General features: G+C 36.2%; 3 protein-coding genes and 1 non-coding gene across 4 annotated transcripts in view; 3 read left to right on the top strand and 1 right to left on the bottom strand.

Moving 5' to 3' along the window:
- The first annotated feature begins 3,107 nt into the window (after window positions 1–3,107).
- LOC148954157 (uncharacterized) lies at window positions 3,108–63,549 on the top strand. The gene is made up of 6 exons (XM_089086178.1): window positions 3,108–3,136; window positions 18,608–18,728; window positions 23,158–25,695; window positions 33,978–34,191; window positions 55,209–55,381; window positions 63,244–63,549. The coding sequence occupies exons 1-6, from the start codon at window positions 3,108–3,110 to the stop codon at window positions 63,424–63,426; spliced, it is 3,258 nt and encodes a 1,085-aa protein (XP_088942304.1). The 3' UTR covers window positions 63,427–63,549.
- Window positions 46,325–46,407, top strand: TRNAL-UAA (transfer RNA leucine (anticodon UAA)). Its single transcript has one exon. It is a non-coding gene; the product is annotated as a tRNA-Leu (tRNA).
- Window positions 63,550–77,771: 14,222 nt separating the features above from the next.
- On the top strand, window positions 77,772–93,822 carry LOC148954156 (uncharacterized). The gene is made up of 3 exons (XM_089085972.1): window positions 77,772–77,802; window positions 86,793–91,761; window positions 93,701–93,822. Exon 2 carries the CDS (start codon window positions 86,814–86,816, stop codon window positions 91,740–91,742), a length of 4,929 nt encoding a protein of 1,642 aa, XP_088942098.1. The 5' UTR covers window positions 77,772–77,802; window positions 86,793–86,813; the 3' UTR covers window positions 91,743–91,761; window positions 93,701–93,822.
- Window positions 93,823–98,831: 5,009 nt separating this feature from the next.
- Window positions 98,832–109,916, bottom strand: part of RpL10 (ribosomal protein L10) — a 75,842-nt gene continuing 64,757 nt past the window's right edge. The window contains exons 4-5 of the mRNA XM_089085971.1: window positions 109,010–109,172; window positions 98,832–99,056 (exon numbers count right to left, since the gene is read on the bottom strand). Of these exons, the coding sequence (XP_088942097.1) occupies window positions 98,889–99,056; window positions 109,010–109,172 (331 nt within the window). The 3' untranslated portion in view covers window positions 98,832–98,888. The remainder of the gene's footprint in view (window positions 99,057–109,009; window positions 109,173–109,916) is intronic.

Below are 109,916 nucleotides of genomic sequence, written 5' to 3'. Positions count from 1 at the left end.
TCTACAAATTGTGTCTGCATAGTTACTGATAATAGTTGAGGTATCGAATCTCACTACCTCTGCTCTAAGACTCTCGTAGATGCTTGTCTAAATCAATCTTATTCTAAAAGATTAAGTTATCGTACTAATGTCCTTGCGCTCTTTTTCCTTAATTGCTTCAAAATATTCAAGGGTACGTCCCTTTAATATGGTTGCAACGCATTGTTCTTTGATCTTATTTTCAAACCATTCTGTTAGTTCATCGAAAATTTTGAATTTTTCGACAAATTCATCTACATCTGAATACCCAGCATATTCTTGTATAATTTTTGAAAATTCCTGTATTGTTGATAGGGACGTCATTTTTTCTTCTGGTAAAGATGTTTTATATCAATCTACTATTTTTATCTAGCCTTCTCGACCCAGTTTTTCTAGCGACCACCAGTTGTTATGAATTGTTATTTGAGGTATTTGGGGGTTGTAGTCGTAGATGCCTTTATTCTCCCTTTATAGGGGAGATAAACTCTGGCCCTAAGGTAATTAAACTTTGGTAGCGTGCCTTAGGCTATGACCGAACTAATGAGGCGTACCGACTGAGTATGTTCGAGAGGCTAAAAATAGATCGTAGAGAGTTCGTCTAAAATACAATACTTTTATTCATTTACCATATAATAAAATCAGATATATTCTGGCTACTGGGACTGGCTGTCCCAAGTAGCCCACAAGTCTCAATAAAACAACAATAAAATATAAATAAGTTGCTTAGACACTTACGACTATACGACAAAGTCAAAAGTATTTCCAATGATAAAACAAACGGGCAGAGGTTCACCCGGCAAGTCAAAAAGTCTGCCTTTAGTCTAAAAAATCATGGTATATTTATGAAAAACCTAAACACGTTCTTTCGGTAAATTGACACAGTTAGCCAGGAAATTGGTTATTGATCAAGTTCCCTCCAAGCCCACACATTCCACGATTTGTATCCTTATCTTAAAAAGTGGTATTTTGAAAACTTTATATTTGCGTCATATATATTTTTACTAATTTAATAATTAACTAATATTAGGAAGCTTTACCACATAATGTGTATCCAAGAGGTGAATTCAAGAAGGAGTTTGTTACTTACTTACAATGTTTTCATAATTTCTTGAATGTAATTTTATGTATTGTGTATCCAGGAGGCGAATTCAAGAAAGTTTGTTACTTACTTACAATTTTTCATAATTTCTTGAATGAAATTTCCATATTGTGTATCTAAGAGGTGAATTCACGAACAAGCTTGTTACTTACAATTTCTTCATAATTTCTGGAAAGAAATTTCTGCATTGTGTATTCAGGAGGTGAATTCAATAAAGTTTGTTACCTACTTACAATTTTTTCATAATTTCTTGAATGAAATTTCCGTATTGTGTATCGAAGTTTCTGCATTTTGATTCTTACTTACAATTTTTTATAATTTCATGAATGAAATTTCTGTATTGTGTATTCAAGAGATGAATTCAAGAAAGAGTTTGGTACTTACTTACAATTTTTCCATAGTTTCGTGAATGAAATGTCTGTATTGTGTATTCAAGAGGTGAATTCAAGAAAGAGATTGTTAGCTACTTTACAATTTTTTCATAATTTCATGAATGAAATGTCTGTATTGTGTATCCTAGAAGGGAATTCAAGAAAGAATTTGTTACTTACTAAAAATTTTTGCATAGTCTTTTGAATGAAATTTCTGAATCTTGAGTCTTACGTACATTATTTCCATATCTTTTAGAATGAAATTCCTCTCTTGCGAAATTAAAAGAAAAACCCAAGAAATATTCTGTCAGTTTCTTGAATTTTTTTCATAATTTATGGAATTAAACGTAAATTTCTGGAATGAAATGTCTGTATTGTGCATTCAAGGGGTGAATTCAAGAAAGAGTTTTTTAGTTACTTACTATTTTTTCATAATTTCATGTATGAAATGTGTATTGTGTATCCAAGAGGTGAATTCAAGAAAGATTTTATTACTTACAATTTTTTCATAATTTCTTGAATGAAATTTCTGCATTTGGGTTCTTAATTACAATTTTTTCATAATTTCATGAACGAAATTTCTGTATTGTGTATCCAAGAGGTCAATTCAAGACAGAGTTTGATACCTACTCACAATTTTTCAGAATTTATTGAATGAAGTTCCTGTATTTTGCATTTATGGTACATATGTAAGAAAGACTGTGTAACGTAATTACAATTTTTTCAGAATTTCTTGAGTGAAATTTCTGCCTATTGGTACTTCATTAAAACTTCACTATAATCTCTTGATTAAAATTTCTATATTTTGTAACCAGGACACGAATTCAAGAATGAGTTTGATACTTACTTACAATTTTTTCATAATTTCTTGAATGAAATTTCTGTATTGTGTATCCAAGAGGTGAATTCAAGAAAGTTTTTTACTTACTTATAATTTTTTCAAAATGACTTATCCAACAACGGGTGATGATAAAGAATCTATTCATTCTAATACATAGATTATGTCAATGTTATTCGACGTATCCGACAAATGATATCGATAAAGAATGTTAATAAAGAATTTGTTCAATTTAATAGTTAAATTATGTCAGTGTTATCAAATGTATTTGTCAAAAGCCATTGATAAAGAATCTATTCACTCTGATACTTAGATAATATCAATTTTATCAAGTATATCTGACAAATTATGTTGATAAAGAATTTATTCACTCTGATACTTAGATTATGTGAATGTTATCTGATGTATCTGACAAAGAAGTTGATGTAGAATTTATTCACTGTGATACTTAGATTTGGTCAGTGTTATCAAACGTATCTGTCAAAAGACTTTGATAAAGAATTTATTCACTCTGATGCCTAGATTTTCTCAGTTTTATGAATCATATCGGACAAAAGACAAAGATATAAAATTTATTCACTCTGACACTATCAAACGTATATGTCAAATGATATATCTGTCCAAATGATACTTAGATTTGGTCAGTGTTATCAAACGTATCTGTCAAAAAGACATTGATAAAAAACTTGTTCTCAACGATATATATATTTTCACAATATTATCATACATATCATACAAAAAATAACAATATGGAATTTATCCAAGCTGATGGTTAGATTTTATGAATGTCTTCCGACGTATTAGACAAAGGTAAGTTTATATCGTATCTAATCACTATAATACAAAAATTTTTAAAATGCTGTGTGACGCATCCAACAAAAGGATGTTGATAAAGAACTAGTTTAATTTGGTACTTAGATTTAGTCAATCTTATCCAATGTATCTGACAAAGATGTTGATCGAAAAAATTAGTTCACTCTGATACTTAGATTTTGTCAATGTTATCCCATGTGTCTGACACTAGATGTATGCAAATTCCTTTTCTTAAATCTCCGATGTTTTAATAGACATTCTAAACGTTTGATATGCTAGCCTTCTCTAAAAATAATGAACACATAACAATGTAATGCATAGTATATTTTTAATAAAATAGAGTCATGTAGAATATTAATACAAAAAATATATTATGATACATTATTAATATCAATGAGCAACTTTCGACATTTTGAATCTGTTTCTTAAAATAGTTCACTATGTTCTCTCTTGATATTGTAGCTATTGTCATCTCTTAGCTCGTAATCAGTAGAATAATTATTATTCTATTTTGAGTCATACACAACATTTTCTGGTGTGTCACCGACAGGTTCCGATTCCCTGATTGGCCTAGAAAGAGGATGTGGTCTTGTTCGTACAGGGATTGTAGGCCTCTGATTGGCTGTAATCTTGTTAGTTTCGGAGTAATACCTGGCCTTTTACTAACATGGCTCAGATTTATGAATTTTCCTTGATTTTAACATTACAATCAACTCACCACAGCACCAAGTCACCTGGGGCCGACACAGCTACGCACGCTCCTCCATCCCAATTATAAACAATAAGTATAACAATAGGGAAATTTATTTATGACAGTGGAACCCAACTTTAAATAGATACTTCGACCCTGTATCCAAGAGTTGTCCTTAGCAAAACAAACGAAGAAAACACCAATATAAAAGAAACTCACAATAAAATTCAATAATTAAATCTGAATTTTTTTTTCTTATTTTGAAAACAGCCCTAGCATCATTACTTCAAGGAAGTTCAACCAGGGCCGGTACACCAAGCGAAGTAAAAAAAAGACAGTTCATTCAAATGAAATAAAAAAAAAATGCTCACAGTCAAGCTCTTAAAACTAATCTTGCCTTTTTGCAGGCCAGCCTAGAAGGTCTATCCGTAACAGGTTGAGCGGAATTATTTACTGGTTTTTAATACAATTAGCTAAATCATTTCTAATTAATTTTGTATATTAGGTATTAAGCGAATATTCCCCCAAATCCCTATTTAAAGAAATATTATTAATTATTTTGATCTTAATTTCAATTGCCTCTTGAACAACCTGTTTTATGCCTAAATCATTGCTAATAAGGCAAGTTTTTAAAATGTATTTTATGGCGAGGGTTATCATAGATATGACTGCTTAAAACAGAATCAAAAGAAATATTTTTACTATTAGAATTTAAAGCTTTAGTAATGTCATCTTTGTATTGTTGTTGGCGTTTTCCAAATTTTGATGGGTTCTACCAACATAAAAGTGGCCACAGTCACACGGTAAATAATATAAAAATAAATAGTAATATTTATTTAAATAGGGATTTTGGGGAATATTCGTTTAATTGTTTATATACTAATTTAATTCGAAATGATTTAACTAATTATATTAAAAAAACCAGTAAATAATCCCACTCAACCTGTTACGGGTAGACCTTCTAGGCTGGCTGTCAAAAAGGCAAGATTAGACAAAGATTAATTAAGATTTAGACAAAATTAGCAAGATTAATAAACCTTGTCTACTGCATCTCTCAGTCTTAAAAGTATCATGTTACTAAGTTGTTTTCTACCTACAGAGACCAGACTAATGCCGCGATAATCACCACACTCATTCTTATCACCTTTCTTATATAGTGGCTTAATTAAGGTTTTCCCAAAATCGTTAGGTACTTTCCCTTTTTCAAAAATCATATTCATAATCTTCAGTAACTTATTTCTAACATCAGAGCCCCCATATTTAAGAAACTCAGTTACCACACTATCAGCACCTGGAGCCTTATTAATTTTTAATCCTTTTAGTACTTTCACTAATTCTTCCTCGCAAAACAAATCTTCCTTCACATCCAAGGTATCATAAACTTTTTCTTTTCCTCTATATCATTTCCTGCAACTCTATCTCGATGTAGCACATTCTCAAAATGTTCCGCCCATCTCTCTAACTCTCCTTATCGCTAATTGTGGCCCCGTTCCTATCTTTAACTGGGACAAGTCCGGATTGACTACTCCCTCTCAATTTATTAACATGCCAGTACAATATATAATTTTACTATCATGCCGACTAGCTGCATCTTTCAGATCCTCGGCAATTTTATCCATGGCCTCCACTTCACACCTCCTTAGTTCATATTTTAATATTTTTTCACTTTCTTTGCATTCCTTTTGTTTTTAAATGATTTATCACTCAGATAATTCTTGTACAAGCCCCTTCTCTCTATTAAACATAAAGCTTTTTCACTAATATTCCTAGCTGCAATCCTAACTTTTTTCCCTAAGACACCTTCAGTAACTTCAAAAATCGTTTTTCTAAAAATATTCCAAACTGTTTAACTGTTATTTTGATTAGTCTTTAATAATAAAAGTGTGTTGTAAAAGCAAGTTTATGGGAATTTTAAAAAATAGTCTGAAACCCCTCGAAAATGGTGCCAGGTCGAATCGAAACGTACACCATTGGAATCGCCATTCCTGAAAACTTACAGTCCACCCTACCTTAGTCAATTAAGAAATTTGCACAGGTAGAACTGGCGTGTCCTCTTTTGTCTTGCTACTTTTTAGTCATTGCTAGCGGGCAGTGGCAATTCTATGGGGTGGGGGGGGCACAAAAATGTTAAGGGGGTGCAAAATTTCAAATAAATAGTCTAAAGGTTATAATCATTTTGTAATTTTCGAAATTTTATTTTTATTGAAATAAATTAGGCGGCATGGTTGGCAGTACGTATAAGCAAATTGAATCTGAAATTTTCCGTTTTCCCATATCCTCATAAACAATAGTAGGATGCCTCGTCTGGATTTGCTTGAAGCTATAGGAATCTCCATGTTATTTGCTTGAAGCTATATGAATCTCCATGTTATTTGCCGAGACAATGGATTTGCTTGCCTTATGTTCCTTGGTGTCTTTCCAGAGCATATACTTATGGATTTGGGTGGATTATGTTCCCTCCCATGCTATTATAAGGGCCTATGTTCCCTCCCATGCTATTTTAAGGGCTTATGTTCCCTCCCATGCTATTATAAGGGTTTATGTTGGATGCCCTAGGAAAACATTTCTATGGAAGCTATACACCTTTTCAAAGAGAGTGAAAAAAAGGGTTAAAGTGATTAGCAATTACGAACGGGGATTCCCCGCTGTTTTTTTTAAAATCAAGATCTCCATGTTATTTGCTTGAAGCTATATGAATCTCCATGTTATTTGCCGAGACAATGGATTTGCTTGCCTTATGTTCCTTGGTGTCTTTCCAGAGCATATACTTATGGATTTGGGTGGATTATGTTCCCTCCCATGCTATTATAAGGGCCTATGTTCCCTCCCATGCTATTTTAAGGGCTTATGTTCCCTCCCATGCTATTATAAGGGTTTATGTTGGATGCCCTAGGAAAACATTTCTATGGAAGCTATACACCTTTTCAAAGAGAGTGAAAAAAAGGGTTAAAGTGATTAGCAATTACGAACGGGGATTCCCCGCTGTTTTTTTTTAAATCAAGAACTAGAGATTGTCAAATTGTGTATTAAGGAATGCTTTTGCAGGGAAAGCTGTCAATCACCCGTGTGTTATCCACAGTTCCATTTTTAAAGTCTTTGTTATCAAGAGCGGTTTCTGATTTGTTTTGGAGAATTGCCTTTAGCCAACAATAGTTTAGAAACAATAAAAATTTAACAAGAAATGGCTGAAAAGTGTTTGGGGGGAGATGGGATGATTGTGTACTGTATAATACTCAAGTGATGTTTGGACAGTGTTGTCAATTTAAAATAGTTAAGAAATAAAAAATTTTTACAAGAAATGCCTGAAAAGTGTTTTTTGGGGGGATGGGTTGATTGTGTACTGTATAATACACAAGTGATGTTTGGACAGTGTTGTCAATTTAAAATATACTTCGATGTGTTGTCAATTTAAAATAGTTAAGAAATAAAAAATTTAACAATAAATGGCTGAAAAGTGTTTTGGGGGAGATGGGTAGATTGTGTACTGTATAATACACAAGCGATGTTTGGACAGTGTTATCAATTTAAAATACACTTAGATGTGTTGTCAATTTAAAATAGTTAAGAAATAAAAAAATTTAACGAGAAATGGCTGAAAAGTGTTTTGGGGGGGAGATGCGTTGATTGTGAACTGTATAATACACAAGTGATGTTTGGACAGTGTTGTCAATTTAACATGTACTTCGATCTTTTGTCAATTTAAAGTAGTTTTAGAACAAAAAGATTTAACGAGAAATGCCTGAAAAGTATTTTAGGGGGAGATTGGTCGATTGTGTACTGTATAATACACAAGTGAAGTTTGGACAGTGTTATCAATTTAAAATTCACTTAAAGGTGCTGTCAATTTAAAAATAGTTAAGAAATAAAAATTTGTACAAGAAATGGCTTAAATGGTGCTTGGGGGGATATGGGTTGATTATATACTGTAGAATACACAACCGATGTTTGAACAGTTTGGTCAATTTAGAATATATTTTGAACCGTTTTCAATGTAAATAGTTAAGAAATATAAAAATTTAACGAGAGATAGCTGAAAAGTGTGTTGGGGGGAGATGAGTTGATTGTGTAGTGTATAATACATAAGTGACGTTTGGACAGTGTTGTCAATTTAAAATATACTTCGTTGTTTTGTCAATTTAAAATAGATTACAAATAAAAAAATTTAACAAGAAATGGCTGAAGTCTTTTAGGGGGAGATGGGTTGATTGTGTACTGTATAATACACAAGTGATGTTTGGACAGTGTTATCAATTTAAAATATACTTCGATGTGTTGTCAATTTAAAATAGTTAAGAAATAAAAAAAATTTAACGAGAAATGGCTGAAAAGTGTTTTGGGGGGAGATGGGTTAATTGTGTACTGTATAATACACAAGTGATGTTTGGACAGTGTTGTCAATTTAAAATATACTTCGATGTGTTTTCAATTTAAAATAGTTAAGAAATAAAAAAATTTAACAAGAAATAGCTGAAAAGTGTTTTGGGGGGAGATGGGTTGATTGTGTACTGTATAATACAAAAGTGATGTTTGGACAGTGTTTTCAATTTAAAATATAATTCGATGTGTTGGGAATTTAAAATAGTTAAGAAATAAAAAAAATTTACGAGAAATGGCTGAAAAGTGTTTTGGGGGGAGATAGGTTGATTGTGTACTTCATAATACACAAGTGATGTTTGGACAGTGTTGTCAATTTAAAATATACTTCGATGTGTTGTCAATTTAAAATAGTTAATAAATAAAAAATTTTAACAAGAAATGGCTGAAAAGTATTTTGAGGGAGATGGGTTGATTGTTTACTGTATAATACACAAGTGATGTTTGGACAGTGTTGTCAATTTAAATAGTTTAACGTTATACTATACGAAGAAGTTGATACTAAAGGGGTGTAGATGACAAGAAAAGAATTGTAATAACGGATAGCTTTATTTCTTCAATGTGTTCCATATAATACATAAGCGGTGGAGTGATGGGACTGGGGTGTTTTTTAGTACTTATATTTTGACAGTAGAGGGGGGAGTTTCTATCGAAAAACCCATGTGGATTAGTTGAAATAAAATTTTTAACGAGGAATGTCTGAAAATTGTTTTTGGGGGGATGGAGCGATGACAGATTGGATGTCTTAAACTAGTGATAGTGCTGTACTGTGATTCGAATTGCTTCTGAAAAACCCAAATTAATGACTTGAAATAAAATTTTTAACAAGAAATGTCTGAAAAGTATTTTTTGGGGGATGGGGCGATGACAGAGTGGATGTCTTAGACTAGTTATAGTGCTGTACTCTGGTATGAATTGCTTTCGAAAACCCGAATGAATTAGTTGAAAATAAAGTTTTAACAAGAAATGTCTGAAAAGTATTTTTTGGGGAATGGGGCGATGACGGAGTGGATGTCTTAGACTAGTTAGAGTGCTATACTCTGGCATGAATTGCTTTCGAAAACCCTAATGAATTATTTGAAAATAAAGTTTTAACAAGAAATTTCTGAAATGTATTTTTTGGGGGATGGGGCGATGCCAGAGTAGATGTCTTAGACTAGTTATAGTGCTGTACTCTGGATTTAATTGCTTTCGAAAACCCGGATTAATTAGTTGAAAATAAAGTTTTAAAAAGAAATGTCTGAAAAAGTATTTTTTTTTTGGGGGGGGGGATGGAACGATGACAGATTGGATGTCTCAGACTAGTGATAGTGCTGTAATGTGGTACGAATTGCTTGTGAAAAACGCAAATGAATGACTTGAAATAAAATTATTAACAAGAAATGTCTGAAAAGTATTTTTGGGGGGATGGGGCGATGACAGAGTGGATGTCTTAGACTAGTTATAGTGCTGTACTCTGGCATGAATTGCTTTCGAAAACCCGGATGAATTAGTTGAAAATAAAGTTTTAACAAGAAATTTCTGAAAAGTATTTTTTGGGGGATGGGACGATGACAGAGTGGATGTCTTAGACTAGTTATAGTACTGTACTATGGCATTAATTGCTTTCGGAAACCAGGATGAATTAGTTGAAAATAAAGTTTTAACAAGAAATGTCTGAAAAGTATTTTTTGGGGGGATGGGGCGATGATAGAGTGGATGTATAAGACTAGTTATAGTTCTTTACTCTGCCAAGAATTGCTTTAGGAAACTTTTATTAGATCTTTGAAAATAAAGTTTTAGCAAGAAATGTCTTAAAAGTATTTTTTGGGGGGTGGGGCGATGACAGAGTGGATGTCTTAGACTAGCTATAGTGCTGTACTCTGGCATAAATTGCTCTCGAAAACCCGGATGAATTAGTTGAAGATAAAGTTTTAACAAGAAATGTCTGGGTTTTTTTTTTTTTTTAACACGATTGGCTGAAATAAAAGCGGAACTCTTAAAATAACAACTCAAGGTCAGTAAATAATTCCTTTTTTTTTGTTAAACACGATTGGCTGAAATAAAAGCGGAACTCTTAAAATCACAAATAAAGGTCAGTAAATAATTCCTTTGTTTTTTTTTTGTTAAACACGATTGGCTGAAATAAAAGCGGAACTTTTAAAATCACAACAACTAAAGGTCAGTAAATAATTCCTATTGTTTTTTGTTTTTTTTTGTTAAACACGAGCTATTGTAGAAAATAATTTCAAAGTACCAAGTCACATGATAGTTACGCTATTATAGAAAATAGTTTCAAAGTACCAAGTCGCATGATAGTTACGCTATTATAGAAAATAATTTCAAAGTACCAAGTCACATCATAGTTACGTTACTTTAGAAAACAATTTCAAAATACAAAGTCACATGATAGTTACGCTATTATAGAAAATAATTTCAATGTATCAAGTCACATTATAGTTACGGTATCTTAGAAAATAATTTCAAAGTACCAATTCACATGATATTTACGCTATTATAGAAAATAATGTGAAAGTGCCAAGTCACATGATAGTTACGCTATTTTAGAAAATAATTTCAAAGTACCAAGTCACATGATAGTTACGTTATTATTGAATATCATGTCGAATTACGCACTCACATGATAGTTTCGATTTTATGTAATATAATTTCATAGTCCCATTTCACTTTTATGTTACACTATTTTACAAAATAAATTGAAAGCACCATGTCGCGTGATAGTTACGCTTTTGTAGAAAATAATTTCGAAGTACCATGTCACAAGTTAGTTACATTATTGTATAATATAATTTCAAAGTACCAAGTCACATGATAGTTACGCTATTGTAGAAAATAATTTCAAAGTACCAAGTCACATGATAGTTACGCTTTTGTAGAAAATAATTTCAAAGTACCAAGTCACACGATAGTTACGCTATTGTAGAAAATAATTTCAAAGTACCGTGTCACATGATAGTTACGCTATTATAGAAAATACTTTCAAAGTACCAAGTCAAATGATAGTTACGCTATTGTATAAAATAATTTCAAAGTACCAAATCACATGATAGTTACGCTTTTGTAGAAAATAATTTCAAAGTACCAAGTCATATGATAGTTACGCTATTGTAGAAAATAATTTCAAAGTACCATGTCACAAGATAGTTACGCTATTGTATAAAATAATTTCAAAGTACCAAGTCACATGATAGTTACGCTATTATAGAAAATAATTTCAAAGTACCAAGTCACATGATAGTTACGGTTTTGTAAAAAATAATTTCAAAGTACCAATTCACATGATAGTTACGCTATTGTAGAAAATAATTTAAAAATACCAAGTCACATGATAGTTACGCTATTGTAGAAAATAATTTCAAAGTACCAAGTCACATGATAGTTACGCTATTGTAGAAAATAAGTTCACAGTACCATATCACATGTTAGTTACGCTATTGTAGAAAATAATTTAAAAGTACCAAGTCACATAATAGTTCCGCTTTTGTAGAAAATAATTTAAAAGTACCAAGTCACATGATAGTTACGCTATTATAGAAAATAATTTCAAAGTACCAAGTCGCATGATAGTTACTATATTATATAAAATAATAACACATGTACAAGTCACATTAGAGAATATCTTTTTTAGAAAATAATTTAAAATTACATAGTTACAGGAAAGTATCTATTTTTTATAAGATTATATAATATTACCATGACACATGATAGTTATACTATTGTAGAAAATAATTTAAAAGTACCAAGTCACATGATAGTTAAGCTATTATAGAAAATAATATCAAAGTACCAAGTCACATGATAGTTATGCTATTGTAGAAAATAATTTCAAAGTACCAAGTCACATGATAGTTACGTTATTATAGAAAATAATTTCAAAGTACCAAGTCACATTATATTTACTCTGTTGTAGGAAATAATTTCAAACTAAAAAGTCATATTAAAGTTCCTATAACGCATATAATTGAAACTTATTGAAATGTAAACTTTAATATACGATTCTAGATAAAATAATACCCAATTGAAAGTTCTCATGATAGCTAAGCTGTGGTGGAAAGTGTTATAAAATTTACAAGTACCAAGATATTTTCGTGAGGACAGAAAATCAATTCAAAATACCAAGTCACATGATAGTTACGCTATTGTAGAAAATAATTTCAAAGTACCAAGTAACATGATAGTTACGTTATTGTAGAAAATAATTCCAAAGTACCAAGTCACATGATAGTTACGCTATTGTAGAAAATAATTTCAAAGTACCAAGAAATTTCATTCAGTTAATTATGAAAAAAAAAATTTAGACGGGGTTACGTGCGCGCACGTAACCCCGTAATTAAATTTCTTGGTACTTTGATATTATTGTATACAACAGTTTAGCGATCCTTTGACTTGGTGCTTTGTAATGATTTTCTACATGAGAGTAACAATAATTTGACTTGGTACTTTGAAATTATTTTATACAATAGCGTACCTATCGTGTAACTTGGTACTTTGAAATTATTTTCTACAATAGCTTAGCTATCATGTGACTTGGTACTTTGAAATTATTTTCTACAATAGCGTAACTATCATGTGACACGGTACTTTGAAATTATTTTCTACAATAGCGTAACTATCATGTGACTTGGAACTTTGAAATTATTTTCTACAATAGCGTAACTATCATGTGACTGGGTACTTTGAAATTCTTTTCTACAATAGCGTAACTATCATGTGACTTGGTACTTTGAAATTATTTTATACAATAGCGTAACTATCATGTGACATGGTACTTTGAAATTATTTTATACAATAGCGTAACTATCATGTGACTTGGTACTTTGAAATTATTTTCTACAATAGCGTAACTATAATGTGACTTTGTACTATGAATTTGTTTTATACATTCCAGTATCTATAAAATTAATTGGCACTTTGAAATTATTTTCTACAATAGCGTAACTATCATGTGACTAGGTTCTTTGAAATTATTTTCTATAAAAACGTAACTATCTTTTGCATTGGTACTATGAAATTATTGTATACAATAGCGTAATTATCATGTGACTTGGTACTATGAAATTATTTTCTACAATAACGTAACTATCATGTTACTTGGAACTTTGAAATTATTTTCTACAATAGCGTAACTATCATGTGACTGGGTACTTTGATATTATTTTCTATAATAGCGTAACTATCATGTGACTTGGTACTTTGAAATTATTTTCAACAATAGCGTAACTATCATGTGACTTGGTACTTTGATATTATTTTCTATAATAGCGTAACTATCATGTGTTTTGGTACTTTGAAATTATTTTCTACAACATCGTAACTATACTGTGACTTGGTAATTTGATATTACTTTCTATAATATCTTAACTATCATTTGACTTGGTACTTTGAAATTATTGTCTAAAATAGTTTAACTATCATGTGATTCGGTAATTTGATATTATTTTCTAGTCGAGCGTATGTATCATTTTTTTTTTTTCTATTAAATTATTTTCTATACAAGCTTAAATATACTGTTACTTTGTTCTTTGATATTATTTTCTATAAAAGCGTAACTATCATGTGACTTGGTATTTTGAAATTATTTTCTACAATAGCATAACTATCATGTCATTTGGTACTTTGAAATTATTTTCTACAATAGCGTAACTATCATGTGACTTAGTACTTGAAATTATTTTCTACAATAGCGTAACTATCATGTGACTTGGTATTTTGAAATTATTTTCTACAGTAGCGTAACTATCATGTGACTTGGTACTTTGAAATTATTTTCTAAAATACTGTAACTATCATGTGACTTGGTACTACAATAGCGTAACTATCATGTGACATGGTACTTTGATATAATTTTCTATAATAGCGTAACTATCATGTGACTTGGTACTTTGAAATTATTGTCTACAAAAGCGTAACTATCATGTGACTTGCTACTTTGAAATTATTTTCTACAATAACGTAACTAACATGTGACTTGGTACTTTGGAATTATTTTCTATAATAGCGTAACTATCATGTGACTTGGTACTTTGAACTTATTTTTTACAATAGCGTAACTATCATGTGACTTGGTACTTTGAAATTATTTTCTACAATAGCGTAACTATCTTGTGATTTGGTACTTTGAAATTTTTTTCTATAAAAGCGTAACTATCATGTGACTTGGTACTTTGAAATGATTTTCTATAATATCGTAACTATCATGTGACTTGGTACTTTAAAATTATTTTCTTAAATAGCGTAAATATCATGTGAATTGTTACTTTGATATTTTTTTATACATTAGCTTAACTATCATTGGACTCTGTATTTAGAAATTATTTTCTACAAGAGCGTAACTATCTTGTGACTTGGTGCTTTGAAACTATTTTATTTATTTTTGTAACTATCATTTGACTTGGTACTTTTAATTTATTTTCTATAATAGCTCGTGTTTAACAAAAAAAAACGAAAAACAAAAGGAATTATTTACGGACCTTTAGTTGTTGTGATTTTAAAAGTTCCGCTTTTATTTCAGCCAATCGTGTTTAACAAAAAAAAACAAAGGAATTATCTACTGACCTTGAGTTGTGATTTTAAGAGTTCCGCTTTTATTTCAGCCAATCGTGTTTAACAAAAAAAAGACAAAGGAATTATTTACTGACCTTGAGTTGTGATTTTAAGAGTTCTGCTTTTATTTCAGCCAATCATGTTAAAAAAAAAAAAAAAAAAAAAAAAAAACAGACATTTCTTGTTAAAACTTTATTTTCAACTAATTCATCCAGGTTTTCGAGAGCAATTCATGCCAGAGTACAGCACTACAACTAGTCTGACATCCACTCTGTCATCGCCCCACCCCCCAAAAAATACTTTTCAGACATTTCTTGTTAAAACTTTATTTTCAACTAATTCATCCGGGTTTTCGAAAGCAATTCATGCCAGAGTACCGCACTATAACTAGTGTAAGACATTCACTCTGTCATCTTCCCATCCCCCCAATAATACTTTTCAGATATTTCTTGTTAAAAATTTTATTTCAAGTCATTCATTTGGGTTTTTCACAAGCAATTCGTACCACAGTACAGCATATCACTAGTCTGAGACATCCAATCTGTCATCGCTCCATCCCCCCCCCAAAAATACTTTTCAGACATTTCTTGTTAAAACTTTATTTTCAACTAATTCATCCGGGTTTTCGAAAGCAATTCATGCCAGAGTACAGCACTATAACTAGTCTAAGACATCCACTCTTTCATCGCCCCATCCCCCAAAAAATACTTTTCAGACATTTATTGTTAAAACTTTATTTTCAACTAATTCATCCGGGTTTTCGAAAGCAATTCATGCCAGAGTACAGCATTATAACTAGTCTTAGACATCCACTCTGTCATCGCCCCATCCTCCAAAAAATACTTTTCAGACTTTTCTTTTTAAAACTTTATTTTCAACTAATTCATCCGGGTTTTCGAAAGCAATTCAAGCCAGAGTACAGCACTATAACTAGTCTAAGACATCCACTCTGTCATCGCCCCATCCCCCAAAAAAATACTTTTAAGACATTTATTGTTAAAAATTTATTTTCAAATAATTCATACGGGTTTTCGAAAGCAATTCATGACAGAGTACAGCACTATAACAAGTCTAAGACATCCACTCTGTCATCGCCCCATTCCCCAAAAAATACTTTTCAGACATTTCTTGTTAAAACTTTATTTTCAACTAATTCATTCGGGTTTTCGAAAGCAATTCATACCAGAGTACAGCACTATAACTAGTCTAAGACATCCACTCTGTCATCGCCCCATCCCCCAAAAAATACTTTTCAGACATTTCTTGTTAAAAATTTTATTTCATGTCATTAATTTGGGTTTTTCACAAGCAATTCGAACCACAGTACAGCACTATCACTAGTCTGAGACATCCAATCTGTCATCGCTCCATCCCCCCAAAAACAATTTTCATACATTTCTCGTTAAAAATTTTATTTCAACTCATCCACATGGGTTTTTCGCTAGCAAGTCTCCCCTCCACTATCACACTATAAGTACTATAAGACACCCCGCTCCCATCACTCCACCACTTATGTATTATATGGAACACATTGAAGAAGTAAAGCTATCCGTTATTACAATTCTTTTCTTGTCATCTACACCCCTTTAGTATCAACTTCCTCGTATAGTATAACGTTAAACTATTTTAAATTGACAGCACTGTCCAAACATCACTTGTGTATTATACAGTACACAATCAACCCATCTCCCCCCAAAACACTTTTTAGCCATTTCTCGTTAAATTTTTTTTTATTTCTTAACTATTTTAAATTGGCAACACATCGAAGTATTTTTTAAATTGACAACACTGTTCAAACATTACTTGTGTATTATACAGTACACAATCAACCCATCTCCCCCCAAAACACTTTTCAGCCATTTCTTTTTAAATTTTTTTATTTCTTAACTATTTTAAATTGACAACACATCGAAGTATATTTTAAATTGACAACACTGTCCAAACATCACTTGTGTATTATACAGTACACAATCAACCCATCTCCCCCCAAACACTTTTCAGCCATTTCTCGTAAATTTTTTTTATTTATTAACTATTTAAAATTTCCAACACATCGAAGTATATTTTAAATTGACAACACTGTCCAAACATCACTTGTGTATTATACAGTACACAATCAACCCATCTCCCCCCAAAAAACTTTTCAGGCATGTCTTGTTAAATGTTTTTCTTTGTTAACTATTTTAAATTGACAACACATCGAAGTATATTTTAAATTGACAACACTGTCCAAACATCACTTGTGTATTATACAGTACACAATCAACCCATCTCCCCCCAAAACACTTTTCAGCCATTTCTTGTTAAATTTTTTTATTTCTTAACTATTTTAAATTGACAACACTGTCCAAACATCACTTGTGTATTATACAGAACACAATCATCCCATCTCCCCCAAAACACTTTTCAGCCATTTCTTGTTAAATTTTTTATTTCTAAACTTGTTGGCTAAAGGCAATTCTCCAAAACATCAGAAACCGCTCTTGATAGCACAGACTTCAAAAATGGAACTGTGGATAACACACGGGTGATTGACAGCTTTCCCTACAAAAGCATTCCTTAATACGCAATTTGACAATCTCTAGTTTTCGATTTAAAAAAAAACAGCGGGGAATCCCCGTTCGTAATTGCTAATCACTTTAACCCTTTTTTTCACTCTCTTTGAAAAGGTGTATAGCTTCCATAGAAATGTTTTCCTAGGGCATCCAACATAAACCCTTATAATAGCATGGGAGGGAACATAAGCCCTTAACATAGCATGGGAGGGAATATAGGCCCTTAGAATAGCATGGGAGGGAACATAATCCACCCAAATCCATAAGTACATGCTCTGGAAAGACACCAAGGAACATAAGGCAACCAAATCCATTGTCTCGGCAAATAACATGGAGATTCCTATAGCTTCAAGCAAATAACATGGAGATTCCTATAGCTTAAAGCAAATCCAGACGAGGCATCCTACTAACAATCTCTGAAAATAAAAGTAAGTAGACATATATTAATTAGTTCTAATATTTTTTTTTTGATATTTTGTGTTCATATTTTGTTAATAAATGAAAAATTTGTTAAAATTTAATCTGACAATTTTTGGGAAACAGGAGGGGGGTGCTAATCAAGATTTTGCATCGGACGCAATATAGGCAAGAACCGCCACTGCTAGAGTAGAACTGAAAGATCGTAGAAAGCCAGTACCCTGAGCTCTGTGACCATACTCTATGATGACATTATCCATTAGATTACATATTTAATATATGCTATGCTTTACCCCCTCCTCTCTAATGTGCAAATGTATAGCCCAAACTTGTTTATAAACTATTATATTTTTATCGTATTTTGTTTCATTTCATTAGTATTAACCTAGATTCACTTCTTGTGTGTGTTCCAACTAACCGATAAGTACCAAAAAAACATACAGCAACAAAAAAACAACAACCAAACCAGGCCACCAAATTAAAAAGAAGCTGCAACAATTTAACATCAAAAACGCAAAATAGTTTCAAACGAAAATTAATATAAACCTGGCTAAAGAACACATTAACAAATAACACCGAATGTATAGTAATCGTTTAAAATAGCTCAAAGAGTCGTTTGGTAAGATTAGTAAGAAAAACGAAAAAAAAGAGGAAAAAAAAGAAAAAAGAGAGAAATACATACAAGGCACCAAAATGGTTAAATACTAAATCGGACCGCTCGAATACCTGACTAGACCGATAGGATCGAACGCTTGCTCATTAATCTGCGACAATTTTAGTTAAATATTTGCTTAATAGTAAAACTCTTCTATAGAATCATTATTATTTGAAGACAAAAGAAGTAACAAATAGAAAATACATAAGTTTCATTTTTGTTTACGCTTATAGGCAAAAGAAGCAAAAGAGAGAAACTACAGAAGTTCTTGAAGAAAAAGCAACTAGTTTTGTGGCCCCTGGCGAAAAAGGAGCACAAACTAATAGAAGAGTTTGGTGTATAGAGCCGGCTCAGGTATTGTAGCATATGATTCTTGTAATATCGTAACTTCTGGCTCTGCATAAGCCTTTCAACGTGAAAGCTTGTTCAGCATTCGCATGTTCACACGATCTTACACCTCTGACCCAGGGTTTCGTGGGTCGTTAAAAATCAAGTCAATCCACAAGAGAAAATCTATATTGTATTAAGCATATTAGGGCATTTTATCTTCCTGTTAAAATCTAAAATCATTAAACATCTTTTTTTCTTTGTTCCAAACACATTATTGCCTGTCTTTTAATACAGCCCTGTAACTTCAATTTGTAATTACTTAAAACATGTTCAGTGCATAAACTTCATTTTTCTTCCGGCTCTCAGCCTTTTGCACCTCTAAACCTACTTTCATAACTCGCAAAAAATGGCTAGACTATAACAGCTTCTAGAATTAAAAAAACATGTGCAAAGGGGTAGATCCTGGGTGTCAAAATTGGGGAAGAACTTTAAAAAGGTGGTGGTTGTTCCCTAGTCTTCAGGTAAGACAGATCTAATGTTTAAACACTAGCCTGCAGACAAGGTGGTTAACGAGTCGTACCTTGCATAGTCTGCCCCTCCCCCCATTTGAAAGTATGGGCCATGCATACGTTGCAAATAAGCGATACTGGTTTCGGACGGTTGTTGTATTCCAATTGCCCTGAGGTAGAGATGCAGAAGTCAAATAGCTTGACGAAGTAGTGCTTCCATGAAACAAAAAAAAACTTCTAAAAGGTTTCAAGTGCAAACGCTGGAAGTTTCTGGTAATGCTGGCTAGCTGCGTCCCATCAAATGTTTTCAATTTATGAAAGGCTTATTTACACTTGTAAATAAAAAAACGTTTAACTTTTCCTCCTTTTTTGGTCCTTTTTTTGAAAATTTCAAATATCTGAATTAAAAGTTAATTTTCAATAAAAAAAAACAGTGTAAATTGCTTAAAAATATGGAATAACTTATTCTCAACCATCGTATTTTTTCCTTTGGTGCCTGATACAGGTGACCTTGTTTGCCTTTGCTTCATGCAACACCAATTCGTCAATATTCCGGAAAAAAAGGGAAAAAGACGTGGAGGACTCTGATAGGTCTTTTGGTAATACTTGTTTTACCCCAAATCTTCAATTTGACAAAGAATTTGAAGATGTGGACCAAATGAGCATTGCTTCCGACGAAGACATTTACGAGCAAAAAGAGTGAATTGGTCACATGAAGCCTCAAAGTTAAAACTGACGTTTCTGTTTTCCGAAACATCCTTCAACGTTTTCGATTTTTCCAGAAAGGAAGATTTCTGAAGAAGACAGATATACTGAAGATCGATGTCTTTTGCACATAGCCAAAAGAATAGAGGGAAGTGAAGTTCTCCGAATACCATAAGAAGAAAAAAAAAGTAGTGAATCGATCTCTGAAGTTGACCTTAATCATGAAACCTACATATTGAATGTCGGGTCTCATTTACACAGTTAGACGGAAGATGAAGAGAAGTAGGTTCAGTACGAAAGAACTGACGATACAGAAGTCCAAAAGGAAGCCAAAGAAGAGACAATTTGGAAGACGTAAAGCTTAGCTGGGAGCTCAGCATTCTTATCGATCATAGTAAGATCAAAGCTTCCCAGATAAAAAGCATTTAAGGAAAGATACTTGCTATTCTTGCCCCTAGTGCAGTCTTTGAAGATAAAGCCTGGCGATTGGTTCAATCTTTATTGTCCATTACAGTGAGACTGAAGCATTCCATGATCATAGCCGGAAGAACAAAATGCGTGGAATAAACAAAAGGCAGATAGTCAGTTTCGAGACCAGAACCTACAACAAATCCATCAACCCAGTAGTTATCGAAACAGCTTCGTAGCTTTTTAATGGTGTTCTTCCAAAAGAATATGAGCTTTGCCATTGTGATTATTCAGCTGAGCATAAATTAAAGGATGTTACGATGGATATGAGTGGAGAAGAATTGAAAATGCTGCAGGCAGAGATGGCCTTTGATCCTGAAAATACATCTGAAAGTCTTAAGTCTAAAAAAAAGAAGTTAACTTTTAGAGGAAATTGCAGATGTCCCTCAGAAGCAGTAATACGAGAGCGAAATAGGAGCAACTGATGAACAAAAACGAAGGAATAAAATTTGAGAATGTAATAGAAGAAGCAAACGATCAAATGAAATAGTTTGAAAGCTTTGCAAAAGAAACAGCTAGACCCAAAACAACTTCAAGAAGAAATAGAAGAACGTGTGAATGCACCTTCTAAGGTGTCACCGAGACATGGTGAAAATGAATCTGAAAATGTTTAAGAACCTGAATTGTAAAATCCCGAACATAATAAAAGTTGGGTTTCGGCAGAGCATATGCTAAAGACTGTTATGAAAGATATTAAGAAAAAAATTGCAGGGACAAATACTACAAGCTGTTATCTTTTTTGATCCTAAAAATTGGATAAAACTGAAACATTGTAGAGGGGGCGGGTATCCTCGAGATTCCCCTATTGCTGGCACCTCCAGCCAGAATCAAGCAAAATTTATGTATCGTTTTTTTTTTTTTACAGGAACGGTGAGGACAAGCTTCTTCGTAGGGTTTTGATCGAAACCACAAGGGTGAAAGGGCAAGGTTCCTGATTCCTTCTCTCCAAGGCTCAAAATGTCAAACATATCTGTAAGGAAAATGCCTTTTTTTCTTCAGCCTTTCTTCAGCTCTGGAAATTTCTTGACCCCTTCTCTCCCTAAAAAAGGAAAAAAAACCAACTGAAATAGATTTTCCGGTTAATCATTTTCCTTCTTGTTCCTATATACCAGCTTTCCCTTGTTGTGAGTGTCTTATCGATGATACTGTACCTGATGGACTTACCTGAAGTTAAATAATATCAATCCCCCAGGATCAGTACTTTTTCATAATCTCCTAAATTTTCCATTTAATTCACCTTTTTTTTAATTTAGCCTACTCTTATCCCCCCCCCCCCTCCAAAAAAATACCCCCTTCCAACAAAATCAATTCATGTGTAAGTGCGCCTGTAACTAATTTTTAATATGCCTGTAGTAGTAGTTCTTACACAACTATATTATTTCATAATGCTGTAAAGAAATATAGCTTTTTTTTTATTGTTGTAGCCAGAAAAGACTGTCAGATCTTGACCAAAATTGATAAGATTTAAGAGCAAGTGTCCTAGTAGTGCCTTTTTTGGGGGGAGAGGGTCCATACATGGCACCAAGTCTTTAAAACTAACATGCTACTAAAACGATTATTGAAGTGGTAAATTGTTGTTGGAAGGGATAATATTTGGATTGTTTCTTACGCTTCATGAAATCAAAAGTCTAACTGATCTTCGCATTATGTATTTTTGGGGACCCGGCCTGATTCGATATTTGTAGAGTGAGAGGACCCTGAATTCATGTCATAAGGCGATCTAAGAGAAGAGCTGGTTCAGAATCAACGAAACTTAATGAGAGACAACTGATGATATTCTTGCTTTGACTTTCAAGGGTACCGACCAACTTGATCTCTTTGTAGAGGGTTACATAAGTTCTATTCAATAAAGATATCTTACAAAGAGAGGATATTGAATCTCAACCAACTTACTTAGATGTAACAGTTAATTTAATGGTTATTTGTTATCAGAAACTGGAACTTTTTAGACCTTTCGCGAATGTGGGGGGAGGAGGCTGTAAATTCCTGTCATCGGTACGTCTACCAGAAGGGGACATCAAATCAAAACCAAAATTGGTGGGAAGTAAGAGATAGGATCATAATTTTGACTTTCTAAGGTGTGGTCCTAACCTGAGCTCTGGTGGTCGATAAAGGTTTTAAAGCCTTTCTGGTGCCAGCCTAATTACCAAGTAAACTGGCGCAATTTAGTCTAACCTAACGTCTACATTTATGGTTTCGATTGTTCGTGCTTGACCGCTGACCGCAGTGAAGGACCGCTGTGCATTAATGGGGGTATGGATTAGCAGCTAGGATTTAATTGTGCAGTTGAAGGGTTTGGGGATGGCCTTATATCTTGCAGAATATTTAAAGCAAGAAGGAAGTGCAATATGGGCATTCAGGTCATATTTCATTTTCGCTGTGTTGGTATGATTGCAAATAAACTAATTCAAAGATGGTTCATAGCCCGAGGAAGTCATCCAAGATTGTCACGTAAAGAAAAAATAGCCACGGAAAATACAATTTGTGGTTACAATTATCCAAAAAAAAGCAGTATTCAGTTTATTCACTTTATCGCTAATACTTATTTCCAGAGTTATCTAATTCCGTGGTGAACGAAAATCATGAGAGGGAGGGGTGGAACTTCTCTCCGTAGTATACATTCTTTTGCATTGCTCCACAACTTTGAATCTCCGGTCAAAGTTGCTTCAGCTCTTCACAGAGTCTTGGCATCGGAGGGTATATTTAGTAGCTGGTCATACAGCTATTTAATTATTAAATTTACATTCTCAAGCATCGTAAATCTTTTTCAGGTAGCCGAGCCCGACGAAATTATTCACATAACAGATTTACCCTTAGTTCGCTCTTCATCAAACGCTTCTTCTGATTTTGTCGATATTCCTGAGCAAAGGGAAGGAGATTTGGAAGACATTGATAAGTCGCAAGATACGATTTTTTTCGCAACAAACCATCAGCTAGACGAACAGTCTGAAAACATGGATCAAAAACAGGTTTTATCTCTTCCAACAGAGGAGGATTATGAACGAGAAGAAGAAAGAATTGATCACATGAAACATGAAAGTCAAGAACGACTAAAGGCGGCAGGAGAAGAAAGAAGATCGGATCGCAATCTTTTGGAAAAAGCGAAAGGCAATGAGGCAGCAGAGTTTCTCGGAATACCAGAAGAATATCGAATAGATAAAAAGCTAAGCCGAGAAGATATGCTTAATCAAGATCCGCGGATATTAAACGTTGGATCTCATTTACAGCATCAGCGAGATGATGAAAATGAGCAGATTGAATATGAACGAACTCATGATCTTACTGGAACCCCCAGAGAAGAAAAAATAAAGGGAAATGATAAAGAATCAAATATTCAAGAAAGTAAACCGGAAGTTTCAAATAAACTAATGAAGCCTGTTTTGTCGACTGAATCTGATAAAAAAGAAACCAGTGCACCCCCAATTTCCAAAACTGAAGGAAAAAAGCAGAAGACAAATCAAACCAAAAAGGAATTGCCTGCAACTTATGCAAGTGTGACATCAGAAGAAAAAGGTAATAGAGAGAATCATGTACGTCCTTCTGGGGGAAAGGTTTCTTACAAGCCAATGAGTGTTAAAGAGCCTCAAGAAACTGAAAAAATTAACCCAGATGTAAATGCTGCTGATCATAATGAGATTGGAATTCCGCAAGATCATAGTCTAAAGAATGAAATGGAAGAAATAAAAGAAGATGCACAGAGTCAGATGCTCAGTTTTGAGTCTTCGATAAATGCCAAATCCAAGGAACCACCAGTTGTTAGAACAGCTACACAGCCTTTTGGTCATTTATCGCCCAAAGATCCCGAGCATCATGAAATCGGAGGCCCAGCTGAGCATAAATTAAAGGATGTGATGAAAGATATAAACGAAGAAGCACAAGAAGAGATGCTACAGGCAGAGGCTGCTTTTCATCCTAAAAACATATCCGAAACTGTTAAGTCTGAAAGAAACGAGCTACCCTCGGTTGAGACTGCAAATATTCCTCCCAAGCAACAAGAACACAGCGAAATTGGAACAACTGAAGAACATGAATTAAAGAATGAGTTTGAGAATGTAAAAGAAGAAGCACAAAATCAGACGAAAGAATTTGAAAGTAAGGTAGAACAAACCTCAGTTCCATCCAAAACAGCTCCAATTAAGAAAAAAGAAATAGCGGAACTCGTGAAGGCCCCTTCTAAGGTCTCGCCGAAAGATATTGAAGCCAATGAATCTGGAAGTGCTGACGAACACAAACTAAAAAATATTATGAGGGAAGTAAAGGATGAATCCCAGGGCCAGATGAAGCAATTCGAAAAAGTAGTCGACTCAAATACTTCGCGCAAGTCCCAAGAAACGGGAACTGCAGATGTCCCACCTAACCAACAAAAACATGGTGAAACTGGAACAATTAATGAACAAGAGTTGAAGAAAACGCTTAAAAGTTCTAAAAACGAAGCAAGAAAATGTGATGAGGAGACTTTTCCGCAAAAAGGAAAAGATGTAATTAATAAAGGAAGCACTGTAGACATAGGATTTGAAGAATTGAACAAAAAAGCTGAAGGAAATACATCCGAGGCTGAAAAACAAATCGGTCAAGGAGATTCCAAGTCTTCAGGACAAGAGAATTTTGAAGAAAAGCAGGAAAAAGAAACCAGAGATGCAAGAAAATTAAGAAACAGCCACGTAAAAGGTCATCCCTTGAAAAAAGTGGAACAGATTGCAGTTGATGTCCCCACTATAAAGGAAAAACCAGATGCCGGCTCGTTAATTCGTAAAGATCTGAACAAAGGAATTAAAGGAGATATTGGATTTGAAGGATTGAGGAGGAAAACTGAAGAAGAGCAGCAAAGAGAATTGGGTAAGAAAACCTCAAGTCGAGGTGTAATAGGCCATCAGTCTGAAAAACCTGAAAAAAGTAACGAAGATGCAAAGGAAGCAGAAAAAAATAAAAAGCTTCTTAGTTTTGAAGATATGAAAGCAGAAGCATCTCGCTTTCAGCTAGACCAATCTAAAGGAGAGCTAGTCCATATTGCAGAAAGTGAAGAAAATATCAAAGAAATTTGTGAGGATATTGAGCGTGTATGTGAAGAGATGGAACTTATGTCAAGTGAACATCCGATGGAAGAAGACGTAGATGAAGCTACAGAGAGAGAGGTGACAATACAACTAATCGATAAAAATCCCAGTATTAACCCTGCTGAGATCATGGATGTTTTCAAAAAATTGAGTTCCTTTGCAGAGAATACCGCATCTGAAGCGGGATCTGAAGGCATTCATCATTCTCCTTTAGAGAGTGTCCCTGTACTAAGGAAAAGACGAAACGATACCACTGTAAGTACTAAGCTTTATTTTACGTTTATTTTATTTTAAATCTAACAAATGAATATTAATTTCGATTGTTAAAAAGGAAGAAAAAGAACTACTTAATGTTTTTAATGTTTGATTTAGTTGTTTAACTTAATGATTTAATGTTTTTTCCTATAAACTTCTCATTTCTTTTAAGATATTCTTGTCGTCCACAATTATTGTGATCCATACTTGTTGCATAACTCTCCTATAATAATTCTTATGGCTGCTATATCTCAAATTCTTCTATAGTTCATAGTTCTTCTATAGTTTTTTTTTTATACAAAAAAGAAGATCATTTTTTCAAGATTTTGTTTTTGGGCTATAATCTTTTAAAATCATTCACTAGTGTCTCACTTGCTAAAGAGCGGGTCGGGTGATAGCCATAAAGATAACCAAAGCATGCATTCTCTTATGAGGACGAGAAACCTATTGACTATGATGCTAACAATATAAACAAAATGAAGAATGAAATATAAAAAAAAATGTAAACAAAAGTTTAAAACTAAGCAAAAAACGAAAGCTTAGAACCAAACATAAACGTAAACTTTAAAGGAAAAGTTAAAAGGATGCAGAATTCTTAAAACGAAACTAATCAGGAAACATTATATCAAAGCTAATAACGAAAACTAAAAAAAAATTATACTAAATAAAACACACGAAGGAGTGAGAAGATTATGAACATTTTAACCACTTCCTTGCTAGCTTAGTAGGAATCATTGCTATGAAAATAAAAAAGGTATTTCAGGCTTAGGTCTCACCTTGTCTAGAATAACTGCCTAGTTTTAATAAGAGTAAATGACTAGGCTACCTTCTTTAGGCTTTAAAGTATTCAACTTACTTTTTGGGTCGATAGCAACAGCTATGGGGACGAATGTATTTCAGCGCTAGAAATAGAGGAGAAAATACCTTGGTGGGATTTAAAGTACAAACAATAAATTAATATAGTCATTATTTGTATATATGAGCGTAAATTCACAAAAATGTAGAGGGGTTGGTAAATGATTCTTTTTTTTAAACGAAAATACAAAAAGAAGTTGTTTTTTTTTAATCAAGGGTGGGGGGTAATTTTGGCTTTTAAAATTTTTTAATGAAAACACCAAAAGGGACATTTTTGAAAATATAGGGGGCATCCCCGCCAAAACATTTGACACCTCTGTTTCTAAATTCAACTTTCTAAGTATTATATTCAAACATTTTGTTTCCAATCTCCTTACTTTTAATTATCAATGTATACACCTTTCAATATATGAGGACTTACTGAAATATATTTTCCGTTGAATTATTTTTCATATTCAATTACTGACATTTTTTCTTCAAAAGGTGTGTGGTTTCTCTATGCTTCTTGTAAAATTTACAAATTTAGAGATCATCTTTGTTATCATTTTTTTCTCTCACTCTTATTCTTTTGTCCTTTTTTTGTCCTACGATTTCTCGTCTTGTGGTGAGGACTTCAACAATCAATCGCAAAGGTAATGTCGCTCCTTACTTTCAGGTAAAAAAACTTGTTTTTTTATTTAATTTCTGAAGGTTTGTGAATTATTGCAGGTTTTGATTATGGCTCACCGTATATGAATAATTAAAACAAAATTTGCATATTAATTTTACTTTTTTTTTGGTTAAATGGCTGTCTCGAAAGTTGTTTAATTTTATTTGCGAACATTTTTATTAGTAATAAATATACGTAACTTACGAATTAACTGACGCAACAAATTTCTATATTTGTATGTTTTATTACGTATATTAGGGGGTTCGCCCCTAGTCAATACCTCGCTCTGTACGCTAAAGTTCAAATTTTGTTCCAATTCTGTAAGAATGACCCTTAATCACAAAGGCCATTAATTAGAATAAATAGCTCTTATGAAAGTACTAAAAAAAACTTTAGCGTAAAGAGCGAGGTTTTGACTAGGGAGCGAACCGAATCATACGTAATAATTTCTGTTCGTTTTAAGTTTTGATGTTGCTCTTTACTTTCAGTAGAGAAACTTGTTTTTTTTTAATTTAAATTCTGGTCGTTTTTTTAAATAATGCTGGAAAATCTGGCGCCCCCTTCATAGCACTGTCCGTTCCCCCATGAAAACTTCCTCTGTGGAAAGATCCTCCCACGTAAGGACCACAGGACCACTGGGTCGAGACGATCGCCCCTGAAAAAAAAAGAAGTATCCGTGATCTTTCTTCTGGCAAAAAATAGAAAATTCCCCATTTTTGAAGATAGGAGCTTGAAGCCTCTCCTTTAGAGTTCTCAATGATACACTGAATCTGATGGTGTGATTTTCATTAAGGTTCTATGACTTGGAGGCGGTGTTTGCCCCTTTTTTTCGAAAATAAGGTAATTATTTTCAGGCGCTTAACTTTTGAGGGGTAAGACTAAACTTGATGAAACTTATATATTTGAAATCAACATAAAAATTTTATTCTTTTGATGTATGTATTGGTATCAAAATTTCGTTTTTTGGAGTTTCTGTTAGTATTGAGCCGGGTCGCTCCTTACTTACAGTTCGTTACCACGAACTGTTTGATTAAACGTTTCACAACGGTAGATAATAATTATTCGGCTTTCCTCTGCCAAAACCTTGTATCTATTTTTACAGTTTTCGGCAAATTCGCAAAATAGGGTTTTTCCATTTTTGGAACGGGGAAAATTGATGAAAAACTGAATAGAATTTCTTAGAACTAATAGAATGTATATATTCTATGCCAAAGAAGCAGGAATGAGAGTATTTTCAAATTGACCAGTATTATATTTAGAAAGAACGTCTATTGGGGAATGAAATTGTGCTATTCGTTTGTTATTATAGTGTTTCTTTTCAGAAGAGCCCAGACTTTAGTACGTAACCCAGTCTGTTCTAACTGAGTAGATAAACTAGAACTTAAGGAATACATTTTCTTCCCATATTTGTCACCCATTTTCTGCCAAACCCTGATACTAGCTTTTGTCAGTTCGGCTCTGGGAAACATGTAGAAGCTATCTCTGTTATGCTATCCCTATATTTCAGAAAGTATAACCGATGGAAACATTCTGACTGCAGCATTGAGTTCCATGTGTCGATGCTATGGAGGGATGGGTACATCCTTAACTAAAAATACAATCTTTGTGTAGATACTAGGTTTTGGCAGAGGAAAATTGTATCGCCTCAGGACGGTAATAAGCAAGTTTTATATTTTCATAGGCAGCGCAATGGCACTGCCTAAGTAAAGAACGATGTTGGCACAATGTATTATTTTTTTTTACATACCAGGGCACTTCGTATCAAAGGAGTTTTCTACGAAGGAGTTGTCGTACAAACTTCAAAAAGGGCTCATTCGATTGGAAATCAGAGTGGCTAGTGCCCTTTTTAATAGTCGAAAGTGATTGGAGGGCAACTAGCCCCCTCCCCGCCCCCCATCATTCCCCCAAACATCCAATCAACATTTTGAGATAGCCATTTTGTTCAGCGCAGTTGATTTATAGTTAGAAAATATATTTTTGAGGAGGACACTCTCCCAAAGCCCTCAGGGCAAGTGTTGTAAGCTATGCTCTGGGGGCATATAAAGTTTTTATAGAAGTCATCGTCGTAGAAACTTCAAAAAAGGCTCATTCGATTGGAAATTCAAAGGGCTAGTGCCCTTTTTAATAGTCGAAAGTGATTGTAGGGCAACTAACCCCCCTCTCACACCCACCTTTTCCCCAAACACATCCAATCCAAATGTTGATATAGCCATTTTATTCAACGTAGTTTTAAGTTCTGGAAATTAGGTCTCAGAGTTTGACACCCCCCCCCCATCCCTCAGGGCAATGGTTGTAAGTTATGCCATGGGGGCATCTAAGGTTGTCATAGAAAGCGTTGTCGTAGAAACTTCAAAAAGGGTTCATTCGATTGGAAATTGAAATGGCTAGTGCCCTTTTTAATAGTTGGAAGTAATTGGAAGGCAACTACCACCCCTTCCACGCCCACCATTTCCCCAAACACATCCAATAAAAATTTTGAGATAGCCAATTTTTCCCACGACGTTCAAAGTTCAGGAAATTATACCTTTGAGCAGGACACTCCTCCCAAAGTCTTCAGGTCAAGGATTTTAAGTTATGCCCTGGGAGCATATAAGGTTTTTATTTAAATCTTTGTCGTAGATACTTGAAAAAGGGCTCGTTCGATTTGTAATTCAAAGGGCTAGTGCCCTTTTTAATAGTCGAAAGTGATTTGAGGGCAACTAACCCCCCTCTCACGCCCAACTTTTCCCCAAACACATCCAATCAAAATTTTTAGATAGCCATTTTATTCAACGTAGTTGAAAGTTTTGGAAATTAGGTCTTTAAGGATGACAACCCCTCTCCCCACTACCCTCAGGGCAAGGGTTGTAAGTTATGCCCTGTAGGCATATAAAGTTTTTATTGAAATCGTTGTCTTAGAAACTTCAAAATGGCTTATTCTATTGGAAATTAAAGGGGCTAGTGCCTTTTTTAATAGTTGAAAGTGATTGGATAGCGACTATTGCCCCTCTCACGCCCACCATTTTTCCAAACACATCCAATCAAAATTTTGAGATATCCATTTTGTTCAACGTAGTTGAAAGTTCTGTAAATTAGGTCTTTTGGGATGATAACCCCTCAGAGCCCTCAGTGCAAGGGTTGTAAGTTCTGCCCTGGGGGCATATAAGGTTTATATAGAAAGTTTATGTAAAAATTTCAAAAAGGGCTCATTTGATTGGAAATTGAAATTGCCCTTTTTAATAGTCGAAAGTGATTGGAGAGTAATTAACCCCCTCTTACGCCCACCATTTCCCTAAAAACAGTCAACCAAATTTTAGAGATAGCCATTTTGTTCAACGTAGTTGAAAGTTCTGGAAATTATGTATTTAAGGATGACAAACACCCCAGAGCCCCAAGGGCAAAGGTTCTAAGTTCTGCCCTGGGGGCATATAAGGTTTTTATAGATATTCATAAAACTTCAAAAGGGGCTCATTCAATTGAAAATTGAGAGGGCTAGTGCCCTTTTAAGTATTCGGAAGTTATTTGAGGGTAACTAACCCCCCTCTCACGCCCACCATTTCCTCAAACACATCCAATCAAAATTTTTAGATTGCCATTTTTTTCAACTTAAAATTTTCAGATAGCCATTTTGTTCAACGTAGTAGAAAGTTGCGGACATTAGGTCTTTGTGAATGACGCCCCCCCCCAGCACTTAGGGCACGGGGTGTAAGTTATGCCCTGGGGGTATATAAGATTTGTATATTATATGCCCCGAAAGTTTTGTCGTAGAAACTTCAAAAGGGCTCATTTGATTGGAAATTGAAAGGACTAGTGCCATTTTTAATAGTTGAAAGTGAGTAGAGAGCGACTACCGCCCCTCTCACGCCCACCATTTTCCCAAAAACATCCAATCAAATTTTGAGATAGCCATTTTGTTTAACGTAGTTGAAAGTTCAGGAAATTAGGTCTTAGAGGATGACTACCACCCTAACAGTCCTTAGGATAAGGGTTGTAATTTATGCCCTGGGGGCATATAAGGTGTTTTTAGAAAGCGCTGTCGTTTCAAAAAGGGCTCATTCGATTGGAAATCGAAAGGCCTAGTGCCCTTTTTAATAGTCGAAAGTGATTGGAAGGCTTGACATTTTTATAGTAAAGATCGATGTGGGTATAATGTATTATTTTTTGTTGTTGTTGTTTAGACCAGGGCACTTCGTATCGAAGGAGTTGTCGTGAGAAACTTCGAAAAGGGCTCATTCGATTGAAAATAGAAAGGGCTGGTGCCCTTTTTAATATTTGAAAGTGATTTGAAGACAACTAACCCCCCTTTCCCGCCCAACTTTTCCCCAAACACATCCAATCAAAAAATTTAGATAGCTATTTTGTTCAACGTTGTTGAAAGTTTTTTAAATTAGGTCTTTAAGGGTGAAAACCCCTCCCCCCACTACCCTCAGGGCAAGGGTTGTAAGTTATGCCCTGTAGGCATATAAAGTTTTTATTGAAATCGTTGTCTTAGAAACTTCAAAAAGGTTTAATCAATTGGAAATTGAAAGGGCTAGTGCCTTTTTTAATAGTTGAAAGTGATTGGATAGCGACTAATGCCCCTCTCACGCCCACCATTTTTCCAAACATCCAATCAAAATTTTGAGATATCCATTTTGTTCAACGTAGTTGAAAGTTCTGGAAATTAGGTCGTTTAGGATGATAACCCCTCAGAGCCCTCAGTGCAAGGGTTGTAAGTTCTGCCCTAGGGGCATATAAGGTTTATATAGAAAGTTTATGTAAAAATTTCAAAAAGGGCTCATTTGATTGGAAATTGAAATTGCCCTTTTTAATAGTCGAAAGTGAGTGGAGAGTAATTAACCCCCTCTTACGCCCACCATTTCCCTAAAAACAGTCAACCAAATTTTAGAGATAGCCATTTTGTTCAACGTAGTTGAAAGTTCTGGAAATTATGTATTTAAGGATGACAAACCCCCCAGAGCCCCAAGGGCAAGGGTTCTAAGTTCTGCCCTGGGGGCATATAAGGTTTTTATAGATATTCATAAAACTTAAAAAGGGGCCCATTTAATTGGAAATTGAGTGGGCTAGTGCCCTTTTTAATAGTCGAAAGTGATTGGAGGGTAACTAACCCCCCTCTCACGCCCACCATTTCTCCAAACACATCCAATCAAAATTTTCAGATTGCCATTTTGTTCAACGTAAAATTTTCAGATAGCCATTTTGTTCAACGTAGTAGAAAGTTGCGGAAATTAGGTCTTTGAGAATGACGCCCCCCCCCTAGCACTCAGGGCACGGGTTGTAAGTTATGCCCTGGGGGTATATAAGATTTGTATCGAAAGTTTTGTCGTAGAAACTTCAAAAGGGATCATTTGATTGGAAATTAAAAGGTCTAGGGCCAATTTTAATAGTTGAAAGCGATTGGAGAGCGACTACCGCCCCTCTCACGCCCACCATTTTCCCAAACACATCGAATGAAAATTTTGAGATAGCCATTTTGTTTAACGTTGTTGAAAGTTCAGGAAATTAGGTCTTAGAGGATGACTACCACCCTAACAGTCCTTAGGGTAAGGGTTGTAATTTATGCCCTGGGGGCATATAAGGTGTTTGTAGAAAGCGTTGTCGTTTCAAAAAGGGCTGATTCGATTGGAAATCGAAAGGCCTAGTGCCCTTTTTAATAGTCGGAAGTGGTTGAAAGGCTTAACATTTTTATAGTAAAGATCGATGTGGCTATAATGAATTATTTTTGTTGTTGTTGTTTAGACCAGGGCACTTCGTATCGAAGGAGTTGTCGCGGGAATTTCGAAAAGGGCTCATTCGATTGAAAATAGAAAGGACTGATATCCTTTTTAATAGTCGAAAGTCATTGGAGGGCAACTAGTCCCTTTCCCACGCCCGTTATGTTTAAAAACTAAATGTTGCCTTAAGATTAAATCAAAATGCCCTGTGTTAATGGTAATTCCCAATAAGGGATCTCAGCAATATCCCAAGAACGACTGAGGGTATTATGTTCAAACTTTCGGGGCTACTTCCGCTCTTAAAATTTAACCAAATCAAAATAGCGAAAGTGTATCCAAGCTACCGATTATTATTACAATACATAACCGAGTCAAACTCAAAACGAGCAGAAACTAACATAAGTCGGGCTGAAAACCCCTATGCCTTCCCAAGGCCAGAACAAAATTTACACTTTACTGAAAAAAATACAAATGAATGTGCATTGTCAGTTTCAGTTGCACTTTAATTAAAAAAATATAAATATTTTTACTTTTATAACTTTAATAAATCAAATAATATCAACATTTTGATTACTAAATATCAGTATATGTATATTAAACTGACAATACGCATTCATTTGTATTTTTTTCAGTAAAGGGCAAATTTTGTTCTGGCCTTGGGAAGGCATAGGGGTTTTGAGCCCAACTTATGTTAATTTCTGCTCGTTTTGAGTTTGACTCGGTTATTTATTGTAATTTCTGTTCGTTTTGGGTTTCATTTATTTATCGATGCTGATTTGTGGTAGTTTCACGCTTGGTAGATTATTTGATTTTTTTTTCCCCATTTTTTGTTTAATAGAGTTCTTTACTTTTCTTTGAAAAACTTATTTTGTGAAAAAAGTTTTTTTTTTAATTAATCTTAAAAGAAGTCGAAATTCAACCATATCCATTACAGCTGTCTTTGCCATCGTACGACCCCCCCCCCCCCCAAAAAAAAAAATCTGCTTTAATGATTTTTCTAATAAGCAGTATTTTCGTAAATTCACCTTTTTTGAACCAGCTGTCCTCTCTTGTACACACTTGTTCTATGGTTGTTTATTTTATAGGAAAGTTATGGATTCACATATGAAGATGTTTATGAAACCAGCGATGAAGAAAGCCGCAGAAGCACCGATGGAAGTCCAATTGAAGAAGGAGAAATGAAAAGGAAGCAGTTGCGCACTATAGATGAAAAATGTGATATTCAAAATATTGAGAATCTGTCAGAAGCTGATAGACATGCCATAACCTCATCTGGAAGATCTCCAGCAAGGTCAAAATGTGAGTTTATAAGATGTTATCTATAAAGTATAGGCTATCATAAGCCCAGATGGGCTGAATTCAGTTTCCGTAGTAAAAAAAAAGAAAACGACAAGAAAAAGCAGCAAAAAAACAACAACACAAAAACAGGGCAATCAATTGGGAAGAAGGTAAGAAAAATTTGGCGCCAGAACCATAGAATGGTTCAGGCCAAAATTCATATGAAACCGGCTAATGAATGCGCAAAATGACACTATACATTTAAGACTTTTTGCCATCCAGTACATCGTGAGAAAGCAAGGCCACCTAGAAAACAAATCTAGAGAACAAATCATCTAGAGGACACCTAGAGAACAAAGCAAAAGGACACTAAAATGGTAGTTTGCACAAATAAAGCAGCTACGCCATTAGAATTAAGAATTATCATAAATTTGTCACATAGTTATGTAACAGGTTTTCCCACCTCTTTTTTGTCGTATTCCATATTTATTTTCAATTTTTGTGGCTTTGGCTCAAAGCTTTAAACTTTCCCTTTTAGGAGGATTTTACGTCTAGTTTTTCTTATGTAAAATAAAAATACACAATAGATTGATCTCAATGGCGTCAAATGGGAGGGGGGTTAGATTATTTCGCCCCTCCCACGTATTTTGAAAAATACCTTCTTGGGGGTATTTTCATCGATAATGTATTTTGTGTTATTTTAGTTGAGCAATAAAAAAAAACGACAAATTTGTCCCCCATCATGGTTTAAAAAATACAGCTTGCCCCATCCCCCCTTGAATTTAGCGAATTGACGTATCCGACTAGACTCCAACTAGAAAAATCCAACTAGATAGTGGATTATATATTATATTATCCATATTATATGGATGACGTATGATATAGATGTCATATATGAATATTAAAGAAACAAATAAATAAGATATTTAGAAGTCTAACTATATAGTAGTAATACATTTTATAAGATGACCAAGTTAGTTATAACTTAACTATTCAGGTGGTTTGGGCTGGAGGATTTAAACTTTCTCTTTGGGAGGTATTTTAAATTTAAGTTTATCTTAAAACAGAAACAAGATATTCTCCAATGGCAAAGGCAGTTGTTACTTGTATGCGTCGGAGTAGGACTTTTGTCAGGACACGTGACTGATAGCTCGTGAGGCTGATCGGACGGTAGTTTCCATACTCTTTCTTTGACCCCTTTTTGTGAATGGGTACAATGGCAGCCTTGCACCACTAACGGGGTACGTGGCCAGTTTCTCACATCGCAGGCACAATGGTATAGTACAGATCAGTTACATCATCCGATCCGACGTTAATGAGTTCAGCCCTGACTCCGTCTGGACCAGGGGCTTTTCCTTGTTTTAGCGACTTGATTGATGACTCGGATTCTGACTTGAGTGAGGGTGGTGGTCTGAGTTCTTGGCCGGTTATGGGGAAGCAGGTTAGTATTTCGGGATCCGCAGCTACTGGGGGATTCAGTTTATCGTTAAAGTATTCTTTCCATCTTTCAAGTTTTATCTTTGAATCGCTAATTTCATTTCCGACTTTGTCCACTATCACTGATGTTTGCGACTCTTTTTTCGGCTTAACTCGTGTACCATTCTGAAAATCTGAAAACTGCTCCGCTGTTCCTCTTCTTGAATAGTACTTCGCAGTCTGCATTTCTTCCGCAGATGGTTATATAGTGCCTTTCTGATCTCTCGCTCTGCTCTTCTCTTGAGGAGCTTGTAAATATCCCTGCTGTGGTGGTCGGATTTATTGTAAAAAAAAAGTTGCTTATCCTCGTATAGCGCAATGATCTCAGCAGGGACCTATCATGAGTTCCGGTAAGAACATAGGTGCTACCATCTACAATTGAGTCTAACTTCGTACGAACACCATATATGGGCATAGACTCCCTAGGGGAAATGAATTTCCGAGAAATTGATTGCGTAACCTAACCTAACCTCATGAGTTCCGGAACAAACACCATATATGGGCATAGACTCCCTAGGGGAAATGGATTTCCGAGAAATTGATTGCGTAATCGAAGGAAATGACCCTATTGATACTGAACGAACACCATATATGGGCAGAAACTCGCTAGGGGAAATGGATTTCCAAGAAATTGATTGCGTAACGTAACCTAACCTCATGAGTTCGTGACCCCACTCCATATATGGGCATACACTCCCTAGGGGAAATGGATTTCCGAGAACTTGATTTGTTGGTGTTCGTCCAGGAGAATTGTCTCCGGGCAAAGTTTGCACATGCGCTTTCAAGGTCAATCGATTTGTTGGTGTTCGTCCAGGGGAATTGTCTCCGGGGCGAAGTTTGCATGATTTGTTGGTGTTCGTCCAGGAGAATTGTCTCCGGGGCGAAGTTTGCACATGCTCATTAACCTGTCAAGGTCAATTTATTTGTTGGTGTTCGTCCAGGAGAATTGTCTCCGGGCGAAGTTTGCACATGCGCATTAACGGTGGGGAAGAGAACATCTATGAGATGAAGAGATTAACGCGGGAAAGGGTTTGCCAAAACAAAAGGAACACGCAGAAATTACGTTTAGGGATTATTTGGACGAAACAAATTAATCGACATTTTAGAAGATGATTTGAGCGAAACCGTTTGATGTATTTTGTGTCTCCTTCTAAACCAATCAGGGGGCCGGAAATATTAGCGGGAGAGGATTGCAGAGAATATAAGGAAAGGATTTTTACTATGGGCATAGTGACGTCACAGAAAAAATATTAATAGACAATACAATTCGTGACGGGAGTCTATATATGGGCATAGTGACGTCAAAGAAAAAATATCAATAGACAATACAATTCGTGACGGGAGTCCATATATGGGCATAGTGACGTCAGAGAAAAAATATCAATAGACAATACAATTCGTGACGGGGCTCCATATATGGACATAAGCTCCCAAGGGGAAATGGATTTCCGAGAAATTGATTACGTAATCGACTAGGACAAATGGATTTCTGAGAAATTGATTACATAATCGGTAGAACCCTATCAGGAGGTCGTGACGGGAGTCCATATATGGGCATAGAATGACGTAATCGACTAGAACAAATGGATTTCTGAGAAATTGATTATATAATCGGTAGAACCCTATCAGCAGGTCGTGATGGGGGTTCTTATATGGGTATAGAATGACGTAATCGACTAGGACAAATGGCATAGCATGACGTAATCGACTAGGACAAATGGATTTCTGAGAAATTGATTACATAATTGGTAGAACCCTATCAGGAGCTCGTGACGGGAGTCCATATATGGGTAATGAATGACGTAATCGACTAGGACAAATGGATTTCTGAGAAATTGATTACATAATCGGTAGAACCCTATCAGGAGCTCGTGACGGGAGTCCATATATGGGCATAGAATGACGTAATCGACTAGGACAAATGGATTTCTGAGAAATTGATTACATAATCGGTACAGTGTTTGATTCTATTTGTTTGCATATCTGGGCTGCTATTTGCAAGTCCAAGAATTTGCTTTTGTTGGTTTGAATGTCTACACTGTCTGTCGCTCTTTCTTTTTTTGTCTGATTTTATTTATTTGCATTTCTGGGTTGATGTTTGCAAGTCCGAGTATTTGTCTTTGATGGTTTGAATTTCTAAAGTGTATATCTTTAAATCCTTTTGCAGAAGTTATTTAGTGAAATCACAAGACATAATGCAAGAAAAAAAGTAAATAAAAAATTGTCAGGTGTGGGGTTCGAACCCACGACCCCGTATGGGGACCAGATCTTAAGTCTAGCGCCTTAACCACTCGGCCAACCTGACCTGTAAACAATTGTGTCTGGGTTGGTGTTTGCATGTCCAAGTATTTGTCTTTGTTGGCTTGAATGCCCAAAGTGTCTGTCTTTCTCTGTTTTTGTGTCTGATTCTATTTGTTTGCATGTCTGGTCTGGTGTTTGCAAGTCCGAGAATTTTTCTTTGTTGGTGAGAATGTCAAAAGTTTCTGTCTTTCTATGTTTACGTGTTTGATTCTATTCGCTTACATGTCTGGGTTGGTGTTTGCAAACCCAAGAATTTGTCTTTGTTGGTTTGAATGTCTAAAATTTCTATCCTTCTCTGTTTGTGTGTCTAATTCTATTTGTTTACATGTCTAGGTTGGTGTTTGCAAGTCCAAGAATTTGTCTTTGTTGGTTTGAATGCCTAAAGTGTCTGTCTTTCCCTGTTTGTGTGTCTGATTCTATTTGTTTGCATATTTGGGTTGGTGTTTGCAAGTCCAAGTATTTGTCTTTGTTGGCTTGAATGTATAAAGTATCTGTCTAAGTGTCTTTGTTACTCTGTTTGTGTGTCTGATTCCATTTGTATACAGGTCTGGGTTGGTTTTTGCAGGTCCAAGAATTTGTCTTTGTTGGTTTGAATGTCTAGAGTGTTTGTCTTTCTCTGTTTACGTGTTTGATTCTATTTGGTTACATGTCTGGGTTGGTGTTTGCAAACCCAAGAATTTGTCTTTGACGGTTTGAATGTCTAAAGTTTCTGTCCTTCTCTGTTTGTGTGTCTAATTCTATTTGTTTACATGTCTAGGTTGGTGTTTGCAAGTCCAAATATTTGTCTTTGTTGGTTTGAATGTCTAAAGTGTCTGTCTTTCTCTGTTTGTGTGTTTGATTCTATTTTTTTGCATACCTAGGTTGGTGTATGAAAGTCCAAGAATTTGTTTCTGTTGGTTTGAATTTCTAAAGTGTTTGTCTTTCTCTGTTTAGGTGTTTGATTCTATTTGGTTACATGTCTGGGTTGGTGTTTGCAAATCCAAGAATTTGTCTTTGATGGTTTGAATGTCTAAAGTTTCTGTCCTTCTCTGTTTGTGTGTCTAATTCTATTTGTTTACATGTCTAGGTTGGTGTTTGCAAGTTCAAATATTTGTCTTTGTTGGTTTGAATGTCTAAAGTGTCTGTCTTTCTCTGTTTGTGTGTCTGATTCTATTTGTTTGCATGTCTGGGTTGGTGTTTGCACGTCCAACTATTTGTCTTTGTTGGTTTGAATGACTAAAGTGTCTGTCTTTCCCTGTTTGTGTGTTTGATTCTATTTGTTTGCATGTGTGGGTTGGTGTTTGCAAGTCCAAATATTTGTCTTTGTTGGTTTGAATGTCTAAAGTGTCTGTCTTTCTCTGTTTGTGTGTCTGATTCTATTTGTTTGCATGTCTGGGTTGGTGTTTCCACGTCCAACTATTTGTCTTTGTTGGTTTGAATGTCTAAAGTGTCTGTCTTTCACTGTTTGTGTGTTTGATTCTATTTGTTTGCATGTGTGGGTTGGTGTTTGCAAGTCCAAGAATTTGTCTTTGTTGGTTTGAATGTCTAAACTGTCTGTCTTTCTCTGTTTGTGTGTCTGATTCTATTTGTTGACATGTCTGGGTTGGTGTTTGCAAGTCCAAGAATTCGTCTTTGTTGGTTTGAATGTCTAAAGTGTCTATCTTTCTCTGTTTGGGTGTCTGATTATATTTGTTTACATGTCTGGGTTGGTGTTTGAAAGTCCATGAATTTGTCTTTGTTGGTTTGAATGTCTAAAGTGTTTGTCTTTCTCTGTTTACGTGTTTGATTCTATTTGGTTACATGTCTGGGTTGGTGTTTGAAAATCCAATAATTAGTCTTTGACGGTTTGAATGTCTAAAGTTTCTGTCCTTCTCTGTTTGTGTGTCTAATTCTATTTGTTTACATGTCTAGGTTTGTGTTTGCAAGTTCAAATATTTGTCTTTGTTGGTTTGAATGTCTACAGTGTCTGTCTTTCTCGGTTTGTGTGTCTGATTCTATTTTTTTGCATGTCTGGGTTGGTGTTTGCAAGTCCAAGAATTTGTTTTTGTTGGTTTGAATGTCTAAAGTGTTTGTCTTTCTCTGTTTACGTGTTTGATTCTATTTGTTTACATGTCTGGGTTGGTGTTTGCAAAACCAAGAATTAGTATTTGCCGGTTTGAATGTCTAAAGTTTCTGTCATTCTCTGTTTGTGTGTCTTATTCTATTTGTTTACATGTCTAGGTTGGTGTTTGCAAGTTCAAATATTTGTCTTTGTTGGTTTGAATGTCTAAAGTGTCTGTCTTTCTCTGATTGTGTGTCTGATTCTATTTGTTTGCATGTCTGGGTTGGTTTTTCCACGTCCAACTATTTGTCTTTGTTGGTTTGAATGCCTAATGTGTCTGTCTTTCACTGTTTGTGTGTCTGATTCTATTTGTTTGCATGTTTGGGTTGGTGTTTGCAAGTCCAAGTATTTGTCTTTGTTGGTTTGAATGAATAAAGTGTCTGTCTTTCTCTGTCTGTGTCTTTGTTTCCATTTGTTTACATGTCTGGGCTGGTGTTTGCACGTCCAACTATTTCTCTTCGTTGGTTTTAATGTCTAAAGTGTCTGTCGTTCACTGTTTGTGCGTTTGATTCTATTTGTTTTCATGTCTGGGTTGGTGTTTGAAAGTCCAAGAATTCGTCTTTGTTGGTTTGAATGTCTAAACTATCTATCTTTCTCTGTTTGTGTGTCTGATTCTATTTGTTGACATGTCTGGGTTGGTGTTTGCAAGTCCAAGAATTCGTCTTTGTTGGTTTGAATGTCTAAAGTGTCTATCTTTCTCTGTTTGGGTGTTTGATTCTCTTTGATTCCAAGAATTTGTCTTTGTTGGTTTGAATGTCTAAAGTGTCTGTCTTTTTCTGTTTGTGTGTCTGATTCTATATGTTTGCATGTCTGGGATTGATGTTTACAAGTCCAAGAATTTGTCTTTATTGGTTGGAATGTCTAAAGTCTCTGTCTGTTTATGTTTGGGTGTCTGATTCTATTTGTTTGCATGTCTGTGTTGGTGTTTGCAAGTCCAACTATTGTCTACGTTTGTTTGAATATCTGAAGTGTACGTTTTTCTATGCTTTTGTGTCGGATTCGATTTTTTTCCATGTCAGGGTTGGTGTTTGCATGTCCAAGTATTTGTCTTTGTTGGTTTGAATGTCTAAAGTGTTTGTCATTCTTGGTTTGTGTGTGTGATTCTATTTGTTTGCATGTCTGGTTTGGTGTTTGGAAGTCCAAGTATTTGTCATTTTTGGTTTAAATGTCTAAAGTGTCTGTCTTTCTCTGTTTGTGTGTCTGATTCTATTTGTTTGCATGTCTGGGTTGGTGTTTGCAAGTCTAAGAATTTGTCTTTGTTGGTTTGAATGTCTAAAGTGTCTGTCTTTCTCTGCTTGTGTGTCTGATTCTATCTGTTTGCATGTCTGGGTTGGTGTTTGCAAGTCCAAGTATTTGTCTTTGTTGGTTTGAATGTCTAAAGTGCTAGATTTAAGGCTAGATTAAGTTAAGTTAGGTTAGGTTAGCCTACGTAGCGCGCGTACGTAGGCTAACCTAACCTAACTTAACCTAACTTAATCTAGCCTAACCTAACCATACTCGCCGTAATATCCCCTCAGGTCGACTTTGTACCATGTTTAAGTTAGGTTAGGTTAGCTTATCATGAGCGCTCATGATAAGCTAACCTAACCTAGCCTAACTTAAAGATGATGAAATGTTTCTATTTATTTATTAATATTTATTCATACCTAACCTAAACTAACCTATGGTTTTGGAGGTTAGATGAACCTAATGACGAATTCTTGGACTTGCAAACACCAACCCAGACATGTCAACAAATAGAATCAGACACACAAACAGAGAACTTTAGACATTTAGACACTTTAGACATTTAAACCAACAAAGAAAAATTCTTGGACTTGCAAACACCAACCCAGGATATGCAAACAAATAGAATCAAACACACAAACAGTGAAAGACAGACGCTTTAGACATTCAAACCAACAAAGACAAATACTTGGACTTGCAAACACCAACCCAGACATGCAAACAAATAGAATCAGACACAAAAACAGAGAAAGACAGACACTTTAGACATTCAAACCAATAAAGACAAATTCTTGGACTTGCAAACACAAACTCAGACATGCAAACAAATAGAATCAGACACACAAACAGAGAAAGACAGACAATTTAGACATTCAAACCAACAAAGACAAATTCTTGGACTTGCAAACATCAACCCAGACGGTAAAACAAATAGAATAAGACACGCAAGCAAATAAAGGAATACAATTTAAACATTTAAATCACCAAAGACAAATACTTTGACTTGCAATCAACATCCAAGATATGCAAAAAAACCGAATCAGACATACGAAAATAGAAATACAGACACTTTAGACATTCAAACCAACAAAGACAAATTCTTGGACTTGCAAACACCAACCCAGACATGCAAACAAATAGAATCAGACACACAAACAGAGAAAGACAGACACTTTTGACATTCAAACCAACAAAGACAAATTCTTGGGCTTGCATACACCAACCCAGACATTTAAACAACTAGAATCAGACACGTAAACATAGAAGGACAGACACTTTAGGCATTCAAACCAACAAAGACAAATACTTGGGCTTGTAAACACCAACCCAGACATGCAAACAAATAGAATTAGACAGACAAACAGAGAAGGACAGACACTTTAGGCATTCAAACCAACAAAGACAAATTCTTGGACTTGCAAACACCAACCCAGACATGCAAACAAATAGAATCAGACACACAAACAGAGAAAGACAGACACTTTAGACATTCAAACCTATAAAGACAAATTCTTGGGCTTGCAAACGCCAACCCAGACATGCAAGCAAATAGAATCAGACACACAAACAGAAAAGGACAGACACTTTAGGCATTCAAACCAACAAAGACAAATACTTGGGCTTGCAAACACCAACCCAGACATGCAAACAAATAGAATTAGACACACAAACAGAGAAGGACAGACACTTTAGGCATTCAAACCAACAAAGACAACTACTTCGACTTGCAAACACCAACCCAGACCTGCAAACAAATAGAATCAGACACACAAGCAGAGAAAGACAGACACTTTAGACATTCCAGCCAACAAAGACAAATTCTTGGACTTGCAAACACCAGCCCTCGCATGCCAAAAATAGAATCAGACACACAAATAGAAAAAGACAGGCAGTTAATACATTAAAAGAAACAAAGAAAAATTCCTGGACTTACAAACAACAACCCTGACATGCAAACAAATAGAATCAGAAACAAAAACAGAGAAGGACAGACACTTTAGACATTCAAACCAACAAAGACAAATTCTTGGAATTGCAAACACCAACCCAGACATGCAAACAAATAGAATCAAACATCCAAACAGAGAAAGAAAGACACTTTAGACATTCAAACCAACAAAGACAAATTCTTAGACTTGCAAACACCAGCCCAGACATGTAAACAAATAGAATCAGACACACAAACAGAGAAAGACAGACACTTTGGACATTCAAACCAACAAAGACAAATTCTTTGGACTTGCAAACACCAATCCAGACATGCTAGCAAATAGAATCAGGCACACAAACAGGGAAAGACAGACACTTTAGGCATTCAAACCAACAAAGACAAAATTCTTGGACTTGCAAACACCAACCTAGACATGTAAACAAATAGAATCAAACACCCAAACAGAGAAAAGACAGACACTTTAGAAATTCAAACCAACAAAGACAAATTCTTGGGCTTGCAAACACCAACCCAGACATGTAACCAAATAGAATCAGACACGTAAACATAGAAAGACATACAGTTTAGACATTCAAACCAACAAAGACAAATTCTTGGACTTGCAACCACCAACCCAGACATGTAAACAAATAGAATCAGACAGACAAACAGAGAAAGACAGACACTTTAGACATTCAACCCAACAAAGACAAATTCTTGGGCTTGCAAACACCCACCCAGACATGCAAACATATGGAATTAGACACGCAAACAGAGAAAGATAGACACTTTAGGCATTCAAACCAACAAAGACAAATACTTGGACTTGCAAACACCAACCCAGGCATGCAAACAAATAGAATCAGACACACAAACAAAGAAGGACAGACACTTTAGACATTCAAACCAACAAAGACAAATTCTTGGACTTGCAAACACCAACCCAGACATACAAACAAATAGAATCAGACATACAAACAGAGAAAGACAGACACTTTAGACACTCAAACCAAAAAAGACAAAATCTTGGACTTGCAAACACCAATCCAGACATGCCAACAAATAGAACAAGACACACAAACAGAGAAAGACAGACAATTTAGATATTCAAACCAACAATGACAAATTCTTGGACTTGCAAACACCAACCCAGACATGCAAACAAATAGAATCAGACACACAAACCGAGAATGACAGACACTTTAGACATTCAAATCAACAAAGACAAATACTTAGACTTGCAAACATCAACCCGGACATGCAAAGAAATAGAATCAGACACATAAACAGAGAAAGACAAACACTTTAGACATTCAAACCCAACAAAGACAAATAGTTGGACTTGCAAACACCAACCCAGGAATCCAAACAAATAAAATCAGATACAAAAACAGAGAAAGACAAGACACTTTAGACATTCCAACCAATAAAGACAAATTCTTGGACTTGTAAACATCAATCCCAGATATGCAAACATATAGAATCAGACACACAAACAGAGAAAGACAGACACTTTAGACATTCAAACCAACAAAGACAAATTCTTGGACTGGCAAACACCAACCCAGACATGCAAACAAATAGAATCAAACACCCAAACAGAGAAAGATAGACACTTTAGACATTCAAACCAACAAAGACGAATTCTTGGACTTGCAAACACCAACCAAACACCAACCCAGACATGCAAACAAATAGAATCAAACACACAAACAGTGAAAGACAGACACTTTAGACATTCAAACCAACATAGACAAATAGTTGGACGTGGAAACACCAACCCAGACATGCAAACAAATAGAATCTGACACACAAACAGAGAAAGACAGACACTTTAGTCATTCAAACCAACAAAGACAAATATTTGGACTTGCAAACACCAACCCAAACATGCAAACAAATAGAATCAGACCCACAAACAGGGAAAGACAGACACTTTAGGCATTCAAACCAACAAAGACAAATAGTTGGACGTGGAAACACCAACCCAGACATGCAAACAAATAGAATCAGACACACAAACAGAGAAAGACAGACACTTTAGACATTCAAACCAACAAAGACAAATATTTGGACTTGCAAACACCAACCTAGACATGTAAACAAATAGAATTGGACACACAAACAGAGAAGGACAGAAACTTTAGACATTCAAACCATCAAAGACTAATTCTTGGGTTTGCAAACACCAACCCAGACATGTAACCAAATAGAATCAAACACGTAAACAGAGAAAGACAAACACTTTAGACATTCCAGCCAACAAAGACAAATTTTTGGACTTAAAAACACCAACCCACACATGTAAACAAATAGAATCAGACACAAAATCAGAGAACGACAGACACTTTAGACATTCTAACGAACAAAGACAAATATTTGGACTTGCAAACATCAACCTAGACATGTAAACAAATAGAATTAGACACACAAACAGAGAAGGACAGAAACTTTAGACATTCAAACCGTCAAAGACAAATTCTTGGGTTTGCAAACACCAACCCAGACATGTAACCAAATAGAATCAAACACGTAAACAGAGAAAGACAAACACTTTAGACATTCAAACCAACAAAGACAAATTCTTGGACTTGAAAACACCAACCCAGACCTGTAATCAAATAGAATCAGACACACAAACAGAGTAACACAGACACTTTATTCAGTCAAGCCAACAAAGACATAATCTTGGACTTGCAAACACCTACCCAGACATGCAATCAAATAGAATCAGACACACAAACAGGGAAAGACAGACACTTTAGGCATTCAAACCAACAAAGACAAATTCTTGGACTTGCAAACACCAACCTAGACATGTAAACAAATAGAATTAGACACACAAACAGAGAAGGATAGAAATTTTAGACATTCAAACCAACAAAGACAAATTCTTGGGTTTGCAAACACCAACCCAGACATGTAAGCGAATAGAATCAAACACGTAAACAGAGAAAGACAGACACTTTAGACATTCAAACCAACAAAGACAAATTCTTGGACTTGCAAACACCAACCCAGACATGCAAACAAATAGAATCAGACACACAAACAGAGAAAGACAGACACTTTAGACATTCAAACCAACAAAGACAAATTCTTGGACTTGCAAACACCAACCCAGACACAATTGTTTACAGGTCAGGTTGGCCGAGTGGTTAAGGCGCCAGACTTAAGATCTGGTCCCCATACGGGGTCGTGGGTTCGAACCCCACACCTGACAATTTTTTATGTACTTTTTTTTCTTGCATCATGTCTTGTGATTTCACTAAATAACTTCTGTAAAAGGATTTAAAGACATACACTTTATATATACAAACCAGCAAAGACAAATTCATGGACTTGCAAACATCAACCCAGACATGCAAACAAATATAATCAAACTTCCAAACAGAGAGAGATAGACACTGTATACATTCCAACCAACAAAAACAAATTCTTGAACTTCCAAACATCAACCCAGACATGCAAACAAATAGAATCAAACACTCTCTACCAATTATGTAATCAATTTCTCAGAAATCCATTTGTCCTAGTCGATTACGTCATTCTATACCCATATATGGACTCCCGTCACGACCTCCTGATAGGGATCTACCGATTATGTAATCAATTTCTCAGAAATCTATTTGTCCTAGTCGATTACGTCATTCTATACCCATATATGGACTCCCGTCACGACCTCCTGATAGGGTTCTACCGATAATGTAATCAATTTCTCAGAAATCCATTTGTCCTAGTCGATTACGTCAGGCTATGCCATTTGTCCTAGTCGATTACGTCATTCTATACCCATATATGGACCCCCGTCACGACCTCCTGATAGGGTTCTACCGATTATGTAATCAATTTCTCAGAAATCCATTTTCCCTAGTCGATTACGTCATTCTATGCCCATATATGGACTCCCGTCATGACCTCCTGATAGGGTTCTACCGATTATGTAATCAATTTCTCAGAAATCCATTTGTCCTAGTCGATTACGTAATCAATTTCTTGGAAATCCATTTCCCCTAGGGAGTTTATGTCCATATATGGAGCCCCGTCACGAATTGTATTGTCTATTGATATTTTTTCTGTGACGTCACTATACCCATATATGGACTCCCGTCACGAATTGTATTGTCTATTGATATTTTTTTTGTGACGTCACTATGCCCATATATAGACTCCCGTCACGAATTGTATTGTCTATTGATATTTTTTCTGTGACGTCACTATGCCCATATATAGACTCCCGTCACGAATTGTATTGTCTATTAATTTTTTTTCCTGTGACGTCACTGGCCATAGTAAAAATCCTTTCTTTATATTCTCTGCAATCCTCTCCCGCTAATATTTCCGGCCCCCTGATTGGTTTAGAAGGAGACACAAAATACCTCAAACGGTTTCGCTCAAATCATCTTCTAAAATGTCGATTAATTTGTTTCGTCCAAATAATCCCTAAACGTAATTTCTGCGTGTTCCTTTTGTTTTGGCATCCCTGCGCTGTCACATTTAAAATTCTGAGGAAACCCTTTCCCGCGTTAATCTCTTCATCTCATAGATGTTCTCTTCCCCACCGTTAATGCGCATGTGCAAACTTCGCCCGGAGACAATTCTCCTGGACGAACACCAACAAATAAATTGACCTTGACAGGTTAATGCGCATGTGCAAACTTCGCCCCGGAGACAATTCTCCTGGACGAACACCAACAAATCATGCAAACTTCGCCCCGGAGACAATTCCCCTGGACGAACACCAACAAATCAATTGACCTTGAAAGCGCATGTACAAACTTCGCCCGGAGACAATTCTCCTGGAAGAACACCAACAAATCAATTTCTTGGAAATCCATTTCCCCTAGGGAGTCTACGCCCATATATGGTGTGGGGTCACGAACTCATGAGGCTAGGTTACGCAATCAATTTCTCGGAAATCCATTTCCCCTAGGGAGTCTATGCCCATATATGGTGTTCGTTCAGTATCAATAGGGTCATTTCCTTCGATTACGCAATCAATTTCTCGGAAATCCATTTCCCTTAGGGAGTCTATGCCCATATATTTTTTTCACTTGGTGATGCGAAGAATCCTACACCTTCAGAATCCTAGGCTGGACAACAAGAGGGAGGTTCAAGACAGGTTTTTCTCACTCGTTCGGGGGAGGTGAGTCTCAGAGAGGCCGATAACATCCTAATTGTACCTCTGTAGTTCTCTAAGTGCAAGATCTAGTTTTTCCAGTTTGGCAAGTGTTTGGATGTTTAGCGTGCCAAAGTGTTGGGTGGTTTTTGTCGGAACAGAACAACCGTGTGGTTTTTCGTCCCGGGTTGGGGTCGTCCTAGGCTAGGATTGTCGGCTTCCTCGAGCTCGGTAGGTTCGTCGGTTAACCTGGACGCGGTAGCATGTAAAATCGCATTATCATCCTTCAAAATTGGTTGTTCGTCGGTTACCCCAGACGCGGTAGCGGATATTGGCATAATATTGAGCCCTTTTTTATGATTTCAAGAGAGGTGGTTTCTTGGCTAAATGGGTGTTGGTGGTAAGCCACTCCTCTCCACCACCTTGCAGAGGTGGATCCTCACACAATGGTGTTCTGCTTCACCATGCAATTTAACGTATTGCTGGGAGAATCAAATGAATTTGATTTAACTGGTTTTTACTAAAATCAAAACGAGCAGTGAATTTTCTTTTTGGATTTTTTATATTGGTGGTTTTATGTATTTGATCAAAATGGTCTATGAAAGTTTTTTTTCGATACATCTCTGCAATAGCCCGTGAGACAAATAGTAGATGAGAGCAGTTAATGAGAACTTACTTTACCAGTAAGTTGAAAAACTTACTTACACACCCTACTTACACACTGTCACATTCTATGTTTAATTTTTTCATAAATCAAATATTTAAATTTAAGACAGGAAAATAGTTCCAAAGCCCACCACCATGAACAGTTTGGCAGAAATTTTAAAATGTCAACTGGTTCTCTTTTCCCCCCTCCCTCCAAGTGCAGCTAGAAATATTGGGTAAATGTCTCTGCAGTTCTCAGTAAATAACAAATTGTCAATTATGGAAGCCTGGCCAAAGTATTTATGAAAATTTAACTTCTAACAAAGGTAAAATATATTTGTTTTAATGATCTATCTTAATTGAAATGTTTCAAATCTTGTTATAGTATATGATTCAAAAGTGAAAAAAAAAATTGTAAAACCTGCTGAAGTCAAAACATGGCAGCATATTTGTACGTAACCATGCAAAGTTAAACTTATGATTGTTTAAAAGGATTGGTAATATCGCATAAAAGATAGAGTGTAAATTTGTAACGCTATTATGTAACAGCAGTGCAATTGGTTCAAGAAAAAAAATTACTGCAAAATGTCCAAAACGCACACAACTAGATGGAAAAAAAATCTTCACTACTAGAATTTAACATGAGTTATTATTAATCAAGGGGGGCATGGGGAAGGAAATTGTGATCCATGTGCTTGTAAGTTTCGTGAAGAGTTATGTGGAGTGACAAACCATAATAACTGCTGAGATCCTGGAGAGGGAGATAATAAAATTGCTTTTCTGTTAACAATAAAATTTTCTTTTCAAGTTGTTATGCTTTGTGTTTTCCATAGAATCCAGAATGAACTATTAATAAAATTTGGTGTGTGGGAGAAAGGAATTGCTCATGATCCATATGCTTGTAGCTTATATAATGAGCGGCAAAAGAGCCAAAAACACCTTTGTTTATTTTTCTTCTTTTTAGAGGGGCCGGAAAAGGGAACACTTTTCGTGAGACTTGTCTCGTTTTATTTTTCTGCATTTTTTTTGCTTGAATTGGGTTTGAATTTAAAATGAGTTACTAATAGTGCCAATAAAGCCAAAATGAAAATATTTTTTGCCTTCTAGACCCATTTTAGGCCTATTCATTCCTCAAGAAGGAAATTTGTCTCTGCTCAACCCGTTTGGGGCCATTTGTTCTTAGCGGTTTTTTTTCGCTGATTTTTGATCCACGTTGTTCTTTTTTATTTTGGTGCCTGCTACCACCAAAAACTACATAATTGCAAATTAATGGTGTTTCGAATTAAAATTGAATTCTTGATTTTTCCTAATTTTATAGATAAATGTCCTTGTGTAAGTTTCCACTTAAACCATTTGAAAAGACCAGAGTTCATTTTTATTGTCCTATGTACTTTCAGAACATTCTCCGTATTCAAGTACATGATTAAACACTAAAAAATGCCAACGCTTCAAACACTACCTTATAAACGCTACAAAATACCAACACTGCAAACACTACAAAACATCGATACTACAAACACTACCCAATAAACACTGAAAATTATCAACACCACAAACACTACCAAGTAAAAACTACAAACACTGCCCAGCAAACACTACAAAACGCCAACACTTCAAACATTACTTTATAAACGCTACAAAGTACCAAGATTACAAAAACTATCCAGTAAATGCTTCAAACGTTGCCCAGTAAACACTACAAAACCCCAACACAACAAAGACTAACTAGTAAACACTATAAAACACCAATACTACAAACACTACCCATTGGACACTTCAAAATACCAAGACTGCAAACACTACTCAGTAATCACTAAAAAAATATAAAACACCAAGAAAATACAGGATTATTTTCCCCCAAACCAAAAAAATCAAAATCAGTAATATATCTCCTTCTCTAATTTTTTAAACTATTAGTTGTATTATATGCACTAGAGTTTTTGAAAAAAAGGGGGAGGGGATAAAAAAAAATTAAGAACGCTCATCTCCACAGTTACGAAACTAAATGAGCTACGTAATACGCAAAGTGTTCAATTGCCAGTTTATATTCACTACTAGGATGAAGTCGAATAAACATTTTATGTGAATAGAAATAGCTCCTTTGGAGAGAAAGAAAATGAAGAAGAAATTGATACTAAATTAGCAATGAAATGTTGAATAAGACAATCTAGCTACAAAGATCACACTGGGTATCATCAATAAAAATTTTGCAGAAAACACGTCGTGCATCTGTTGCAGAAACAAATCCTTTTTTAGGCTTAGGTTTAAGATTGACATAATGCCTTATGTAGATAAATCCCAATGCGAAGTGCTTATCCTTTTATAAAGGAAAAAAGTATGTATAGAATATATGTTTACGTTATAGGGGGTTATCCCTCAAATAGGATCAAAATTGGGTTCCCTTCTAAGTAAAAAAAAGATGTTACAGCATCAAGGTACTGATCTGGGCTATTTTTTTCCATAAAATATAATTGTGGCCCAGATAGGGCCAAAATCTTTTATTGGAAAAGTTGGAGATACCCAATTGGCTTAAAACTGTCAAAAAGCTATATTTATATAGCCTTCCAGTCGCATAAACCATACTAACACGTGTTGGGGTATTCATCCCCAAAGCGTATATGCAATCTATAAGAAATGAACCGATGTTGTACGGACAGATTGTCCAATAAAACCAAAGGCTATAGACGATTGTATATATAGACCCGAAGTATTAGGGTGGAAGTCAGGGGTATTTTGGTGGGAGAGGATACCACATATGTGTTCACTGAATCAAAATGTCTTTTCTGCCAAGAACAGCTTGGTATTCACTTAGCTGAGATACATTATGTTCAGGAAATCTTAACTGAACAGAGGTTAAATGGGGCACAAGAACCCCCATTTAACCTCTGTTTCCTTCCCATGCTCACACCCAAGGCCGTATCCGGGGGCACTACCGGTTTTGAACCCCTCCCCCCCCCACAAAACAATAAAATGAATAAATAAATAAAAATATATCCGACTCGTAAAACGTAGCAAAAATGCATATAAAGAAGTTTTTGATGGGTTATTTTAATTTTTTTGTAACTCTTTTCCCCGAACAAAAATCTGGGTATCCCCTTGCTCACACTCATGTATATTCACGGCAAAATTGACCTTGAACTATCATTATATTTAGCTTTTTCTTATACCAGGTTCGGAGCAGAGAAGATAAGGTAATTAATTATTTAAAATCCGTAAAAATACTGGAAAATTCAATCCCCTGTACAAACGATAAATTTATCAAATTTAAATAATGAATCTCAAATGATGACTATCAAAATCCTGTTTAAGTCTCTGTAATCGAAAGCGCAAAAAAGTAGTAACACGGGTTGGGGTCAAACAATGGCAGTCTTTTTGCAATAGAATCATACCGAATAGAAAAATGTTATAGCTCAAATAGATTTGAATGCCTCGTCTGAGGCAGCAATCATCTATCGGAAGAAAGGTTTTTTAAAGTATTAAAAACTAGGGTTTTTCAGTGTTTGGGTTTTTATTTCATTCCTGCTACTAACAAGCGTGCCAATTCATGAAAATTCTGGAGGAAAGGGGCAATGATCATTTTTCCCATTTCTTACTCAGATGCAAAAAAGTGTTTTTCAGATTCTAGGAGGGGGGGGGGCAGTTTCTTTAAAATAAAAACCGTAGTAACAGGAACTTATAAAACGATTTTTGCAAAAATATATCTAGTGATAACAAATTACCATTCGAAGCTGATTCCGGAATGGTAACTATTATTTCGGTTAATCAGAATAGTAGAAGTTTATTGCGAAAACAAATTTACAGAACTTTCGAAAAAGAGCTTGAAAGAGCTTGAAAATGGCAGTGGTTCGAAATGAAAAGAGTACCATTGGAATAATCATGGTCAAAACATTGTAGAGAAGAATTACAGTCCCTCACCTTGAACAACAGGGGAAACTCCTTTTTTACATGGATAGCACTGATGTCTCTTATTTTTACTTTTTTTTTCTAGTAATGCCAGCTGGTAGCTGTAACATTGTAGAGAGATGTTTAATGGCTTTAAAAGCTACTAATCATATCTAAGTGATTTTATAAATTATTCTCAGTAATACCATTTTTAAGTGCTACATAGCAACAGAATTGGCACTTTTTGGTGCCATTTCTCGAGTGAAAAGGCTGGGAAGCATAAAAGAGTACTACTAGAATCTCAATGGTAAAAAACTATTAACTAGAGGTATACAATCCCCCTCTTGTATACTGCCCCCCCCCCGAGCCCCCTTAGTAAGTTTCACAAATCGTCTACTGACTAGCAGAACTAGCAAGCTATTGCAATACCGTAGAAAAAAGTCTAAAGGATTATTTCCAAGGGTTATTGGGGTTATTGTCAACCCATGTCAATGGGTTATTGGTTATATTTATGGGATTTTTGTAAATTCGTCTTAATAACACCATCGTAAAGTGCCAAATGGCCCGAAAAATGGCAGTTTATGGTGTCGTTTCTGGTTTAAAAGGCTGGGAAGCATAAAGATTTTACCATTAGGCTATAATTTCCGTGTCAAAAACCCTTAACTTGTAAATATTTACAACTCCCCCTCTTGTCTATTGCCTCTCCCAGTCCCCTTAGCAAGAGAAACTAAAAATCACGCTTTGAAAAAAAACTGCCCAATGAAAAATAAAATCCACAATTTGATTTTGGAATAACAACTGTTATCTATGTTCATCTTAACAGGAAAAGTTAATTCCCTAAATAAATTTTTCGGAAATTTCGAAAGAGCTTGAAACGCTGATGTGTTTTTTTTTTTTTTTTTTTTTTTCTTTTTATTTCCCCAGCAAGATTAGGGCACCAACACATCGTAGAAATCTTTCTAAGAGCTCATTTTACAGTTAATGCTTACATATGTATTATTAGTGCAAATTTAAGGTGTAAGGTGGCGTATAGCACAAACAAAAATGGGACTTCATGTCATTTCCCGAATAGATAGACGTGGAAGCATAAAATATGTACGATTGGAACCTCCAAGGTGTAAGATCCTTAACATGGTGGCGGTTCTAGGGTCTGGGGGAGCTGCCCCCCTTCTAGTTTTTCTGACATCTGGCATTCAATTCCTTTTATTTTATATTTATACTCTCCTGTGGTATACATTGCCCCCCCCCCCATATTATGATGCCTAAAACCACTACTGCCTTAACCGGACGCTTAGAATAATCGTGTTGAATGCTCCACTTCTTAGTCCCCTTAGAAAATGGAAATTAAAAAACGAGTCTTGTAAAAAATAGCCTAGTGAAAAAATATTTTCAGTCAAATTCATCGCTTATTCAGGAATTAGCTGAAATAAGTACAAATAAATACTATTTATGTTTATCCTAGCAGTAAAATTGCGAAAACACATTTTCGGGAATTTTGAACAAAAAAGCTTGAAATTCTTATGCCTATTTTTATTTTAGTTGTGTGCTTTTTCTCCAGCACTAGTGGACCACTGGGACATCGTAGCAGTGCCCCACCCCATCGAGGCGTGCATGAATTGCTCACTGATTTCGACATCACCCACGCCAATCGATGGGGTGAGGGCACTGCCCCTTTGAATTCGCGGGATTTTCTTGTTTTAACCTTGTATTTGTCATTATCATATGATTTGAATGAGCACTTCTCCTAAAATGCTGAAGTACAAGAAGCCAAAACAACGAAAGAATACTTTTTTATTCGAAGTTCAGATTTTTTTTTTGCAGCATTGCATCAGGAAAATTGCAAGAGAAAAGCTTGACAACCGCAATGTTTTTATCCTAAACAATACAAAATAAAGTTATGTGTACTACCCAGGGTAAGCTCTAGTACTACCCTGTATGTACTACCCAGGGTAGTACACACAGGCACGTGAGAAGGGTTCTTTCACAGGGGGGGGGGGGGGGTAAATGAAAAAAGGTGAATCTTATTCGATAATTTTAATAATACGTGCCCAGAAATTCGGAAAATTAAAAGATTTTTGGGGGGCCTTGGGGCCCTTCTCCTTGGCACATCCCTGAGTGAACACAGCCCACTTTTATATGTGATTCAAGTCAACTTTTGGAAGGGAAAGAATATCATAGTGCTATTTTGGAGGATCCGACCCCCCCAAAAAGTATAGTTTTGGCGTGGATTTCTAAGTGGAGGATATCTATTGGTTGTCCTGTCGTTCTGGTTTCAGGAGGAAACCAATCAATATTAAGAACTGTCAAGTTATAAGGAATCACCAGAAACAAGTGTTGTTAAAGTTATGTAAGATAAATTGTATTGTAATATTTTTCAGGGGAACTTGAAACTGAACAGCAGCTAAAGCTTACAAGAACGAAAATGAAACGAACCGAAATTCATCCAAGCATCTTGGGTGAAATCGATTCCGAATTTTTGGACAAAATCCTTGAATTGTCCATTGTTGATGCCGGATTAAGTTTCTCGTACTTAGTTTATACTAGTTTGAAGGTGAGCTGAATTTTTTTTTCGTTTTATATTAAGTTTTTATTTGTATTTCTTATTTGTGTTTAAGGATTTTTTATTCTTAATAAAAACAAAATGTAATGAAGTAATGAACATAGATTTTGTCTTAATGCCCATTTAATTGTCCTCGAGTTGTTCATTATGTTTACGCGACTAAATTCGTGTATTTTGTTTGTACTAGTGTTATGTCGTATGGGCTAACGTCACAGAAGAGTGCACGCCGAGTGAAGAAGGAATTAATTGCTAGTATATAACAAAGTATAATCACCTACGGAACAAGTACTGACAAAACTCTCCAAAAGTGACCCCGCGTACCTCAGCGCCTCTAGACGCAAAATGTTGTACTACTTAATCGCTCCGAGCCAAAGTACTTTGCTCCCAGCCAATAAAATATGCTAGAGCGTGATTCAGGCGACGAGTTACCTGGAAATTTGTATTGAATTGTGTAACTAAGGGTCTTAAAAATAACCTAAGGGTCTGTGTAAATTGTGTAACAAAGGGTCACTTTTTTTGTGTGGAGAGGATAGGTTTTGTCAGTGCTTGTTCCGTAGGTGATTATACTTTGGTATATAAGCAAGTGTTGTAAATATTACAGTTAGTTGAATTCTGGCTACGGATTAAAGCGGTTCATAATGCCTGTTGACTTAATTTATAATATCTGGTGACCAGCGGAGGGATCCTTTCCCAAGGTGAGCTCTTTCCGGGTTCTGTTTCCGAAGAAAGACTACTTTAAATCTCTGCTACCGGGTTTAGTTCTGAGCAGAAAATTCACTCATTTGTTTCTATTTCCGAATAGAAATCTCTCTTGTTTTCGTTTCTAATTTCTGTTTTATGGTTCACTTCCGAACAGAAATCCCTTTCTTGTTTTCGTTCCTCTTTCTGTTTACGGGTTTACTTCTGAACAGAAATCCATTTTTCTTGTTTTACTGTTTTGATTTCTGTTTACGGGTTTACTTCCGAACAAAAGTCCATTTTTATTTCTTATTTCTGATTCCTGTTTACGGGTTTACTCATTTCTGATCTCTATTTACGGGTTTATTTCCGAACAGAAATCCATTTTTTGTTTTACTTTTCTGATTCTTGTTTACGGGTTCAGTTCCGAACAGAAATTCACTTTGTTTTCGTTCTAATTTATGTTTACGGGTTTACTTCCGAACAGAAATCTATTTTATTTTTTTTTATCTCTGTTTACGGGTTTACTTCCGAACAGAAATCCATTTTTTTTTTTTTACTTTTCTGAATTCTGTTTACGGGTTTACTTCCGCATAGACATCTACTTTTTCTTCTTCTTCTGATTTCTGTTAACGGGTTTACTTCCGGACAGAAATCCGCTTTTGTTTTTCGTTCTAATTTCTGTTTTCGGGTTCAGTACCGTAAATTCACTTTTTAAAGTGAATAACTTTTAAACTTTTTAACGTTAAATTCAACATAAATTCACTTTTGTTATCATTCTAATTTTTGTTTACGGGTTTACTTCTGAACAGAAATCCATTTTATATTTCTGATCTCTGTTTACGGGTCTACTTCCAGACAGAAATCCACTTTTATTATTTTTTTCTTTTTTTTTCCGAACAGAAATCCACCTTTCTTTTTTTTTCTCTCTTCTCTTGTTCTCTTTTTTCTTTTTTTTTGCTCCTTCGAGTTCTAATTCCAGGTTCTTTGCGATTATACATCCATAAGTTAAGCCCGTATAATTTTATCTTTTGCACTGGTGACGACAAGGAGACAAAAAACAATCCAGGGAAGCAGGAGCTCCAAGGACTGACTTTGTTCCTTACCACACAAGGTCAAGAACCAAGCATAATTCTGAAGGGGAAGATCTAGAAACAACGTCAAAGATAAAGCAGACTGTCTTGAAGCCATTGCTAGAAGCCTTTGCTAGAAGCCTTCCACCATTCAGTGGTTCAGTTGACAAAAGCCTTGGTGGAAAACCAGCAGAAAGCATTAGGAGAAGCTTTAATGCCAGAGCGGAAGCTGAACGAAGAAAACAAGCTATCTCTAGTACTTCACCTAAAGAAGGAGATGCAACAAGACCGAGAGCTTGTAAAAACCAGCATCCGGATTCTCACTGAGTCTGTAGCCACGACCTTCTATATGGCCCCACTGAGAGAAGGTGACGACGTGGAGGCCTACTTGGAAGATTTTGCAAGAACTGTGACTGCCTGCAATTTACCTCAAGCCGCGTGGGTGGCCAGGCTTGTAGCAAACCTCTCCGGGAAGGCTCTGCAGGCTTATAAAGCCCTACCAACTGCCAAAGCTAGCGACTTCGACGAGGTCACAACAGCAATTCTCAAGAAGCTCCATGTCAATAGCGAGACTTCTCCGACGATTTCGACATGCTAGAAAGCGCTCAGGTGAGTCTTATACAGAATACGGGGACTACCTCACTACCTCACCTGACTACCTCACTACATCAGCCAAAAAATGGCTCTGTTTTGAGAAGGTGAAGGAACAAAGAACGGCAGAACCCAACCTGGCCAGTCATTTAGATCAGGTCCTAGAAAAAATTGTAGTGGAGCAGTTCATTACAACTGCTAACCCAGACCTTTCGGTTTTCTTAGGTCAGAGTGGTGCAAAAATCCTGAAAGAATGCATCAGAAAGGCCGATGACTGGGACAAGTCTCTACGACCGTTGAAGAAGGAGGTAGCTCAAACAAAGGGACCTCTCACCAAGCTTCAACAGATTCCTGGTCTGGAAGGCAAATCACACAAACCCTCACCAAAACGTTGCTATTACCATCCTAACTCAACGTCACATACAAAATAAGAATGCGAGGGAGGCAAACGCTAAACCCAAGAGCCAAAAAAGTAAGGGTAAATGCATCTAATCTGTTGGAGGAGCTATCAACCCCCATGCCTGGATACGTTGTCAAGGCTCGCTGCAATGGGCAAATGCTACCTTTAGTGGTTAGCTCAGGATGTGAATTTACAATGGTAAACTCCAAACGGGTCAAGGGATTTTACCCCATTCATGGGAAAACTGTGAAATATGTTTCGGCGGAAGGCCGAAAAATAGAATATGTCGTTGGACTTCTGACGCTACAGCTTATGAATCGCGCAGGAAGAATTCTTGAAGAACTGATTGAAGCAGGGATCTGCCCCAAATTACCCCAAAACATTCTACTGGGAAGAAATTTTCCGAGATTCACAGAGAACGTGCTTCCGATTAACGTCCAGGATCCACCCGAAATGGAAACAAAAGAAGCCTTTGTGGTGACATGATCTCAAGCCAGGCAGAGATCATTAAGGAATCATTTCAAGCTCAGGACAAACGATTTCTCACACAGAGGTCACTACCCTGCCTCATTCGTCTGTCACAGATCAGTCTGACCCCAATAACAAGGGACTGATTTCAGACACAACCACCAAAGCTGGAAATCTGGGTTCTGATCAGGAATTAGACAGTAACATTACAACCTGCAGGGAACGCCAGACAACCAAATCTGGAATACTTTCTCAGCTCCAAGAAAACGACCCAACTTTGAATTTTGTGAGAGAGAAAGCAACACAAGAAAGTGATGGCTCTCTTCCTCAGCAGTTTTTATTCCAAGACGGAATTTATTACCGACTTTGGACTGATCATCTTGGTAGAACAAACAAGCAGCTTATTGTTCCCAGTGAGTATAGATCACAGATTATCAAGATAGGTCATGACAACGTGATGAGTGGTCATTTAGGCAAGGCTCGGACCACTGAACGCATTCTACGTCGATTTTGGTGGCCCAGAGTCTGCAAAGACATCGGTAGTTACATCAAGTTATGCACAGCTCGTTAAATGACGGCCAGGCACAAACCAAAGGAAAAGGTACCCCTTAGGTCTCTTCCCAACATAACTAAGCCATTCTCGAGAACCACCATGGACATAGTAGGACCCCTACCTAAAAGCTCCACAGGTCATCGGTGGCTTCTAGTTATTACTGAATACGAATCTAGATATCTTGAAGCTAAACAACTGAGGTCAACAAATCACCCGTTATTGCAGATGAAGTTGCCAAGTTCGTCTCACGTTATGGAATTCCCGACGAAATCTTGACAGATCAGGGAACTCAGTTCCTGTGTTCTGTCCTAAAGAAGTTATACCAGGTACTGAATATAAAGCCAATAAGGCCAAGTACATACCACTCAAAGACGGATGGACAAACTGAAAGGTTCATTGGGACTCTAATGTGCAAATACGTAGGGACATCAACTAACGACTGGCACAAGTTTATACCCTTCTTACTATTCCCATATCGAGAAAAAACGCATCCGTGTCTTGGGTATAGACCATTCGAGGTACTGTACGGACGGAATCCTCGCGGTGCCCTGGACCTAATGCAAGAAGAGTGGGAAGATGAGACGGGAGAAGACCCAATAATTATTGCAGAATAAATTCGACAGATGTGCGTGCGATTATCCGAAATATGCGATTTTGCCACAGAAACAAAAGCAACTGAAGCAGCAAAAATGAAGCGGTACTACGACCAAGCGACGAAGCCAAGGACCTTGTCCATCGGTGACCAAGTTCTACTTTTATTACCGGAAGGAAGTAACAAACTTAATGTACCTTGGCAAGGACCATTCAAGGTGCTGCGTATTATTTCATCAATCGACTGTGAAATAGAGCTTAGAGGCTCAAGGAAAAAGAAAGCAATCTATCACATCAACCTCCTAAGGAAGTTTGAGGAAAGAAATGAGAAAGATAGTAATGAAGTTTTCGTCGCAACGGTCGATGAAGAAGAAGAAACCACAGTTACCATTCAAATTTATGAAAAAGAGGGATGTGATGTAATGCCAGATATAAGCCCCGCCTTGCCACACGAGATGAGGGAAGAAATCCTAAATAAAATCATCGCCCAGAAAGAAGTTCTGTCAACGAGTCTCGGGACTACAAATGTAAGACACGAAATACACACTGGAATCTACCATCCCATTCGAGTTTCACCGTATCATGTGCCACAGCCTCAGAGGGAAGTGCTGAAACAAGAAATGAAAAAAATGTTACAAGATGGCGTTATCGAACCTTCACATAGCGAATGGTCGTCCCCTGCTTTACTTCTCGTAATAAAAAAAGGACGGCGAATGGAGGTTTTGCACTGACTATAGGCAAGTAAATGCTATAACTAAATTCGAAGCCTGTCCCATGCCGCGTATTGATCAAATATGGGAAAAATTCCAGACTGCCCAGTTTTTCTCGATAATAGACTGCCGAAAAGGATACTGGCAAGTAAAGATGGCAAGTAGTTCGGTCAAGAAAACTACATTTTCGACTCCATTTGGTCATTACCAGTTTCGTGTAATGCCATTTAGGCTGAAAGGCGCAGCCGCTACTTTCCAGTGGATGATCGATTAAGTATTCAGAGAATACCCACACGCTCGGGCACACTTCGATGACATAATAGTTTTCAGCGACACTTTAGCACAGCACCTGAAACACCTGAGTGAAGTCTTAAAACGTCTGAACGAGGTGAACCTAAAAATCAATACCAGGAAGAGTAGGTTTGGTTATACCAAAGTAGAATATTTGGGACACACCTTGGGGGAAGGTACGATCAGTCCAGTATTGAATAAAGTACAAGTAATCAAAGCATTTCAGCGCCCAGCAATCAAGAAAGCGCTGAGAACCTTCCTTGGAATGACCAATTATTATTCTCGGTTCATCAAGGGGTATGCCAGACTCACAAGGGAACTCAGCGCACTAACCAGGATACAAATACCTGACATTTTACCATGGGAGCCTAAACACCAAGTGTTGTTCGAAGAACTGAAATGCAGAATTAGATCATACCCAGTTTTGTATCCTCCTGACTTTTCCAAAACTTTCTTCTTGCAAACAGACGCCTCCGACATAGCAATTGGAGCCACGCTGTCCCAATCCTTCAGTGATGGAGAGCATCCAATTTGCTACCTGTCGAGAAAACTGCTGGACAGAGAGACTCGATATGCGACGATCGTGAAGTAGTGTTTTGCAGTGGTTTGGGTCCTGTCACGAGTCCGCTACTACCTATATGGGCGACATTTTGAGGTATAACGGACCCCAATCCCCTGGAATGGCTAAAATCTGTGAGAGGCAGTAACCATCGCCTTGAAAGATGGGCTCTGTCTCTTCAAGAGTATAGTTTCACAATCCGTGCAAGACCAGGGAAATTACATGCTAAAGCGGCCACCCTTGCGCCCCTCTAAGCAGCAGGTGTTGCTCTGTATGTAAATAAGTGTGTTGATATTAGTCTTTTTTAGATGGCAGACGATGCAGAAATCATTCTGTATGAAAACAGGGACGTTCAAATAGACGGGACGTTTGCGAAGCTTGTCGGCATCGCCGAGGGTTTTTACGAGAACTTTGAGGACCTTCCGGAACTCGAGCCAGTCGGGGAAGCATCCGGCGCCACCGGGGAGCTCCGACCAGCCTTATCGGCTGTGAATAATGCTACCGATATCCCATTTCTCACACCAACAAAGCAAAAAAGGAAACGTCCAGGGGCAGTTGTACGGAGGAAACAGCACGAGTCCCTTATAAAAATGATTGAATACACTCTTCCTGCTACCCCTCTACCAACTATAGTGACAAATGAAATTGTTTTCACCAATGACGATGGCCAAAAAATCATAATCGCAGAGGGAACAAAGCTATCGAATTATATGCTCCCCAAGTTTAACGTAACACAAACCTTTGATGCTTTACAAACTCCGAGGAAAGGGAGGAACTGTTATGTACCAATTAATGGCTTACCTGACCTGTCGCATGGGCTGACGTCACAGAAGAGTGCACGCCGAGTGACGAAGCAATGAATTGCTAGTATATAAGCAAGAGTTGTAAATATTATAGTTAGTTGAATTCTGACTACGGTTTAAAGTGGTTCATAATACCTGTTGACTTACTTTATAATAACTAGTCAGTGGAGTCAATTAAGAGGGGGGGGTACGTCTTGCCCCCCTCCCCCCCCCCCGGGTTTTTGCGAATTGACACCACTGATACTGTTTGAAGTTAAGTTACATATTATAGTTAATAAATTGTGTTTATATCAAAGATTTTGTTTTTATATTAGATTATTTTGCTTCCAGGACCCAAAGAATATGAAAAACTGATGGGTCTCTGAGAAAAAGCTACCCCCATCTTTTCTCACCTGGCAGACTCCTAAAAAAAACAGAAAATAATTTGTTTTGCTGCAATTACTTTTTATGTTTCTTCTAACATTTTCTTTGTATTGGCTCTTAGATACGAGCTAAAAGAACTGCTTTTTCTGGATCCAAATAAGCCCAAACCTTCTAATTTTATTCTGGGAGGAATAGTTTTGGGATGACACGACGCAAAGCGGACTTTTGATTCCCCTAGGCACATTGTTGTTCTGCTCTAACTGCCAAAAGGGTTGTCAATCCTTAGATTATTAGGTCATTCATTAAAATTGTGTCCTCGGATCTTAATACCTTCATCAAGATAAATGATAACAATCAAGGAAAATAATTGTGATCTGTTTCAGGAAATAAGAAAACAGTGGGTAATCCTTGTTTAGTATTCTTGTTTGAATTATATTTGAGAGGTTAATATTTTTTCTCGCATTTGGCTACACTTCTGTTGTTGTTGTTTTTTTTTGTCAATATTGATGTTCATATTCTATCGTTTATTGCTAAGTAATTTTTACTGTGTTGTAGCCAGGTTTCTAAAATAAACAAAAGAGGACCGATCAATAAAAATGTCTCAAATACCCTATAGGCAAGGACACTTTGCAAGTAACACACGAGTTTAAATAAAGATAATATAATTGACATTGAAAGGACACTACTTATTACGTCATGCCCATTAAAAGGGCGACCTGCTCCTATTCCAAACCTCGTTTACTCTTGGTCATTAAATATTATCCGATTTTCAGGGAACATGTCCCAGGATTATCCAAAAGCTTGTATTCGGATCAACTGAACAATGCACCTGGATGGCCTTACATTTATCTAAGTTTTTCCTACGACCTCTGTCACGTCAGCTGCAGACACTTGATCACATGGCAGCCAATTGTGTTGAAATGATGGAAAATAAGTTGTCACACCAAGCTTCGTGAAGTATATATACTAAGCTGTTGCCCTGAGCTTTTTAAGTGGAAGGAAAGCAGCCTATATTTAATCTTCGTTGCATTATTGTTGTACCGTTATTACGAAAAATTAAATTACAATATTTTGTCTCAGTTACGCTTTTTCATTGTTTGCTAAAGTTTTTAAACAGGAAGACCCGTGTAAATTAAGGATCAAGTTTGGGTGTCGAACCATATCGGTTGTGGTGATTCAAAAGGGTTTATGTACACAACATATATTTTGTAGGAGACCAGAAAACATCCGTGCACATATGTATTTCAGATGGTTCGTTTATCTCCTATCTATTAGATTTTATTTCATTTAATATTTGTTTTGGTTCTATTTTTAATTATTTGTATTTACTATTGTTACAATTTTTATTTTGTTTTTATTCACTTTTGTTATCATTTACCTCTTCATCTTTTGTTTTTTATATATCTGTGATTTTTCTTTTAATAATTGTGTTGCGGAGCAACACAATTGCTCGTATTTTGTTTTGTTTCTTTAGTTTCATTTTCTGAGATACTTTTTCGATGTGGGGTATAAAAAAAGAGAAGATACTCTGCTCTTAGTTTCTTAGAATTTCTAGTAATTTTCAGAAAAGTATTGAAAGGTTTCTTTCCAGCCTAATAAATGGCATAATAAGCAACAAAATGAAACTATCTTAGCTCCAAAACCAACTCCAAGAGATCATGTAATTTCAGACCCTTGTCGGGTTAGGTACTGTTTCTTTGATAGTCTAAAGCAGGAATTCTGCATCTCTTCTAGGTTATCTGGAAATAATTTGCATTTTTAAATTGATTTTTTTCGACTCCTTGAAAAAGTTTTGGATCTTGATACAATTTTATGAAACAATGCATGCATATAAAACTTCAAATTTAGATATTTATTAATTCAAATACATTCAATAATGCGCTCGAGAGCAACATAAAAGACAAAAGTCCTGTGAATAGCTCTATCTTCTAACCATCTTTTAACATGAAAAATATTCGGTAAATAATAATACAGACTAATTTGTTATTTTGTTGTAAATAAGGAAGAAATAATTAATCTTCAAAATAAAGTTGCAAAAAGGTTCAATTTTTTTTTCTTTTACCCAAAACTAGGTCTAAAGAAGTCTGACTGTAACCGGACTTACAGATGAGGGGGTGGGAGAGGCATGTCCGGAATCTTCATCAGCGGATGAACCAAAGAGTTTGTGAGAAGTCAATAAAACTTGATTGAAAGTAAGAACTGGTGTCGAAGGTTTGACTTTTAGCTATCCAGAAACAAATGTTGCTTCTTTGGAGGGGAAAGGTCGCTGGATTATTATCTTTGGGACATTCACCCCAAACAGTAATTTAATATTGACTAAGCTTGCTGGGGAGTTGGAGGTACTCAGTCCCTTGGTACGAAGAATAAGATTCTACTTTTGCTTGTGATGATACCTGTCAGAACTATATGGGTTGAAAAAGTGTGGAATCTCTAAATTCTTGCTGTTACGATAACTAAGAGAAGTGGTTGTCCGATCTCAATCAAACTTGGTGGGAAAGTGCAAAGTAAAAGTAAGTGTCCTAGTTGAGCCCTTTGGAATCTTTAGCTGATTAGACCAACACAGGGGAATGGGTTTCGTAAATTCTGGTCACTCGGACATCTATTTGAAGGGTTTTCATATCTCAAGAATTATTGAGGGGTGTTGGAACCCTTGGTCCCAGTTTGTTCAGATAAATGTCCTTCCCAGATTCTTTTCTTTTGGTCCCTTAATTATTCTCTTCCCCAAGTAATAATTATTAATTTTCCTTTAATTTTGGTGGCGCCATTTTCTGTCCTTCTTTAATTGCGTAGTTGGTTACACAGACCACGAGGTATTAAGTGCGCAGTTGGGGATGATTGATCAGTAATTAGTAAGCCCTTGGATTGGCTGAGAAAATTCATACACCACCCCATCACCCTTCGCAGGCACGCGGCCGGCTGAGCGAGTTGGAGAATTGGAAGTGTGATTTAGTTACTCCCTTTTTTGTAGCGTTACTGATTACAGTAAGATTGTTTATACTATGTAATCTTTGACTTTTTAACCTATGTCGAGTCCAAGGAGACAGTTAGAAATATTACTGGTAACCCTTAGCCTTTAAAGTGGCCCCTGGGACCATTCAATCACGCTATAGTACCCTAAGGCAGGATATATTATAAATTAGACATTGACGTACCTGATAGACACGGAACCGTTGGAGTAAGTGCGGGAATCCCACAAGGGGTTCTCCCCGCCCCCCCAGTAAGTGGCATAGCAACCTTTTTGCACCAATAAGGGGTGACCCCCATACTTACAACCCAATAAGTGGTGGCAGCAATTAAAGGTCCTATCAGTAAACCTGATAGTAAAAGAATTCCGCGTTTTCGAAGAGACAAGTAATTTAGCCTACAAGAGTAGCCTATTGTGGTTACATATATAAAAAAGAAATCGCAAAGAAATTTTTTTATCTGGGCTGTGCCTAGTTGGATAGATAGGTAATAAAATTTACGAATCAATATATCGCGCAACTAATTAGTGTGCAAAAATATAAGGCTAATTGACACGCAGCAATTTTTCGCGAGAGACCGGAAGTTGCATTGATTAAAAAGATTTTCATTTGGACGGAAGACGTTAAATAAACCTTGAAATAATGGCGGACAAACGGAGAATTCAGACAAGATCTACCGCGGTAAAACAAAAATCGAATTCAGACACACAATTGTATACGACTCCCGCTGGAAATACCCTAAAAAAACACCATCAGATAGAACCATATATCACTCAACAGGAGAAATAGAAGAGATTTCTGAGACGTGTGAAGGGGAAATCTTCAAAACAAAATCAGTAATAGAGCGATCTCCGGTACAAACCATGGAGGAAGAAAAAAGTTTAAGGCAGATTCAGAAAGAATTATTCCCAGATAGCGAAACCCAGACAAAAGAAACAGTGGCGATAATACATGAAGAAAAATCATTACATGAAAGTACGAATAAAACAAAACCAACTCACCCTTCAGATGAAGTACAAAATGTAGAGGAGTTGAGGGTAAAAGAAAATATAATTATAGAACGAACAGAATCAGAAAACGAATTAAGAGGATATAAAAACAGAGAGAATCATAGTAGGCCAAGTAGCACCAGTAGTAGAAGCTCAATTTCCAGCAGGAGCTCGCGAAAAAGCAATCAAATAGATATGACACAACAACTATTAAATTTCATGGAGAAGGACAGATTAGCTAGAGAACGAAAGGAGGAGAAAGAGAGAAAGATAGACAAGAAAGAGAGGATAGCTAGAGAGCAGAGAGAAGAGAATATTAGAATAGATAGAGAGCAGAGAGAAGAGAATGTTAGAATAGATAGAGAACGAAAATAAGAGGCAGATAGGGAGGATAGAAGACAACTAATGCAAATGATTGCAGGGAGAAATTCCCAAGAACCTCAGAGATCGTCTACAATAGAGGTAATGCAGGCAGTAAACCTTCAACCAATGAAAGAAAATGAAGATGTACATTTATACATATACAATTTTGAAAAAACGGTGGAATTAAGCGGATTGCCCAGAGAAAATTGGGTTGACAATAATACAGCCCCTCCTTAACTACAAAGCACAAATTGCATATAAAGCATTACCAATGGACTACTCAAAAGATTTTGAAAGACTAAAACAAGCCATTTTAGAAAAGTTTCAACTCTCCCCTGAGCACTTTCAAAGAAGGTTTAGAAGCGAAAGAAAACGAGACAACGAAACTTATAAAGAACACAGGTACAAATTGAAAGATATGCGTTTAAAATGGCTAGAGTTAGATAACTATAGAATGTTAGAAGACCCGGAAGAAATAAAAGATAAGATAACGGGAATAGTGGATAAAACAGCGATGGAACAATTCTTAGAAAATACCCATCCAAATATGGGAATGTACTTAAAAGAGAAAAACCCACAAACAATTGAAAAAATTTCCGAATTAGCAGACAGGCACACTGAAATTAGGAGGGAGGCATTCCCACCAAGAACCAGGTTAGGAGGTAGCGGTAGGAAAGAATACCCTTACTCAGAAAATATAAATAATGCTAGCCAGATATGGCAAAGACAAACAGAATCAACGTGCTACCATTGTAACTCCGGCAGCCACTATAGCACCAATTGCCCAAATAAAGACGGTAGAAAATATGGCCAAAAACAAGAACAGTATGAAGTTACCTGTTATAACTGTAATAAACGAGGATATTATGCCTTAGATTGCCACAGCGCGAAAAAAAATTACGATAACATAGATAATAGGGAAAAAATAAAATGTTGGACAGGTTGTGCATTAACTATACAAAAAATAGGGGGGGAAAAGAGGTCCAAGGTCCATAGGGAATAATAAAAGATAATTCCACAATAGAAATGACTGGTCCACCCTAAGCTGGTGGGACATTGCGGGATATGCAATGTCGAGTCGGATTTGATAACCTGGGGAAAAAATCTGAGATTAGCACTATCAACTCAAAAGATATTTCGATCCCTTATGAGGGGGGGAGGTCCTTGGGGAAGATCCCCTTCGGGAAGTCACGAAAGATAGCCCTTCTCCTCAATGCACAACTTGCGGAAAAGTTGTGATCCCTTTACCGAGATTTTGCCTCTTTGATCTGGAGTCCTTGGGGGATACTCTCTCCCAGTCACTTCATACTTCACCCAAACCTTTGTCCAGTAACCCTTTTCATGGTTGTTATTCTTCATGGGAACCGACAATTATTTCCGGCAAATTGTATTCAGTGGGAGATGTATCCAAGTTTCATCTTCAATTAACATCAACGCATATTCTTCATTTGATTATCCGAGGGGAGGGAACCCAGAAAAAGGCGATTAATGGTTCGCTCAAAATTTTACTTCATTCCCAGCACACTTATCGTTTTCACAGGCCTTTGCATTTTCGGGCTTAGATTATTTGAAATTATGCCAAGGGGCAATTTACTTTTTTATTGAGATGTGGGGTTGTTTCCACAGATGGAAATTAAGAGGCTAGTGCAGCCAAAAATTTTTCATGATGGCTAGCATCATCGAAAGTGCCAGGAACTTATTCTTTGCTCCTCTCAAATGTAAATTCGCGAGAGCGAGAAAATTTTTGTTTTTGATTGTGCTGCGCACAATGAATTTCTACGAATCTTGGAGACTTCAACTTTCAAAACCTAATGCAGATGCTATGCAATCTAGACCATGGTGGTTCTACGGTAGAGACGTGGGGATGACGACGAATCCTGAGCCAACCGGTGGAAGTACCGTCATTGGTTGAACAAAGAAGAGAAGATACAAGTTTGGTGATATTGAGTTTAATGTTATTTATTTTATGTCTGAGTTTCCAGCCAATCCACCAGAGTAGCGGCCATTTATCTTGGGAGGGAGGTGTTGGAACCCTTGGTCCCAGTTTGTTCAGATAAATGTCCTTCCCAGATTCTTTTCTTTTGGTCCCTTAATTATTCTTTTCCCCAAGTAATAATTATTAATTTTCCTTTAATTTTGGTGGCGCCATTTTCTGTCCTTCTTTAATTGCGTAGTTGGTTACACAGACCACGAGGTATTAAGTGCGCAGTTGGGGATGATTGACCAGCAATTAGTAAGCCCTTGGATTGGCTGGGAAAATTCACCCACCACCCCATCACCCTTCGCAGGCACGCGGCCGGCTGAGCGAGTTCGAGAATCGGAAGTGTGATTTAGTTAGTTCCTTTTTTGTAGCGTGACTGATTACAGTAAGATTTTTTATACTATATAATCTTTGACTTTCTAGCGTATGTAAAGTTCAAAGAGACATTTAAATTTATGACTCGTAATCCCTAACCTTCCAGAGATCACTGGGACCGTTTAATCGCGCTATAGTATCATAAGCCAGTATGTATTGTAAATTGGACCCTGACATACCTAATAGACACGGAACCATTGGAGTAAGCGCGGGAATCCCACTAACATTTGGGCCGACAAGGGGTTCTCCCCCTCGAGTAAGGGGCATAGCAACCTTATTGCGCCATTTTTGCACCAATAAGGGGTGACCCCCGTACTTACAACCCAATAAGGGGGTCACAACTAAGTTGCCTTTTTGTCTCTTTGGGAACCTATGCTAAATCTGAGCCCCTTAGAAGGAAGAGAGGGAGCCTAAATTTGTGTCGTTATATCCCCCAGAAGGTGTAGTTAAATTACAACCAGATTAAGTGGGAATAAGAGCTTATATCCTAATTCTGTCTTTTCAGTTTAGTCTCAATCAGACTGATGCTGCTGATGCATTGGGTATCCTTCATTTCTTACCATCTGGGTATCTAGGAGAAGGATTTGTTAAATCTCAACAAACCTTAGTCAGAAATACCAGTTGATGGATACCATTTCATGGACCTATTTGATACGTGCTGGATAAAGAAAAGATCTAAATTTTTGTCACCGTCCTACGCATTTGACGAAGCATGGCCAGCAATTACAGTTGTAGTGCTCCACTTGACTTCAGTAAGGGAGCGACTACATTTTTGTCATCCGTGTCCACAAGATCAACTTTTCCAGTTTTGACTATTATTGGTAGGAATTATGTACAATAGTTTTGGTTGTGCCTCTAGAGAGGCTCGAAACTACCACAAATCAGCATCGATAAATAAATGAAACCCAAAACGAACAGAAATTAAAATAAATAACCAAGTCAAACTCAAAACGAGCAGAATATAACATAAGTTGGGCGCAAATCCCCTATGCCTTCCCAAGGTCAGAAGAAAATTTACACTTTACTAAAAAAATTATTTGATTTATTAAAGTTATAAAAGTAAAAACATTTAGTACCTTTAGCAGATTAAACGAACAGAAATTATTCCGTATATGAAAGGGAATGTCCCCTCCTCAACGTCTCGCTCCTTACGCTAAAGTTTGACTTTCTTACAACACTATTTTTATTCAACAATAAAAAAATTTAGCGTAAAGAGCGAGGCGTTGAGGAGGGGACAGCTCCTTTCATATGCGGAATAATTTCTGTTCGTTTAATCTACCAAAGGTACTAAATGTTTTTACTTTTATATGCCCCCAGGGCATAACTTAAAACCCTTGCCCTGAGGGCTGTAGCGGAGTATTCTCCTCAAAAAGATATTTTATATCTGTAAAATAACTACGCTGAACAAAATGGCTATCTCAAAATTTTTATTGGATGTGTTTGGGGGAATAATGGGCATGGGGGGGGCTAGTTGCCCTCCAATTACTTTCGACTATTAAAAAGGGATCTAGCCCTTTGAATTTCCAATCGAATGAGCTTTTTTTGAAATTTCTACGACAACGCCTTCTATAAAAACATTTTATGCCCCCTGGGCATAACTTAAAACCCTTGCCCTGAGGGTTCTGGGGGAGTGCCTTCCTCAAAATCATATTTTCTATTCGGAAATCCACCACGGTGAACAAAATGGCTATCTCAAAATTTTGATTGGATGTGTTTGGGGGAATAATGGGCGTGGGGGAGGGGCTAGATGCCCTTCAATCACTTTCGACGATTAAAAAGGGCACTAGCCCTTTGAATTTCCATTCGAATCAACCTTTTTTGAAGTTTCTACGACAACGCCTTCTATAAAAACCTTATATGCCCCAGGGCATAACTTAAAACCCTTACCCTGAGGGTTGTGGGGGACTATCCTCCTCAAAAATATATTTTCTATCTGGACATCAACTAGCCTACGCTAAACAAAATGGCTATCTTAAATTTTTGATTGGATGCGTTTGGTTGAATGATGGACGTGGGGGGGGGGCTAGTTGCCCTCTAATCACTTTCAACTATTGAAAAGGGCACTAGCCCTTTAAATTCCCAATCAGATGAGCCTCTTGTGAAGTTTCTAAGACAACGCCTTCTATAAAAATCTTATACCCCCCAGGACATAACTTAAAACCCTTGCCCTGAGGGTTGTTGGGGAGTGTCCTCCTCAAAAAAAGTATTTTCTATTTGGAAATCAACTATGCTGGACAAAATGGCTATCTCAAAATTTTAACTGGATGTGTTTGGGAGAATGATGGGCGTGGGGGAGGGGCTAGTTCCCCTCCAATCACTTTCGACTATCAAGAAGAGAACTAGCCCTTTGAATTTCCAATCGAATGAGCCTGTTTTGAAGCTTCTACGACAACGCCTTCTTATAAAAACCTTTGCCCTGAGGGTTTTGGGGGAGTGTCCTCAAAAACATATTTTGTAAACAGGGCACTGTCCCTTTCAATTTCCAATCGAATGAGTCTTTTTGAAGTTTCTAGGACGACGCCTTCTATAAAAACCTTATATACCCCCAGGGGATAACTTAAAACCGTTGCCTTGAGGGTTGTGGGGGATCGTACTCCTCGAAAACGTATTTACTATCTGGAAATCAACTAGCCTACGCTGAACAAAATGGCTATCTCAAAATTTTCCTATCGAATAAGCCTGTTTTGAAGTTTCTACGACAACGCCTTCTATAAAAACCATACATACCCCCAGGGTATAACTTAAAACCTTTGCCCTGAGGGTTGTGGGGGAGTGCCCTCCTCAAAAACATATTTTCTATCTGGAAATCAACTAGCATACGCTGAACAAAATGGCTATCTCAAAATTTTGATTGGATGTGTTTTTGGGAATGAGGGGCGTGGGGGGAGGCTAGGTGCCCTCCAATTACTTTCGACTATTAAAAAGGGCACTAGCCCTTTGAATTTCCAATCAGATGAGCCTGTTTTGAAGTTTCTACGACAACACCTTCTATAAAAACATTATATGCCCCCAGGGCATAACTTAAAACCCTTGCCCTGAGGGTTGTGGGGGATTGTCCTCCTCAAAAACATATTTTCTATCTGAAAATCAACTACGCTGATAAAATGCCTATCTCAAAATTATGATTGGATGTGTTTGGGGGAATGATGGGCGTGAAGGGGGGGGGGGGGCTAGTTGCCCTCCAATCACTTGCGACTATTGGAATGGGCACTAGCCGTTTGAATTTCTAATCAAATGAGCCCCTTTTGAAGTTTCAACGACAACGCCTTCTATAAAAATCTTATATACCCCAGGACATAACTTAAAACCCTTGCCCTGAGGGTTGTTGGGGAGTTTCCTCCTCAAAAACGTATTTTCTACGTGGAAATCAACTATGCTGGACAAAATGGCTATCTCAAAATTTTAATTCGATGTGTTTGGGAGAATGATGGGCGTGGAGGAGGGGCTAGTTCCCCTCCAATCACTTTCGACTATTAAGAAGAGAACTAGCCCTTTGAATTTCCAATCGAATGAGCCTGTTTTGAAGCTTTTACGACAACACCTTATTCTAAAAACCTTTGCCCTGAGGGTTTTGGGGGAGTGTCCTCAAAAACATTTTTTTTAAAAAGGGCACTAGCCCTTTGAATTTCCAATCGAATGAGCCTGTTTTGAAGTTTCTACGACAACACCTTCTATAAAAACCATACATACCTCCAGGGCATAACTTAAAACCCTTGCCCTGAGGGTTGTGGGGGAGTGTCCTCCTCAAAAACATATTTTCTATCTGGAAATTAACTAGCCTACGCTGAACAAAATGGCTATCCCAAAATTTTAATTGGATGTGTTTTGGGGAATGAGGGGCGTGGGGGGGGGGGCTAGGTGCCCTCCAATTACTTTCGACTATTAAAAAGGGCACTAGCCCTTTGAATTTCCAATCAGATGAGCCTGTTTTGAAGTTTCTACGACAACTCCTTCTATAAAAACCTTATATGCCCCCAGGGCATAACTTAAAACCTTTGCCCTGAGGGATGTGGGGGAGTGTCCTCCTCAAAAACATAATTTCCATCTGAAAGTCAACTACGCTGAATAAAATGGCTATCGCAAAATTTTGATTGGATGTGTTTGGGGAATGATGGACGTGAAGGGGGGGGGGGGCTAGTGGCCCTCCAATCATTTTCGACTATTAAAAAGGGCACGAGCCCTTTGAATTTCCAATCGAATTAGCCTGTTTTGAAGTTTCTACGACAACACCCTCTGTAAAAGCCTTATATTCCCCCAGGGCATAACTTAAAACCCTTGCCCTGAGGGTTGTGGGAGAGTGTCCTCAAAAAATATTTTCTATCTGGAAATCAACTACGTTGAACAAAATGGCTATCTCACAATTTTGATTGCATCTTTTTGGGGGAAAGAGGGGCCTAGGGGGGGGGCTAGTTGCCCTCCAATCCCTTTCGACTATTAAAAAGAGCACTAGTCCTTTGAATTTCCAATCGAAGCAGCCTTTTTTGAAGTTTCTATGACAACTCTTTCTATAAAAAACCTTATATGCCCCCAGGGTATAACTTAAAACCCTTGCTCTGAGGGTTGTAGGTGAGTCTCCTCCTCAAAAACACATTTTATCTTTGAAAATCAACTACGCTAAACAAAATGGATCTCTCAAATTTTTGATTGGATGTGTTTGGGGGAATAATGGGCGTGGGGGGGGCTAGTTGCCCTCCAATCACTTTCGACGATTAAAAGGGCACTAGCCCTTTTGAAGTCTCTACGACGACCCCTTCTATATGAAGTGCCCTGCTTTAAAGAAAAAAAATAATAAACTGTACATTGTGTCAACATTGATCTTATATAATAATAATAATTTATTTATAACCCACTTTTATACAAAACAAGCGGAGTAAAGCACACTAAAAAGAAAAAAAAAATCAAATACACAGAAACAAAGATAACTTAAACCTTAATCACTGACAAAAACACACGGATAATATTATGGTTTGGGCCTAGGGACACAAAGGCATTTCTTGTCAAATTATTACTAAGCAATTCAAACGATTGGACAATGTCGGTAGCACCATACTTCTCAATAATACGTGTATTACGATATGAAGTGGGAAGGCACAATAAAAATTTGCAATATCTAAAATAAGCGATACGGATCTGGCGCAAATCATTCTTATCCAATAACAAATACATTCTACTTAAAAATAAGACAGAATGGTCACAATATGTGGAATACATTTTAGCTAAAGCTGAATATTTTCCACGGTTAGGTACAATTTTCGCATATCCGATCTTCAACTTTTCTTTAACATCTCTCAGAACTTGAAGTCGCAAAAAAGTGAGTGTAGAACAAATACTAGTTCCTTCCAACTGTAAACTCGTGACATTGAAAATTACTGAGGATCCACAGGACAAATTATGAGTGGATGATTTGGGATTGAAAAACTAAATATTCGCATTTATCAAAATTCAAAAACAGACCAACATCCCGAAACATCATAGAAATACGTTGCACCGATAATGCCAAAATAGACTTGGTTTGGCTTAAAACTGGCAGGTCGTGCCTCAGGGCATAACTTAAAACCCTTGCCCCGAGGGTTGTGGGGGAGTGTCCTCCTCAAAAAAATATTTTCTATCTGGAATTCACCTACGCTGAACTAAATGGCCATCTCAAAATTTTGATTGGATGTGTCTGGGGGAATGATGGGCGGGGGGGGGGCTAGTTGACCTCCAATCACTTTCGACTAGTAAAAAGGGCACTTGCCACTCCAATTTCCAATTGAATGAGCCCTTTTCGAAGTTTCTACGACAACTCCTTCGATACGAAGTGCCCGGGTATGGAAAAAAAAACAAAAAAAAAACACATTGTTCTCACATCGTTCTTTACTTAGGCAGCGCTAGCGCGCTGCCTATGATACTGCTCCAACACAAATGTCTTTGAATCTGAATGAGATGTATTTTTAAAGAAATTGAACCTTTAGCGTAAAGAGCGGGGGTTGAAGGATGGGTGTTCCCTCAGATTCGGAATAATTTATGTTCGTTTTATATTTTAATGATGCTCCTTACTTTCAGTTGAAAAACTTGTTTTGTTTTTTATTAAATTTTTTATTAAATTTTATTAAATCACCTAGTCAGAGTTGCTACCAGCTCAAAATAAAATTACTAGACTTTTGAGAAACAGTCACTAAATGAGCAAAAATGATCACTAAATTACTAGTCAAAATGAAATTACTAGGCAAAAAAAAAACACTAGAGATATTGAAAAATCACTAGGGGTGGCGATAATAATACTATGTGCCATAAGGCCAAATGGGCTTACGATAACACAATTTGTACGAAAATGAAGAAAATAAAGATTTAAGTTGTAATTATGTAAAATTAATAATCACAGCAATAACGTAATTATATAATGTTAACAAAATGTGTTTTTAGTATTTTTCTGTTGAATTTCGGTGGTTTCATACTATTTCAGATTATCGGCCAAATTCGTATGTCCGCGGATATTATGCCACCCAATTCTGCAGACAGTTGAACGATTTTCTTATTACTAATGATTATTACATAGAGTAATAATTTAATGTAAATAAAACTTGTTAAAAGTATTTTCTGTCGGTTTTTCGATGGGTTTCGTCTTACATCGGATTGTCGTACATAGGAATCCACTTATTCACGAGTGCTATACCCCAAGTTCTGTATGCAAGCAAATTGGTATATAATTTATTATAAATAAGACGTGTTAAACAATATTTTTGTGGTGATTTCACTGCTCCTATTTCAAATTATCTGTGTTATACATTTATTAATAGAAAAGAAAGTTTTTGAAAAGAGAAGTTTTTCAGGAAAGAATTAAGAGCCATATTAAATCGTGAGAGGGACAGAACTAAAGTGCTATAATAACTGAAACGAGCTGAAATTACTATTAATGCATTAATCACACCAAAAATGAACTGAAAATATATCCAATAGTCACATCAAACATAAAAACAACAGATACTGCTATATGTGGATAAAGAAGTCCTAAAACGAGTAGAAACGAAAATGAATAATCAAGTTTAACCTAAAACAAACGTAACTTAATACACAGAAGAGTAGGGATACAGCCCCCTAAACCCTACGTCACTTGTGCTTTACTGAAAACAATCTGTATTTTGAGCAAGGTGTTATTTATTTGTCGTAAAATGAAAAGCAAAATAATAACGGATAACATTGCAAGTCTATTCATTTACAAATAAGCGTGGTTCTACTCTTCATCCCCCACAAACCCTCTAATTGGCTTGAGTGCGATTTGCATTTTATTAAAAACGATAAACGGTATGTATTTAGGACAGTGTTCATTTGTCAAATCATCGACAAACACAAATAAAATAAATCACTTTTATAATCAATATGACTGGAAAAAAGTACTGAAAATTGTACAACTGTTTAATATATAATGATTCCGGGGATCTCAGAAATTTTTTATATTCAACGTTATAAATATGAAAGAAAAATGTTTAAAATATAATTAGTTTCCAGTAAAGAACAAATGACGTTATAGCCTTTAGGCGGTCTAGGGGGCAGTAGCACTACTCCTGTGTTTATTAATTTCTGTTTGTTCTAAGTTTCACTCGTTTGAATAAATAACTTGATGGTTCATTTTAATTTATACTGGTTTTAGCATTAATTTATTCGCCTATAGCAGTATCTGTTATCACTATGCTTGACGTGATTACTTGTTCTTTTTGGGTTTCATTGTTTAATCATTTTCATTTCACTTCTTTTTAAGTTTGAATTATTGTAGGACTGTATTTCTGCACGTTTTAGATTTTAATAAGCCTCTTTACTTTTCTTTGAAAACTTTTTTTTCTTGAAAATCTTTTTTAAAGTTAATTTCTGTTCGTTTTTAATTGGCGTAGTTTTACTGTTGGTAATATTATGAGCATTTGTAGAGTTTTTGCTCAAGTGGTTTATCTAACTGACAAAAACTGCATAACTGCATATTAAAGCTTAATCACCGATTTTTCCTAATTTTTTAGGATATGTATGGTGGCATAAGTTTACAAACTAGTTCAAAAATCAGGATCCATTTGTACTGTCCTTGGTGTTCCATTTTTTTAAAAACTAGAAGAATGGTCAAGAAATAAATTAGATGTCAGTCCTTCATTATTATTTTTTCGGAATTGAAAGTAGATTTTACGAATTATAAAAAATCTAACAATATGTTTAATATCAGATATTATTATTAGATATAGTAAGATTTCACAATCAAATAAGATTAAAGGCAGTAAGACCCCTAAGTTCTGAGGTCCTCCCCTTGCCTGTGACCCTGTTTCGCACCTAAAAACTGGTAGTCATGATCTGGCATGGTATTCACAATCAAATATATATTTGGACATGGATCAAGATTATTTGTTTCACATTATTATCAAATTCCGAAATAAATAATATTTTTACATAGCTGCTAAGGTAATTAATGTCTCAAATATTTATGAAATTGTTCAACGTGAAGAAAGAACTTATATTGAAACAATTGCTAGATGTATTTTGAAATGTTTTATAGCGTCGTACAATATATATCAAAGAATTTAGCAAACCTATTAAATATGAACCTGTATTTTATTTGTTTTTAGTTCTGGTTGTATTTAAAGTGTTAAAATTAGTCAAGCTTATGCAGCATACGGAATCACACTTTGAATATTCTCTATCTGAGTAAGTGCAATTACATTATTATAATTGGGTTCATTTCGAAGTTCTGAAGAGAAGTTTGCGATTTAACATTCTTAGATATGAAAGTAGATACAACATCAAATTTCCCTATCTGAGTAAGTGCAACAGCCTTATTATAAAGGAATCGATTCCGAAGTTATAAGGAAAGACGCAGTAGCTAATATTCTAAAACATAACGGTTAAATTAACTTTGAATTTTCCTATCTGAGCAGGTGAAATTGCCATATTATCAATGGGTGTAAATTTGAAGTTATGAGAAAAGATGTATGATTTAAGACTTATAAATTTGACAGTTAATTTAGCTTCGAATTTTCCTCTCTGAGTAAGCGCATGAACTTTATTATAAAGGAGTCTATTTCAAAGTTATGAGGAAAGGCATAGTCGCTAAAATTGTTGCCAAACGATTAAGTGTGGATTTTGAACTATATAAACTCACTCAAACAGGGACCAAAAACTAGATAAAAGTATCTTTCAAAAGTAGGCTATTCTTATCCTTTATCCTTCTCCTCCTTTGGATTAGTATGGAGACGCTTTCGCATAATCTAATCACCGGGGTCAAATCCCAAGCCCTACGTTGTGTTGCTACAGCTAAGTTCGAACTCTAGGTCCCGTATTCCCCAGCTGAGATCAAACCCACCGCACCACTACAGGTAGGGGCATCCCGAGGGGGAGGGGGGTGGATTTTATGGGGTGAGCCCCCCCCCCCCGCCCCAAAAGTTTTGGCATTCTGTAAAATTTTCACCCAAGGTGAAAATTTCGGCAGAAATTTTGCAAAATAAGCTGAAATTTAGCAAAATTATTGATTTCTGCAGAAAATTCGGCATAAATCAGGTAGTGATTTAGTAAAATTTATGAAGATCACCCCCCCCCAATAAAATGAGCCTCAGGGCGTCCCTGATTACAGGACTCGTAAATGATTTAAATTAAATTTGAATTATTCTACCTGTGCAAGTGTAACCAAATTATTGTGAATTATGCTGTTCAGAAGTTATCAGGAGAGGTTTGAGATTTAAAATTCTTGGTACTTACGTATTAAAGTGACCCCATTCAAGAATTTTGATCTGTAAGATCTGAGAAAAACCAGTTTGTCTGTCTGTAGTAGGTTATAATTAGCTTAGTCTCGTTGAGAGAAACTACAATATAGGTATATTTTTATCAAATATTTAATATATAGAGGTGATTCGGTTAGGTTATGTATTTAACATTATGCGTTCTGCTTGGCCTGCTTCCCATAATTTCCTCCTTTAGTTTCCATAATTTTGTTAATAAAGTATTATATTTTCATTATATTTTGGTATATTTCATTAGGATTAACGTAACTTCACTTCTTGAGTGAGGTCACTTTAATACATAAGTACTACATTCTTAAACATGACCGTATAATTAAGTTCGAATATTCCTATCTGAGCAAGTGGAATTATGTAAAATGGGTCTACTTCGAAGCTATGAGGAGAGGTGTAGCAGTTACTTTCTTAAATATGTAAAAATAAAAAAAATAAAGAATACGGGACTGGATTTTACAGTCCCTGCCGGCGATTCTGATCTCATTTCATAGCCCTTTAGCCCGGAAATTAAATAAAAAAAACAAGTTTTTGAAACTGAAAGTAAGGAGCAACATTAAAACTTAAAACGAAGAGAAATTATTTTTTATCTGAATGGAGCTGTCCCCTCTTCAATACTGTGCTCTTTGGGATAAATTTTTTTATTGTTTTAAAAAATAGATCTGTATGACAGAGTCAAACTTTATCTTAAAGTGCGAGGCGTTGAGGAGGGGACAGCCCTTTCATATACGGAATAATTTCTGTTCGTTTTAAGTTTTAATGTCGCTCCTTACTTTCAGTTTAAAAAACTTGTTTTTTTTATTTAATTCCTGATCGTTTTTTAGTTAATGCAGCTTTTATTTGTATAAAAATTTTACTTTTCTTTTGCTAAATGGATGTCTTTACAAATTAACTTACGTAACTAACTTCTATATTCGTCTATGTTTCTTCTGGCAAAAAATACAAAGTTGCAGATTTTTGCAGATATGAGCTTGAAACCTATGCAATAGGGTTTTCTGATACGCTGAATCTGACGGTGTGAGTTTCATTAAAATTCATTCACTTGTAGGGGAAGTTTGCCCCCTCTTTAAAAAATCGGGTAAATTTTCTCAGGCTCATAGCCTTTGACGAGTAATACTAAACTTAAAAAAATTATATATTTAGAATCAGCATTATAAACACATTCTTTTGATACATTTATTGACATCAAAATTTCGTTTTTAAAAGTTTCGATTACTATTGAGCCGTATCGCTTGTTTTTTTATTGTGTTTTTTATTACGTATATGTTATTACTTATATGAAGGGGTTCTCCCCTTAGTCAATACCACGCTCTTTACGTTAAAAGTTAAAAAAAAATTTTGATTCAGAAACCCCTGAATCACAAAAGCCGTTTAATTAGAATAGATAGCTCTTTTGAAAGCAATAAAAAAAAACTGTAGCGTAAAGAGCGAGGTATTGACTTGGGGGAGAACCCCCTCACATACGTTATAATTTCTGTTCGTGTTAATTTCTAATATTCCTTCTTACATTTCAGTTGAAAAAACTTGTTTTTTTTATTTAATTTCTGATCGTTTCTTAAATAATGCTTGGAAATCCGGCGCCCCCTTCATAGAAATGTCCCTTACCCCAAAGAAACATCCTCTACGGAAATATTCTCCAGAGTAACCCCCTCCTCTAGCCCCCCTCCAGAAAAAATCCTTCCTGAAAATGGTTGTATACTTCCCAATAACCAATAAATAATGCTGGCAAGTCCGGCACCCCCTTCATGGCAATTTCCCTTTACCCATGAAAACTTCCTTCATGAACAGATCCGCCAACGTAACCACCGACCCACAATTCCCGCCCACTACAAGAAAAAAAACCTCCTTAAAACTTCTTTATACTTCCCTATAACCAATACTATATGTTAACATTGGGTAAAGTTCATAACTTTTAGCTCTCGCTCTGGGAACTTCGGGGGATTAAGTCATCCTAAAAGACATATTTATCATATATTTGACCATGATGAACAAAATGGCTATCTCAAAATTTTGATCGGGTGAATTTGGGAAAAAAATAAGCGTGGGAGGGGGGCCTAGTTGCCCTCCATTTTTTTTGGTCACTTAAAAAGGGCACTAGAACTTTTAATTTCCGTTCGAATGAGCCCTCCCAAGATATTCTTGGACCACTAGGTTAATACGATCACCCCTGGGGAAAAAAAAAACAAACAAACAAACAAACAAATAAACACGCATCAGTGATCTTTCTTCTGGCAAAAAATGTAAAATTCCACATTTTTGTAGATAGGAGCTTGAAACCTCTACAGTAGGGTTCTCTGATACGCTGAATCTGATGGTGTGATTTTAATTAAGGTTCTATAACTTTTAGGGGGTATTTCCCCCTCTTTTCGAAAATCAGCCAAATTTTCTCAGGCGCTTAACTTTTGATGGATAGGACTAAACTTGGTGAAAGTTATATATTTGAAATCAGCATTGAAATCTGATTCTTTTGTAATATCTATTGGTATCAATAACGCGTTTTCTAGAGTTTCGGTTACCATTGAGCCGGGTCGCTCCTTACTTACAGTTCGTTACCACGAACTGTTTGATGGGGGCTTTGGAGCCAGCCATCCTGTGCTTTCGCACTTCCTGTTTAGCTTCCTCAGATTTCTCCACGTACCCATTTAGAGCTAAGTCGACTCTGGTTGTGCTTACAGAGTTACGCCACTGGCTCCCGTTCGAAACCAAATAACCAGCTACACCAGGAATCGAACCCATGCTTAGGGACAAATGATTTTAAGTCTAGCATGCTAAGCAGTCGGCTAGGACGGCCCCAATCTATTCCACAAATCCTTTGTGATGACTTATTCCCACCCGATTCAGGAGACCGCTTTTCGTTTGACCCCAGGTGAATGCCCAAGAAGCCCGATATTTGACAATTCATCCCCTGTAAACACATAAGTCGTCCACAGTCATTTCTTCAGTGAAAATATAAAAAAAAATTTTTGTTTGTTCTTCAAATTATTGAAATCAAGAGAGAAATAACCCAACATTTTTAAAGAAACAACAAGGTTTTGGGAAATAGTTTTAAGCTTTTTGCGAATTCGGTAGAGTTAGATTCTAGTAAATAAAAGCTTCCTAACTGCTTAAGAATGTTTCTCAAAACAATTTTTTGTGTTTCAGACATAAAAGTTTTAAAAATCAACTAAGATTAGATTTTCGGGACCCCAGGAGTATGGATATAAGACGCGGAGGTCTTGAAACGTTGAGAGAAATGTATTAAATGTTTTCCACATAAATTTTCTAAAAATAGTTTTAGGCACTCATTTGACTAGCCCTTTATCAAGCAATCATAAAAGTCATATCCCAATTTCAAGGACTATATTAAGATGGGTACTCCATGTTCTACAGATGAAGCATGATAGCTAAGCCGGTCGTCCCCTAATGGAGTAGGAAGAGGTCATGAGAAAGTATTGAAAACAAACTGGAAATCCGGTGGAGAGTTAAAGAGTGACGCTTCGAAGAAAATAGGTGGAAGGGGAGGTTCTGCAGCTGGGTTGGTCTTGGGTGGCTACGTGCAGCAAATAGTTGTCAGTAGTTGTAGTAGTAATAGCAGTAAGAGAAACCTTAAAAGACAGAAAATCTAATTATATTTTGAATTTACCATAAGAAATTACGCTAGAAAATTCCTAGACTCCTAGAGATTATTTCTTCAAATGTCAGGTTTTGAGTCTACTAAAAACGCTCTATTTACCTCTTTAGTAAAGGGCCACCCACTCTCAATAATTGTGTCCTCGAGGTTGCACATGTGGTGGAAGTGAGTTACGCTTGGCCCGAGGAGGTAGACATGGGGCAAGTTAGCAACACTTGGTACAAAGTGTGCCACACTTGGTATAACAAACAGCACTACAAGATGTACACCAGATGTGGGAGAGTGGGTGGTCCCCTCCCCCATATGGTGTTTACCAGTGATACAAAACAAAGCTGCTAATGAAACTGAATGACAAATCAAGAATGACAAGGTTTCTGATTAATTTATCACCAGCGTTACTTTATTTGAGCTTTGAAACAAGTTGTTAATATTTAATAGACAAGTAATTTTATGAGACTGAAGTTTTTTACATAAAGAGTGGGAATTTCCGTGGGATTTCCCACGGGGAAGCCCGTTCTTCTAGATGGCAAAAAGAGTGTGTCAAGGATGTGCAGTGACCCCAGAACTCTTCAGTGTCATTATTGGATTATATTTTATAGGACTATACTTTATTTGAGCTTTGAAACAAGTTGTTAATATTTAATAGACAAGTCATTTTATGAGACTGACAGGTTTTTTAAATAAAGAGTGGGAATTCCCGTGGGATTTCCCACGGGGAAGCCCGTTCTTCTAGATGGCAAAAAGAGTGTGTCAAGGATGTGCAGTGACCCCAGAACTCTTCAGTGTCATTATTGGATTATATTTTATAGGACCATACTTTATTTGAGCTATGAAACAAGTTGTTAATATTTAATAGACAAGTCATTTTATGAGACTGACAGGTTTTTTAAATAAAGAGTGGGAATTTCCGTGGGATTTCCCACGGGGAAGCCCGTTCTTCTAGATGGCAAAAAGAGTGTGCAAGGATGTGCAGTGACCCCAGAACTCTTCAGTGTCATTTTTGCAATTGAACTTTTACCGACTTTTTATGACCATCCGTCTTAACGATGATCCACGTGGAAAAAATAACAAGGAAAGGGATAGTACTAGGGAAATTTATCGCACTTCACTCAGCGCTATTATATTAACTATGATTACATTGTTAGGATATGTCATTGCAGTCGAAGTTTGTATCAGACCTATTTAAACAAAAACGAATTGAAGTCTCACAGCACTAAAGGGTTGTGAAAAATTTGACCGTATTCTAATTTTAGGTACTGTGTTTTTCTCGCCAATAAAAACTTCGTTTCAATTTTCTTTTTTGAGAGGGGTGGTTAAGGTCTACCAAGAGCCAAGTGTCCTTTTAGGGGGGGCAAAAACTAAACAAAGCATTAACTTTGCCTAATTTCACCCTATCAACAAGTATTTTAGGAATATTATAACTTTCAAACGGTTCTTGGTAACAAACTGTAAATAGGGAGTGACTCGGCTCAATAGTAACCGAAACTTTAAAAAAGCGGAATTTTGATATCAATAGATGCATCAAAAGAATTAGATGATTATGCTGCTTCCAAATATATAAGATTCATCAAGTTTAGTCTTATCCGTCAAAAGTTACGAGAGTGAGAAAATTTGCCTGATTTTCAAAAAAGAGGCAAAACCCCCTATAAGTCAAGGAATTTTAATGAAAGTCCCACCTTTAGATTCAGCGTATCAGAGAACCCTTTAGTGAAAGTTCCAATCTCTTATATAGAAAAATGTGGAATTTTGCATTTTTTTTGCCAGAAGATCACGGATGCGTGTTAGTTTTTCCCAAGGGTGACCGTACCGAACTAATGGTCCGAGAAGATCGGGAGAGGTAGCATTCGAACGGGAATCAAACGTTCTAGTACCCTTTTCAAATGACCAAAACGATTGGAGGGCAATTAACCCCCCTCCCACGCCCCTTTTTTCCCAAAGTCGTTCCATCAAAATCTTAAGATGGCCATTATGATCAACATTGTTGAAAAAATTGAATAACCATGCCTTTAAGGGTAACATTCCCCCCCCCCTAGGGTCCATGGGGAGAGGGCTGTAAGATATAAAATTTGTCCATTACTTGCTTACAAGTAATGGACAAACATTTTGCTTACAAGCAAAAGGAAGTATACACACTTTGTTGGGGGAGGGAGGATTTTGTGCTTGAGGTGAGTTTCCATGGGGAGAATTTTCCTTGGGGAGGGACATTTTCGGGAATGAAATTTCCAGGGGAAATTTTAAACGGGGGGATTTGATAGAATTCTTGTAAGAAATTATTTTTATTTGTCTTACTTTCCTTTTGACGACTCAATTTTGCATATGGAGATGTTCCGGGGAAATTTCCAGCGGGTTTGGATTTCCGGGAAAAATTTCCACGAAGGGGAGATTTCCAGAAGGATCAGAAAAACGATTAGAAATTAAATCCTCTTTCAAATCAAATATGCTAAGGAGAATTTTTTAGTCTGAATCGTCTGCAAGAAATTTTACAGAGGGAAATTTTTCAGCAAGGATGAAATTGCCCGGAAGTCTTTATAAAGGGGAGGGATGTGCTTTACGTGGGAGGAACTTTCCTGAGGGAAGGGAATTTTTCTTGGAGCAAACAAGAAGGACTGGTGCTGCTTTCAAAAGCCTGTTCTGTGTAAAGGCACTGAATCTCCTTCTTGGAGAAAGAAGTTAAGGTAAGATTCCAGATGAAGGGTTTTTTTGTTATCTTGCAAAGTTCTTGAGTCAGAGAGATGCAATATGCTGCCTTGAAAATACCCTAATAAGCTGTTATGAAGCTACAGTCTCTACCGTTTTCTTAATTCAAAAGATTTACAAGATTGCATAGAAGACAGGTCTATCACCAGATAAAATTTAACTACGTAATCATATAAAAATTCTAGCAAGTTAATAATAAAATTCTAACAACGTAATCATAGTCAATGTAAGTGAATTGAGTAAAGCGTTATACATCTCCCTAGTAATATTTCTTTTCTTGTTATTTTTTCCTCGCGGACCATCGTAAAGACTGATAGTCGTAAAAAGTCGGGAAATGGCTCATTCAAATGCAAATCTATTTGCAAATCACGATTCCTATAAATTCAGCACGATTTTAAGCTAAATCAAGGTTTCTTTTTTAATTTAAGAGACAGTTTTATTGATTTTTAGAACCTTATACATCAAGAATGAGTTAAGATAATATACCTTGTGTATATAAGCTGGAGGTCTATTTCTAAAAAATTCAATTTGTAACACAAAATTGGTATATAGTTATCAAAGGTCGGTACCTCTTCGGGGGGGGGGAGAAGAGTTGGAGACATATACTATACCATCCCTAAGTATCATTGGGGCTCAGGGCATATTCCTGAAACTTTCATTCCCTTAACTCAGCGGCTCTCCAAGATACCAAACAGTCCATCATGTAGAGTTTGATCAGAGCTAATAAATAGGAATTATTTCTTTATTGTCAACTGGATATTTATACGTTAGTGAAGTTTGCAGAGAAGAATTTACTTGCTTGGATATAGAGAAAATTGGTCAAGATTTATGCAAAGTGTTCCAGTATCTATAGCTCAAACACCACTTTGAATGATTGTATTTACAATATAGTATGATGAAACCACACAGGAGCACTAAATTGGGAGGACTAAAAGTTTTCAAGCCTTCCCACTCCCCTCCTTAAATTTTGAAAAAAAGGTTTGCACATCTTCCCAAATATCAGCAAAAAAAAATGTCCAAAATGCAATGTGTCACCCAAATATGTGTTTTTCCATTTCTGGCCAAACAAAGCACCCGGAATCGTTCCATTAATCATAAATTAAGTAACAATAGTCCACCAGAAAAAACACACATCGTCAAGAAAACAACCAAAGGGGTAAGCTGATTTCTTTTCCTTTGGACTTATTCGGAGCTTAGAGTCTATTCTTGCGAAGCTGTTTTAATAAAGTTGCAACACTTACTCAAGTAAGCATAACAAACCTTCAAAATTACAATTTTTCAACATCCCTTTGCTCAAAAATCCAAATAAGTAGTAAAAGCTACCAAAGTCTCAAGTTTTCAATAGTTTTCAAATTAAATTTTTGCAGCCCTAGAGGGTTTTCTGACTTCGGCCCCCTCCAACACATATATACACGTGGTACGCTTGTATGTAACTGTGCACTCCCATCCAAGTCTAAGTTTGTTTGTAGCAATCCTGCCCCATTGTTATAATCCTCTAGATTGCTGAAACTTCCTAACTTTTATTTCCTCCTTTGTGTTTCTCAGATTAGATAATCGCTTTCTCCATTTGCGTTTCTCCATTTATATCAAAAATCTCTTTCTAGGATATAAGAGCTTGAAGAAGCATGAATAATCAAGACAACAAAAACATTCCTACAGAAGCTCAAGATGATACACATGTTGCGGAGAGTGATTCCACGGTAAATTCAGCATTCACCGATAATTCTGAACTTGCAGACGAAAATTTTCCTGATGCTACCCTGCGAAGTGAGGCCCCAAAGACTGTGACCATTTTCAGGACAGAAAAAGAAATTATCCTGGAATCTGATCGTCAGGTTGCTTTGCAACTTTCGGAAAAGATGTTCACAAACAGTGATGATTTTTTAACAGCAGTTGAAAAACAAAACATAACAGCTGATAGAGTGCTGAGTAATTTTTTAGGAAGTACCAGCGACAAAACTGACGAAAGAGCCCCTATGCTCAGACCTGGACCTTCAGAGGACCTTTTAATAGAAGATATTCATTTAAAAGGAGACTGTATGTTTCAAATTAAGATTGAAGAAGTAATTGAGAGTGGGAGCGAAACAACTATCAAAGATGAATTCAATGAAAACACCATCGGGGATGTGCCCCAATTCAACAAAGTGCCACATAGAGAAAATGAAACCTTTAGCGATAATTTTGATACGAGGTTAGATATTCTTGAAGGTAATGCGACTCACAAATTAGACACGAGAAATAATAGCGAAATGAATATTATTGTTGATGAGTCAAACAAACAAGAGCGAGCTCACTCAGAAAATCGAGAAAAAACTGAAAACGAAGACATTGTTCAAAACGCGACTGGTTGTTTAGAATCAGGTTCCCAAGTACTCATGAGCGACAAAAATAGTGGAAAAATGAGTGATGTTGTAGGTGATTCAACCAAAGAAGAGCGAGCTAACTCTGAAATCCATCAAGACTCACTCAGACAAATTGAAACAAAGACAGAAAAAGGAGACGTGACTGAAAAGGCTACTGAATGTGCAGAATCCGGTTCCCCAATACTTTCAACCGAAAGAAATAATGGCGAAATTGCTAATACTGTGACTGATTCAAACAAAGAAGAGCGAGCTCTCTCTGCGATTTCTCAAAGCTCACTCAGAGAAACTGAACCAAAAATAGAGAAAGAAGACATGGCTGAAAATACTATTGAATATGCAGGATCAGGCTCTCCAATACTTTCAAACGAAAGAAATAATGGGGAAACGGTTGATACTGCGGATGATTCAAACGAAGAAGAGCAAGCTCTCTCCAAGTTTCCTCAAAGCTCACTCAGAGAAACTGAAGCAAAAACGGAGAAAGAAGAGGCGGTTGAAAATACTACTAAATGTGCAGAATCAGGCTCCCCAATACTTTCAAACAAAAGAGATAATGGCAAAACGAATGTTGTTGTAGGTGATTCAAATACAGAAGAGCGAGCTAGCTTCAAGATCCCTCAAAGCTCACTTAGTAAAGTTGACGCAAAAACTAAAGAAGTAGACGTGGTTGATGATCCAACTGAATGTCAGTTCAGTCAATCAAGTTCGTCGTATTTGAAAAATAAGGAAGAACTCCTTATTAAAACGAAAGTAGCTGATCCCATTCTGACAACTGGAGTATCAGAACATGCTGCGAGCCCAAGTGAAAAAGTACAACAGGGATACACTTATTTCAAAGTAGAGGCAATATTAGCAGAAAGCCAGCAAAATAATGGAGATAAGAAAGACAAAGATCAAAACCCAGAGCTAGAAGAATTGGAAAAAAATACTGAACAGAAACAATTTCACAGTGCTCTTGAAAACAAAAGTCATAGGTACCTTAAAGCTATAAGACAATACGTTGAAAAAACAGGCTTTATTGAAGATAATGTCAACGAAATCGAGACGATTTCTTTTCGGCAAGCTACTTCTCCTTTTGAAGAAGGTAAGATCCAAATTGAAATTAGTTTAGAGAAAAACGATGATCAAAAAATGCAGCCTATAGAGTCCAATGTAACAAATATTTTGGAACCACTAAAAATCGATGATCAAGCTAAAAATAACGACGGAGAATCCACCGACTCATCAGCAAAAACTACTGAAGTGACTGCAGAGGCTATACCAATATCCATTTCCAAGATCAATTACGGAATTCCTGAAATTGAAAATAGAGCAAACTCAAACAACCGATACTTTAATGTTGAAACTACTGGGAATCTTAAAGTGGTTAAAACAGCAGGCTTAGAAGTAAGGAAGAATTCAGAACCTCCGCTTTTTAGCGGTGATATTAACGAGGACATTACAAAAAGGGAAAACGGATATTCTTTGCCTGCTAGAAACGTAATTGAAAGCGAAGTAGACGAAAGTATGAACATAACTGATAGTTATATCAAAGACCAGCCAAGTTCTTCTTCTGAAGGTGTGGAGCAACAACAAACTATCTTAGAAAATAAGCAAGAGGCAATTCAAAGCATGGATATTTGTTCAGAACCAACAAAAGCCGGAAACGATGTAATACAAAAGAAAGATGATCCAGTTGATTTTTTTCACGTTTCTGCAGATAATTCTACAGTAACAAGCAATAAAGAAGAAGAATATTCTAAGAGCCCTGGAAAAGCCAATAAGAAAGCCGAAAAGCAACCAAATTACTCTCTTATTTCAAATGAACCCGAGGCTATCACTTCCAAGTCCACAAGAAGTGAAAAAGAACAACTAAAAATACAAACGTCTGAAAAAGCATTGCCAGTTGGTAATGTCATCTTGATATCACCTAAAATGGTAAAAGCAGTTTTAAATAAAGACCAAGGCACAATTCCTGCAATTGGCGAAAGAGGCAATAAAGAAGAAATCAAAAGCATAAAGTCTAATGACAATGATATTCATGTTTCCAAAAAAATTACAAGGGCAATTACTGATATTTCCAAGGAAACAGACCCAGAAGACGGAAAAGCTAGTTCATTTAACAAAACTGTCGTAAATAGTGATATTTCTTTACTTCCACCATTTAAAAACTCTTTAGAAGAAGGGACATCTACTCTTTTACTTCCTGCCCCAACTAAAGAATCAAATAAACACTCTGTGGTAATGGATATAGAACATTTAAAGGGCTGTGATACAGACGACAAATTAAACAAACTGCAACTTGAAGACGGAACTGAAAAGACGGAACTTGAAGACGGAACTGAAAAGAATAAAAAACCACTGAATTATTCTGAGACTGTGCATGAGGCACCTAAAACTGATAATTCGTGTTTTAAAAAGCCCATCGATGAACATAACAATGAAATAACTAAAGGAGAAGCTAAAAAAGATATTTCTATATCGAAAACTACTTCTTGTGAAGAAAACAAAAATAATAGTAAAAACGGTTGCTTTAACAAAAAAGGCACTGACAGGTCTTGTACTCATGATAAGTCTGGTGATGTTGTAGAAACACCCTTAACCATTGACGATGCTTTGGACACAACGATGGATATTTTATCCGAATTTAGTTGTAACACAGACCAAATTTTAGAAGAAATTGTCGACCAGGAAACTTCCAAATCCTTTATACTAGAACCGGACAGTAATAAAGAAGGTGAAAAAGAGTTCAAAACGATAAGTCCAATGAATTCAGTGATTCAGGGTTTCAAGGACTCAAAAGAAGAATTGAGTAAAGGAAAGACCAACAGAAATGAAAAGGAATCTGAGGTGCTATCTTCCACAGTACTTCATGAAAAAGATGGCAAGTCTTTTGCTGCTGCATCTCATGCAGAACTATATGAACACGGAGATGAGCAAATGAGAAAACATGAAGATGCCCAGAAAGTATCTTCAGAAAATTCGAAAAACTTTGGAATTTACAAAAATATGGCCTCCGACTTTGAAAATTTACTTAGTGCTACAATTGACAATATCGAAGATGGGACAAAATATGGCAGTGTGTGGAATGAGAATTTAAATCCACTGAATATCATTGCTGAAGAGGTGCAAGAAACCCAAGGTTTATTTGAGCAGACAGATATAAGTCTCGACACCTCAGTGGAAACAGGCAGTAGTGCAAGGTTCAGTGTGGATTCCTTGCAAACACTGACTGAAATGAAAGAGACAACGGAGTTAGGAACACCATCTGAAAATGATGAAGTTTCCTGTAACAAATCAGAAAATGGATGTGGTCAACAATCTTGTCATATTAAAGATTTTCTTAACTCTGGAAACGTGAATGATATTGTTGCTGCAAAAATTATAAAGACAGTTGAAGAAAGAGCAATAGACTTGAATCTTACCTCAGAAACGTTGAATCAGGCAGAAGTACTGCAGAAAAAAGTCAGGACTGAAATCAAAAGTGAGATAAAAGAGTCAATCAATAGTTGCAGTGGAGCAAATTCTATTGATTTAGAATGTAAAACTATCGCCAATGAAACCCCTAAAATGACCGTTGAACATACTGACGGAGATAGCATTGTGACTTCCATCAGCGGCGATTCACTTGAAGTACCTGATGTTGAAGATACTGAGATAAAAGATTCAGTGACTAAAACTGAAATGAGCGAAAGTTTTTGGGCTAACAAAATTGAACCAGAAATACGCACTGAAATATTGAAGCAGCATCTCTGTTGTGACAATTCAGGTAATAATGAGAGTATGTACAAAACAGAAACAAGCCAAACTGAAAATTTAAGGCAATTTCAAGCATTTAAAAAGCCAAAAGCAGTAAATAAAATGATGAAATGCATGGCTGGGACTGAAAAAGCCCTCCTTGATCCCAGATTCGACACAAATGAAACATCTAAAAGTGATTCTAAAGGCAATATTTCAGCCTACCAGAACAACAGATCATCAGTAAAACCACTAATATTCGTAGTGTCACCTGATGTTTCTTTCCTTGAGACTCCAAACCCATACGAGTCTCAGAATGAGAGGAGAAACAGTATTTACAATTTTGAGGAAGATGATTCTTACTCAGCCCATGTGGGTGCCAATTCAGTTGACGATCAAGATACGAGTCAGAATTATGTCATGCCCATTGCCCTTTTGATCACCCCAGAATACTTTAGTTACGCAGAGGGAATTTGAGGAACATGGAAACTTTGAGGTAAGAAACAACAAAAAGTAAACTTGAATTGTTTGTCCTTTTTCATCCCTACCAACTAATCACCTCTACCCCTGTTCCCTCCTACCGACTCATTTGATGAGGTCAGACGAAACTTATTAGTTGACTAAAAGTTGACTCTTCAGCTGAGATCTAAAGAAACACATAAGGCAACCATGAAACTATGCCTTTATGATCAGTGGCCTAATTTCAGATGGGGAAGTCTAGACCAAATATTTGTGATGTAATTTTTTTCCCCTATCTGTACAGTAAAGCTATTTGTCTCACTTGTAAAAAAAAAGAATAATTGCTATTTAATTACATAAGTAGAAAATAGTGTAATTGCTCGTGCACGCATAACTTAAACAAAAAAAATGAGCCCATGATACTATTTAGTTATTATACTAGCTTCAATCAACAATAATTCGAAAAATTTTGCGGTAGCTAAATTTTATTTTTTGCGTTGAGTAATATATCCTGTAGTGTAAACAGTCGCTTTCTTGACGAACTTTCTATTATGTTTTAAAGAAAGAAGCAGAGCAAGGCGAAATACTGATTCTTTGAAGAATCAGGTCATAGGTGACATCCTGAAAATCATTGACCTTGCTCAACAACTTATTTTTTAACGATAGAATAAAAGTTCAAAATAGGGATAAAATCTTTTATACAAAATTAGACAGAGTTTTTACGGTAGAAGCTCTTACTAAGCTAACATCTTTTATTAGATTTGCGTTTTTATGCAAAGATGTTTCTATTGAAGAGATAATGTCTTCCACGGGGACTTTATCCGGTTTAAAACAAATTTCGGACCCTTTTCAAGCACTGCTTTTATCCATATTTTGAACTTTTATTCTATCGTCATGGAAAGGCAGTGTGGTCTCCGAAATTATCTACGTCTTATTTTTTAAGCATTAAAAACATTGTATGGAAAGCAAATGTTTATTTTATTATGAAAAAGGATTGATACGAGCCTAAATCGTACGGGCAATTGGAATCTAAAACATTGGAGAATTTTAATTTTTTTTTTCTCTGTTATTTTACGTTAAAATTATATTCCAAGTTAAAAATTTATGTTGCTCATACGATTTTTGAAAACTGGGTAAGTTTCTAGAAATTTTTGAAAAACTTTAATGAAACCCATTTGTGTGAAACGGGACAAGGGCAATTTTCGCAGGTTGATTTGCTTCTGTAGGAAGCAAATTACATAGCATGATGCCACTCATCAGACTAAGATATGTTGCAGATGAAGAGTGGGCCTCAGAACTAAACTATCATTAATGATGGTTAATAATTGTTGATTATTTCTCGTTCTGCAACAATGAATAACAGAGCAACAACAATTTTTTGGCCTACAATATTTATTTGGTACCTGCATCTCAGCTAAAGTTAGTTTTTAATATGAGTTTGAAAATAAATTCACGAACTTTGTTTTTAGCCCAGGGTGCCATCTATTCATCAGGGGGGGAAGGGGTGAAATGCAATTGCGACATTAGCAACTATTATTGTCGTTAAGAGAATTGAATGGCGTACCGAATAATATAATTATCCTTTACGGGCCGTTGAGCCTTTGTGGGGAAAGGTGCGTTGTATTTGTTGAAGTTTTTTGTTCGAAAATATATATTAACTTTAAGCTGTCTAAAAAATGTTTACCAATATTTATTGCAGTTTCAGACAGTGTTGAAAAATGTCTGGTATAAAACGGCGCAGTCACAAACCAAAAAAAAAACACGCCAATACCATCATTTATCAAACGAAAATGCACCAAATATGGTATTTTATACAACTTCGATTTTTTTTTCAGAAAATATGCTTATTTAAAGAATTAAATGCGCAGCCCCCTAAAAAAGTCAGCTGAATTTATCCCATCTGGCAACACCGGCTTCAGGGCAAATTTTGTAGAAGAAGTATTCATTCGAAATTCTTTCATATATTTCTTTTTCAGAGGCGTATTCTCCAAAATCAAGGATCAAGTTTGGCTACGAAAAATAACAATTTAGTTTTTTCCGTTGGTTTCAATAAATAGTTGGGAATTGGTATCGATTCACTTTGTTTTTCGCAGTGTAGTTAGTTTTTGAAAGGGATAATTAATGTAATGATAATACACTATAATATTTCATTGCTTGATATTCTAATTATTGATTAACTAACAGTAACGTTAATGCTTACTATAATAAATGAATATACAATACTAAAATACAATAATAAGTATTATTCCAATAATATTTATTATCAATTATTGAACATTTTCATTATTAATAATTTATTACAATAATAAAATAAGAAGTTAATTTAGTTGACAGAATTAGTATTGTAATAAGCGTTTGATCTCGGTTTCAGAAATAATCACCAGCACTGTCCAGTGCAAAGAATATGGGTAACTTATAAGTCGAAATTGGCGCTAATGTCGACACAAAAAACTTTCAACGCCATCTAGTTTCTGGCGACACTTGGCATTTTTTCAAGCTTTGTAACCATTTCTTCTGCCAGGAACTGCGATCAGACACTTACTACTAGTGTTAGGCGATAATCTGATTAGCCCATATATCGATATTTTTTCTTTTGATGTTTGATATATCGATATTTCGAATCAGTTTTTCTACTCAGATTAATTCGTGGATTTGAGAAAGTTCAGTGACGAAAATTGTAGACCATTTTTCGTTTTTTTCAAACTTCGAATAATGTAAGACCTAAAAAATATTGCGGGAAAAAGGTGTATAGACAGACGTGTCTTTTAAATATTTCATTAAATTACTCAGGACCAAGAAAAAGAAACAGCAACACGTCAATGCTGTGAGTTGGTTCCGCCTTTGAGTGATTAACTGAGCAGCCTTGGAAAACACTCTTAAAAGGAACATTGGTGGCGGCCACGGACCTTAATTCAATAACAACCTCGTATTGGTATTTTTGAAACCCCATAGAAAAAATTATTATAAGCAGAACAGGCCATCAATACAGTATTTGAAAATTCAAATCACAAAATAGTAACGTAAATCTACTCACCCCTCCCACCAAAAAAAAAAAAAAAAAAAATAGCGGCCAAAAAACACGAACTTATACTACTCTCTTTTCCTTTTAACATAAATACATCATACTTGCAATTATTTTTCTCATTATAAACCTGACAAGGTCATACAACACATTATTCTATAATTTACAATACAAAATAACACAAATTATAATCATCACTCCCTCCTACCTCCAAAAAATGTGCTACTCTCCTTTCTCTGTCACTTCAGTAGCATATTTACAAACCTGGATGATTATCCTTTTTAAGTCATCTGCCGGGAACTCAAGGGTATCACCTTCAAAAAATCTACTTCTTAAATCAGAGCTGGTCACCCAGCCAGAATGCATGCCACATCCTCAGCTCCTGTATAACATCTAGGGCAAAAGTAATTCGTTTCTGAGGCCACCCTTTTTCTTTCAAAAACCTTTTTTTTTCTATTTTTAGCGGTAGATAATTTGCTCGAATACGAAACTATGTCCCTAATATCTCAGGAGGTAAATATAATTTAAAACGGTGTTCAAAACCAAAACTCTTTAACTTAGGCATAAAACTTCAACATCTCTTATCTCCTTACTGCCAGGATACAAATTTGGGTTTCCTAGTATTATATTTTACTCTCAATCCGAGCCGTAAGACAATCCCGCAACTTGGGAGGATCAGTCCCTCTTGGGCGTGTAGATCCCTATTGAAAATCTCCAGAGCCATGATAGATTCGGCTGCCGGCGAAAAATGTCTTGCGCTGACTACTAAAACTTCGTCGTGAAACCTCACATACTGGCTTTTATTCTGTCGTGGCTGAATCAAAAGGTACTTTTACGGGACTTCTGATACTGATTCAGCATCCACCAAAGCCAAATCCATTCATCTTGCAAATTTATTCTCAACTTCGAGAAGATCGTCAGGAGAGATATACAACTACTACTACAAACATCAACTCACTGTAGCACCAAACCACCCAAGACCAACACAGCAACGCACCCTCCTTCATCCCAAATTATCCCTCTTTACTCCCTCCCAAAAATTTTCAATTTCCTTTAATTCTTTCCTTAAGACATCCAACTACCCCCTTTTGGGAACGACCTGCTTTTTTGTTTTGGCTCTACACGGTTGGCTTATCTTTAACTAGTTGTTATCCTTCATCGGCTGAACGTGTTACAGCCCTAAAAGGCGAGATTGAGCGACATTTTTCGCACTGTCTGTTTGGGATACGTTCATTCAGTCGGGTACCCAAAACAACCTGTTGGCAATTTCTCTCGAAACATCCAGCAAATTATCCTCTGATCTTTCGGAGTGCCCACACTTCAGCCAACATCACTTCTTCGTTTTCACTTACTCCCTATCCTAGCAACTTAAGTCTTCTTAACATTAATTTTCAAACTTACTCTTACACAATGAACACTCACTCATTTGCCAACATTTTCATCTAGGAGGCTCAACTCATCAGCAAAATTTAAGTCTTAGAGAGTTTTACTTCAGTTGATTCCTTGTTCTCAAATTGCCTTTGCTGTGCTCCTCAGAACAGAGTTCATCAAGATATCAATATAAATGGGATAGAACCTAAATGCTAAACTCCTGATTTAACACGAAACCAGCTACTAACCTCATTTCCTACCTTAACCGCGGCTATGTTATTCTCGTACGTCAGCAACCTAGAGGGCATTTATCCAGCAAAGCCTTTCGGAGGTTCTCTGCCACATTTGAGTCCTCCCTCACTAAGCGTAACCTGAGCTTGAGAGCAGGCTATGTATCAGTATGTATGAGTGAAGTGATTCGATGCGTTATTAATCTTCTTCTCGGCCATTTACGCACCATTTTTTTTTATTGAATCTTTTCGACTGGACGTTCACCGATAGATGTCAGAAAAAGCTAAAAATTACCAATATCGTTTTAAACCCTGAAATATAGATATTTACTTATTTAAATATATTTATTTTCAAAAACAAAAACAAAAATACTCAATAACACAATCAGAGATCCAACAGTCTCCATGGCCCGTAAAAATTGGGCAACTTACAAAAGTAGAAACTGGCCCTCGGGTCGAAAACATCACAACACCACCTAGCGCTTGGTCTTTCTTCTTTTTCAATCTTCGTTTATCAGAAACTAAAGAACGACAACTAGCCTATGCCAACGGCATAAATTTGCTTTATTACTACAATAACAAAAAATGCCAGGAAACGCCAAACACTAGATGGTTTTGGTGATTTTCTGTCGACGTAAGCTACTCATACATTTTGGGTGTGATTTAAAAAGTTTGTCGTCAAGACGATTCATCTTCTTTTAGGCCGCATTTGATAGGTTCAAACAAAAGGAGATGGTAAAAAATGAGTTCATTAAAGAGCAGATGAATAGTTCGTCCATAACTATTCACAGTTTCAGAAAAGGACACAGGTGACCAAAATCACTTTTTTACAAAGGGTGAGGGGTTACAAAATGTTTCCAACGTTACAGATGTTGAAAAAAAGGTCATTAAAGACGTATCCCCCCCCCCCCCTAAAAAAAGCTATACAATTTTGCAACTTTGTTTTAAACGGGGGGGGATAGGCCAAATTATCTTGTCGATTTGTGTTATATATGATAGAGCCTAGATGTCTTTGTAGCAGATCAAGATAGAAAATTTTGTTTAGAAATGTTTCCTTAGAAGAATTTAGAGCCCATTTTTTTCCTTCAAAAGTATGGATTTGGCATTAAAGATATATAGTAAACTCAAGAAGTGATTTCTTCTCAAAAACCAGGGGTGATATTTTTAAACAGAACCCCTATTTTACATTTTTTTTTTCTCTCTATTACATCACTAGACTGTTTATTAGAAAGTTTGTACCCTTTCATCACTTTTTTTTAATTGACGTCACATTCTCAAAAAGTACGGTTGGAGGGCAAAACCAGGCCTATGATTATTCTTCTATCCCTTTCATCCCACTATCAATTTCAACAAGAAGGCAAGAAGGTTGCACCTTGTTTGAACCAAAATCATGCACAAAGTTGGTCCAAGGCTTCTCCAGAACTCATCCTATGCTCCCGAAATTCTTTCGCAGCAAGACAAGCTTTTCGAACAGTGTTGTAGGTAGAATCATGGAAGAGTTTTCAATCAATATGAATGGAGACAAAAAGGCAGTGCTGCTGGCCTCAAGCACCCACCCTGTTCTGCCAGTTTTTTCTTCAGAAAGGCAGACATGTTACACTTTGTTTGAAGGGGAATCTTCAAAAATTTTAAATCTATGTTATTGGAGGCATGAAATGGGCCCGTGGCCGATCGACTATCCCCATACACCTCCCACCACCAATGACCAGCAGAAGGATAGGTATGTACTACCATATTTGAATCGGAATTACATAAATATGTTTAATTACCACGGTTGGAGGGCTAAAGCAGTCCCAAGGCCCCTCCAACTTTATAGCACTAAGACCAGCGTATTCAACCCCTTTTTGAAGCGGAGAGCCCCAATTTTTTTTTATATGTACGACTAGAGGACCAAATGTGTCCTTCACCCTTCAGACACTCCCCCCACCATCTCCTAAATTTAACAGAAAGGGTGTAAATTTTACTCCCTTTTAAAATAAGAAACGTACAATGATTTTCATTTTGTATGAGTTGACGGTCACCGCATATGTAATCAAAATACCTAGTATCTTTTTATGAAATTCATCACTGTTTATTAAAAGGATTTATCCCTATATGAACTTTTTATTTATCGCCATGGAAAGGCAGAGCGGTCTTCAACATTGTCATGACCTCGGCAGCAACACCCCCGCCCCTCTTTCAACCAGCTTCTCAGCCGAAAGGTAGACATGTTGCAACACAGCATTAGGCGCTACGATTTCCCGTAAATTTTTTAATCGCACAAATAATAATTTTTTTTTTTTTTTTACAATACCAAAGAATACAGATTTATTAATTCAGAGGACTCGGAATAACGCCAAAATTAACTATATTGTCCAACCCTGGTGGAATAAATCCTCTATTAATTTATACATATCAGTTGCTATAGCAATCTTTTTTCAGATCGAAAAAGAATCCAAATTCCAAGTGGGAACCCTACTGAAGAATAAACCCAACAAAACCTCATCCAGAAATCAATTTATTTGGTTCTCATCAAAAACGAAAACAAACAATTGATTCCAATTACATTTGGTGGACTTGCGTCATCCATTTCTTCCAGTTGGCGAGCGGGCCATGGTTGGGCCTGTACTTAACGTTTGCACCATCAGGTTCGAGCTGGTGATTCTCCTTCATCTCTTCGTAGACGGGCCGTTCGAACTTAGTAAATCCCCATTTCTTTGAAACATAGATCTAAAAGCAAAGAATAGAGATTGTGAAAAAAAAAAAAAAAAAAAAAACTATAGGAGTCAAAAGTAAAACAAAAAAAAAATAAATCCAATTTAGCAAAATATTCAAAATTGACACCAACATGGACAAAAAGTAGCTATGAGTAAATTTTGAACTAAAATATGCTTCAGTTTTCATGTAAAACTAAATAACAATTTAAAGAAGCACACATCGGGAACTTATGTCCCAATACCATCTTCACATATTTTCTTATTCTGAGCTAGGTCCACGTTAGGGATGAAATGAAGCAGTAAAATAACAGCCTTCTTGAGGTTGTGTAGCAGTAAAATAACAACCAAAGAAACCTGAACGTAAAATTAAGAGATATGTTATTAGTTGTGTCCGAAAAACAAACCTGAATCCCGACATGGACTATTTTCAGAACTTTTCTTGTCAGGAGAGTGAAATAGGCAGTTCTTCAAAGACGAATTGCCATTGGAAATCTCCTCAATTATCTAGCACTAACCTTTGTCACTACTCTATAGATAAAGTAGTAAATTTATGTATAGTGCTCTTCTACAACTCAACGACAGTATTCAATAAACTTGAGTTGTTGATGGACGATGACTCAATTAATTTCTTCGACGTTACTGGCTTTACGTCGAATTTACGACGTAAAGCCAGTTACTGGCTTTATTTAATAGTGGCTATAATGTAAAGCCAGTTTATGGCTTTATATAATAACTACGACGTTACTGGCTTTATTCCATTAGGAAATAAAGTGAAAATATATAAATAAACAATTTAGAAAGTAGCTGCCTAGAGTTTAGAAACAACTAACAAAAACACGAAGTTCACGGTGATAAGGGGTCGGCATAACCGTAATTTGAAGTACACCTTCCAATAAAAGATTCAAATCAAATATAGAATGTTTTATAGAAGCTGCTACTGGAAACCTCGGCCCCCCCCCCCCCGTCCCTACGAACACTCTTTTTACACTTTTCCTTTCAGAGCTAGGTCAAACAGTCATATTATTTATAATTAACAGCAAATTTTAAATAGTAAAAGGCATAAAAGAAATTGACAGGTATTTTTTTTTATTTAGCCGACGATGAAACATTTATGTTTTTAGACAATCCATTTCCAAAACTGAACAAAGGAATTCCAAAACTGAAAATTTCCAAAATTTTTGGAAACATTTCCAAAACTGAACGAAGGTCAAAGGAATTGACAAAACAAAAGAATATCTAAAACACGTTTTGTTGTCAGGAGGGTGAAATAGGTGGTTGATTGAAATCAAACCACCATTGGAAATCTCCTCAATTTTCTAGCACTATCTTTTGTCACTACTCTATAGATAAGGCAGCAATGCTATAGATAGTGCCCTTTTCCAATGGGTCGAAGATGGTAATTTAGCAATATGAGTAGTTAATGAGTACTTGGCTGAAATACAGGCGAAAAAAAATAATTTATTAGACAATATTGCTGTTGCATTTATAAATAAAATACAAATTTATAAATAGATTTGAATGTTTCTGTCAAGATTATAAAAGAAAAAAATAGTAAAGAGAAAGAAGAAAAAAAAATATAATGGGCCAGAACACTTCAAAGGGTCAAAAGACCTACAAAAAAATTTATTCCAATGAGAAAAATGAATTTATGGCAATATCAGAAATGGCAGTATCCCAGATAGGTTTTGCCGTTTTGACTGGGTAGATATTTTACTAAAAATTTGAGCCCAATAAAGAGTGAACAACGGTGTCAATCGGGGGGGGGGGGGAGATTTTGAAAATATCTCTTTAATAAAAAAACAGCAAAATTACCCCTCCCAACATCTTCGTGAATTGACACCACTTACAATGAAGCCATAATATTTTTGTTTCACATAGACAAAGCGTTATCAAACAGAAAATTCTTTTTTCACATTTAGTTTTATCAAAAAGCTTCAACTTTTTACTCTTTATTCAACTTTAACTCTGTAGACCTAGGCCACTTGTAATCTTTTTATTGTTTAACTAGCCAAAAAGCCAATCCGAAAAAAGGCACAAAAAGACCCCCCTCCCCCATAAAAAAAGAAACACTTTCTAAGAAAATAGCGACGAAGACCACACTGCCTTTCCATCACAAACAACAAAAGTACGAAGAACAAAAGGGAAATCTTTTTGTAAGACAGTGGAGATAATTTGAATGAATATTTCGGCCCTATGTCCAAGGGCCGTCCTCAGCAAGACAAAAATATATAAAAGAAAATCTTACAAAAAGATTTCCCTTTTGTTCTTCGTACTTTTGTTGTTTGTCACTTTCTAAGAGTTCTGGAAGAATAGTAAAATAACCATCTTCTTGGATAAAAAGTTAATAGGCATCTTTTTAGTTTTGCTCGAAATACAAAACACAATTTTCTGATACATCAGTTTCCAAAACTGAGAGAGACTTTAGTTTTTGCCTTCAGGAGGGTGAAACAGGTAGTTTATTAAAATAAAACTACTATCGGATTTCCTCATTTGTATAGCACTACCCTTTGGCACTATTCTGTAGATAATGACGTAATTTTGTATATATAGTAATCTTCTGGGTCAACAACACTGCTTTCCGACTTTTATCCGAGACGAAAATACTTAAATATATCTTCTTCTTCTTAAAATGCCAAGCCTTCTGGAGTCCACTTCGGTCTCTTTTTGGCTTCATGACGATTTTCAATCTACAGAAGGGGTGATGGGTCAGGAATAAGTCATGCTACCATCTATGTGAACTACTCGCAGATATTATTATATCTTAAGAAATCGAAAATACTTCTCCTAATGTTGATTACTTCTTGCTGGATGCAGTAACATTCAAAAATCAGGTGGTTCAAGGATTCTGGAAATGAGTTGCAAAATCTGCAATATGGGTCGGTCCGTTTATGCCAAATAAACTCCTCTTTCCTCTGGATCAAAGAGTTGGTTTTGATTCTATTATAAAGAATGTTATCTGCCCGTGATGAAAATAAGGATGGATTGGGCATTTTTGTTTTTGAAGGAATTCTTCTTCTGAGTATGTCTCTGAAGGTCTGGGCCTTCAAATTAGGATTAATTGGATTATTCAAGGAGCTACTAGCTAGCTGGTCTGCTACCTCATTATATTTGATGCCTTGGTGGCTGTGGATATGCTGGATCTTAACTTCAATGAAGCTATTTTGGAGACTGATTAATTGATCTCTGATTGTCCTCAGGTCTGTGTCCTTAGCACTCCAATGGATATCATCAATGAGCTGAAGGACACCTTTGGAGTCTGAGAGCAATACTACTCTTTACGAAGCTGGTGGGTTAATATTGATGACCTTTAAAGCCTCTTTTATTGCCGATAGCTCTGCAGTGAGGATGGAGGTATTGTCTGGAAGTCTGGTTTTTATATTCAGTGTGTAACTTGGGATAACAGATGCAGAGCCACATTTACTGCTTTTAACCGAACCATCAGTGTAAATTTGGAGAGAATCTGGATACAAAGTGGTCATTTCCTCATGAAAAAGTGTCTGTATTTGGATTGGCAGGTAATTTATTTTTTGCAAGGGTATCAACTCTAGTGAAACACTTGGAGGTGACATTTGCCGTCCTGGGGGGACAAGGAAATGACTGAAACAGGGTGAGTCAAGTTTCCAAGATGGGACAAGCTTGTTAAATGTTTTCCATGACCTTATAGATGTCAAACTATGGGAGATACCATCTTTGGCAAAAGTGAGCTTAAAAATATCATGCTCATAACCCATAGCTTGTATCGTGCTGTAATATTTGATGATCAACATATTCTGTCTTTCTAAAATAGAGGGCAGGTCGGTCAAGTGTTTTACTTTGTTAGAGGGGCACTGAGCATGAAGCAGTAGAGAAATTTTGCTAGCCATATTTTGGATTGTTTCTAATTTGGCATGATTAGTGTTACTACATTCTCCATATGCTTCAGTGACATACTCAATCTTTGAACAAATAAACCTCTTGTAAAAATCAGAGTATTTTTGGGCAATTAGCCTACTTTGACCCTGCCAGTCGCTTAGGGATGAGTAACCTGTGCATACATGAATTTTTTACACAGTTGATTTGATTTTGCCAAGTCAGTCTTGGATCCAGGTATACTCCTAGAAATTTAGGGGCTACAGCATATTCTATAGTTCCACATTATTAACTAATAATTTTGGTGGTATGACGGACTTTTTGTTGTGGAATATGATTGCATTTGTCTTAGGCTTGGAGATAGGTAGGGAAAACGCAGCAGAAAAAGTTGCTAATTCATATAATGCTAAGTTAATACTATTGGCAATAATGTTTAAATCTTTACCTGCTGACCAAAGAACTAAGTCATCTGCAAATTCAAGCTTGGATATTGAATCACTGCTAAACTGAAGCTCACTAAAAACTAATAAGAACAGAAGGGGGCTGATTATGGACCCCTGAGGGAGCCCAACATGCAATGTTGAAATACTAGATATGTCATTTTGCACCCGGACCTTGTATATTCTTTCAGGTAAGTAACTGAAAAGGAACTTAATAACTCCATCTAGAAGATCCATCCCTTTCATAATTTGACACATCCAATACATACAAACATAATTCAAAGCTGATTCAAAGTCAACTAAGACTGTTATCATGATCTCACTGCTATTTATGGCATTTCTTGCAGCTGCTTCAAGCTAGATTACATTGTCTACGGTATTACGCCCCTTACGGAAGCCAGCCTGGGAATTGGGTAGAATTCTATTAATTTCCACAAACCATTCTAACCTCCTATTTAGCATCTTTTCAAAGTTTTCCAAGCACTGATAGTAGTGAGATAGGCCGGTAGGAATTGATTAAATCTGGAGGTTTGCCTTGTTTTCTAATTGAGATTATAATGGCCTGTTTCCACATCCTAGGGAATATTTTTGTAGTCCATGAGTAGTTTCTCCTGCATTTATGATCCATTGGGTACTTATTTCGTCTTCTCCTGGTGCTGAAGAAGAATTAGACGACCTTATAGCCTTCTTTAACTCGGATTTGGTAAACATACATACAAATTCCTTCTTGAAATTTGTCTTCTCATGCAGCTTGCACACTCTAGGCTTTCCTTTATGCACTCTGAAGACCTCTTTGTTGAATTGAATCGCAAATGCTTCAGTAATGTCTTAGCTAGTCTTTAAAGTGGATTTCGTTGCTGTAAGACAGGGGATTTTTGAATAGTAAGTTTTGTTATTGCCAGCCGTTAGATTTATGAATGACGGCATTTTACTTGAAGGGACATTATGGTCAATTTTGGATGAAAAGTCATTCCAAGCTGAGTGCTTGGCTTTCAAAACTGTTTTCTTTACTAAAGCTTCAGCCTTGCTAAGAGCAACAAAAGTTTCTTGGCTTGGATGCCTCTGGAAATTGTTTCTTGCTTTCTTTTTACTTAGAACTGCATTTCCGCAGTCTTGGCTCCACCAGATTTTGTTAGACTTCTTTAACAAAGAATTAGACATTTGGTTAGAGAATTTCTTGATTGAGTTTCCTGCTGCTGTTAAGAGAGTGTCACTTAGTTTTGTGGCTTTAATTTCAATATCTTCTTCTAGCCTGATAGTAGAGTAATCAGTGCTATCTAATATGTTTTTGAAGACGGTCCAGTTTGCTGTCTTCAGATTGAATCTCATAGTTGGTGTAACAGGAGTGTATTTTGCTGTATAAATTTCGATAAGGGTTGCAGTATGGTCGGTCGGAAGATCTGGGACAAGAGAAATCTGGATTTGAGACTGAAGCCATGTTGGACCAATCTGCAAATCAATCGTTGATGAGGTATTACTCCTGATATTGTAGTGGGTGGGGAGGCCATGGGAAGTTAGAACTGTGAAATTGTTAGAGGTGAGGATAAACTCTTCTATAATCTTACCCGCAATGTTGGAGTGTACACAATTTTCTCATATAGAGCTATGAGCATTAAAGCCACCTAAAATAAGAGTGTTTTAATCTCTTGTTTCTTCTTCAAGCACGGTTTTAATATCATTGCTGCCATTGGGATTGTAAAAGGAAGAGACTTTTAAGGGATGTCTATCTTGGATATTTAAATTCACGCTAACACATCAATCTCATTCCGGTACCCTCTCGGGGCTATTGCCGAATGCGATATATCCTTTATGAGAAGATTGCTACTCCGCCTCCTTTCCTTCTGGTTAATCAATCCTTTCTATAAAAATGGAATCCAGGTATAATTACTCGTCTGAGACTTTACATTTGTTTTCTGGAGGCAAAGAAGATGAATATTATAGTTAATAATATATGCGATAAGTTCATGTAGTTTTAAAATATATCGAGACCTGATAGTCCATTGCAAAATCGTAAAACTATTCATGGATGGTAATTATAATTTCCTAGTTTGCTTCTGAAGACAGAAATTTTGAGTTATCATTACCTTTTACTAAGGGAGCATTGTCCCTCCGTAGTTTGCTTGTCTTTTCTGATGTCTCTTCCTTAAGATCAGAGGAATGATGACTTGAGAGGGCCTTGGTTCTTTGTCCTCTCTGGACTTGTTTTAATACTTCTTGAGAAGCAGGAGGTAAGGCCACTCCATTTCTAAGTTTCTCAAATTTAGTGTTAGCTTGTCACCAAACTTGTTGGCCTAGAAGTGTGGTAATTGCTTACCTTGTGAGAATAGCTTTGACTTGCTCTGATTGTCCAGAGGTTGAGATGAGGTGATTTAGAGTCAGAAATATGCCCAGCTTTTGGAATTCAGAACTGTTCATCTGATGAGTAGCTTCAAGTGTTGGAACTGTGTTTTGATTTTGCCAGGTCTTACCTTTGGCTAACTGGGTTATTCCTGGAACATCTACGCTATTGTTATTACCCTTGAGGGCGTTAGAATAAGAAGTGCTTGCATAATGATAAGCTTGGATGTCGGGGGTTTTCTGCACCTCCTTAACTTGGGTGGGGACAGCACTTGGTTTTAGAGTCTTGGGTATTTTTGCAGCAACGATTGAGAAAGGAATGTTTTGCTCAGTTGAGATTCTGAGAATGTCTGCACGTTGATGGTGGGTGTGGCATAGATCTTTTTGAAATACACTGTGCCCTATGGTCTTACAGTTTTTGCAGTACGGCTCAGGAGCAGGACAGGATGTTGAGTTATGGTTGTCTTTTCCACATTTGGAGCAGGAAGGATTTGTTTGCTGGCAATTGTTTTTAGTGTGGCCATGTACATGACATTTGATACAGTATAAAGGCTTGGCCTTGTAGGGCTTGAAAGGGGTTTTTTGCCCATAAAGATATACATCATGCTTGAGCTCTGTTTTCATCGCAAGATTGACTTACTCGGCGTCAGGCTTTCTCCATTTCTTTTGTTGAGCCTAGTCATATTTGTGATGGGAAAAGTTCTTCTTGATGAGTCTAAAAGTTGAGATTTGTTTTCTTGTGATTCCAAAGAGGATCCATTCCACGAAATACGTATTGGAATTTCTTTTCTCTGATGAGTTTTGTGGCTTCAATTCCTGAGTTAGTAAGCTGAATTAAGCTAGAGTTTTGAATTATTATATCTATTCCTTCAGTATCTTGGAAATAAAGTTCTGCCGTGCCTGATTTTTGAACACTAAATTCAAAGTTACCTCTGGCTACTTTAAATATTACTTTTCTGATTAATACATGATCATATGTTACAAAAGGTGTTCCGTTTTTCTTTTTAATTGTTAAAATATGATAATTTAGAGCAGTTAGGGATGGTGGAAGCTCTGAGATTTTTCGTTTTCTTGCTGGTGACTCAGTTTGTTGAATACTAGAATTTCCTGGGGTTGATTTTACCGGGTTATTTTCCTTGGTTTGCCTCTGCTTCTTTTTGGGGCTTGCTGGTGCTTTTGGGGGAGATCGCAGCATCTTTAAAGCTTACTCAGCAAGGGAAGCGTTGATCCCTGCTCACCTGACCCCTGCAGTTTAAGGGATTTTACTCCTGGCAGGTACACCGGGACTTGCGGCAGGTGACTACCCCTCTTCTGCTTGCTTAGTCAGTGAATCGACACTAGGATGCAAATTCACCGACTTTTTGGTTGAATTCTCGGAATCGCCCAAAAGAAAATTATATAGGCAACTTCGCAGCGGCAATAGCGACAAAGAAAATTCGAAATCAGGAAACGTTGAAGTCTCTAGGGAATTACACTTATATATCACCGATTAAAAACACATTAAACACAATAAAAATCCAAGGTAAATAAGTATAATATAGCACTTTAGAGTCTTTTAATAAGGATAATAACACACTAGGTTAGGAAAAATGTCTGACTCACAATTTGAGGCAATAATCTACAATTTAAATTTCACAATAACACATGGGTTTGTTGATCAATAGAAACTGAAAGTGAAATTGACCAAAATCTACTTAGTAGAGGAAGAATGCCTCCTACAAACAGGCGTGCAATCTTTTTAATGATAAACTAGCCAAAAAGCCCCGGTAAATATCCCCCCCCCGTGGAAAAGAAGGCCTTCCAAATTTAAGAATTTTATTTGAGTTTAATTTTTTTAATTTCTGTAGGGGAGAGGAGTTTTGGTACTTGTGTATTATGGGCAACTCACTGAAGTTTACGCTTTGTTAAACTCAAGAACAAACCAGTTTCTTCGTTAGTTTTTTTCCGCTTAGCGCGAGACAAGACAAAGACAAGTGACAGAATATATGGGAAATATATAATTTGGGCTATATATTTGCACAAAAGGGGGTAAAGTATTTGGATACTTTACTTACCCCCAAGTATTTGGGGGTAAAGTATTAAAGTATTTCTTTTCCAATGACCGTTTTTCCAAGTATTAACTACTATTATTAGGTTAATGTAATGTTTCATGATGATCACTGATCAAAGTTTATGTTATTTGTGCCTTTCATTATGTTATTTTACTATGTTCATGGCCATATATTTGGCTTTAAAATACACTTTTCTATCTAACTAATATGCAGAATAATTTTACCAAACACATTTTGCATGCAGACCCGCTATACTTTATTCCCCCCCCCCTAATATGCAAATCTATAGCCCAAATTTATTTCTAAAGTAACGAAGAAACTAACGAATAAACTGGCGTGTTCTCGAATTTTACACAGCGTAAACTTGAGTGAGCGGCGCATAATACAGAAGTACCAAAATTCCTTCCCCCCAATAGAAATTAAAAAAAAATAAACTCAAATAAAATTCTCAAATTTGGAAAGCCTTATTTTCCACGGGGGGGGGGGGGTATTTTCCGCGGGGGTAAACACCTAGAACCATAAAAAATATTGCGAAATCCATGCCTTAAATATAGAATTTAATTTCGACACCACTAATTTTCAAAACCGAATAAGTATAAAAATAAATCAATGCATAAAACAGGAGACAATCAAATACAGCTTTTATTGTCAGGAGAGTGAAATAAGCAATTCTATAAAACCAAATTGCCATTGGAAATCTCCCCAATTATCTAGCATTATCTTTTATCACTACTTTACAGATAAGGTAGCAATGGTTTAAACATTGCCATTATCCAAACACTCAAAAACAGCAATAAAGCATTGCAAGCAGTTAACAGATGCTTGGGTGAAAAATAGATGACAAAAATAATTTTTAGACAACCCTGCCTTTGCATTTATTTTCATGTTCCAACGTGACAGAACAGACGACACTGTGGTACCACCCTAAAACTTTACTATTTTATATCAAACAAAACAGATATCTGAGAAAATCACTGTTTTCAGGCATTAATAGACCTAAGACAGGTCCAAAGGGAAAAATGTTTTGATGTCCTTGGTAGTTTAAAATGCGATCTATGTAAAAAGTTATACTTTTGGCTATTTCAATTATACTGAGGGCAGTACAGTGCTATAAAGATGTCAAATATAATTATACAAACCAGAAATCATAGGATACTCGTGGAGAATCACTAAATTAGTCAGAAGTCAGTTAAGTGACAACCCTGAGTTTTGGTATGGTTATATAAACAAGCAATAATAAATTCTAAAATCATGTAATTTTCCTTCACACATTAATAAATGAAATGTACCTTTTGGCGGCCTGGGAACTTGAATTTAGCACGACGGAGTGCCTCGATAATGGGGGCTTTGTTTTTATCAGCAGAACGGATTGAGATAATCGGCTGACCAATGCGGACTCTGGCGACAGTGCCCTGAGGCTTACCAAAAGCCCCTCTCATGCCAGTTTGGAGCCTAGAAGAATTTTCTTCTAGTTAGACATTAAGCAAGTTAGACATTAAGTCGTTAGATTTTTATAAGCTTTTGCAGTTGGAAAGTTTACTTCAGAAGTAGCTGTTTTTTAACGCTAAAACGAGACAAAAAATTACAATAAAAACTATAACTACTACTAACAATTCACTACAGAGCCAAGTCAGATGAGGTCAAGACTGCTACGCGCACTCCTTCACAATAATTAAAGTCAATAATCCCCCTCACCCGCCAAAAAAAAAAAACGTTATGAGAAACCACACCATCAGGATTAAGTTCACTTTCAACATTTTATGGAGGTTTCCATTGCATATTTTAGATTTTAGCAAAAAAGACGAAAGAAAAACAACATTACTATTCAAATAAATCTAGTAGTTGAACTCTGAGACAAGATAATCAAATTTTCTATAGAATGATTAAAGCAGGTTAACTGAATAATAAAAGATTGATCGCTATTGCTCGCAAATAATATTTTTGTGTTAGTTTTTTTTATATAAGTATTATTTAGCAATTTTCAGTTGCAAGTATTTAATTCTCTTTTTATTATAAGAAAAGTAATTCAGTAACCATTGCGATAATTTGTCCTTGAGTTTCGGTAGGTATAGTCACTCTGGATAATACTTAATGGAACCTCAAAAAATGGTGCAAAATACGGGGAAATTCCGGTAATAGAATTTACCTAGTTGGCACAACTACGGCAAATACACATTGGTAATAGAAATTATCGTG

The sequence above is a fragment of the Artemia sp. Qi Xiang Cuo genome, chromosome 3, assembly GCF_049724085.1.
Source record: "Artemia sp. Qi Xiang Cuo chromosome 3, ASM4972408v1, whole genome shotgun sequence".
Taxonomy (NCBI): Eukaryota; Metazoa; Arthropoda; class Branchiopoda; order Anostraca; family Artemiidae; genus Artemia; species Artemia sp. Qi Xiang Cuo.
Note: the sequence above shows the minus strand (reverse complement) of the source record. Positions and strands in the feature narration are given on the sequence as shown.

What these genes read in the sequence shown, in the direction of transcription:
- LOC148954157 (XM_089086178.1), top strand. Translation starts at nt 3,108, where the DNA reads ATGAATGTCTTCCGACGTATTAGACAAAG. An exon ending in TTCCGACGTATTAGACAAAG is followed by an intron (nt 3,137 to 18,607) that starts GTAAGTTTATAT and finishes TTACGCTTATAG; the next exon opens with GCAAAAGAAGCAAAAGAGAG. An exon ending in GGTGTATAGAGCCGGCTCAG is followed by an intron (nt 18,729 to 23,157) that starts GTATTGTAGCAT and finishes AATCTTTTTCAG; the next exon opens with GTAGCCGAGCCCGACGAAAT.
- LOC148954156 (XM_089085972.1), top strand. Translation starts at nt 86,814, where the DNA reads ATGAATAATCAAGACAACAAAAACATTCCTACAGAAGCTCAAGATGAT.